At 47.1% G+C, this 144179-nt stretch overlaps 2 protein-coding genes across 22 annotated transcripts; one reads left to right on the top strand and one right to left on the bottom strand.

Annotated features, from left to right (window-relative positions):
- The first annotated feature begins 31206 nt into the window (after nucleotides 1–31206).
- LOC125943740 (F-box/LRR-repeat protein 12-like) lies at nucleotides 31207–93052 on the top strand. 21 transcript variants are annotated; one of them, XM_049663241.1, is made up of 4 exons: nucleotides 31207–31393; nucleotides 34545–34694; nucleotides 51353–51593; nucleotides 92147–93052. In XM_049663241.1, the coding sequence occupies exons 3-4, from the start codon at nucleotides 51402–51404 to the stop codon at nucleotides 92906–92908; spliced, it is 954 nt and encodes a 317-aa protein (XP_049519198.1). In that variant the 5' UTR covers nucleotides 31207–31393; nucleotides 34545–34694; nucleotides 51353–51401; the 3' UTR covers nucleotides 92909–93052. The 21 variants fall into 21 exon arrangements, with proteins under 21 accessions (XP_049519198.1, XP_049519188.1, XP_049519187.1 ...); XM_049663231.1 differs by lacking the exon at nucleotides 34545–34694 and adding an exon at nucleotides 33345–33412; XM_049663230.1 differs by lacking the exon at nucleotides 34545–34694 and adding an exon at nucleotides 33331–33412.
- On the bottom strand, nucleotides 71516–73608 carry LOC119444246 (uncharacterized). The gene has a single exon (XM_037708673.2). The coding sequence runs from the start codon at nucleotides 72827–72829 to the stop codon at nucleotides 71612–71614; it is 1218 nt and encodes a 405-aa protein (XP_037564601.1). The 5' UTR covers nucleotides 72830–73608; the 3' UTR covers nucleotides 71516–71611.
- Nucleotides 93053–144179: the final 51127 nt, after the last annotated feature.

Below are 144179 nucleotides of genomic sequence, written 5' to 3'. Positions count from 1 at the left end.
ATAAACAGATCAGCCGTAGAGATCAGCAAGAGACGATTAGAGTACTGGTGGAAAAAAAGTAGGGAAAAGATGGATGCGACCTGATCTCTTAAAATCATAGGCAGCGGTACAAGGTAAATTTTTGAAAAAGAAAAATAATGATAGGTATACAAAAATGCATGATAAAGAACATGTATAGTATACCTGATTAAATCAAGCAGGCTAGGTGACTATTTGTCGCCGCCCCGTTTCAAAGGGGATGCCAATAGATCATCATCATCATCATCATTCTGAATGCAACTGAATGATGAAGCGATTAGCGTGTACGCCTTGACCGAAACGCATCTACGAGATTTGGAGCAGCCGCCTGTTATTGACAACTTTGTATGGGAAGGGTGCAACAGAATGACCGAGTCAAGGAAAGGCGGAGGCGTAGGCGTACTAATTAGGCGAGGTCTGAAGTGGCGAAGGGTAAACGAGACATGTAAAGAGCATTTATGGATTAGTGGTACATGGCAAGGTAAAAAGACGTGCCTGGGAGTAGCTTACCTATGGACAGGTAGTGATAGCAGGGAAAAAAATAAGGAATTGGTTGATTGCATTAGAAGCGACATTAATGAGTTCAGTAACTCGGGCCAGGTGATATTAGTGGGAGATATGAACGCGCACATGGACGATTTAGACGGATATACTGATTACAACGGCTCTCTAGTGCTGGATTTGTGGGATGAACAGAACCTTATAGTAGTTAACAGGGAGAATAAGTGTCATGGACAGGTAACGTGGCAATGCGGAAACAGGCAGTCATGTATCGACTACGCCTTAGTCTCAGAAATGGTCTACGAACAACTGGACAAAATGATAATAGACGAAAATGAAAAAAATAGCCTGGGAAGCGATCATAGACGTTTAGCATTAAAGTTTGGGAGAGATACCAGCGCAGAACATGAACCAATAGTCTCAGAGTTTTTTTTAATGAATGACGAGCAAATAACAGAGATCGCAAACAACATAGAGAAGAAAATTGAGGCTTTTCCTACAGCAGTCTGGGAATATAAGGAACTGGTGGAGGTTATGCAGCATGAAATAAGGCGGACACGAGCAATACAATTGTTGGATTGGAAAGAGGAAACCACGTAAGTGGTGGAACAAGGAAATTAAACAAGCTATAGAAGAGCGTAAAGAGGCATCTAGGGTTCATCGAGAAGCCAAAAAGTTGGGATTACAATAGAAGAGGTGCTCCTTAGATGGAATACATACCGAGAAAAGAAAAGGGTTGCGAGTCAGCTCGTGCAAGAGAAAATTAAATGCGCAAGTGAACGTTGGGTGCATACCATTCACAAAAGAGACAAAGGTGCCCCAAAAAGATTCTGGAACCATATAAAAGCACTCGGAGCTCCAACTAGAAACTCGCAAACGGCTATAAGGGATGAAGACGGTAACATCTATGAAGGCGATGATGCGCTGCGGTACATCACAGACGTTATCAGGCATAACTTCGGTACGAGAAAAAGCGTAGTTCAGACAACAGATCCAGCAACAACAGAGAGGCTTGAGAGATCAAAATTCAGCATAGAAAGCTTTTATTGGAAAAAAGGCAGCAGAAAATGTCCCTAACAACACGGCAGCAGGACCCGATTAAATCCCAATACAGCTAATCAAAAACCTCGGTCCAAAAAGCAAGGCACTGCTGACTAATGCCATAGAGCAAGTGATTAGAACAAAGAATATTCCCGTTGAATGGCGTGAAAGCAAGATGAATCTCATCTACAAAGGCAAAGGAGATAAGGATAATACGAGCTCGTACAGGCCAGTTACAGTAACGTCGGTGATATATAGAATGGCAATGCAAGCCATAAAATTAGAACTGTCGAAGTGGGTGGAGGAAAACGGTGTATTGGGGGAATTACAGAATGGGTTCAGGCCAGGCAGACGCTTAGAAGACAATATGTTTGTACTAACTCAGTGCATAGAGATTTCGGTAGCTCAGAAAAGACCTTTATGGGTAGCATTTCTAGATATTAAAGGAGCTTATGACAATGTAGACAGGGAATTGTTGTGGGATATTCTTCAATACGAAGGCATAGATGACGATTTCGTGGAGCTGCTGAGGGAGATATATCGAGACAACCAAGTACAAGTGGCGTGGGAAGGCCGAAAAGGAAATGAAATGGTGGGAATTCACCAAGAAATTGAAGCAGGGATGCCCTCTGTCACCATTGTTGTTCACGCTTTACGTCAATGGCATAGAAAGACGACTTGAAAACAGCGAATTAGGGTTTGATTTATCCTACATGCGTAATGGACAAATGGTGCAACAGAAGGTCCCTGGATTGATGTACGCAGACGACATTGTGCTACTAGCGGACAATAAAAAAGATTTACAGATACTTGCGAATATCTGTGGGAACGCAGCGACCAATCTAGGCCTTAAGTTTAGCACAGAGAAATCAGGGATTATGATCTTTAATGAACACACGAGTAACTTCGTGGTGTCAATTCAACAGCAAGTAATACCCATAGTGAAGCAATATAAGTACCTCGGCGTACACATAAACGAAGGAAAGAATTACTCAAGCAACCACCAAGATAATCTGAAAATAAAGGGGAAGCGGAATGCAGCATTAATGAAACACAGAGCACTGTGGGGCCACAATAAGTATGAGGTGGTGCGTGGAATCTGGAAAGGAGTAATGGTGCCAGCGCTAACATTCGCAAATGCCATTATATGCTTAAAATCGGATATATTGGCGGGTTTGGAAGTTAACCAAAGATCAGTAGGCCGGTTGGCTTTGGGAGCACACGGTAATACGACAAATGAGGCAGTGCATGGAGACATGGGTTGGGCCTCTTTTGAAGTCAGAGAAGCACAAAGCAAAATTAGTTTTGAAGAAAGGCTCAGGAACATGGATGAAAATAAATGGGCGGCTAAAGTGCACAAGTATCTCTACATGAAAAGCGTGGACACAGAATGGAGGAAGAGGTCAAGGAAGTTGGCAACCAAGTACAAGATAATCGAAACTGTAAATAGACAACCAGGGGTCATCAGAAAGAAAGTGAGAGAAATAGAGACCGTGAATTGGATGCAAAGAATGGAAACAAAAAGGACAATGGAGATTTACAAGAATCAGAAGTAAGAAATTAGAAGGGAAAATCTGTACGATAACACAAAGGGCAGTGCCTTGCTATTTGAGCCTCGAGCCGGTTGCCTAAGGACGAAAACATATCGGAACAAATATTCGGAACTAGATGAGACATGTGTATGCTGCAGTAAAGATCCAGAGACCACTCAGCACATCCTAATGGAATGCGACGGGATCCACCCAGCGAGAACCGTAGGTAACGTGCAACTCGCAGAAGCGCTTGGGTTTAAAGTGGAAGGAAACAAACAGATCAGCCGTAGAGATCAGCAAGAGACGATTAGAGTACTGGTGGAAAAAAAAAAACAGGGAAAAGATGGATACGACCTGATCTCTTAAAATCATAGGCAGCGGTACAAGCTAAATTTTTGAAAAAGAAAGATAATGAGAGGTATACAAAAATGCTAGATAATGAACATGTGTAGTATACCTGATTAAATCAAGCAGGCTAGGTGACTATTTGTCGCCACCCCGTTTCAAAGGGGATGCCAATAAATCATCATCATCATCATCATTCTAGCCACTGTAATGTGATTTACTGCGCCATCATCTATCCACGTTAAGCTGCCCTTATGTAGGGTTGCCAGATTGGGCTATTAATAGGACAAATTGGGCTACTTCTTACGCGGCTTGGCGTCTAAAATTCCGCGTTGGCTACATGGCTATATTTGGGCAATTTTTGCAATCTAGAGGGCTGTGTTTTTAGGCAATGTCGGCGCTGAGTGGATGGCGTTAAGTCATCGCTGCCGTGTTTACACGTCTTTCCAGGCTAAGCTCTCTTTTTGTTTTGGTTTCGGCACCATCTGCTGCCGCTTCACGCGTGGTTCAGTAAGAAAACCGTTCTCAAAACTAAGCATGGGCAAGTGGGAGAAATACATATGAGAAGGAATGGGAGAAGGAACACTCTTTCAAAGGTAAATTTTACTTTATCTGGTGGTGCGTTGTTTCGGAATGGAGTAAGAAACTCCTCACATTTCTTACTGTATTACAAAATTTCCAAAATTCATTCCGCATTCTAAGGCAACTATTGCATCTGCAAAGCATAAAGCCATTCAAAATTTAAAATATTGCAGTTGCGAATGAGGATGTTTTAAGGTAGGGTCAAGGTCTTGCGTGAGGCTCCCACATGATCACGTTCGAACTTCGGCACAGGCACTGTCGTACTTGCGCTGGACGCACTTTGTACTCGCTTGTCGTCTGCCGTTATCTCAAGATCGGTAGCCACGGTGCGCGTGGAGGACCGCTGCCGTTCCGTCCCCTCTTGCCCTTCTAGTCATTGGAAACACACAGATATTGTCAGCCCACCGGCTTTATTGAAGAAAGCATAATCGAATGCGCGATAGGATATTTATTACGTTTCCTTTTTGCAGAAGCAAGAACGCACGTGCGCTATTTTCAGTTAGTGTGACGTAGTGACGGTAACGGAGGGTGCGCCAGCCTGGTCGAGCCGAGTGCGTTCGCGAAGAACGAGTTATCAGAGTGCGTGGGCTTGTTTCCTTTACTGTTGTCTGCCCCGGCGGGCTGACCACACGTAAAATGAGTATTTTTGGAACGTGAGAATGCTTTCACTAGGTTTAACAAAAGTGGTTGTCTATGAAAAAAAAAAAAAGGTAACTGAGCAAGTAGTACTTTTATTGCGATAGCAATTATATGGGCACTCGATCAAGCGCATTTATACCATGGTCGTGGTCGTCGCTGTGAGGTTGCGTGCAAAGTTGAAGCACGGTAACGTCGCCGCTGCGCGCGTATGTGTTCCTTAGTGGCATTACATTTCTTTATTTTTTTTCAAGTCCCACTGAAGGTAAGGTACACAGCCCCCCTCGGAAGTTTGGCAACACACGCATTCGTGCTTGCATTCACAGAAACTTACGCACACGTTTTCAGATTGCACGAATCTTGCCAGGTAATCCCTGTTAAAATAGCACAGTTCAATGCTTCGATACTAATACCACCTGGGTTATTGCCAGCGCCGTAATCCAGGTGGCAATTGAAACTGTAAACTCTGCTACGGGCCAGCAGGTCGTTCCATTTTTGCACTCAAAGGCGAACTAAAGTAACAACTGTCCCTTCTTCACACGCCGAAATTGCGAGAAGGTTTCAAGTTTTCTCCAGAGTCCAGTGTGCCTCTAAACGGCAGCATTTGCTAACTCAGCATCAAGCTGCTTTAGAGTAAGAAATACAAAATTGAGAGAGAGAAAGAGAGAGAGAGCGGGATAGAAATAACGTGCTTATTTTATTAATCAAGTTTAGGAAAGGCATCACTATTCTAAAGAGCTCGGGCCGCCTCTTGGGCACGCGATCGTGACCAGCCGAAGCTGATACTAGAGGCTGGAGCTGGCAGTATTTTGCCCGACACTTATAGACAAATGCCTAGATTAAAGCGAGGCGTGAACTAAAGTTATCTCACAACGTGGCTCAGTATATCATGAATCAATCGGAAACGAAATCCTTCGGCTCGTTGTAACAATAAGGGCTGTCCAAATCCACGTCTGAGTGGTAGCTCTCACTAGAATTCTTTACGCAGATCTTGAGGCCACTGCTGTGCTGGTTGCATGCGGCGGAAGTAATTTTGGAGTCAGAAATACGCGGTGAACCATCTGTACCATCTAAACACCTTTTCATCGGGCGAGGAGGAAAGGGCGCGCGACGAGTCTTTCCTGATCTCTGGCTTGGGCGAGCCAGCGCGGCGCGCCTTGAATGTCTTGCCGGTCGCTCGCTGCGGAACGATTTGGAGGTGTTTTAGCTAGTTCTGAGTGCAATTTACGGGATGTCAGTTCTTGCGAGGTCGTCGAACAACCACTGTGTAGCCTTTAGGTGCAGCAGTAGCTACAGTATCTGGAAATTTCTCTTGGGTGTGCAAAAATGCGACGCGCGTCATCAGCCGCAGGGTGTGTATGTGTTGGGAACTATGTTGGATGTATCGGTTTTCACTCGACGAAGACATGTTGTAAAACATTTGCATCAGCCACCGGCAATGTTCTCACGCATTTTAAGTCTAGTAGACTTCAAATCACTATGTTTACGTTAGCCTCCTGCAAGAGGCCGAAGGCTTTGCTCAACACAGCGAGCCATAGGCGTATCTACCGGGGGGGCAGAGGGGGCACTTGCCCCCCCACTGTCAAAAGTGGGGGGGGGGGGGGCAAAGCATGCCATTTGCCCCCCCCCCCCCCCCTTTCGAAAGCGGGCACTTTCGGCTACACACTGGAAAGTTCAACAAAACTACAGCTGAAGCTATATTTTATTTCTCAATAGAGTCACCACGTTAATAATTCTTTTCTTTACTACTGATTCCCGGTTTGGGCAGCGAGTATTGTGCCTCCTCATGACGCGCTGTAGCGGGCGACGTGCGAGATTCGCCATATACGCTTGCATTGCGCAGAAGTCCTTGCGCTGTACAGTTCCCGCAGTTACATATTACCGCCTAAGCATACTTGAAAAAACAAAACAATCGGCTTGATATATTTAACCTTCGGGCGAGGGGAGAGGTCCGGATAAAGTATTTTAATCAGCCACGCCCAACGATAGGTGTGCCTTACTGCATGAACTGGTTGGATTATAAAATGCTGGAACTATTGAATCTCCGTCCAGAGATAGTCTACGTAGCGTTGCAGTATAAATATATATCTTATCACCATCAAAAATCTAATCAAACCACTTACAGGTGTAATTACCGAATTTATTTGTGTAATCACGACTTATCGTTATTATTTATTATTTATTTATTTATTTATTTATTATTATTTATTTATTCATGATACCTCAAAGGTCCCAGAACGGGACATTACATGAGGGGTGGGCACGTAGAAAAATGGCGGGACAGGTTAGGTGGCGTGACTTGAAGGATGGCTTTCAATATCAGTTTTGAAACGGGAAATGTCGGGAATGAGGGCGATGTCAGAAGGAAGGGTGTTCCATTCTCGGGCTGTGTGCAGAAAAAAAGAACGCTGATACGTGGTGGAATGGGCGCGTGGTGGATACACAGCATTGGGATGCGTATCGCGGGAGAAACGATGCGCTGAAGAACCTAAATAATTAAAAAAGACGAGCACTTTTGCGGCGGGAGGTGAACGAGAGAAGACACAAGCGGGATTTTAAGGCTGAGACACTTGTATTATAGGAGTAGTCAGAGAGAATGAACCTGGCAGCACGGTTCTGAACCGATTCAAGGGAATGAATTATATTAACCGGGTGGTTATCATAGATAGCACTGGCATATTCTAGTTTAGAACGCATTAGGGTTTTATATGCAAGTTCATTTATTCATGATACCTCAATGGTCCCAGAACGGGACATTACATGAGGGTCTGCGAGGTGGTATGTGCGTGAAAGTGACCTTGGTCGAACGTGCAGAGCTATTTCAATGCCAATAGAACACTTAACTGAATTTTTTCTAAAGGCCTTTGTCACTACTGATTTTATCGATTTAATTTTCAGGCCGTTTCTGAATAAGAGCTACCCTACTACTTGTTTCCCGGCAGGAGCAAGAATAGCAGATATTTTGTTTTGAAGAAATGAAGACCACCTTATTGCGACGTGTTCCGAAAATTCGAACTGTGGTGGTTGCTTACGTACTCGAAAAACCGCTACTGAATACTCGCTTTCCCCCAGTTTTTATGCTTTATACACGTCATTTAGTTGTTGATCCCGGTGTCCTCAGTAAACTATGCGGGACAGGGTGTTAATATTTATTCGAAGTACGAAACAATATCCTGAGTGACGAGCGATAAATGTTTTTTCTGTGTAGGATTCATTGCAAGCCTTTGTAGAAAGTTACATATTGACGTGTTCTAGGGTGCCATAACGCCGCTTTCCCCGACTCCTAAAACAATTGCATGAGATATGGACTTTCAATTTCATGAAAATAGGGATAATTTTAAGCGCAGTGCGTTGCGAAAATCTCACTTTCCTGGTTTAAATGCAAATGTTGCAGATAATTACTAAACCCTTGTTTTCCCATTTGTTCCCGTGTATCATACGGGATGTGTATAGGTTGCTTCTTCGGTGTCCTCGGTGAGCTAAACAAGGCATCTTGTTTATATCTGGGGATAATGAAACTTTCTGACGAAGTAAGATGTGTATTGATGAATTACTGTCTTTTTTAAGTTTCCAGAAAGAATTGCTTCGAAGCATTACACGGGGACAAGGTTTAAAACGGAACACTAATATACGGGTAACTTTTCAAGGTATGTGATGTAATTACAGGAAACTAAAACTTTTAGTGCAACTATTCGAGAGAAAAAAAAAACAAAAAAAAAAAAACAGCTTCACCTAAAATCGAGTTGTACTTAACCAAGTTCGCACACCTCTGCCGTCTTTCTTTCTTTTGATTATTGAGAGTAATTTATGTTGATTGTACTTCGTTCTGTATAACCTCGACAGTACTACTATCTTAACTAGCGATACATTTAATCTGTAGACTTAAACACCAAGTAAAATTCTTTAATTAGTAAAACTGACTCCAACAAATATGCATTTTTTGTGAGCTGCACTGCTGCTACTGGGTTGGATCAGGGACCTCTGGGCACTCAATGCCATTTGTCCCTGCATTACATAGATTTTATAGCGACAAGAAATAAATGCAGATTCAAATAATTTTTCGGGCCTCGATGGTTCACCATGTACGTGTGATTGAGAAATAGGTCTATTGTCTGGTACCTGAGAGAAAAATACCTGACAGATGCATTTCCAGGCTTTTTCACTTATTATTAGAATAGTAATTCTATATATATATACCATCAGCCTATATTGTATGTCCACTGCAGGACGAAGGCCTCTCCCTGCGATCTCCAATTACCCCTGTCTTGCGCTAGCGTATTCCATATATATATATATATATATATATATATATATATATATATATATATATATTATTATTTATTTATTTATTTATATGGAGAGAGAGTCAGATCTGCGGTTTGCCCCCCCCCCCCCCCCCCCCACTTGAGAAATAGTTGGTACGCCTCTGCAGCGAGCACTGCGATTGGCAAACCAACATGATACACACAAGCTTCGTGCGTCGATCAGCATTGCCTTTTTTGTCTTCTAAGGCACAATATACAAAAGGGATCGCATAAAGAGAATCCAACAGCTATTTGCAAGGACACAATTTCCGTAAGATTGGTGAATGCGTCGTAGATGACTGAACTTTTGAGACTGAAAAAAAAAAGAGTTCATATGTCCTCCTTTTGCGGCAAAATAAAACAGAACACGCGATAACGACGCAACAAGACTTCCCATGGTCGTGCCGCATGCTTGCACCATGGGGCTCTTGCGTTGCCCAGGGGGCGCTACAAGAATGGTGCTAAAAAGCGCCCTCAAATCGAAACTGGGTAGTACCAAGCTCGGTCGTCTGCTCGGGAAGCACGTTTACAATATGGACTCGCCACTTTCGGTTGTGTTGTACCACGGCTTGCAGCGAATATCGGGCGCCGAAGATTTTTCCATGGGTGGCATGCTGCGTAAAGGCAAGAAATTATGCAACGACGAATACGTGTACGCCGTTCAAGAAATAAGCGGCGAAGTTTTCGCGTGGTGTCAATCGCAAGTGAAGCCAGTCACGCACGTGCGAAGTTGAACTTCAGGTAAGGCTTGCACGCTGCTAGATTCAGGCGCACAAACGCGAGGAAATGCTTTCTATAAATGAATTCACAGTAGCGATAAGCAGACATGTGTACGACGAAGCTCGAGCGCACGACGGCACGCGCCGCGACGGCAGGGGTCTTTCAGCATGCCGCGGTGTACGAACTGCTCGAGCGCACGATCGTACGCGCCGCGAAACGGCGGGTCTCCTGCAATCTTTGTTGACTGCATGCCGCTAGACAAGTAGTTATGCCTGCACTGTAGTAGCGGCCATCTGTCTAGCAATTCATAAATAAGCTCGCAGTACGTACGTATACGTGCCAATCGCGCTGCAGCGCGCGCTCATGCACTGCTCGCTTGATGTAGCCTTTAATGACAGCGCTCGAACGTCGATGTGCTGTAATCAATACTACCTTGCTGTGCTGCCTCAACGTGCTGGCTTGAGGTCAAGGATGAGCACATTCAGCTCTCTAACCTGTGCTGCTCGTAGTGGGGTAGTGAATTGTCACCGAATCAGCCCGACCATTTGTGGTCATTTGCACACACTTGGTCACTTCACCACTTCGCACCGGTCGAATTGTTAATTGTCGCTGTGGCAGGGTCTCGAATCGTGAATCACCAGCCATGCCAGCTGCTATGTCGGTCTTCCATTTCGCTTACCCAGCGCGACGAACTGCAGTTATCCAGCGCGCCCGACGCTCCGCAGCGTGAGGCCTTGAAGGAAAACGGTAGAATCAGATGTTGGGATTCAGGCCTTCTTGTTCATGGCAGCCCACGACGCAGCAGTAACGACGGAGACGCTTTTTCGAGGCTGAGCTAGGTCTCTCCGGATCGGCGTCGCCGATGTCTTCTGCTTCCAGCATTAGGTCCCACGTGCGGCACTCGAAGAGTCCGTTTTCGTAAAACTATAGGCTGCGGCCAGCTCGCAGCCTGGTCGCCATGGTCTGTGAGAAGTGACGAGGCTTTTCGCACTCGAAACAGGGCAGAAAAAAGTGCGAATCAACGCAAAACGCGGGCTCGAAACGTGCTTCGCCACAGCCAGGGCTCAATACTATCCAAGCTGGTACTACCCACATGACGTTTTTCGCCGCCACCAGGCGCCGCTACTATACCTCAAATTTCAGCGCAAGACGCCCATACGCTATATAGAACCAACGGATCTATAACACAGCATTTAGTTAGTACTGCCTTGGACGCTCGCGCTGTCTGCAGCTGGTCGTTTGACCACTCGAAAAGTGTGATTCACACAGTACGGTAAGCGGTTATTATTAACCAAACTATTTTATTTGGGGGCGGAAACCTTGCCCAACAAACAAGGCAGTCGCCCGATGTATCTACAGATAACAACTTAAACGCTTGTCAAAGTAAACAGCACAACTTATTCGCCAGCAGAACCGTACCCACGTTATTAGGATCGCCAAATGCTTCGTAACTACTCGTTGCAGCTAAACCAGAGCTTAGAATTACAGTGTTGAGAATGCTGCAGTAAGGTAACATTTGTGAATCTAATTTTCAGAAACACTTAACTGATATTCGAGGCTCATTGTAAACTCAAACAAACGCGCACACCTCGCGCTGGGTGTCTCCGTCCGCCCTAACGCCAGCAGAAACTCCAGCCGCCTAATTATTTCAGACTTAAATTCGTTCACTACGCCTTACAGGACCGTTCCCCACAGTTCCCCACATAGAAGACGCCATTGCATGCTAAATAGACAGTGGGATTGTGAATAAATCCACCAGAAACTGTTCGCTCAAGCCAGCATGCCCATAGTACAGTGTACTAGAATAGCTTGGGTAGTGGAAAGAGCGCGCAGCGCGGCCCATGGGAGAGCTGTTGCCACTTCTGTTAACCGTCGCGTGTGGCGCTGGCGTCAAAAAACCGAGGAGATCGCGGCTGCAGTAGCGGCTGTCAGTGACGTTGCGTACACAGTTTCTGCTTCTTTTACCGCGTTTCCAACAGGTTAGATTTTCTTGCGCTATCGCAAAATTCCGCAAAATGTATTTTAACAGCGTCTTCTGATTTCCACCATCTTTATTTACCGTGGAATAATAATCGGTGTTCTTCAAGGCAATTGGAAGTTTTCTTTACAAAATTGAGATGCCATATACCGCGTCTAAATTTTTACTTACACAGGTCTGGTCTCGCTGTGTCCCCTCTATGTTCTTTTTTCAATGCACCTGAATCCACTGAGCACTTAATTTTTCCTTTCGTGCCGCCGATTTTTAAGAGAGAGAGAAAACTCTTAGAAATTTCATTTCGAACACTTGGGCTATTATACTAACCTCGCCAACCATTCTCTCTTTTGGGGCGACTTCACTGGGACACAGCCACAAGGGCCACCTGTGACGTGGTTTGTTTGGCTCCGGCTTTTTGCTCACTTTTCGAATGTTTATTGAGCATGTGTCCTTGAACTTCCTACATTTTTGGATCCGTGAGGTCAAGAGGAATACGCCGATACCCGACTTTTATGAGTGGGTGGACTTTTGTGACATTTACTGCCGTTTTTCTATGAACCCCGACGTGACTGTGTGTTGACCCTAATCGCGTTAGGGTTAGGCATCGCTCGCCCGCCTCTTCTTTTCCACGGACTTCGTGATGATGGACTGTGAGGTGGAGGAGGAGATTTTAGCTCCTGAGGGCTTTACTAAAGACTCCGGGTGGCAGCTCGTTGCAGCCAGACGTTCTTCGGCGAGAAGGAGAAATGCGGCTGCCAACCAGATTGGCGCCAATGTGGTCGAAGTTCAGCCTAATCAGATTGTGGACGGCCGTTCCAGAGACGTCAAGGCTCTGCTCGGTCTGGACCTCGAGAAGGCTTTCAACAATGTGCTCCACGCCTTTATCGTAAAGACCATTTCATACCTAGGTCTCGGTTCCAGATTCCACAGCTACGTCAGCTCTTTTCTAATGGACAGGAAGGCCAAGCTTCGCATTGGAGACTTCTGCTCCGGAGATGTGCCCCTTGGAGAGGCATCTCTCCGAGGGAGCTGGGTTACCCTCCTGGGCACTCCTCAGGGCGCTGTAATCTCCCCCACACTATTTAACATCTGTATGATTGGTCTTTCCGAGAGGTTGGCATGCGTTGAGGACGTCAAGCACACCATCTATGCTGACAACATTACCATCTGGTGCACTGGGGGATGCGAGGGCAGAGTCGAAGAAGCCATGCAGGAGACGATCGACGTGATCGAGGAGTATCCCCGCCCCACTGGACTTCAGTGCTCCCCCGCCAAGTCGAAGCTTCTTCTTTACAGAAAAGAGAAGGGAGGAAGACCCAAAGATTGGAAGCCAGTCTCCGAAAGCAGCATCAGTCTTCACACTTGTTACGGAGGGGTGATATTGAGGGTCGACGTCATTCGGGTCCTGGGCATGTTTGTCGAATTCAACGGCGGGAACGGAACGGCTCTCCGCAAGATCATCGCAAAGACGGACAACGCTTACCGCCTCGTTCGCAGAATCGCAAACAGGCATGCATGAACAGAGGCATGAAGGAAGCCAATCTCCTCAGCCTGATCAACGCCTTCGTATTATGCCACTTCACGTACACGATTTCTATGCACAACTTGCTCAGAGCGAAGCGAGACAAGCTCAATGCTCTCATCCGCAAAGTAGTCAAAAGGGCTCTCAGGCTACCCATTAGGACCCATACCGAAGATCTCCTCAAGCTGGGGTACACAACACTGCCGAGGAGATTGCCGAAGCCCAAAAACGCGCGCAACCCGCTCGCCTGACCACCACAGCGGCACAGGTAAACGCATCGTTGAAGAGCTGGGTTACCCTCCTGTGGTATCTTCGAGGGTCAGTACCATGATCCCTAGGTGCATTTGAGACAAGTTCGAAGTGGCACCCGTGTCTCGAAACGTCCATCCCGTCCACAACGAGGGCAGACGCAAGGCGAGAGCAGTAGCAAATCTCAAACAGATCAATCAACAAGGCATCAGAGCACGCTTCGTCGACGCCGCGGAGTACAGCGATGGCAAGACCTTTGCCATCGTCGTGGTCGACTCCAGCGGCAAGCTTTCCAATAGCGCTTCAATTCGCACTTAAGACCCCGAAGTCGCCGAGCAAGCTGCCATCGCCCTTGCCCTGCTAGACGGTCGTGGGTCTGAGATCTATAGCGATTCCAAAACGGCAGTTAGGGCTTTTCAGAAGGGTCGCAAGCTGCTCATCTTCTTAGCGTCTCCAATCCGGATGCTCTCACACATCATTCGATTCACTGGTTTCCCGCTCATGTAGAGTCGGTGGAGGGTGCTCCCCCGAACCTCAATGAGTCTGCTCACAAGGCTGCGCACGACCTCACTGACCACGCTTCCTCTGTTAGGAGAGCCGACACCCCTCCCCCCTATGGCCACAGGGATGCTCCCGCTACTCACAACAAGGTAACAAAGTTTTCTATATGTCCAGGACATGTCCTACATGTCCATTTCCACCCCCTCACCCCAAATTGAATAGGGCGCAGGCTGTTTCGCTTAGATTTTTACAGACCGGCACATATCGGATCCGTGTCTGGCCGTTCTGCAGGAAGTTTACCCTGACGTATATCGCGACGACGCCTGCCCGTCCTGCGGGCAGACCTCCACTGTAGCATACATGCTCTGGGAGTGTGGGTCGAGATACCCCAAGTTCAGCAAGGATGAGTGGGACTCGCTTTTGCGTAGCCCCACTTTAGACAAGCCAATTTTGGCTATCCGGCGTGCCCGCGACCGGGCCAGTGGGCTACACCTGCCGGTCCCGACGTGGGACTAGCCGGGTGCGCAACGAGTTCGCGTCCTCGCCGGACCTCTAATAATAGTTATTTCACTCACAGCTACAAGGGTGCTTTTCTTGGAGTTTACAATGTCATTAGAGACACAAAAAGAGTACCTTGCTGAATTTCTAGAATTATCAATTATTCCTATTATTTCACTTCTTTATGTTAAAATTATTTTATCTTAAAATTCTTCATGGTATTTTTCTAATTGCTGCTACACAAATTTAGTGTTTGTTTAAATTCTATTAAACATAGTTGAAACTGCCTGCTTCTTGGCCAATCCCCCGTAGTGGATATGAGCCAATGTTTGGGAGATGAGATGATGTTGCAAGAGCGGGTACCCCGGATTTCGTGAGCTCAACGGACGGACGTCGTTGTTTAAAGCCCCGAAAGACGAAGCCCAACGAAAGCAGTGGAATAGACATTTGCACCGCAAAGACAATTAGGCCACACTAGGAAAGGTCGGCGGTTTGCGACTACCCGTCTGCACTTCATTGTAAGGGCTTTTAACCGCGCCAGGCGCCAGAAACGAGAACCAGCTAAGCCGCTGCACATGAGCGTGTTTGCTTGGTTTTAAGGGAACCTTATTCCGTTTCTTTAAGCTTTCATGTGAACAGTTTACGTACACCAGCTTTGAACAAATTGTGTTGTGATTATATCTGATGCACTTGTCTTGAACGAATAATTTTAAATAAACTTGGTCTGTAAAAAAATGTTTTTTCTTCAAGTTTGTATTTATATATTTCAGTATTACATGAAATGATAGCTTCGTCTTGTGTTTGAGGAACAAGACGAAATCGTAACAAAAGAAGAGAGGTTTGCCACTCCAGGGACACGATACTCCAAAACATTACGCTGCCGTGGTGGCGTAGGGGCTTTGGTGTTGCGCTGCTAAGCCCGAGGTTGTGGGATCGAATACCGGCCACGGCGGCCGCATATCGATGGGGGAGGAATGTAAAAACACCTGTGTACCGTTCATTGGGTGCAGGTTAAAGAACCCCAGGTGGTCTAAATTAACCCGGAGTCGCCACTACGGCGTCCCTCATAATCATATTGTCGTTTTGGCAAGTAAAACCCCAGAATTTAACTTAAATTTTACTCAGAAACATAAAAAAAAAACGCGCAGGACACCTGGAATTGACATTAGATCAGTAACACATAATAGCTGCACTTACAATTGGAGCAGTTCTAACGTTTTCACTGCATTATTGGCGATGCTGTCTGTTCGTGCCGCAGAGGCGCGTGCCTGTGATAAGAGAACTGGCGGGAGTACGAAGTGCCCGGAGCGTGCACTTGGAACGTGCTGTTTGCATCTCACAGGGACTGCTCGTACTAACACGCCAGTAAAATGACGCAGACGTAGCCGTTCCACGCAAGTTCTCCTAAGACGACTTCTTAATTACTGAAGTAAGCGCGAAGCTTCAAGCGCTTCGTGCCTTGGCGCCGTCTGCTCAGCTGAGGTAATCTGATGGAAGCTTAGCCCTACTGAAGTCATGTTACTTTGATTAATTCGCTCATAAGCTAGTGATGACATTTGCAACGCGAGTACTACGCATATACCTGCAGTAATAATAAAATGAAACTTCCGTGCTTGCGGCTGCCTGACCGCTTTCGAGAGCTTGCCGGTGCTCGGTTTGGAGCCGCTGGCGCCACCTGGTAGCGTTAACATCAAGTGCCTCACGCGCTGCACGCCGTTCTTTCCACTACCCAAGTATTCTAGTGCACTGTACCCATAGATAACGCTACTGCCTAGGCAATGGCGGCGCCCATGAAAAAACGGTACCGCGTGCGTCTAAATGTCGTACAAAAATCTCTCACGTGACTCGATCCTAGGCACCTAGGGACACGATCATTTAGGGGCTTTTGAGAAGGCGCGATGGTGGCGCCGACGACGGCATGCGACGTCGTTACAGTCGTGTTCGTTCTCGGCGTGATCAGGGCTCTCACACAAGTTGGTCTTTATTCTATGGCGTGATCGTTCTCTGCAGCCCGCGCCGACCGCGCGTTCTTCAACATTGCGTGTGTGATTGTGCTTGCGTTGCTTGTGTATTGGTTGTAGGTTCTGTGTTACTTGGCGGAAATCCGTGAGTAGGTGCTTGTGTGGCAGTTAGGGTTGCCAGATTGGGCTATTAATAGCCAAATTGGGCTACTTTTTAAGCGGCTTGGCGTCGAAAATTTCGAGTTGGCTACATGGCTATATTTGGGCTATTTTTGTATTAAGGACGTCAGCACTGCCAAAATTTGGGAACGCCGGTTTATGAAAACCCAAAGCTCATTGCTGCGAAAAAGTTATGTAGGGAATCTCGAAGGCGGTGTTTTTAGGCAATGTAGGCGCGAGTGGATGGCGTTAATTCATCGCTGCCGTGTTTACACGTCTTTCCAGGCTAAGCACTCTTTTTGTTATGGTTTCGGCGCCATCTGCTGCCGCTTCACACGTGGTTCAGTAAGAAAACCGTTCTCAAAACTAAGCATGGGCAAGTGGGCGAAATGGAGGTGTGCATAAAGAAGGAATGGTAGAAGAACCTCTCTTTCAAAGGTAAATTTTACTTTATGCGCATATTTGGTTTAAAAGCGTCTGGTGGTGCGTTGTTTCGGAATGGAGTAAGAAATTCGGCAAATTTCTTAATCTATTACAAAATGTCCGAAATTCATTCCGCATTCGAAGGCAACTATTGTATCTGCAAAGCATAAAGCCATTCAGAATTTAAAATATTGCAGTTGAGAATGAGGATGGCTTAAGGTAGCGTGAAGGTCTTGCGTGACACATGATCACGAACTTCGGCACAGGCACGAGCGCACTGTCGCACTTCGTACTTGCGGTGGACGTACTTTGTACTGGCTCGTCGTCTGCCGTTATCTCAAGATCGGTAGCCACGGCACGGTGCGCGTGGAGGACCGCTGCCGTTCCTTCCCCTCTTGCCCTTCTAGTCTTTGGAAACACACAGATATTGCCGGCCCACCGGCTTTATTAAAGAAAGGATAATCTAATGCGCTATAGGATATTTATTGCGTTTCCTTTTTGCATAAGTAAGAACGCAGGTGCGCCATTTTCACTTAGTGTGACGTGGTGACGGTAACGGAGGGTGCGCCAGCCTGGTCCAGCCGAGTGTGTTCGCGAAGAACGAGTTATCAGTGCACGGGCTCGTTTCCTTTACTGTTGTTTGCCCCGGCGGGCTGACCACCCGTAAAATGAGTATTTTTGGAACGTGAGAATGCGTTCACTAGGTTTTAAAAAAGTGGTTGTCTATGATAAAATAACAGGTAACTGAACAAGAGGTATTTCCTTTTATTGCGATAGCACTTATATGGGGAGGGGACTCCAGGCGCATTTCTACCGTGGTCGTCGCTGTGAGGTTGCGTCTAAAGTTCAAACACGGTAACATCGTCACCGTGCGCGTATGTGTTCCCAGTGGAATTACATTTCTTTATTTTTTTCAAGTCACACTGAAGGTAAGGTACACAGTTCCCCTCAGAAATTTGGCAACACACGCATTCGTGCCTGCATTCACAGAAACTTACGCACACGTTTTCAGATTGCACGAATCTTGCCAGGGAATCCCTGTTTAAATATTGCACAGTTCAACGCTTCGATACTAATACCACCTGGGCTATTGCCATCGCCGTAATCCAGGTGGCAATTGAAACTGCGAACTTTAATTCACCTCTTCTGCTATGGCCCAGCAGGTCGTTCCGTTTTTGCACTCAAAAGCGAATTGCAGTCAAAGCTGTCCCTTCTTCGCACTAGGAAAACGCGAGGTTTCACGTTTTCTCCAGAGTCCAGTGTCCCTCTAAGCGGCAGCATTTGCTAACTCAGTGTCAAGCTGCTTTCGAGTAAAAAATACCAAATTGAGAAAGAGAAAGAGCGGAATAGAAATAACATGCTTATTTTATGAATCACGCTTAGGAAAGGCATCACTATTCTAACATGCATTAAGCTCGGGCCGCCTCTTGGGCACTCGATCGTGACCAGCCGAAGCTGACTCTAGAGGCTGGAGCTGGCAGTATTTTGCCCGACACTTATAGAAAAATGCCTTGAGTAAAACGAGGCGTGAACTAAAGTTAGCTCACAACGTGGCTCAGTAAATACTGATAGCGTCATGAATCAATCGGAAACGAAATCCTTCGGCTCGTAACAATAAGTGGTGTCCAAACCCACGTCTGAGAGGCAGCTCTCACTAGAATTCTTTACGCAGATCTTGAGGCCATTGTTGTGCTGGTTGCATGCGGGGGAAGCAATTTTGGAGCCGGAAATACGCGGTGAACCATCTGCATCATATATAAGACACCTGCAGAACATCATCGAACTTTTGGCTATGTTTTTGGCTACTTTTGGACTACAAAAAAATTGGGTCTGGCTATCTTTGGGCTACATTTTGAGATCATTTGGCTATTTTTTTGTTGGGGCCATCTGGCAACCCTAGTGGCAGTGCGGCTTTGGCCTCGGAGCCTCGGTGAGCTCTGGCAACACAGAACCTGCGTTGTGTGATCCGTGTTCCTTGATAATGCGGAGGTGGTGACGATTGAAATGTCGAAGTGGCGTAGCGCCTCGGCAGCGCAGTTCAGCGAACCGCGATGTGGCGTGACCGTGCCCGCCTTTGCATAACGGACGTCGAGGGATGTGCTGCTCTCTACAAGTCACAAAAATGTGACTGCGTCGACCGCCCACGGTTCAGCGCTGAATGTGTGGTTTGAGTACGTGCTTGAAACGAGTGGTGCAGCTGTGGTGCCCTAATTTCGCACAATTGAGACGCGTGCTTTCGTGCAAAAAGGGCAACAAATATCGTATCTTGACCCGCTGAGGCGATGCTACAATGTCAACAATGCCGTGCATGTTTATTATGATGGTAGTCTCTACAGCAAGCATGCGTTAAGCAAGCAAGCGTGCACTGCAGCTATGCTGTGAATATAGCCTCAACTCGAATGTGGCGTTTGCAGGACCCTTATGTTTGTTTCTGCTTTCAAACAAGCTCTATGTTGTTAGGATTATCACTCGCTGCTCACATGAGACATGGGGGTTCATCGTGTGGGTTGGGGCTCAGCACGAATGTGTGGTGAGGGGGTGTGAAGTTGGTGGCTGTGTCAGGTGCCTCACTGAATTTTGTCATTGGAATAAGCTCAATGTAGAAGGACGCACCATATACCTGATGGCTAACTTTCACGGATATTGCCTTTTTTTTTCCTTGAAATTTCCAGCCTCAGGACGCGCCTCGCATTATATTCGGGTTCGTGGCACATATAATCACAATAATTTTTTTTAGGAGAGACCAAAAGCCGCTCATTGCATCATATTTGTGGTCGTGTTACTTACATGCAAATCCAGTACTTTTAGTGCCCATTGACTGACTGAGGGGTGCAGGACTTTGACAGTGGTAGCAGCACCAAAGCAGCTGCCCAAATGGTATACCCTATAGTGTTAGATTTCTTGTGCACATGGGTGTACTGTGAAAACACGTGAAAGGAATTCCACAGTTGCTGCAGCATCACGTCTGGATCTGTGGGTCTCTGAGTGGTTGTTTGATCACATGTCTGAATTTCTGTTGTCACTGAGCGGTTCTTTGATCATTAGCTTAGGCTGTCTGTTTTCTACATATTATATTACAGCAATGGCGTCAGAGTAGCTGCAAAAATGGGATTTTGCTGTACAATCGCAGGTTGGTTGCTTTTCTGATTGTTACATTGCTCTATTTGCTGCAACTGCCGCCAAATGTTCCTTTACCCTGGTGAATGCCTTGAACGTGAACCACATTTGGATGATGCTTGTGAAAGTATAACATACTCCTTGTATGTAAAGAAAACTATCACGCCGGTAGGTGTGGTGGAGTCACTGATGAAATAGAAGTTGAAAAATGAAATTTATCACAAAATCTGGAAGTGTTCATGGCGCTTGCCATCAAAAATGTGTTAACAATCCAAGCAAACATAAAGATAACCTACCTATCCTGAAGGATAGGAAAGTGATGCTTCAAGTTGTCAACTTAAAGCTTGATATACTGGTGCTGATCAAGGAAAGAGTTGAGATTAAATAGAAGTATTCAGTGCAATTCATGTTTAATCAGCTTGGCAATCTTGTCAAAATGACCAAATAAAATTGTGACAACTTTTAAGAGATTGCCATGATAAAGTGATGAGGTTGCTGGCATTATTTGGTGCTTGGGAAACAAAGCATCACAGGTATGTGGTGATTGAGCTTCTAAAAAAAATTAGGTGTGCCACTAAAGATATCTAATGAATTGAAAACATAAACCACTGAAAGAAGTTGAGTGTGCAAAGGCAAATGGCTACAGCTATATTTGCACAGTAATAGAAAAGTTGTAATCGGGCTGATGGTGCACAGGTGATGGATGTATATTGCATGTTCGAGGGCTTAATTTTTCATGAGCTTCTCATTTTTGTTTTCCTGTTTTGTTTCCATGTGCCTTAGTGAGTGGAATGCCTGACTGCAGACTCCCGTCATTATGTACATATAATAGAAAATAAAGTAAATTTTTCTATGGAACTCTTTTTTTGTAACTTCTGTTCAGTTGCAAAGGACGCAGTTGTCCTTACACTGCACTGAATGGTGAGGGGGGGGGGGGGGGTCTGAGCGCATGCAGGCACCCTATTTACTGGAGCTTTGGGGCGCCCTCACCATGGCTGCTCACATGCCCACTTTTCTGGTTGTAACAACCTAGAGTCAGTGCACAGGTGTTTTTAACGTTCCACGATTAAGTAAACTTGACGTCACTATGCACAAAATTTAGATTACGACAGCCCAAGATGGCAACTGCCACGAACTGAATATAAAATTGCCTATAAGCATGCATTGTGCAATTGAATGCCTGTGAATTCTGTAATGCCACTTTCATGAAATTGACTGGCATGGTTTGCTTGAAACTGAAAACATGTTCGATCCTCAGTTGTGGCAGACTTCTCAGATTCACTATAACATATTTGATAATGCAGTTGCAGATTGTAAAGGAATTGAAGCGGCTGTTACTCTTGGTGAGAATCAGTCATGCTCATTATAAATTATAGCTAAGGCTATATATACATTACTTCAGGTGAGATCGACTAATGTTGAGATAGGAGCTCAGCTGTGGCACATAGGTACAGGGGAATAAATTTAGGAAGAAAAATTCTGGCACAACCCATTTCACGATGCCGATGCTAATACGATAGCATTGAAACAATGTAGAGACATTGTATTGCCACCACAGAGATCAGTCATGTATGAGCCAGACTCCTCTCTCACGAGTACCTCTGGACATGCTACGCCTGTTAGCAGGGTTGCCGCTAAGTCGGTGCTTGACATTCGATTCGAATCTGCCCAGCACCTAAGAAATGTTTTTTTGTCATTGATAAGCGGCCCGGCCCATACCTCGTGACCTATTTTTGTTTCAAACTGGGTGTCCTCAGCACAGCAGCCCCAGTGCTCCTACCCATTATACCCAAGTTTACCCAGTGACCCAAGTTTACGGAAAAATGGATGAAGACCCGAACAGACAGGAAGTTAGGATATTCCACACTTTTCAGGGTCTAAGAATGATAATTCTAGGCAATATACACAACTGGCCTGTTATGGATACGTTGCCGGTATTGCAGGAGAACAATTTACAATTTAGAGCTTCTATTGGTAAAACCACAACAATATACAAAAATTTGATTTCACAAGAAACAGTAGTGCCATCTGGTTTATGTATTCATCTACGTCACAGGCTCCAGAAGGAGTATTGCGTGGAGGGGGGAGGGCATCGCATAACAAAGGAGGGAAAAAGTTATACAACGTTAGAAATATAAACAGCGACGCAAGATCAACGCAATAAATTAAAAAGAACAGAAATTTTAAAAATCGTGAAGTAAAATTCTACCTTAGAAAGCTGGGTTATACAGTGAATAGTACGATTGCAGAATTACATAAAAAAAGTTACACCAGAAATAGAAACACTTGAACACTACCTAAACATACTGATTTTTTGTCTGAAGGTTACAGTATTGTTAATGTCATCAATGTTATCGAGAAGACCATTCCAATGCCTAATGGCACGTGGCAAAGCAGACAAGTCAAAGGCATTAGTTCGACCAAAAATGTGCTGGACGCTAAGGCGATTGTGAAAGCACCTAGATGTGTGGGATGGACAAACAACAGGCAAGGTGGACAACTGCTCACTATGAATGATTTTATGTAGCAGATAAAGCGACACTACATTCTGGCATGATTCCAAGGTTGGTAGTGACAATGACAACATAATGTTAGATACGTTCAAATATTGGTTGCAATCCCTGGCGATTAAACGTGTAGCACAGTTTTGGCTATACTTAAGAATGCGGATTAGATATGCCTGGTGAGGTGACCAAATTGAACCTGCCAATTCTAGTTGGGGCAAGAATAATGTTTGATATGCAAGCTTTCTTGTGAAGGAAGGAGTAGCATGAAGGTTGCATTTTTGAAGATTGATGATCAAAGAACTTGTGTAAAGGAGGTTAATCGATAGTATATACAACACTGCCACAGTGCAGTCAAGACATTGCAGTAGTGAAAAAAATTCAGAGCACTTATCAAACAAGGACATGTATGCAAACAGCAAAACACACATGGAGATAAGATGCAGTGCAACAATGCCCTTGTAGCCTACAATGTGTGGTTACTCAATATTTAGAAGCAACGGCACTACTACTAGGGCAACTAGAAGTGTTGTGCACGGATGACGAGTTGACCGTAGTAGCAGCAGAAGGCACAGGCTGTGAACTTGTGGGGCGATCAGCTGTTACGACAACAATGAACTGTAGACTGCCTAGGTCGAAGGGAACACAGTACGTTGGCCTGTTGGCTCTTCACTGATGTTGCGTAAGGGCCTAAAATTTGTGCAGAAAGCATGTGGCCATCCATGGCTCAATCACAGTTGTAAGGTTGTGGGTGCCGATATTGCTATTAAATTTTCCAAAAATGCGGGCATGGCCAACTTAGTCGTCTGCAGTTTCACTTTTCTGTCACCACCAAATAAAACTGCCCATGGTGCAGTTTTTTGGTAGGCTTAACATCTTTTAAAAGCACCTTAAAAGAACATTGCCAAGAATTTCTCATCAAATTGACAAAACACAAAGAACAAACCAGCTTAGCTAGCCTCCCCATTTTGCAAACAGAATAGCAGCTCACTTTGAACAAAATGGGCCCATATTGTCATCATGCTTACTGAGGGCATGCAAAGCGTGGAATGCCAGATTGGGAGCAGTACTGGGGCACTCCTGACAATCTTCTCATGGTAGACATTGTCTTATAACACATGCTAGGCATGTATATATGCTACATGTTTTTAATGTGAGAAAAACTGCAAAGCTGACCGGCAGCATATAGCAGCACCTTCGCCATCGGCGTCTGTCAAGCAAGGACTGGTTACGTAAATATTATTGCTACGACGCTACCGAATACATAGTTTGCACGTGACGTCATATCCGCCGCCTGCCCCGACCGTCCGCCATCGCTAGGCACCTCGCTACTAGCCGCTGGCCCACTGCGTTTGTGTTCGGCATTCGTTTCTACGTGTTAGCGCTGCGTGTTTGCTTTCGTGAAAGCTTTGCGATGGCAAAAGTCAGGAGCCCTGAATTTTGCCCTTTCTACATGGACGAGCTTGTAGGGCCGACGCGGGCTCGCTACAAAGAAAAGGTCGGAATGTGCGACGGCGTGGACCCATACTAGCTGCACGTTGGCGTGGATAACACACCCGGCCACGACGTACGTGGATATTATTAATTATCTTGTCCCGACCATGAGCTACGTCACGCCGAACGAAACAAAGGCTTACAAATAGCTGAAGGCGCACAATTACTTCACGAGCGGTTGGATGAGGAAGGTTGCAGCGAAGCGCCTGTCGTCGGGTCTTACCATCATCCTCGGCGAGGTGAGTCAATGAAAGCATATGTTTCTTGGCGTGCGGCAGAGAAAACTATCTCAGTATTTTTTGTGCTGCTTCATTCAGGGAAAGCTTTCTTGCCACAATGGTTCACCTATATGCACTTTTTCCCCAAGCTTCAAAACGTGTGTTCGTTTCTTTCTGCGAGTTTTGGTTTAGAGTTAGGAGCATGTCCGTGCATGTGAATTTTGTTGCGTTAAATAGAAGTAGCCCACTATATTGAAAGCATGCAGACATTCAAATATTGCTTAGCATATCGCTAAGCGAAGCACACATACCAAGAAATGACGATGCGAAGCAATTTGTAGGCCGTTAAAAAAAATTGGGGTTTTCCGTGCTAAAACCACGATCTAATTGTGAAACACGCGGCAGTAGAGGGTTCCGGGATAATTTTGACCGCCCAGAGTTCTTTAACGTGCACTACAACACAAGTACACGGGCGTTTTTCAGAGCGGTAAAGGCGACTATGCGTGTGGGAGCGGGCGGTCACCAACCAGTACGGGACTTTCGCTGCCGCCCTTTTACGATCATGCGTGATGTGCAGTGTTTTGGCGTGTTATATACTCGCCCGAAACAAAGTGACGACACGCACGTTGTTCAGGTCCTTCCGATTTATCCGGGAAAGCCACAGGCACCGATGTTTCTCCGACAGCATTCTTGTGCGTTCGCACTGCCATGTTATTACGTTTGGTGTGGACCTACACCCGGTTCTGTGTAGCTCGGCTTCGCGGCAGTGGTACCTCTTGTCTGGCAACCGAAAATCGCGCAGATTGGCATGATCACGACGCGAGAAGGAACTTCGGATGAACAACGCGTCAGCGCGCGCAGCCTGCCCCAGCACGCTTCCGCAGGCCCGCAGGTGCCTAAAGATGGCGGACAGGCTCGCGGACCGGTGCGGAAGTGACGCACGTGCAAACTATGTATAGGGCGGGCACAGAGGCGCCGCTCCAGGGCGCCGGTTCGCGAACTGGCCGTTGCCAAGACGCCGACGTGAATTGGATATTTCGAGCGTCTGCACAGAACGGATTTTACGGTGTTCTGCCACCACAGCTGCACCACTCGTTTCAAGCACAGTACTTGAACCCAGTAGCGCACCCAGGATCTCTGCCGGGGGGGGGGGGGGGGGGTTACAGTTTGCCAATACCATCTAAACAGCACTAATTTCGATTTCTTCACGGGAAATTGTCAAAAAAAAAGCGTTTTTGCGAGTGTGCAGACGATTGCGCGTCTTACATCTTAGTTGCAGTACTCAAATGCGTAAGGAAAGAAAAGGGGTTAAACATAACCGGGGGTTAAGTCGGCCTCAGGGGGGGTTACAACCCCCGAATAGAGAGCAGCACATCCCTCGATGTCCGTTATGCAAAGGCGGACACGGCGACGCCACATCGCGGTTCGCTGAACTGCGCTGCCGAGGCGCTACGCCACTTCGACATTTCAATTGTCACCACCTCCGCATTGTCAAGGAACACGGATCACACAACGCAGGTTCTGGATTGCCGGAGCTAACCGAGGCCAAAGCCGCATTGCCACACAAAGCACTACTCACGGCTTTCCGCCAAGTAACACAGAACCTACAACCAATACACAAGCAACGCAAGCACAATCACACACGCAAGTTGAACAACGCGCGGGCCAGAGAACGATCACGCCGAGAACGAACACGCCGTCGCATGCCGTCGTCGCTTGGCGTTACCATCGCGCCTTCTCAAAAGTCCCTAAATGATCGTGTCCCTAGGTGCCTAGGATCGAGTCACGTGAGAGATTTTTGTACGACATTTAGACTAGAGTGTACTAGAATATGGTTGAGTGGGACGAGCGGCTGGGGCGGCGCATGCTTTGCAGTGAGGCGCCCGACGTGGAAAAATACTGTGGCGGCGCTGCGATCGAACTGGATTTAGGGTGCCTCGATGCCCAGCGCCGCCGCTGGCCCAACGGTGGCGCTGGCATCGAGGCACCTTAACTGGATTGGGCCCCATCAAGGTCGCGCCGTTGGAAACTGCTGGCGATACTGCTCGGCAGGGTCATTCGCACTACTTCGCGCGCTGGTATTTGCGTTAAGACCTCTCAAATGGTGTTCATAATCGAATATGACATGTATATATGTCTTAAGAATAAATGCCTTTCTTTCTCTTCATTTTATTTTTTATAGCCGCTCATTGATGCGCGTGCATTGCGGCCGCAGTGTCGGCTTTCATTCTACTATATGTTATTGTACGGTTCCCTTTGGAGAACAAATATTTTTCTCGTTCTTCAAGCAGCGTGTATCTCTCGTGTGTATTGTTCCGCATATAGTTTTCCATCAGTAGGTCTTGCGAAACGCAAACGGAGAAACATATGTAACCTTCCTGCTCAAATTTCTTTCTTCTTTTGGGTTTTTTTACGTGCCAAAACCAGTTCTGATTATAAGGTACGCCGTAGTGGAGGGCTCCGGCTTAATTTTGACCACCTGTGGTTCATTAAAGGGCAACTCCGGCGATTTTTCAATGACAACGAATGTCGATGGAATTCGCTGGGTCTGTTCCTCTGAATACCTCCGTCATGTCCTAAAAAAAGCAGGCTTGAGAGTTGCACAGATTTTTTACAAATGAATTTAATCTATTGCCTCGAGCACCCTACCTTACCCCCTCCTCAGTTATAGGCCACATTGTGTATGACGTCAGGAATGGTCCACGCAGAGCATGCCGGGATCATGCAGACGACAGCGACGAGAGCGTGCAGGAGTCGACAATCGTGAGCTAGCGCTTGGCGTGAGATGTTGCATTCCCTGTGGGCGGGCAAGTGATGCGGGGTGGCAAGCGGTGTTGCGTTGTTGGCTGCACGAACTTCAGCCCTCGCCATCCGCAAACACAGTTTGAGCCGATCGCGTTCAGCCGAGGTTAATGAATATTAAAAACCAATCAAAAGACGAAGGACAAAGAAGAGACGTGGCACACACGACGACTGGAATATTCAGTATGTACCAACTGACCCAGACTGCTACTCTACTGCAAAGCCGAGGTTAAGCCTATCACAGTGGCCGAGTTCGTGCGTCTGCTGCTGGCGGACCAGACCCAGTGATATCAAGCTAATTAAGCTATTAGGACGAGGAAAGCTGCTTCTGTAGTTCAGTTTTGACCATACGGATTTGAAATAAACCATTCCTCATTTCGTATAGTGCACACGCAAAAAGCTTGAAGCGACAACACGACGCGCAATCAACATCTGTATACGTTGCCGTTCTCGAATGCGGCCGGTCGCACTCGCCGGCGCTTCCCTAAATGAAATGTGACTACGCAGATCCATTGATGTATTATTACCTATTGTTATGCTGACTCATTATTTAGCTTACGAGGTGCACTGTTTGCCTCGTATCCCAAATGATCAGCATGCGGAGGCCCCTTCGATACAGCATGTGTAAACAACCGTCTCGTTCAGCTGCCAACGATGTCATACTTCATGGCATCTGCGTTTCCACGAGAAAACTATACATTCTCTAAATGAGCGTTCATACGCGCAATGTCCCAATCTATGTCTACTTTACGGAGCACTAATTGTGTGCATGAAGAGAATACGAAGAATGATAAGCAGGCTGCACAACGCTTCCCTACTACGGTCTCCCGCTCGCTGTTTCCGAGGGTGTGTGGTAGCACGTATCAGCGCGACCCAGAGTGATGTAACGGTGCTTACATGCACAAAATCTACGTGTTTTGATATGTTCTGACATTAATTGATGTCACCGATGAGCGCCTATCTCAAGCGAACGACGTACGAGTGGTCGCTGTACCTGCCGATGTAAACAAATGCACCGGTCGGTGCTTTGGACTGTCAGCGGCGTTCTTGTGGGATACAAATGCGGAAAGTCGTGCTCCACATCTTACAGTGAGCATGCGAAGCGGTTCCTTGAGAGGGGTAAAACACCTAAAATAGCAAGCAGCACGTATATCAGTGGTTAGGGCTACCCTTGGTCTTCATGTCGCAGCGCGATATGTTGCGCATGGGTGCTGGCTCTAGTGGTGGAGGACGGCGATTCGTGGCTATTGAATTCTTCTGAATCATAACTGTCACTGTTTGACAGATCCGAATAGGTGGTTCAGCTTACAATGTCACCCGAAGGTCCGGCGCGGTCACGAATAAGCTGAGCGTCTGCTCTTCGCCGGTTTCGTTCACCCCGCGGGCGAGACCGGCATGCGTTGCGCGCCTTCCCCGCCGGGGATACATTCGTGACGTCACACGCAGAGGTTCGCTCGGCTGCTTGCTGCGGTTTCGGTTTCGTTTTTGCGCTTTTTTGCTTATTTAAAATTATTTTCGACTTTGCGGAACAATTTTCCTATCAGGTGCGTCACAGGAGGGTCTCGGGAACCTAAATATTTTATTAGCTCGACATGGTCAAAAAATCGCCGGAGTTGCCCTTTAACGTCCACTACAACGCAAGCACACGGGCTTCTTGCATTTCGCCTCCACCGAAATGCGGCCGCCGCGGCCGGGATTCGATTCCGCGACCTCGTCCTCAGCAGCGCAACGCCTTAGCTAACTGAGCCCCCGCGGCTGGTACTCAGATTTACGGGAAGCATTGTTATTGAAAAAAAAAAAAAAAAAACTGCAGCGCAACATTCTATTAAAGTTTCCGCCTTACTCGCGTAACAGAATGCGGAGTAATTGGTACGGGGTCCTTTATCGCGGTCGGTGTCATTCTGGAAATTCATTTCAAGTGGATGCGTTTTGCAACCTCACCGGCTACAATTCGTAAATTGCAATATGTGTCGTAAAATAATTAACTAAGAAGCTCACTAATCAATTTTGTTAATAAGTTGAATAGGTGTTTCGATTTCTCGTGCTACTAATGTCCGCCTCTTCGAATAACCCAGCTCATCAATGAGAATTGTGCTAACTGCCACAGGAGATTTTTAAAAATTCTCTAAACCTTAATTTCGAACACCCGGTATAGTGGATACGGCGTTGCGCTGCTAAACTGGAGCTCGCGGGTTCAATCCGTCGCGGAATTCGATGGGAACAAATGGAAAACACTCGTGTACTTCTATTTAGGTGCACGTTAAAAAGCCCCAGGTGGGGAAATCTAAACCGGGTGCCTCATACTCATATCGTGGTTTTGCCACATAAAACTCACAATTTGTTTGAACTAATAAATAAAAAGACAGGTGGTTGCGTTCTTCGTCTTTTTTCTAGGAGTGTAAACAAAATAAATTATTCTCGAGTCTGATTTCCGAGAAAAACATGTTACGCTTATCCGATATTTCATACATAAATGTAATGTCATTCCCATATGTCTGTCCGCTCAACTAAGCAGGTTGTATATTATAAACGGCTGCTTTAATTCAGTTATTCAACGCACTATCATAACGACAATAAGGAAGCAATTAGAGAAACGGCATACCTCACATACACGTACAGATATGTGTAGATCTGCTGCGTTCGTTCAAGAAGATAAGTGTGGTACCACATGGGGCACCCAGTTTTAATGGGTTGCAAAGATGGTGAGACTGTAAAAAAAAAAAAAAGTTTTCCTTACCTGAATCAAGTTAGCAGATTTATAGGCTGCCCCAAAACGGGGCATTTATATTGAATGACAGCTTATTACACTTATTAGCAGGGCTTATTAGCAGCTTATTAGCCGGACTTATTAACACCCCTGCGTTAATTCTCTCAGGAACTGCGCCTCTGCGCAACAGCCACAACTCTCCGGCAGCACAATCATTCGGAATAACAGTCCGCACTTGCATCGGTAACTCACCTTTGAGACTGCAATAGAGCTGTTATGCGTTGCATTCGTACGGAAACGACTGTTCGGCGTCGTACAGCATATCCATAACACTTGCATGTATATATATATATATATATATATATATATATATATATATATATATATATATATATATATATATATATATAGTTTTAATTGCCTGCTATGAATATTACTTCTGCGAATGAGAGTTTTATGTGCAGTATTCACTAATACGTGTGTTTCGTATGCAAACGTGCACGGTCGGGAGTTCTCACTGTACCATTTGTACCATTCTCAATGTACCCTTTGATTTAATTACGTAGAAATACATCGGTCATTCTTCGCGCCACGCAGCTAATAAACCTGGTTTATTTCACTTTAATATTGTTTTCTTAGATCATTGTTCCTGATCAATATCCACCAACAAGAAGCGCGCGTAAAATGACAAGCTATCAGTCATAAAATTTTCCTACGTAGTTTCATGTTGCAGAGATGCCAGTTGCTTTTAGAAGACAGTGTTAAAAACAATGGTTCACTTGGCTAAAACTACCTTTGGTACCCGCCGTCAAGAGTCATGGGCGCACCAAAGCAACTAAAACAAAAAAATGCACTACACAGACGTCTTGCGAGAAAAACTGGGCGCCGCCAGCATCCGCGTAGCGAACGCGCGCTCGCTAGCAGACGACGCGCTTGACAACGACAGCAAAACTGAAGACGACGCGTTGTATAATCCATGCCTCAAATATATATGTTTAGCAAGATGGCGTAAACATAAATTTGCAGTTGAAATAAAGCACTATTTTAAGAGCGTACTATGCGCAATCGGTCTCGGCGCCCGCAGCGAAAGTTCGTTGATTATGCCGCGGAGCGCGGCTCCGCCCCAATCCAGTTCGCTCGCAGCGCCCTCGCATAATTTTTCCACACGCGGCGCCTCAGCGGGAGAGCGCCGTTTGGCCCACTCGACCATTATCTAGTACACTCTAATTTAGACGCACGCATAAGACACCCGCCGAGCATCATCAAACTTTTGGCTATGTTTTTAGCTACTTTTGGGTCACAAATATAGTCACAAAAAATTTGGGTCTGGCTATCTTTGGGCTACATTTTGAGATCATTTGGCTATTTTTTGTTGGGGCCATCTGGCAACACTACCCTCATGTCGCAAAGATGGCTGCGGCCAGTATTGGTGCCAGAGCTGCATACACTTGCGCTGTGCAAAATTGAATTGTTCTTTCGCTCGAATATTTCTTCGTTGACAATGGAAATAGAACAGCTGCCGGAAAGCCTCCTGCTAGAGGTATTTCTTCGCCTGAAGTTCAAGGACCTGTGTTCCTGCGCAAGGTAACTCGCGCGTTTCCATACTCCAGTTTGTCAGATCTGTATACATGTGTGAATACTCAGTACATTCGATGGGATATGGCACAGCACCGGTCATTCAGCACCGGGCATTCACCGCACGTGTGAGAACTTTCGATGTACTTCACAACTTTGTAAGACATCTTTTGACGATGCGGCGATTCGCATCAACTCTGCGCTTACCTTGTTCTCCTCTCGTCGAGCGCTTACGCGCTATGTAAGCACTCTCAGTTTTCCGTTAATAGGTGATGCGGGAGCATGGTTCCTTGATGTTGTAGCGCCATAGCCTGTCTTATAAAGCTGCGCCCGTGTTCACAGGACGTAGCTGCGTAGTATCATTTTTTTCTCACTGGCCGTTTGGGCGCCCGCCACTCACAGTAGCGACAGGGGTGATAATGGGACGATCGCCTCTTCAATACGAGTCGTGAACGGCACTTTTCCTAAGGGCGAGCCCTGTTGCGCTATACTCGCAGGGTTGGAAACGTAGTACAGTTGCGTTAATTACAAGAATTGAGCGACATGTTCAAGTGCAGAGTGCTAATTAATACCTGCTCTGGTTGCTCTCTTGATAGTATGTGTTTTTATAATACCCGTGTCACACGGGTGTTTGGAAGGCCTTCCAACCGATAGTCCGTTGACTCAAAGGTCAAGTTCGAGCTGTTACACGGGCGGTTTCGAAGGCCGCCGAGTCTATTAATAGTCTATCGAGTCAATGGAGCACCCTACAACTCTATCGAAACCCCGATGGCCTTTGAGCAACGGAAGCGGAAGCATAGCCAACGGGCTCGTACTCACGAATAGAGAGAAAAAAATCAAACCAGATGCTCTAAAAAATAGTATATACGAGTGTTAATAATTATTTAATAAAGTACTTTTGACACTTGAAATGTGCGAACTGCACATACTCTCGACAACAGCGACGTGCTTGTGTTCATCGTGCCACAGTTTCGCTACTCAATAACTAAAAAACTAAACATATGTTTATAACAATGTATAAAGAATTTAATAAAGTACATTTCTGTACTTTTGAGTGGATTTAATATTATTTAACTTTTGGGGACATATAAACGACACTAAATATGTGCAGTGCCGCAAAATTTTTGTGTGAGACGTGTGAAACGCCAACCAAAGGCCGTTGAGTGCAACGGCCTTTCAAAAATGCCGTGTAGCACTGCCACAACTTCTTTGAGTCGATAGAGTTGTGGCGTTTCGAAGGCCGTCGACTGGAAGGCCTTCCAAGCATGCCCGTGTGACACGGGTATTAATACATTTTAAGACGAAGTGTCCATTGGTGCAGCAGCACTGGTAGGTGGCGGTGAGCAGAGGGCGAGAGTATGGCGCATACCTGAGAGGATTAAAGTATCTGAGTCTACGGACGAACATGTCCTGGCCGTGGGCACCATGTCCAGGGAAGCCCACTCGCCAGCCTCCCTTATGTACTCGAGAAACCACGCATTTTGGATCTTCCCAGAGGAGTCAGCGTTGAAGCCTCACAAATGGCAAATGGCATGTTCTGATCCCAAGAGTAGATGAATGTGATGACATGTAATGCTAATTGCAGTAACGGCAACAGTCATATTCTTTGAGCTCCCACTGCTGCGTGTGGACGCAAGCAGCAGTGATACATGTTGGCGTCAAAGAGGTTCATGGAAAACCGCACATACCCAGGGACCCAAGCAGGTTGGACGGTTGGTTTTAAACCCAGTTTCCTCAGCATGGCAGCCGAGTGCTCTACCCATTAGACTGTCCAAGTTGGCGAGAAAATGGTTAGAGACGGGCACCGGAAAGTGTGTGAAATATCCTAAGAATGCTAATCGCATTAAAATTGGTTTAATGAATACCAGTAATGACAGTGGTGTTTAGTTCTCCCATTTTTCTTATGTCGGCATTGCCATGTAGTCTTGGGGCCCCTTTGGGCACAGGCATTGTGTTGCAGCTCATATTGAACATGAGTCTACATCAGAACTCAATGGTCGCCGAATCGCTGTGGAGTACTGTTTGCTGGTGAGTACCTGCAGCAGTTTTCCAAACATGCAATCCATCAGAAAATTGAATTTCCTTACTTTCTAGGGCATGCAGCCAAAAATCAAGATATGCTGTACGCAGCTGTCATTGTTATAGTTTTCTTTGAGGCGGTGAATGTAGTTATGAGCCCTGCACTCCAAATAGCTGTACAATGCTGTCGTGTCACTTTGCTCACCCCTTCCACTGTAAAGATTGAGGCTGTCAAGTCTAGTAAGCTACAAGCAAGCTACAAACCATCATGAACCAGATTTAATCGTGAGAAAAACTGATAAGTGCATGTTACACAATGCCTCCTCGGAGAAGATACCTGTGAAAACCTGCTGCATGCATGCTGCGTTGCCATCTCTTGTCGCTATTTTACATACAGCTGAAATGGCGACGAGGGGTGCTGGGATGTCTGACACGTTGGCTGCATGCATATCATGTTACATGGTGCACTAGTAACTGCACATGTGCTACGTCTGTCTTCACTTTTCTCTGTTGTAACATTTAGTTGCAATCATTTGTTACTGCTGCGTGGAGCTGTGTGCACAAAATCAGGGCTGAAAGGAGCTGTGTGTGTCATTTATTGAGGTACTAGTGTGTTACCACATGTGAACTATGGCTTTCAGCCATTACAAAGGAGGATTGGGTTCTACACAGTACTTGCCATTTCTCTGTAGTATGGAGCCTACATTTTCATCTGTCAACCTTAGGGAGAACTGCAAGATTCTCTAGCTAATCAGCACGAAATCAATTGTTGAGCACCAGAAAGTTTGTTTGTTCTTACGAGCAAAAATGTTCTAGTGACCCGATTGCATCACTGTTTTAATTTTTGTGCCACAGTATGTGCGGTGTTTACACATGGGATGTTAAGGCTGTCGTACATGGCCTGGAGAAAATGCTGAAGAGGGGTTGGGGGTTGCTCCTTCGGCAAAGCGCCTCACCTTTCTTGTCGACGACACTCAGCTCAGCGAAGCTAAAATCTGGATATTGGTGTGGCGGAAGAAATTTCGAAGATTACAAATGAAAGGCTGACTGAGCAGTGCCCATTCAGCAAACCCTAATGCAGTGCTGATGTTTCTTTGAATTAGTGCATTTAATTTTGAAAAACTGTATGTTAATCCTTCAGGCATTACAACCCTCTGTGTTGTCTCACTGTCCACTAAGGCGAGAGTACACACTGCTAGCCCAGCCAAGAAATCGCGAAGGTCCTGCTAGGGCTGCAAAAGTTTTTGGACACTGCATAACTTCAAAACAGTTGATTTCAAGGCTGCTCTAGGTGTGTGCTAAAAGTAGTGTCCATTATGCTGTTATAGACCTTCCTTTTCTTTATTGTGGGAATAAACGTAGTGCTGGGAGAGGCTTGTACAACTGATATCTATATTGCATCCATTAAGCCTCTCTTCATAAACTGTGCCGTGGGAGTGGCAGATGGCTTTTAACAAAAACCACTGTCCTGGAGGATGCTACGTATTACGTGGTTGGGCAGCACAGGTACAATTTTTGTATGGAAATAAATTTATTCACATAGCACATTAATGAAGTGTGTGGTATTATTCAAGTGCCTAACACTGAAAATTTCTAAGGTAGATAAGTAGGACAGTGTACTATAGTTAGCTTGCAGAAAGTATTGTATTTAAATCTGTCTTAACAGTGTTTATTTATTAGTACGTATTACCCTCAGGACCAGAGGCATTACAGAGGGGGAGTGGAACCTATGGAAAAAAAGAAGACACGATACAGGCTTTGTTCTGTTAATACAATATTAGCTGAAGAGATGAGATAAAAGCGGGAAACAACAAAAATTCAAGCAAATGACCGAGAACAAACATAATTACATACTTGGTTAGTTACATTGCAATACACTTGTGTTTAAAACATTATGAAACTGGGAATAGTGAACAGCGGACGTGACTGATCCCAGAAGGTGGTTCCAGTCCTGCAAGGTGTGGGGTAAAAATGATTGATAACATATTTGTGTTAAGCACAACATTATTCCCACCTTTTGTGCATGATCGAAACGAGAGGAAATGTATGATGGAGGAAGGGTAAGGTCATTTTGCAGGGCGGGACTGTAGTATATTTTGTGGAAGAGATACAGGCGAGAAAACTTGCGGCAACAGGCGAGTGGCACAAGCTGTAAAGACTCATTAAAGTGACACTGGCAGTACGACTGTAGTTTTCGAAAATAAAGCGGACAGAGTTATTTTGGACCAACTCGAGGGCAGAAGTATCAGTGCTGGGGTCCCAGATGGAAGCGGCATATTCGAGTTTACTTCTGACTAAAGTTTTGTAAAGGAGGAGTTTTAAAGAAACAGGAACTGATGAAAACTTGCGCCGGAGGTAACCTAATGAGCAGTTAGCATTGCTAATTATTTTGCTAATACGAAGAGACCAAGTAAGAGAGGAAGTTATGTGGACACCTAGGTAGCAATAGGACGTTACGGATTCGAGAGCGGAGTTCTCGAGCAAGTAGGAAGTGGGGCAAGGAGTTGTACGGGAGACACGTAATAGCTTACATTTCGTTGTGTTGAGTTCTATCAGCGAGACTTTACACCAGTTAGATATACAGTTGATATCGTTTTGAAGCATCGTAACATCATTTTGGTCAATAATTTCACGGAAGACTACACTATCATCGGCGAATAAGTGAATGTTAGAGGTCATGCATTGGGGCAAGTCATTAATATAAATGAGAAACAGGAGAGGGCCGAGTACTGAACCTTGGGGCACACCAGAATGAACTGGCCTCAACAGGGAATTAGAAGTGTTGGCAGGCACAAATTGTGAGTGACCGGATAGAAAATATTCGATACAAGAGAGGAGTTTCCTATCAATGTTCAATTTACTTAACTTAAAGAGAAGTAAGCTGTGCCAAATTTTTTCAAAAGCTTTTGCGAAATCTAAGAAAACACAGTCAGCTATAGAACAATGATAAAGAATTGTATGTAGTTTGTGTGTAAAGGAAGCCAGCTGTGTTTCACAAAAAAGGGATCGGCAGAAACCATGTTGAGCCTTCGAAAAGAACGAGTTAGCATCAAGAAAATTAACAATGTTTGTGTAAAGGACATGTTCGAGGATTTTACATGGAATACTAGTTAATGAAATCGGGTGGTAGTTTAAGGGGTGAATTTTTACTTACTGATTTAGGAACTGGAACCACCTTTCCGACTTTCCATTCAGATGGCAGTGTGGATTCATCAATTGATTGTTGGAATATCTCAGATACCATAATACTTGGATATATTTTGGTACTTTTTAAGAATTTAGCATGGATAAGGTCAATTTCTGGGCTTGACACTTTCAATGATTCGATAATTTTTTCGATGCTAAGGGGTTGAATAATTACTGGATCCGTTAGAGAATTAAAACGCTACAGGGCATTTGGCAACTGGGATTGCTTCCCCAGAAGAGTCAATTAATGTGATTTTGCTGTTACGGATGGGGTTAATGGTTCGCCATACTTTCGTGGGTCATTACTGTGCATAGTTGGCAAAGTATTGTGTAGGAAATAATTACGATAACCTTTTAGTGCGGAGATGTAAGCATTATTCGCTTTCAAATGCATCCCACCGCTGCTCGGAGGGAGAATGCTTGGCAGAGCAAGAGCCGTTTTCTTTTTTTTGCTTTGTTTTTTGTTACAAAGTCGTTTTAAATGCCAGTTACACCAAAGTGCTTTCGAATGTGAAGAAATAGTGCGCATAGGTATGCGCCTGTCAATTAATTCATGCACTTTTGGTGTTAACATATTCCAGTTAGCTTAAGTTGTTCGACTTTCGAAATCGTCTAACAAAACGTTTAGGAAGGTAGACAGTTCATTATTAATAGCTTCAAAGTTGGCTTGGTTGTAATTACGAAGGCACTTTTTGACTCTGCGGTTTATTGGCTGACAATATTTTACTTCAAAACAGCGCTAAATGATCGCTTACACCAGGCAGATACGATAAATCAAAGACCATATCAGGACAGTTTGTTAGTATAAGGTCTAGCATATTTGCTGTATTGTGTGACATTCTAGTAGGTTGTGAAACAAGCTGATAAAGACATACCGAGCAAAGATTGATAAGTCAAAGCATTCTGATGAAAACGGTTTCAAAAGTGGCGGGGGATCAGAAGACCAGGAAATGTTAGGAAAGTTGAAGTCTCCTAGGATAAAAATGAAAACATTAGGATGACGTGCAATAATGGGTATCAATGGCGTCATGTAAATGGGCAGCAAAATTTGAGCAATTATTGGGCGGACGATAGGAAACCCCAAACACAAACCTTTAATAATAGATATGAGCCTGCACCCATGCAGTTTCAAGATTAGTTTGAAGGCAAGGCACATGGGGGCAGAAAACATGCCTAAGCTGGCATTACTGTCTATGCAGATGTTGTCGTGGATTATAAGAGCGACGACTACGAGCGACACGAATTGGCTACCTATCAACAGAACTCAGCAGGACACTGCGAGCAAAGCGTAGGAGGATCGGCTATCATCAGCGGTGACGTCACCTTTGGCTCGACTAGAAAAGGAGCAGCACATCCTTCCTGAGGAAACCTTCAGAGGGCACGGCACATGGCCTACAGGAAACATGCCTAAGCTGGCATTACTGTCTATGCAGGTGTTGTCGTGGATTATAGGAGCGACGACTACGAGCGACACGAATTGGCTACCTATCAACAGAACTCAGCGGGACACTGCGAGCAAAGCATAGGATGATCGGCTATCATCAGCGGTGACGTCACCTTTGGCTCGACTAGAAAAGCAGCAGCACATCCAGAAAACCTTCAGAGGGCACGGCACATGGCCTACAGGAAACATGCCTAAGCTGGCATTACTGTCTATGCAGGTGTTGTCGTGGATTATAGGAGCGACGACTACGAGCGACACGAATTGGCTACCTATCAACAGAACTCAGCGGGACACTGCGAGCAAAGCAGTAGGATGATCGGCTATCATCAGCGGTGACTGTCACCTTTGGCTCGACTAGAAAAGGAGCAGCACATCCAGGAAACCTTCAGAGGGCACGGCACATGGCCTGCAGAAAACATGCCTAAGCTGGCATTACTGTCTATGCAGGTGTTGTCGTGGATTATAGGAGCGACGACTACGAGCGACACGAATTGGCTACCTATCAACAGAACTCAGCGGGACACTGCGAGCAAAGCGTAGGAGGATCGGCTATCATCAGCGGTGATGTCACCTTTGGCTCGACTAGAAAAGCAGCAGCACATCCAGGAAACCTTCAGAGGGCACGGCACATGGCCTGCAGAAAACATGCCTAAGCTGGCATTACTGTCTATGCAGGTGTTGTCGTGGATTATAGGAGCGACGACTACGAGCGACACGAATTGGCTACCTATCAACAGAACTCAGCGGGACACTGCGAGCAAAGCATAGGATGATCGGCTATCATCAGCGGTGACGTCACCTGTGGCTCGACTAGAAAAGGAGCAGCACATCCAGGAAACCTTCAGAGGGCACGGCACATGGCCTGCAGAAAACATGCCTAAGCTGGCATTACTGTCTATGCAGGTGTTGTCGTGGATTATAGGAGCGACGACTACGAGCGACACGAATTGGCTACCTATCAACAGAACTCAGCGGGACACTGCGAGCAAAGCGTAGGAGGATCGGCTATCATCAGCGGTGACGTCACCTTTGGCTCGACTAGAAAAGCAGCAGCACATCCAGAAAACCTTCAGAGGGCACGGCACATGGCCTGCAGGAAACATGCCTAAGCTGGCATTACTGTCTATGCAGGTGTTGTCGTGGATTATAGGAGCGACGACTACGAGCGACACGAATTGGCTACCTATCAACAGAACTCAGCGGGACACTGCGAGCAAAGCATAGGATGATCGGCTATCATCAGCGGTGATGTCACCTTTGGCTCGACTAGAAAAGCAGCAGCACATCCAGGAAACCTTCAGAGGGCACGGCACATGGCCTGCAGAAAACATGCCTAAGCTGGCATTACTGTCTATGCAGGTGTTGTCGTGGATTATAGGAGCGACGACTACGAGCGACACGAATTGGCTACCTATCAACAGAACTCAGCGGGACACTGCGAGCAAAGCGTAGGATGATCGGCTATCATCAGCGGTGATGTCACCTTTGGCTCGACTAGAAAAGCAGCAGCACATCCAGAAAACCTTCAGAGGGCACGGCACATGGCCTGCAGGAAACATGCCTAAGCTGGCATTACTGTCTATGCAGGTGTTGTCGTGGATTATAGGAGCGACGACTACGAGCGACACGAATTGGCTACCTATCAACAGAACTCAGCGGGACACTGCGAGCAAAGCGTAGGAGGATCGGCTATCATCAGCGGTGACGTCACCTGTGGCTCGACTAGAAAAGGAGCAGCACATCCAGGAAACCTTCAGAGGGCACGGCACATGGCCTGCAGAAAACATGCCTAAGCTGGCATTACTGTCTATGCAGGTGTTGTCGTGGATTATAGGAGCGACGACTACGAGCGACACGAATTGGCTACCTATCAACAGAACTCAGCGGGACACTGCGAGCAAAGCGTAGGAGTATCGGCTATCATCAGCGGTGACGTCACCTTTGGCTCGACTAGAAAAGGAGCAGCACATCCAGGAAACCTTCAGAGGGCACGGCACATGGCCTGCAGAAAACATGCCTAAGCTGGCATTACTGTCTATGCAGGTGTTGTCGTGGATTATAGGAGCGACGACTACGAGCGACACGAATTGGCTACCTATCAACAGAACTCAGCGGGACACTGCGAGCAAAGCGTAGGATGATCGGCTATCATCAGCGGTGATGTCACCTTTGGCTCGACTAGAAAAGCAGCAGCACATCCAGAAACCCCTCGTTCAGAGGGCACGGCACATGGCCTGCAGGAAACATGCCTAAGCTGGCATTACTGTCTATGCAGGTGTTGTCGTGGATTATAGGAGCGACGACTACGAGCGACACGAATTGGCTACCTATCAACAGAACTCAGCGGGACACTGCGAGCAAAGCGTAGGAGGATCGGCTATCATCAGCGGTGACGTCACCTGTGGCTCGACTAGAAAAGGAGCAGCACATCCAGGAAACCTTCAGAGGGCACGGCACATGGCCTGCAGAAAACATGCCTAAGCTGGCATTACTGTCTATGCAGGTGTTGTCGTGGATTATAGGAGCGACGACTACGAGCGACACGAATTGGCTACCTATCAACAGAACTCAGCGGGACACTGCGAGCAAAGCGTAGGAGGATCGGCTATCATCAGCGGTGACGTCACCTGTGGCTCGACTAGAAAAGGAGCAGCACATCCAGGAAACCTTCAGAGGGCACGGCACATGGCCTGCAGAAAACATGCCTAAGCTGGCATTACTGTCTATGCAGGTGTTGTCGTGGATTATAGGAGCGACGACTACGAGCGACACGAATTGGCTACCTATCAACAGAACTCAGCGGGACACTGCGAGCAAAGCGTAGGAGGATCGGCTATCATCAGCGGTGACGTCACCTGTGGCTCGACTAGAAAAGGAGCAGCACATCCAGGAAACCTTCAGAGGGCACGGCACATGGCCTGCAGAAAACATGCCTAAGCTGGCATTACTGTCTATGCAGGTGTTGTCGTGGATTATAGGAGCGACGACTACGAGCGACACGAATTGGCTACCTATCAACAGAACTCAGCGGGACACTGCGAGCAAAGCGTAGGAGGATCGGCTATCATCAGCGGTGACGTCACCTGTGGCTCGACTAGAAAAGGAGCAGCACATCCAGGAAACCTTCAGAGGGCACGGCACATGGCCTGCAGAAAACATGCCTAAGCTGGCATTACTGTCTATGCAGGTGTTGTCGTGGATTATAGGAGCGACGACTACGAGCGACACGAATTGGCTACCTATCAACAGAACTCAGCGGGACACTGCGAGCAAAGCGTAGGAGTATCGGCTATCATCAGCGGTGACGTCACCTTTGGCTCGACTAGAAAAGGAGCAGCACATCCAGGAAACCTTCAGAGGGCACGGCACATGGCCTGCAGAAAACATGCCTAAGCTGGCATTACTGTCTATGCAGGTGTTGTCGTGGATTATAGGAGCGACGACTACGAGCGACACGAATTGGCTACCTATCAACAGAACTCAGCGGGACACTGCGAGCAAAGCGTAGGAGGATCGGCTATCATCAGCGGTGACGTCACCTGTGGCTCGACTAGAAAAGGAGCAGCACATCCAGGAAACCTTCAGAGGGCACGGCACATGGCCTGCAGAAAACATGCCTAAGCTGGCATTACTGTCTATGCAGGTGTTGTCGTGGATTATAGGAGCGACGACTACGAGCGACACGAATTGGCTACCTATCAACAGAACTCAGCGGGACACTGCGAGCAAAGCGTAGGAGGATCGGCTATCATCAGCGGTGACGTCACCTGTGGCTCGACTAGAAAAGGAGCAGCACATCCAGGAAACCTTCAGAGGGCACGGCACATGGCCTGCAGAAAACATGCCTAAGCTGGCATTACTGTCTATGCAGGTGTTGTCGTGGATTATAGGAGCGACGACTACGAGCGACACGAATTGGCTACCTATCAACAGAACTCAGCGGGACACTGCGAGCAAAGCGTAGGAGGATCGGCTATCATCAGCGGTGACGTCACCTGTGGCTCGACTAGAAAAGGAGCAGCACATCCAGGAAACCTTCAGAGGGCACGGCACATGGCCTGCAGAAAACATGCCTAAGCTGGCATTACTGTCTATGCAGGTGTTGTCGTGGATTATAGGAGCGACGACTACGAGCGACACGAATTGGCTACCTATCAACAGAACTCAGCGGGACACTGCGAGCAAAGCGTAGGAGTATCGGCTATCATCAGCGGTGACGTCACCTTTGGCTCGACTAGAAAAGGAGCAGCACATCCAGGAAACCTTCAGAGGGCACGGCACATGGCCTGCAGAAAACATGCCTAAGCTGGCATTACTGTCTATGCAGGTGTTGTCGTGGATTATAGGAGCGACGACTACGAGCGACACGAATTGGCTACCTATCAACAGAACTCAGCGGGACACTGCGAGCAAAGCGTAGGATGATCGGCTATCATCAGCGGTGACGTCACCTGTGGCTCGACTAGAAAAGGAGCAGCACATCCAGGAAACCTTCAGAGGGCACGGCACATGGCCTGCAGAAAACATGCCTAAGCTGGCATTACTGTCTATGCAGGTGTTGTCGTGGATTATAGGAGCGACGACTACGAGCGACACGAATTGGCTACCTATCAACAGAACTCAGCGGGACACTGCGAGCAAAGCGTAGGATGATGGGCTATCATCAGCGGTGACGTCACCTGTGGCTCGACTAGAAAAGGAGCAGCACATCCAGGAAACCTTCAGAGGGCACAGGCACATGGCCTGCAGAAAACATGCCTAAGCTGGCATTACTGTCTATGCAGGTGTTGTCGTGGATTATAGGAGCGACGACTACGAGCGACACGAATTGGCTACCTATCAACAGAACTCAGCGGGACACTGCGAGCAAAGCGTAGGATGATCGGCTATCATCAGCGGTGACGTCACCTGTGGCTCGACTAGAAAAGGAGCAGCACATCCAGGAAACCTTCAGAGGGCACGGCACATGGCCTGCAGAAAACATGCCTAAGCTGGCATTACTGTCTATGCAGGTGTTGTCGTGGATTATAGGAGCGACGACTACGAGCGACACGAATTGGCTACCTATCAACAGAACTCAGCGGGACACTGCGAGCAAAGCGTAGGATGATCGGCTATCATCAGCGGTGACGTCACCTTTGGCTCGACTAGAAAAGGAGCAGCACATCCAGGAAACCTTCAGAGGGCACAGGCACATGGCCTGCAGAAAACATGCCTAAGCTGGCATTACTGTCTATGCAGGTGTTGTCGTGGATTATAGGAGCGACGACTACGAGCGACATGAATTGGCTACCTATCAACAGAACTCAGCGGGACACTGCAAGCAAAGAGTAGGATGATCGGCTATCATCAGCGGTGACGTCACCTTTGGCTTGACTAGAAAAAGGAGCAGCACATCCACGAAGCCTTCAGAGGGCACGGCACATGGCCTGCAGAAAACATGTCTAAGGTGGCATTAATGTCTATGCAGATTCTTTACCGCTCCAATGCTGCTTGTTACCGAAGTGACAATCGATTTTTGTTTGTGCCCTCATAACTGTAATACTAGTGTCATTGATTGCTGGTCTGCTGTGCTGATGCTTTTGATGTCAGGTGACATTGAGGAAAACCCCGGGCCAAAGACAGCTGAGATGTTGGAGCAAATCTTACAAAATCAGGCTGCACCTGAATCTTAGATGCTATGAAGAAGGAGGTACCCGGTTTAAATACTAAAACTGACAAATTGACCGGCTATCTTAAAGTTATTGAAGAAAGGAGTGAGCGTATAACTAACCTGGAAACTATAGTTCGGCAACAAGAACAGAAATTAATTGACTATGAAAATAGGAGCAGATGCACTAACCTTATCGTTTTCGGCTTACCTGAAACTTCTGGTGAAACCGAATCAGACTTGATGGGAGCCATTGTTGGTAAGCTGTCTGAAGTAAAATTAGGCGTTAAAGTGAAATCAGTAAACCGAATTTACCAGCTGGTCAAGGAAAAACCAAATAACTCAAGACCAGTCATTATTAATTTTTATAATCACTCGGAAAAGGAAAATGTGCTCAAAAACTGTGGAAAGCTAAAGGGGTCTACCATTAGTACGAGCAGTGATTACACGAAGGAAACCGTCGATGACAGGAAGAAGTTGTGGTGAAGCAGCGAAGTATAAAAAGCGAATGGCGCAAAAGTGAAGCTGATTCATGATAAGCTTAAAGTAAACGGTGAGCTGTACGAATGGGGTCGAAAACAGAACATTCGTCGTCAGTGCAAGCATAGATAGACAAAATAAACCAGAAAGTCACGACGGCTCTGAAGCTTCCGCTGATCGCAGCTCGCGTATGCCTGGAGCGGTGGATAGTAGAGGCGGGAGGCCACCTCAGCCAACGCGGTCATAGCTCAAATTTCTTTCAATAAATTTGCCAAGCATTGTAAAGAAATTCACAGATTTAGAATACTTACTGATTACAGGCAGTCCCCATGTTATGGTCACAACAGAGACATGGCTGAAGAGTCTCATAACGGATAACTGCATTGTGCCGCCAGGATACAAGATTTTTCGATGGGATAGGGACACTCGAGGTGGTGGCATCGCGGTAATAACTAAAAGCACAATGGTGGCAATAAAAGTGGATTGCCAATTATCATAAACAGTGTGGTGCAAGCTGAATTATGCCAACATTACGTATCTTATTGGAGCCGTCTACAGACCACCTAGCACTCCGCCAGAGTTTTTAGAGGACTGAATTTTATGTTTTTGTGTGCTCATGTAAATGGAAACACAAGACTAACAATGGCTGGAGACCTCAACTTACTGCATATTAACTGGGAAAGTTTTTCAACTGGTCATGAGGGGTAGAAACCTGTAATGCTGATAGGCTATTAGAGCTAATGTTTTCTCATAATCTCACACAAATTGTAAAAGACTGCACAAGAATCACCCCTACGTCAGACTCATTGTTAGACGTGCTTTTCATATCAAGTGAAGCAGCAGATTACGCCGTATCAGTGGAGGATGGTATATCGGGCCACAGAATGGTTGTGGTTGACGTATTGTGTGACACCACCGTTCGAGCAAAGCCTCATATATATGCACATGGTAAAGACTGCGGTCGTGCTGATGATACGACTAACGTTGACTTTTTAGAAACGTCGCTTGGCAAATTTCAGATTATATGAAGGCTTAAGTCGGTTTAACAGCTTTGGAAACGTTTTAAAAAATTGTGCAGTACTGTTTCAATAACTAGTACCTACTCGCACAAATAAAAAAGAAACCCATGGATAAGCAGAAAAATTATTCAGATGAAGCGCAGAATAAAAAGATTGCACAAAATTAAAGAGGTCCCGATGGAAATATCTCGTGCAAAAGAAAACCTGAAGGCAGAGATTGCGCAGTCTAAAAAACAATTTTTGATAACACCCTCACTAACTTTCTGAAGAGCTCACCACGAAAGTTCTGGCTGTTTTTTAAGGAAACTAATGAAGGAATTGAACAGATTGTAGATGGAACAGAAATAATTATGGAAAGGTCTGATATCGCTGACAGATTCAATCGATATTTCCAGTCAGTGTTCAGTATGGACCAGGATGACAACAAAGAGTATGAATCGGCTCCTATATTGCCACTTCAGGCAGATAATATTAATATTAACTGAGAAGGCATATTCGATCAGCTGCTCCTCTTGGACACGAAAAAGTCATGTGGGCCTGACGGTATAACAAATGAATTTCTGCGACGATTCACGGAGTGGTTGTCGTATTACCTAGTAATTATATTTCAGAAGTCTTTAAAATGCCACTCGCTACCTCAAAATTGGCGTAGAGCAATTGTCCCAATTTTTAAAGGCGGCACTAGAACAATGTTAAGCAATTCTAGGCCTGTGTCTCTCATGTCGGTGTGTTGTAAAATATTTGAGGATATAGTGGCAAAAAACACTGGACAATTTTTGGAAAAAAATGACTTATTATGGCCCTTTCAGCATGGATTCCGCAGTGGCCTTTCAACTGAAACGCAGTTGATTGAAACCATTCATGATTTCTGTATTACTATAGATAGATGCCTGTGTGCAAGTCGATGTTATATGCATAGATTTTGCGAAGGCTTTTGACAAAGTTTCACACCGTAAACTCATTTTCAAGCTTCGCAATGTCGGTCTTAGTGCGGATGTTCGCGATTGGATAGAATAAACTTTATAGGAGCGTATTTAAATGATAGTCAACAAGCAATCAGAGTGGCAGATACTGTGTCGGGAAATCGTGAGGTGTATTCGGGTGTGCCGCAGGCTTCCGTACTAGGGCCATTACTTTTCTTGCTATACATTGATGATATCTCAGCGGTTGTCCAATCACCTGTAAAAATTAAGCTTTTCGCAGATGACTGCCTAATTTATTGTCTGGTAACATGCAGGGAAGATCAATTTAAAATCAACCATTGCCTTCAAAACTTAAGCTCATGGTGTCAAAAAGGGGGTATGGAAATTAATTACAAAAGAACCACTTGCACACACATTACAAAAAGAAAGGAAGTGATCTCGTTCACATATAATATTGCTGATAATGTACTGGTAAAAGTATGTAGTTTCAAATATTTGGGTATAACCATAACAGATAAATTGAACTGGCGTCCCCATGTTGAAAATATTTGTCAATCAGAAGTTGTGCTTCCTGCGAAGGAAATTGCGCTAGGCGACGAAAGAAGTCAAGTTGATTGCATACAAGACATATATCCGTCCGAGCCTAGAATACGCTGGTGCTGTGTGGAGCCCCCATCACAAGGTTTTAAAACAAACTAGAACGAATTCAGAGAATGTCAGTTAACTTTATCTGCTCCAAATATTGACGAAGTGACTCGGTAACTGAAATGTTAAATATATGTAACTTGGAACCACTGGAATCAAGAAGGCAGAAGCCAGCGATTGAAGCTGCTTTTTCAAATACAACATGCAGAGGGGAAAATGAACAAGGATAATTATCTAACGCTCTTTCACAAAAGGTCCCCACGAACAGCAGGCAGTACATTCGTGCAACCAATAATAGCTCAAACAGACTTATTCCGCTTTTCTTTCTTTCCTGACGCTATTAAACTGTGGAATGAATTACCGAATGATGTGGTACCAAAATATACTGTGAGTGATTCTGAGGTTGGTCTTGATAAGTATTTCGCTCAAACTGTATTGCTTATTATTTATTCCTTGCATGTAACTGTGTTTTTTCTACAAATGCTCTATGTGTTACAAATGTTCTCCTACAAATGATCTTTAATGTATGTTCTATGTGCAATTCAATTACTGACCTTTTCTTTAAGAACCATCAAGTGAGGGTTAACAGTATGCCTAAATAAAAAAAAATATCAGGAATATGGGAACACGGAATATCTTGCGGAATGGCCAACATAACGCCGCCTCCTACACATGATTCACGGTTACAGCGATAAATGGTGAAACTGGGCGCGTCATGAAATATTTCGTTGTCAGTAATGTTTGGGTGAAGCCAGGTTTCAGTGAGCGCAATGATAGCTGAATTGCACGTGTCAACAATTGATTCAAGTGACTCTCGCTTATTAAGTACACATTTGCCAAAAGTACAGACACACTGGGTGCCGGCAACAAACCACCAGTTCCCCTCGCACTCACCTATGGTGGTGTTTCACCACTCAAGTTTGCCTCTGCGATACACTGCTAGATGATTCACCTTTCAGTTCTTTCGACTGTTTCATCACCTGAGCTCAATTGGAACTTGTCTCAACAGATCTCAAACTTCAAAAAATTGACAGTCACTTTAGCATTTAACAATGCATTCTCATTCGAATGCGTTGCTACTTCTTATTGTTTTCTCCCACCAAAGGTCATGTGCCTTAATTAACGCTATATTGATTAGCTGTGCCTTAACACCAGAGGTCGTGGGTTCTACCCCCACCGGGTTGGACTCCCACCGAAAGTCTTGAATTCGAGTGCCTAATTAACTTTGCCTTCTTTTTGGAATGGTGAGCGGCATCGGAGCCAGCTATGGAAGAAGGCGAGGGCAAAGGCGCGAGCAGTGGCACGAGTGCGTCTCTGCACGAGGCGAGCTCGCATGACTTTAACCAGCAACCTATCACGGTATCAACACATAACCTACATTTTCAACAATGCTAATTTACACTGAGATACCTTCGTAGAAACCAACCCCTGTACATCCTAAACTATTTCTATAGTACCAAACATCAGTTTGCCCAATGTTTAAATATGCTGCAGTAATATGGGATCCTCTACTAAACATGTTAATTGATGTTTTAGAGCCCATGCACAACTGATTGGCTCAATTTATTCTCATGGATTACAATCAAACTTTGAGTATGACTTTACGAAATCTTCCCTTTACCTTCCAGACGTGGTAACATGAAGAAAAATTTCTCGCCTTTCTGTCTTTCTGTTTTTCAATTTTACTACTAAACCCTTCGAGTGAATTCATTTCAGAATTGCCTTAGGTATCCCAACAAAGTGGCCAGAAGGACCATCCCAACAAAGTGGCCCTTCTGCTTTGTCGCAATAATCTTTTCTTATATTCCTGCCTAAGACCATCAAAGATTGGAATCACCTTCCCCCTTCCGTTGCTGCCACAGCAGATATCAAGTCATGTCATTCAAGATTGCCATCGCGAATCTCTTTTCTAATTTAGATGCACTTGACTTTTTGTTTTGTGCTATTATAATGAATATGCAACCCCCACCCCCTTTGTACCACTTTCTGGGCCCTGAGGCTATTTATTTAAGCCATTTGTGTCTGTATATATTGATTTAGAGTAAGTGGAAGGTTAGACAAGATTGGTGCCTGTAAATTCCGCAAAGGTATGGTATCGTCCAAGTGTCCGAATTTCATGTGTTTACAAGAATTTGACGACATTCTAAAGATGCCAGATTTGTGAAAAAGGTTTTCAGAGTTGATGAAAACTGCACAACCTTTAATTAGGTTTTGTACGCCTCCTTGAAATCCTTAAAGACCTCTGAACTCAAAAAAAGATATTTGAAGGCGCATAAAAATCCTTGAAAAAAAGATGTGCTCCTTGAATTCCTTGTAAACAGGTGTTAGGGGCAACTTTTGAACCTTCAGAGTAACAAACTTTGCATAGTGACCTTGCCATGGTTTCCATCCGGAAAATATCTTGGATATGCTTGTTTGAGTCACTAAATAATTGCAGTGCGGCATTTTCGCAGCAACCAATGACAGACTTGCTTAAATCACCAGTGCCATCGTGGACTAAGCGCCAGACCAAGTAACTAAGCCGTACTGTTGTTGGTTCAAGCCATGGCTCCATTTTCAACCCCTGGGCTCTCGAAGTACCTGCCGGAAAGTAACTTCCAGCCATGGTGGCTTTTACACGATGGGTATCTTTCGCTCAAGTCATGCCAGAAGGGGAGAGAGAGAAACAACTTTATTTAAATTAGGATCGTGCTTGGTCACTGTGGGTCATACCAGAAGGGGACTGACATCATTACAGTGGGAAAATCAACTTTGAAAAGCGACCTGAAGAGCTTGAAGCATGTGTCTAACTCAGCAGCTTCTTAGCTGAAATTTCTTGCAGCTAAGAAGGAGATTTCACTATTTGTTAATGTATGTGTACAAATAAGGTTTATTTTCCCCTCCTTCAATTTTGGCCTGTGGCATCTTTGAAATCCTTGAATTGTCCTTGAATTTCGAGTAAAATGTTCTGTACGAAGCCAACCTGTAATAAATGGGAAGTGCAAACATGTTCAATACGAGTAATATTGAATTCTGGGAAAACATACCTTGTTGTTGATAGTGAATCCATATTTCCAATGAGCAAAGATTTCTTTCTGCAAAACAAAAAGCTTATTTGTTTTACCTTTAGTTGTCGTATGCCATACAAAAGCGCAATAAATTGAATGTGAATTGAAGCACAATAGATTTGAAGCATAGTTGCAACTGGGAGCACATCAATGTGATACTATCCCTATTAATAAAGATAGCTTTTAGTGATATAATTAATGTGAGTATATCAGCTTAACGTTGTGGGGATGCGCGACTCTCACGCGTCCCCTGATGTTGTTTTTCCCGCATGTCTCCTGTAGTCCGGCTTCTCTGCGTGGCTAAGCCCGGCAGTGGTTGCGGCGCGTTGCGAGAGATGGCGCTAGTGTCGCGATGCTAACGCCACCGAACGGCGAGGTCACTTGGGAGAAAAAGGTCGGAGGCGCTCTCTCTTTGGCTTGGGATCGGCGACCAACACGCACGAAAGCTTCGCGCGTGCGCCAGCCCGCTTCGCGTGACCGTCGCGCGAGGCTTAGAGCGGGACACCGGTATGGACGAACACGGATCGTTCGAGTGCGCCACCGTTCGCGTGACTGTACACGTGAACGACTAGGCGATGGTGACATAGCATGGGGCGAACGTATTCGCTCGCTATCGGGTCGCGGTGAGTCAGACTTCCTTGATTTGTCGCACGCCCGTGTGAATGTTCTATTGGTTGTAATTCGGCTAGTATGTATTAGTGTATGAAAGGTGCAATAAATGCCCTTTTGATTGTTTGCACTACTATGTGTCGTTCCTTTGTCCCAAGAGCACATGTGAGACCCCACAACGTAGACGAGAAATGAGCCCCTAAAGTTTTGTAGCTATCAACAACTTCAATTTTTTGGCCCTCATGAAATAAGCTACGTTACCGTTTTCATGAGGGCGTTTTATTCTTGGCATGAAAAATTATTACCTTGGTCTTTATTGGGTTAACTATAAGTTGATTTATCTTAGACCATGCTGATAAGTTAGCAAGAGTTTTTTTACATTCTGACACTAGGTCATCTACAGTGTTAACAGACATTAACACAGTGCTGTCATCGGCATGTATTATAAGTTGTTCCTAGGGGTTTTTATATCTACAGTCTCACATCATATTGTCATATTAGTATATTAAGATTCTGCAGCACAAGTGGGAAAACAAAAATACACAAGAAAGCTTGAAACACAAAAAGCAATGTAAAACATTAAGGTACGAGACATATACATGAAAGCAAGCTAGGGAAGCATTCAGTGGTCAAGAATTCCTTCAGAAGCAAACATCGGCCATGTGCTAGGGGAAAATTGTATTTAGGTGTGTTAATGTGAGCCTGAAAGACAGATGTGGGTGTAAAAACATAACAAAAGTTATCTTTTTGTTCACCTTTTATGCCTACACTTCAGTTGAGCAATGCTTTGCTTTTCCTCCCTTCATTGTTGGTTGTTGTGGCTAACAAAAGACCGGGCCTCTCGGATCCCCTCCTCCTCTCTCTCACTAGTGACGGCTGCAGATTTTATAGCTGTGGTGTCACAAGTGCGCATCTCTGAGCGTTTTCTTTTTTGCTATGTTTCCAGTGTTTGTCGACGGTGGCGACGGGTTGCACGTGACCGAGTGCTTCGAAGAATGATTGACGTGTCGGCCCATCCACTGTCAGCACTACAGGCATGGCACCTTATCCGAGCTCATGCAGATGCAAACCTCGTGGAGCTACGAATATCAGGCAGCGCTCACATGTTCTTCTCCAACCGTAGGGCACAGCACACATTCACACCAAAGTTTTTCAAGCACCTGGCACAGCGTTGCCCATCACTGAAGGTAAGTGGTTAATGCTTCTCTCATTTCTGAGCTTTTACTGTAAACCTTTTATTGTAAACCGTTTCTCAGCATCTAAAGCCGAAATGCAGTATTTCAGCTATCCTTATCAATACTGAAACCTAGCACGTGTAAGTGTGAGCGGTTATTGTTTTGTTATGTTACGTTGTAATGTCGTTATTTAATGCCCCTGCCACATGAGCATTACAACCATACACCGTTGAAATCCACAAGCCTTACAAGCTTCCTTGTGGGAACTTGCAGGATGGAGCTAATATGGCTAGCGGAGTTCAGTAGTGATTGCAAGTGGTCATATCACAGCAGTATGGGCAGTCAGTGTTATTATGTTGATTTGAATTGAATTGGATTCAAGTGTACAGATTTACACACAAGAATGGGAGGACAACGCCTTCCCACCTGGGACGACACAAGCTGTGGCTGCAAAACAGAAATTATAATCTACTACAGTTGAATGAAACATGTAGAAATACACAAGGCAAACAGATAAAACTGCAAGCATGTGTACAAATGTGAAAATGTATCCACAAATGAACAGAAAAAACAACCACTGTAGACCCTTTTCACAGCGATTCCGTGGGTGATCACGTGGTGACGCATCTATTTCTTGCCTCAGCTGCCTCTGTGTGCAATGAATATGAATGACACCGGTGCGGTTAGGAAAAGCTCTGTTTCGGCAGATATCGTAGATGGTGACTGGGTGGACAAAATGGAGCTTTGGCCACTGCTTCAGAAGACATGTAAGCACTTTCGGAGCTCATTACGCCTTGTCCAAACAGTGTGAGCCGTGTGTACGGTGCTTGCACTAAAAGCAGAGCTAGAAATTTCCACAAGCTTTCGAAACTTCCCACTTATGAATTAAATCAGGATCAGCACGTTTTGCTATTGATTCTTGATTTGGCAAAGACTTTGAACCAGCGGCTTGTCATGTTTCTGACTCAGTAACGTTCCTCGGCAGGGTCACTATCGGATTGTTTATTTTCTGCCTAATCGCTCGCGGGTGGGCTCAGTTGCGATCAATTTGTTCTTGCAAGGTTTGGAACTTTGGTGTTCTGTACTTTTTAATTGCTTGTGGCAAAGTCGTATTATCGCTGATCGCACTCGCTTACTCAGTGGATCGTCAGGAAAAGTTGAGGTTTGAACATTTATGTGCTGTAGCTGCCGTCACCCATGCTTCGCTTCATTGATTCAAGTGTGCACAGCCCATTCGCTTATTCCTGATACGTTGGCGATTGAGTGGGCATAAATTTGCGTGTGAGTTGGGGTAGATGAGGTGTAGATGAGTGGTGCTGCTCCATTTGTCACTGTGTAAGGAGCAGTTCTTAGTTGAAGTCCTGTCTTCGGAGGTTAGCGATACAATGCTGATGGATCAGTCATTTTTTTTTATTCTCCAAGAAAGTTGTGCATTGCGAAGCTCTGGCAACATAAGCAATCATTATGTAGCAGCGGTCTGTGAAGTTGGCCCCACAGATTCATTCCATTCTTTACTATGCCAGTCACTGTTCTTGCAGCCACCTACTGTACACATCTTCCCTCTACCGCGCTCCACATCTTGCAGCATGAATGGAACACAGTGCATGAGCGAACACCCAGTTGCATTTCGGACAGCTAATCACACAATTGCAGGGCAGAAGCAGTAGTGGTTTCAAATTTCTTGGGCTTTCACTGAGGCAATGTATGACGCGCCACTGAAAGTGCCATCTCGTTTCTCTAGAGCAAACTGGGTCCATACATATGCATCATTGCCTAGAAGAAAACACAAGTTTACTCAATAATGGTGGTTTTCCAGAAAATTTATGAGAGAAATTACATGAGAAGTAATGGACTTATTTCCCCCCTTAATTATTTTTTCAGATTTATGGTTTCCAATTATTTCTTTCATAGTTTTATTGTTCTTTAAAAATCTTGTGATCTGGTAACGCAAGGTTTGTGAGCCTTAGTTTGGCTTGGCCTTGTTACTCCTGTAAATAAAATGTCCAAGTATGTACAGTGGTAATTACTGAAGGTTTTGTGATGTGAGTACAAAGGCAGGGTGATTATTAAGTAAATGATGTGCCTCGACAGGCAAATCACCTTAGAACCTTACGATCTTAGGAACAACAAAAAATGAAACTTTAACAAAGTATTTTAGATGGCATTTGTGATGTCGATGTTAGTACCGTATTTATTCGAATCTAGGCCGATAGTTTTTTTCAAATAATCACATACGAAACTCTAGAGTCGGCTTAGATTCGAGGATTTTAAAAAACGCGCCAGTTTTTAACTGAAACTGATAAATATGGTGCATAGTTAGCGCCATCTAGAAAAGTCAGTATCGCAGCTGCTACTAGCCGCGCCAGTAGCCAGCTGAAGTACACGAGCGACGTCGTCATTTTGACCTGCGTCGTATCGGTAGTATCGGTATGGTGCAGCATCGGCGCAAGGTGTGGCGTTATCGTAATGGCACCAAATGGGCGATGCCACTATAGTGCCGCTTTCTAAACGAATACTGTATTTACTCGAATCTAACGCGCACTTTCAACACGACCCTAAATCTGCGTCGACATTTCAAAATGGCCGCCTCGCACGCGCGTCATGCCTAGCTACCGTAGCATGCGGAAGCTTCCTCCGTGTGCTGCAGTACACGTGCTTAGGCAATAGTCTACCGTCTGTCTTCACGTTCTCAGCGTCTGCTCTATCTATCAGCATGAAGTACCGAGTTCATCATGATGCCGCATTTAAAAGGAAAGTGATCATCTGTGCGGAGACGGACGGAAATCGGGCCGCATCACGGGCGTTCGGAGAATCCGAAACTTGCGAGTAGGGTTGCCAGATGGCCCCAACAAAAAATAGCCAAATGATGTGAAAATGTAGCCCAAAGATAGCCAGACTCAAATTTTTTGTGACCCAAAAGTAGCCAAAAACATAGCCAAAAGTTTGATGATGTTCTGCAGGTGTCTTATAGATGGTGCAGATGGTTAACCACGTATTTCCGGCTCCAAAATTACTTCCGCCGCATGCAACCAGCACAGCAGTTACCTCAAGATCTGCCTAAATAATTCTAGTGAGAGCTGCCACACAGACATGGATTTGGACACCACTTATTGTTACAACGAGCTGAAGGATTTCTTTTCTGATTGATCATGACGCTATCAGTATTTATTGAGCCACGTTGTGAGCTAACTTTAGTTGACGCCTCGCTTTACTCGGGGCATTTTTCTATAAGTGTCGGGCAAAATACTGCCAGCTCCAGCCTCTAAGATCAGCTTTGACTGGTCACGATCGAGTGCCCAAGAGGTGGCCCGAGTTCAATGCATTTTAGAATAGTGTTGCCTTTCCTAAGCTTGATTCATAAAATTAGCATGTTATTTCTATCGCACGCTCTCTCTTTCTCAATCTTGTAGTTTTTTACTCGAAAGCAGCTTGACTGCTGAGTTATCAAATGCTGCCGCTTAGAGACACACTAGACTCTGGAGAAAACTTTAAACCTTCTTGCATTTTCCTCGTGCGAAGAAGGGACAGTTGTGACTGCAATAGTGCAAAAACGGAACGACCTGCTGGCTCGTCGCAGAAGAGGTGCATTAAGTTTACAATTTGAATTTCCACCTGGATCACGGCGCTGGCAATAACCCATGTGCTATTAGTATCGAAGCGTTGAACTGTGCAATTTTTAAACAGAGATTGCCTGGCAAGTTTCGTGCAATCTGAAAACGTGTGCGTAAGTTTCTGTGAATGCAGGCACGAATGCGTGTGTTGCCAAATTTCCGAGAGGGGCTGTGTACCTTACCTTCATTGGGACTTGAAAAAAAAATAAAGAAATGTAATTCCACTAGGGAACACGTACGCGCGCAGCGACGATGTTACCGTGTTTGAACTTTAGACGCAACCTCACAGAGACGACCACGACCACGGTAGAAATGCGCTTGGAGTGCCCATATAATTGCTATCGCAATAAAAGGAAATACCTCTTGCTCATTTACCTGTTCTTTTATCATAGACAACCACTATTGTTAAACCTAGTGAAAACATTCTCACGCTCCAAAAGTACTCATTTTACGGGTGGTCAGCCCGTCGGCGCAGACAACAGTAAAGGAAACGAGCCCGCGCACACTGATAACTCGTTCATCGCGAACTCACTCGGCTCGACCAGGCTGGCGCACCCTCCGTTACCGTCACTACGTCACACTAAGTGACAATGGCGCACGTGCGTTCTTGCTTCTGCAAAAAGGAAACGCAATAAATATCCTATAGCGCATTCGATTATGCTTTCTTTAATAAAGTCGGTGGGCCGGCAATATCTGTGTGTTTCCAAAGACTAGAAAGGCAAGAGGGGGCGGAACGGCAGCGGTCCTCCACGCGCACCGTGGCGTGGCTTCCGATCTTGAAATAGTGGCAGACGACGAGCGAGTACAAAGTGCGTCCACCGCAAGTACGAAGTGCGCTCGTGCCTGTGCCGAAGTCTGTGATCATGTGGGAGCCTCACGCAAGACCTTGACCCTACCTTAACACATCCTCATTCTCAACTGCAATATTTAAAATTTTGAATGGCTTCATGCTTTGCAGATGCAAGAGTTGCCTTCTAATGCGGAATGAATTACGAACATTTTGTAATACAGTAAGAAATTTGCCGCATTTCTTACTCCATTCCGAAACAACGCACCACCAGACGCTTTTAAAACCAAATATGCGCATAAAGTAAAATTTACCTTTGAAAGAGGTGTCCTTCTTCCATTCCTTCTTATATGCACGGCTGTATTTCGCCCACTTGCCCATGCCTTAGTTTTGAGAACGGTTTTCTTACTGATCGAAACACACGTGAAGAGGCAGCAGATGGCGCCGAAACCAAAACAAAAAGAGAGCTTAGTCTGGAAAGACACGGCAGCGATAGCTTAACGCCATCCACTCAGTGCCGACATTGCCTAAAAACACAGCCTTCGAGACTGCCTACATAACTTTTTAGCAGTAATAAGCTTTGGGTTTTCATAAACCGGCGTTCCCAAATTTTGCCAGTGCTTACGTGGTCCCTGGGACCCGGAAGTTCTTAATACAAAAATAGCCCAAATATAGCCATGTAGCCAACTCGGAATTTTCGACGCCAAGCCTGCGTAAAAAGTAGCCCAATTTGGCTATTAATAGCCCAATCTGGCAACTCTACTTGCGAGCGGGACTGGCGCAAACAGAAGGAGAGGATTTTCGCCAGCAAAGCAATGCGGAACGGTTTCAGTGGACCGAAGCAGGACGTAATCTGCAACGATCCACTCCGGCGATACGATCAGGCTTGGCCCTATCTTGAAAGCAATCTGCGACTGGTAAAGTCCGCCGCGCGCCGTGTTTTCGCCGCGTTGAAGCGAGAGGCATGCTAGCACGAAGGCGCGCTTCGTCTCCAGCGTTTTGACAGTTCGTTTCCGCGGTCAACGAGCGAGGTGTGTTCATGTTTGCTTGAGCGCGTGTGACACCATGCTTGTTAATAGCGGTCTACTAATTTGCTACCGCATTCGATGCATCGCCTTTCGGGCGAAACTGCGACTTTTTTTATTCATCGCAACATCAGTGCATCGGGAGGAAATCTATTTTTCCAAATTGTTCCTCACGGAAAACGGGTGCGCGTTACAATCGAGGAAGCGTGAGAATCGAGTAAATGTGGTAGTTGTGCTAGCCGTAGAGGCATCGTCAAACGTTCAAACCGGGCGGAACTTCGGCATCGGTCTGTCGTTGGAGGGGGCCACGGGAGATGGTTTTTGCGTGCGCCGCAACGTGCGCTCCTTCCAAAAATGCAGCATCTCTAATGCGCTGGGTGGTACTGAATATAGCGCACTGTTTGAAGATGTCAGCAGTAAGCAAGATAGCGACGAGGCTAGCAGCGATGGTGACATAGAATGAGCTCGGCATGTTCAAATTTAATAAATGCTGTTTCATTTTGCGAATGCTGTCCTCGCTTTTTCGTTCGGCCTACATTCGAGGTAAGTTTTTTTTTTTTCGGACTTCGAACTTTTGGGGGGTCGGCTTAGAATCGGAGTCGGCCTAGATTCGAGTAAATACGGTAATAGCAGCAACGGAGGTGGGGAGGTAGTCCATTCAGTCTTGGTTTTGGGGATGGAATAGTGATTACACAGGTTCTTTCGACAAGATAGGGCACCAAGCCTAAATTTGTGATCCCTATGCAGTGAAATGTACAACATTTAAAAAGAAAATAGCTTTTTGATGCTTCATTTTGATTGTAAATTTTGTGACAGAGGCAAAAGAAAGCATTACGACATAAAGATAGATCGAGTAGATTTAGCGTATTTTTAATTAAGGAGTTGCTGCAGCAGTGGCGACAAAAAATTTCTGGATGTAAGGGACCATTTAAAACAAGACAAAATATGTCTAGGAATAATTTCATAGTGTAAACCAGGTAGCTCAATTCTGAACAGATTTGAGGGCAGTGATGAGTGTAGATTGACTAGGGTCCCAGATGGTGGGTGCATATTTGAGTTTAGGACAGACTAGAGCTTTGTACAAGGTAATTTTAACCTCTGAAATGTTTTGAATGAGCTCAGCTCGACAACACGATCCAAGGTAATCTTGCTTTGGATGAGCTCGACTTGTCAATAATCATGTTTTACAAGCGATTTGGATGAAATCAGCATGTCCACTTGGTTTTTGTTCAACTACATTGACTGCTGCAGTGCCAGTGTTTAAAATCCATTGTTATTTTGCTCTTTTTTGTTTTACTACATAGACGTCAGCACTTTTCCAGCACCTTGAAGGCCGTGTTGATTCAGATACAACACAGATGGCAGCCATTTCGTCAGTGCTGGAGGGGTGTGTTTATTGTGGGCTGTGTTTTCTACTGCATGAGTAGCAGCATTTTGTCAGCGAGGGACGTTTCTGCAATCGCACACTTGTTGCGCCTTTTGGCAGATTTCGAACAATCTGGCGCGAGCCCTGTGGCAAAGCTCTCCGCGTCGTTCCGTGCTTCATACAGTTGCACACAATTCGTGACCTGCCTTAGAAGTGCAAGAATGAATGAAAACCTTTCTTCGGTGAAGAACTTTGCTTTGCAGAATAGTTATTTTCAAACAGGTTGAAGGAAAGCTGTTTAAGCCAGCCGTAATTTGTGGTGTATATCAAGAAACTACCAAGATTTAAATAGAAAAACTACCTTGCCAAGGCGGGATTTGAACCCGCGTACCCCTGGTCCCAAAGCAAGCGTCATAACCACTAGGCTATACAGCCATGCTTGCAGAACATGCATTTATGCGAACCATATGATTGCGTTCGAGCATCGTCGTCTTCGTCCACAACTGACGCATTCGTACGCTCGTGCTCTGCGAGGTGAAGAGATTTTGCACGCTGCGAGAGAGAGAGACGCATTCACGGAACGGGTCTCCTGGAACGCAGTGTCAGCATTGGAACGCGATGTCGGTGTTGCAAGCTGCGCTATGCAACGCGCAGTGATGGCTGTTAGTTAGAGACGCACAAAAAGAAATTATCATCATCATGAGTAATAAGATGAAAAGTTCGCACGCACTTCCGGAAAATGCTGGGCTACGATCGCTCAGCTTCACTGTTTCAAGCGTTGCGCGGCCGAGTGCAAGGTTAAGCGTTTTTTGAGTATTTTATTTATTTTCGACTGGCGGCATTGTTTTAAAAATGTGGGACAAAGGTCGCCGTACGAAATGTTTGATCGTGAACATGACTGATGTTCGCGAGCCCCTTTCTCCAGTGCTGACGGCTACTGAGAAAGCCAGTCTTTTACATATGTCGCTGATGAGAGGAGACTCAGACTGAAGTAAATGCTGGTTGGTTTATTCACGACATGCACCCGGCAGATCTCCCTGGAGAAAGCATACGAAAATTGACGTTGTATGAAAAGGCACAGCAGAAGTACATGTTTTTCACACCCGAACATCTTAGTTTTGTGCTATGGAATTTTTACGTTTGGCGCTTTGTTTACTATGCATGCAGTATGTTTAACCATGCCTGACGGAACTAGATGTGTGGATACTCGTGCTTGAAAAGGAGGAACAGAACAGCAATTGAGGAAGTGTTCTGTGCCTCACTCTAAATCCGGGTATGGCAAAGGACGGTAGGATTTTCTCTATTCACAGCACCATCTGATCCACACTTGCTGCAGCAGTGGTGACAAAAAATTGCTGGATGTAAGGGACCATTTAAAACAAAAGACAAAATATGTACGCGACATTTCAAGTAGCAACAAATTTTTTATAAGTACTGCAGCGAACGTAAAGAGAATGTGCTACTAGACGAAAAAAAAATGTTCCCTCATTGAGTTCAAAAGGGAGCTGTTTCTATGATTATTGAGGGAAGCCAGGTGCAACTCACTGATGCTGATTGCAAGGAGCAGCCAGGAGACACCAATGCGGAAAGGCAGAAGGACAACTGCACACACTCCAGCATTCCCTTATTCAGGCAGGTGTCGTGATGGAAATCATTAGCTGTGCTTTCAAGAGGATGATTCGTATGATTGGCAGCCAGGAGGCTACAGGGACCTGTTCAGCGAAGGGAATGGTTTGAATATGCCTTGCAACGATGATTTTAACACGAAAGTGTTTTATGCCGGGGTCCACCAAGACTTCACTGACGTATTTCCGTCACGGAAATACGTCACACGAACATACACGAACATAATACAAAGAAAGAAACCAGAAGAAAAAGTTCCACAAACATGCAAAATTTGGGAATCGAACCCACGACCTCTTGGTCCGCGACGATAGATCGCCGAGCGTTTAACCCATTGCGCCACAAACGCATTTGCAGAGAGCTACACAGACGCGCCTTATATATCTAACACTCCTCTGTGTACCCGCGCTCTTGCTCGGGGCGGTGCCGCCGCCTACGAGCAGAAAAGAGAAGTACTGCATTATGACACTAACGCTATAGTGCCTAGAATATACTTACTAGTGTGCCGACCGACGGGCGTTTCCAATGGGAGACGCTGGCACCGCCGGTGATGCCTTCCGCCGGAGCCCACCAGACGGCGACACTGTTTGGGACCGTGCTAACCGAGCGGCGCATCACGCGTCGCTTGCGCATCGGATGCACTTCGGATGCGCGTTCGTAAGCGCAGTCGGTTGCGGCGCGTTGTAGCTTTCGAGCAAGTAGCATGTGGTGCCTCCGCATGTCATTGCTGGGTTTCTTTTCTGTGCGCGTGGTTCGCACTTGTGTCTGTTCACGGACGGAACCGAGGTGTCGTCGCAGAAAACGAGGCGTAAACACAGCACCTGTTTTGTCCCATATTGTACAACTGGATAGCGCTCAAACAACGAGCAAGTCTCATTATTCAGCGCGCCTGCTGACCCAGAACGTTTTGCCGAGTGGGAGAAGAATATAAGAGGGCAGATCGAAGGCTAACTCTGGCGGCTGTCGCTTGTGAGAAACACTTTAATAATTGCTACATTGAGCGCTCGTTCAAAGTTAGTCAACGGTGTTTCGCCGCCCATGAAAATGTGCCCTGTTTAATTACCGTCATTTATGGTAATTAGTTACAACTTGGTGTGAATTTAGCATTTGTGGGCATGTCTCGCATATAATGCTTTACTGTGGAAAAAGGTTACACTTCTTCGGAAACCACATATTTATTTATTGGCATTTTTCGCAGAAACACCCGGTATCGTGTAGCGTTGTAATGATAACTGTGCGTACGCTCGTTTGTAAGTGCAACGAAATCATATTCTTTCGATTACACTTTGCACCTCAACCAACGTTCCGCAGAGCGAAACGGGCTGGGACAGCCCATTGGCGTCTGTCGCACACGCGCGCGTTGGCTAGAGACGCCGCTCGGCATAACACGGTCCGTACGGCTATCGCCGTCTGGTGGCCGCCGGCGGAAGGCATCATTCTCCGTGCCACCGGAAAGCCCGCGGTCGGCACACTAGTAAGTATATTCTAGGCACTATACTAACGCGCACCGACAGTGAACGCTTCGGTGGTCTCAGCACTACGACGCCTCGATGCCAGCATTCGAAGGGACGCTGGCATCAAGAAGCACTACCAACGCCACCTAGGTGGCGTTCACCGTACTCAGCACAGCGGAGCGTGGCCTCCGCAATTAGCTCTGAAAATGTTTCTGAAGTTGATCGCGGAGGCTGCAATTACGACGCGCTGCACGCTCTGATTTGACTCGGTGACGATTCAGTTACGTGCTTTGTCTTGCGCGTTGTATTAGTGTGTCAGTTACGTGCTTCGTCTTTCGCGTTGTGCTAGCGTGTGCAGCGTAGTGCAGCTTCCATATGCACGACGGTTGCTCATGGTCATCGACGTTGGTAGTCGTGATGGAGGAGACGTGCCACCAGGCGTCAGCGTGGGTGCATCAACGCCTAAGGGCGCTTTAGCCACAAAACACCAATAGACATTATATATCAATGTGCAATAAACATTACACTACTTCTGTGAAGACACGTTTCACTTTCGTGTTCTATACCGATTCCTATATAAGAGGGATCAACCACATTTTTTCTTAATAAGGTGGCACAAGCCGCTTTCCTCAGCAAAATCGTCGAAAATGTTTCTTTTTGGCGTGATACATGGCTTATGAAATTAAACATTAACAAATGTAAAGCAATGAGGTTGTCTCGAAAAATTAATCAGTTCATTTCTCAGGGCTATGAACTTAACGGCTGCCCTCTTCAGTTCGTCGACAGCTACAAGTATCTAGGCGTCCATATCACTAATAACCTGTCATGGCAGAAACATATCCACCATGTTATTAACAAAGCTAGCAGTACCTCTTCGGCAGAATTTCCACCTCGCTCCCGTTCCGTTGAAACTACTACTATATAAATCACTCGTGCGTTCTGTGGGGTCTCACATGCTCTTGGGACAAAGGAACGACAACACAGTAGTGTAAACAATCAAAAGGGCATTTATTGCACCTTTCATACACTAATACACACTAGCCGAATTACAACCAATTGAACATTCACACGGGTGCGCGACAAATCAAGGAAGTCCGACTCACCGCGACCCGATAGCGAGCGAATACGTTCGCCCCATACTATGACACTATCGCCTAGTCGTTCACGTATACAGTCACGCAAATGGTGGCGCGCTCGAACGATCCGTGTTCGTCCATACCGGTGTCCTGCTCTTAGCCTCGCGCGACGGTCGCACGAAGCGGGCCGGCGCACGCGCGAAGCGTCCGTGCGTGTTGGTCGCCGATCCCAAGCCAAAAGAGAGAGCGCCTCAGACCTTTTTCTCCCAAGTGACCTCGCCCATCGGTGGCGTTAGCATCGCGACACTAGCGCCATCTCTCGCAACGCGCCGCAACCACCGCCGGGCTTAGCCACGCAGAGAAGCCGGACTACAGGAGACATGCGGGGGAAAACAACATCAGGGGACGCGTGAGAGTCGCGCATCCCCACAGTTCTAAACTCAAGTACGCTTCACCCATATGGGACCCGTACGCTAGCTCGTTAACACAGTCCTTAGAATCGGTTCAAAACCGCTCAGCTAGGTTTATCCTAACTGCTATCGCTTAGCCAGCATTTGTTGCATGAAGCAAAAGCTTGACCTACCTGTCCTTTCTACTAGATGTCGAATTTCCCGCTTATGATTGTTTCATAAAGTATACTACACTAATAATAATAATACTAATAATACTACACTACACTACACAATAATAATAAAAAAATTACACTTTTTTTTGCCTCCAAGCCATTTGTCATCCCGTATTGATCATCGAATGAAGGTTAGGGTGCCTTGGTGTAAAAGCAATGCATACCTCGAAGCCTTCATCCCGAAAACAAGACTGGAATCGCCTTCCCGCCTCCATCGTTGACTATCTGTGATCATGTGCTGCCTCATTAGCCATCTTTTCTTTTTCTATTGTCACTCCTCTCTGTAGTGCCTGTACGGCTTTGAGAGTAAATAAATGAAATGAAATGAAGCAGCTCTACAGCACGAAATGAAAACAGCAACTCTACGAGCGCAAGTCAAAATGCACTTTTGCCGGAGCAATTTCTGCATCCAAAAAGAGTCAAGCTTCCACCTTCATGGGACCACTACAAGGTACGGAGAGAACTGGGAGACACAAAAGCGTCACGAAAAATAGAGCAAGCAAAGCATCTGTCTACTAGAACGACACTCTGATAAAAACAATAATAAAAGGAACCCTTAAAGCTTGTTTTTGCTGTATTCTGGCATAGCTCGAGCCAGACATACTGCCGTTGTATCCCCCCTGCCCCCCTCACACACCTCTTTCTAGTTTTTTTTTCCTTGTATAGTCATTGTATTTCATTTATTTCCTTTTCTTTTTTGCTCATGTGCCTAGCACAATTCCATGTAATCTCCCTTAATAAAGACCCCGCATGTGACCTGTAAGGTATAATACGAGTAAATGAATTAAAATGAAACGAAGACATGTTTCACTTGCTGATGTCTTTCCTTCAGCCTCAATACCTATGTGCACTACTGATGTCAGGGCATGCGCCGAGCAGACGACTCAACGAGTGTGCCAGGATGTGTGGGAGAATGGCCAAGCACGGCCGCGTGCCGTTGGTATAGCAACGGTGAGACCTGAGCATGGCGCAGCCGTGCACCCATTCCATCGGTTAATTCGAGCAGCCCCCCCCCGCCCTCTTAACATTTTTCTCCCATGTGTAGCACCATCTGGCAAACACGCTGTGAAATGGCCACCGGCATTTCAGGATCGGTCCCTCCCAGATGAGCGGAGTCAGCACTCCTGTACATATCTTACTCCGTGCTACAGATCAAGTTCATGGCAGGTCTTCTCAGGTGTGCCCTATGATTCATAGGGGCCATTCATGTTTCTATTATACATCAGTGATGTTGCTACTTTGACAAAGTAGTAGCGTTTTGCTCATTGTTTCATTTAGTATTGGCCAGCAATGTGTGTATAGCAGACCAGATCAAGCTATCCGAGTACCTTAACAAAATGGATGTGGTATAGTTCGAGAAATGGGACATGGAAATCAATGACAATAAGATGAAATGTGTGCACATCACCAGGAAAAAAAATGTGTGCTTTCATTTGCATACAACATTGGAAAAAATGCCCTGAAGAATGTACGCAGCTGGAAGTACTTCGGAGTTACCATAACACATACCTTGCACTGGCATTCACATGTTAACTAATGCTATTAAACAGGCAAACAGGCTAGTTGGTTGAGAGATTATTGATTGATGTTACCAGAATGATAGAAACAAAACCCTAAAAAACATTAAGACAACACAAATGCTGGACTACAACTAAAGTTTACTTAACCCAAGGCTACACAGGCAAGTACCATAAAACTTAAAAATGTCATGTTAAAATGTAACACTGTCTTATTTGCACACATGCATGCCACTCATCCTGTGAATGAGATGCTTAATTTCTTTTTTGTAATGCCAACAGAAGCGATGTTTCACTTTCCGATCACGTTCTCTTTTTATGCTAGATACCTCAAACACCACTATGTTAGGTTCTGATTTAAATCTACCCAAGACACGTGTGCGATCAAAAAGCAGGCTGCACAACAGTGATCAGCGAGACGTCTTGGCCCTGCTGCATGGGGCGTTGTCAGCCTATTATTTAGGCACCTTCCGGTCTCGCCAATAGTGCATCTGCCACGTGAAAGGGGAATCCTGCATACCACTTCAGTTCTACACAGAACAAAGCGAGTGGCATGCTTTTTGGTTTGGAAGAAAGTTCGCATACTTCCGTTGTATCCTTGCTTTTCACCCATTGATGTTGGCCTGTTTTTCTCAATTCCACATTGCACTGGCAAGGATTTTTAATGACTTCTCTCCAGTGACATTCCAGAATGGTGCATGTTTATCTTTTGAAGGTGTTCTAGAAATGCAAAGTTTTTCTCTCATCCACCATCATCAATTCATAATGACGAAGTATTAAGGGGTTCTTATTAGCATGAGGAGAACTCATACTTAAGAAGGAGGAAGCAAGAAGGAACAGGGCGAATGCTAAACTTCAACTGTTTGTTGGCAGAGCAACCTCGAAAGAATGTGACACATGCACAATCATGTGCATTGCCTGCAACTGTGAGCTACTGCCTTGGAGATAAAGATACTGCGCATAAGTAGTGATGCGTTGGCACGAAAATTTTCGGAGGCTTTCCATATTGCATAAGCGTGTGTAATCATATGTGTGCGCACAGATTGCGGTATGATCCACCGCACAGAATTTTTTACTCTCCGCTGGCAGATTCAGATGGTTGAAATCCATGCACTTGCTCTAAGATTTTGGCAGCCGCTCCAGATCGACCAATGAATATCACGGTAAGAAAAGAAGCACGAAGTGGCATCAGTGACACTTCTGTATATTTCTTCGAGAATTAATTCCAACTGTTTGGCACATCGCAGCACACATGCACGTGTATCGCATTCTCTCGACTTCACTCTATACGAATAAACAGTTGAATGTTAGTGCCTGCTCTGTTTCTTCCTTATACTAAAGTCTCTTTACTCGCCGCTCTATTATGCACCCCCCAGTCTTCAACCAACTCGCCAAGGAACATATTCTATTGAACGTAATGTGATGTTTTTGTCACCGATCTCGGGGGCGTGCGGTTGGTAAAAGAGAGGGAGAAGGAAGACGGATGGTGACACAGCAAACAGATTTTTTAATAGCACGCAAACTCAAAACCAAAAACCTCAAACTAAAAATCAAGCATACTAAAACATATCGAACAAATACGAGTACAACTTGAAGCTTCATGCACTATACAAATTCTACTTTGCGCCTACGCTCGACTGTGGCGGCTAATCCTTCAAAGTCAGGCAACCCTGTCCTATCTCGCTGAAACGCACGCCTGAAACGCTACGAAGAGTCACCTTGCTGCACCCGTCGTTGCACGTGTGTTCCGGCTTGTCGGCTCTTTCCCAAGCAGTTGGTGCTCTCGATGATGTAGTTGCCTTGTAGTCATCACATCGTCTCTTTATCGGTGGTGAGCTCGTCGGTACTTCGTCGGTGATGAGCTCGTCAGTAATTCTTCAGTGACGGCGCTCGGCGTTGCTTAGGCCCACCTGGATAGGCCTAGCGTCGGGATGCGTCGCAACTTCTTCATGAGTGCCGACGTGGCGTCCCGAGGAGAATTGAACGTGCCGGTCTGCCGCAGAAGGGGGATCCTCTCTGGGGTGCCCGGTCCTGCCGTGAGAGGCTGCAGCCAGTCCAGGAGCCTCACCCGAACTTGCCGAGGTCGGCGGCCACACCTTGGACGGCCAACGTCACGGACTCAGCCAGACCCCCAAGTCTCCCGTCGCCAGAGCGTAGCTGGAGATGCGACCTTCCTGGCCCGGAGCCACGTCGATAATCCCCAGACAGCACCGTTCATCCCTCGATTACGCCTCGGCTCACGCGCCTTGAGAGCTCGTGCCGTTCCGAACACTGTGCTTCACGTGCTCTTGTTCTTTTTCGCGCTGCAGGCGGCCTCTTACATATGACACGTAATGACAAAACTTGCATGTAAAGGGATGGATTATGCATTGAGTCATGTATAGCACTTTGAAGTGACGTTTTCTTAGCTCACCCGCTGGGGTGGCTGAGTCAGCTAAGGCTTTGCGCTGCTGAGCACGAGGTCGCGGGATCGAATCCCGGCTGCATTTCGATGGAGGCCAAATGCAAAAACGCCCATGTGCTTGCATTGTAGTGCATGTTAAAGAACCCCAGGTGGCCAAAATTAATCCGGAGCCCTCCACTACAGCGTGCCTCATAATCAGAACTAGTTTTGGCACGTAAAACCCCAGAAAAAAAGAAGTTTTCTTAGCTCAATGTGGCAAACACATAGAAGCAAACATTGACACCATCAAAATGACCAAGCTTTTTAGGTTTGTGAATGATTATCTTGTAATTGCTTATTCTAGTGTCACTGTGAGTCGCGTTTTGTAATTGTTTGAATTTTGTATGGTGGGGGTTTGAAGTTCACATGAAGTTCTCAATGAAGTTGGAAGCCTTGTGAAAGAGGCGAAGTCAGGAGCCAGCACAAAGGAAGCTGTCATAACCACCCAGAAGCACGACCGGTGGTGTTGCCTTATGAGCATAATCTGTCTCGCCAGCTTTTTGTGGCAGAAAAATGCGGAGTCCCAATTGTGTTCTCAAATCCGAGCAAACAAGTATGCATGAGCCCAGTCGTCAATGGCTCGACGAGAAAATCGTCATGTACTATGAAGCACGCCACACGCTTCGTTCCGTGTAGAGCTGAAATGGCTTGCAAGATTTTACTGTTATATGGCAGATACTGTATTGGTGTCATGAGGTGCATTTGCTGCGTTGCAGCGGAAAGTGAAGACAACGACGAAGGTGCGAGCATGCTCGTGCAATAGCACCCGAAAAAGGTGAAAAAAGAAAATCTCCAGAGAGCCTTGAGGTGCGAGCGTGGAACTTAGGGGAGGCGCCATTGTGAGAGCGGAGGCCGAAGGAAGAAGGCAGCAGTGGGTGGAAGAAGCAGCCTGTCGGACGATGGGTCCAGGCTCCTGCCTATGCCTGGTGTACGTCTACGAGGCGCTGAGCTAAGGCCACAGTCTCGATGATCCTAGACTTCCTCCTGGCCTACGTTCCTGCTCCGTCGTGACATGTCATGTCGCAGCTACCGGCTACAGCTGGGTACCTCAGCAGCAGCCCTCTCAACACCTGCACCATTCCAGCCGTGACCTCCCCCGACACCCACACCGAATCATGTGGTGATGTGTGAACTTCGATGACATAACTTGGTAGTTTGAAAAATAGTTAGAGACTCCATACTTAGAACTGTTTCATAGTAGTGTTCATTACAAGTTGTATGTTGTTGATTTGATATAAAGCATTGTTTGTGAGAGCACGACAGAGCGTACGCTTCGTAATGTAGTTCCTAAATTGGCCTGTATTGACCACATTAAAGAATCGACTACAGTGAGAAAAAATCTATATCGTGACAATTGGTCAGACTGGAAGGTGCTTAAATGATAAGCCGAGTAAACACTGCGTACATGTAGAAGCAGCAGGAGGGCCAGGGCATCTTGCTGATTACTGTCGAAAATGTCAGTGCAGCCCACTTTTTCAGTTCAGTTCAGTTCAGTTCAGTTTTATTTCCTTAAAGACCCCTTTGCTAGGGGTATTACATAAGGGGTGGGTACAGTTGATGCAACAGAAACACAGGTATTCAGAAAACTACAAGAAAGCTACATTTCGCAAGTGCATAAAAACAGAAAGAAGGGGGGAAAATGCCGGTGAAAAAAGCTGATTATTTTTCAGCCAACAAAGACACATTTTCGAAGAACGATGTCGGGCAAGTGATTTCAGCGACGTGGTGGGGAAGGGCGTTCCAGTCTGATGCTGTGCGGGAAAAAAAAGACGAAGAAAAGGTGGTTGTATGGGAGCGTGGCCGTAAGACTTGTAATGGGTGCCCAGTTCGTAGCGATATGCGTGCGGGTGGTGTGATATATGGCTCGTGAATTAGGGAACTGTAAAAAAACTTATGAAAGAGGCAAAGGCTGGCTGTAGCGCGACGACGTGCAAGGGGCTGGAGATCAGATTTTGCTCTTAAGGATGATACGCTTACGTCATATGAGTATGATGAATGGATGTATCTGACGACGCGGTTCTGAAAGGACTCGAGCGCGTTAACAAGATAGACTTGATATGGATTCCAGATGGGTGATGCGTATTCAACTTTCGGTCTGATAAGGGATTTGAAAGCTAGGAGTTTTACGTTCTGCGGGGCGTCACGCAAGTGTCGTCTCATGAAGCCAAAAGTTCTGTTAGCTGATGAAAGTATGTTGGAAATATGCGTACCCCAACTGAGATCATGAGAAAGTGTTACGCCCAAGTACTTAAATGATTCTACTGATTCTATGGGAACGTTTACTATTGTATAAGAGGACAGGAAAGGGTTACGGCGGCGGGTAAAAGATATATGCTTACATTTGTTGGGATTAAGAGTCATTAACCATTGTTCACTCCAAGACTGCACGTTGTTAAGACTTTGTTGTAAGGTGTTTTCGTCAGTAGCATTAGAAACTGGATGGTAAATCACGCAGTCATCAGCAAAAACTCGTATCTTGCAAGATACATGTAGGGGTAAGTCATTAATATAAATTAAAAAGAGAAGAGGACCGAGAACTGATCCCTGCGGGACACCAGAAGTTACAGGGAGTAGAGTGGATGATTTGTCATTTATAGAAACGAATTGGTAGCGATCAGTAAGGAATGCTTCGAGCCATTTGAGTACGTCACTGTGCAAGTTCAAAGAAGAAAGTTTTAGTAGTAAGTGGCGGTGAGGAACTTTGTCAAAGGCCTTTTCATAGTCCAGAAAAATAGCGTCAGTTTGTTGGTTAGAGTCAAGGTTTATATGCAAGTCGTGTAGAAACAAAGCTAGTTGCGTTTCGGTAGAGAAGCCCTTACGGAACCCGTGCTGTGCCGAATGAAAAAATTGATTGGCGTCCAAGTGATTCATGATCAAGGAGTAGATGACATGTTCCATGATTTTGCACGGAATGCTAGTGAGAGAGATCGGTCGATAATTTAGCGGTGTGTTCTTATTACCAGACTTGTAGATGGGAACGACCTTCCCCACCTTCCAGTCGTGAGGCATGGAGGCTGTAGAAAGTGACTGAGAAAATATAAGACACAAAAATGATGAAGAAATATATTTTGTATTTTTTAGCAGTTTAGAGTTTATATCATCTATACCTGCTGAGGATGAAAGTTTAAGGTTTTCAATAATGCGCAAAACACCATCAGGATAAAACACCACGCTCGGCATGCTAGAAGCTATGTTGCAGGGGACATTAGACAATGGAACGTTATTATCATTAGAAAATACTGACGAAAATGCGTTGTTAAATATTAGTGCGCACTCAGTTTCAGGCATGATTTCCCCCGCATCATTTACAAGAGTTATAGTGCGTGTGTTCCCAGGGTTGATAACTTTCCAAAATTTTTTGGGGTTGTCAGTTAACATTTTAGGTAAGTCATTGTTGAAAAAGGACCATTTGGCATTGCGGACAGCACGTAAGTATTCTCTCTCAGCGGCGTAGTATTTTTCCCAAGAAGTTGGGCTTAAATTCTTCTTGGCATTACGAAAAAGTCTTTTTTTCTTATTTTCCAACCTCTTTACATTGTTATTAAACCAAGGGTTCTGATGATTCTCACGGAATGTTATTTTCGGAATATACTTGTTTGCTAGTTCATTCATTTTATTTTTAAACAGTTCCCAGTTGTCTTCAACAGATCGTTCATTGAATGAGGTTTCAAAGACTGGTAAAAAAGTGCACAATTCTTCATTTATAGCTTCGAAGTTTCCTTTATCATATAGGTTGATAGTTTTGCTGGAAAGAACACGCGGTGCTGGGGCAAAGTCAAATGTGGCATGAATCACACTGTGATCACTGATAGGACGAAGATAGGTAACCGATGATAAGGTTTCTGGATGGTTAGTAAGTATAAGATCCAAAATGTTTGCGCAGTCGCGCGTTACACGTGTCGGCTCTGAGATAAGTTGCGATAAGTTAAAATTCAAACATATGTCGACAAAGTCTTTCGCTTCTGCGTTGTTTATTGCGGAAGTCAGGTTATTCCAATCAATAATGGGGAAGTTGAAGTCACCGAACAGAAGTATATGAGCGTTAGGATGACTTGCTGTAATCTGGCATAAAGCACTGTTAAGTTCTGGTGAGAAGTTTGGATTACTGATAGGTGGCCTGTAGCACACGCCTAGAATGACACAACGAGGGGAAGATCGAATAAGAAGCCATAGTATTTCTAAGTTGGAAGAGATAGTAGTTGGTGTTCAGGATAATTCATTACTGGAAGCGATAAGAACTCCACCCCCGCGTGCACCTTGACGGTCACAGCGATAAACATCAAAGTTTGGCAAGTCTTGGACTACTTCTTCGTCCCTAATTTCACTTGTGAGCCACGTTTCCGTTAGAACTAGCAAGTTGCTGCTAGATGACGTCACGAGATTTGATATTGCGTCACGTTTGGGAATGAAACTGCGGGCATTAGTATAAACAACAGATAAGGAAAGGTTCTTCCTAGGGGGGGAAGGGCGGTTATTAACTGCATGTTTTTTGCGCAATGGTTGCTATTGAATCTTTTTTACTGATTTAGTTGATTCGTCATATTCATAGCGCTGGGAACCCATGACGAGCGTCTTGAAACGCATGGAAAAGGGCATGGATTGACTTTTAGCGTAGGCAATAAGATGTTTGCGGGCGTTCCGAACTGCAGGTGAAAAATCTTCGCTCACGCTATAATTTGTGCCTTTCAGTTTGCGGCCGTTAGACAGGACTGATTCTTTCGTTTTATATGATGCGAATTTGATAATGATGGGACGGTGCCGGTTAGGTGAATAGCGACCAAGGCGATGAGCACGTTCGATATCTTTGGACTCAAGGTTAACCTTCATGGTATCCGCGATTTCATCAATGACCAGCTTTTCTGATTGTGCGAAGGTTTCTTTGGGGTTAGTATCAGGAAGACCATAGAAAATTAAATTATTCCTTCGGGACCGGTTGTCTGCATCGTCTAGGCGATTTTCAATGACGGATACAAGGCTGGCAGTTTGAGCAGAGGCACATTTGACAGCTTCTAATTCATTTTGAAGGGGTATCATGGCCTGGTAATGATGTTCCAGTTCGGTCATTCGTTTGTTCAAGTCCATTAGAATCTTATCGGTATTTACAATCTGACTTTTTAAGCCTTGAACCTCACTGATTAGTGTGTTTTGACTGGCTGAAATCTTTTGCAATTCTTTCAATACATCGTTCGTGTCGGGTCCCGGGTTAGTTTCAATGTCGCCAGAGAGTATTAGTAAGCGGCGAATCACTCCTACACATTCACCAATAAGAGCAAGGCAGCAATGTGGGCTCGGAAGCTGCACCAGACAATAGTCGCTACACCTCTTTGCAAAAAGGCTGTGCCTTGTACCAACCTGCATGGCGAAAACCAGTGGATTAGGCGACACCGTCGTGGCGCAGCCACCAAGCCCACAGAGCGGCCGGAGTGGTAGGCTGTCTTTTATAGTAGACGAGCTGGAGAGCGTCGATGTCGATGCAGGAACCCACGATGAATCGAGCACCCATTGCTGTGTTGGCTGCACACAGGTATCCGGAAGGGCGAAGTCATGTGCGATGCCCCGCTGATCCGAAAATCGGTGACAAAAGGGCGCATGCTCAGAGGGAGGCCTGGAACAAGCAGCCGCCAGTGCGGGCAGCAGCACGTGCGAAAGGGCAGCGGTGATCATCTGCATGGCGAAAACCAGTGGATTAGGCGACACCGTCGTGGCGCAGCCACCACACATGTGTCTTGTGTGGGTTTAAATCAAAACCTAACAGATTTGTTTTGTAGGCATTTGGAATCAAAAACGAAGGTGATAGCTTACGTTGTCTAGTCTTGTCTGTGTCTTTCTCGCGCGCATTTAATTTTGCGCTATATCATGAACCAACTAGACCAACGTCTTGCTGAGGTGATAGCTGCATTAGCACTGCTTCTACAAATGATGGAACCCAGCCTTTAAGACGCAAACACCAGGAGAGAAGCAGATGGACGCACGCTGGCTATCCGTCTACTTCTCTCCACGGCGTTCGGGTCGTGTTTTCGGCACCATGCAAGATGTCAAGTCTATGTGCTAGGATTGAAAATAGTGAACCTAGGAGTGCCTGCCGTACCAGCCATAATTTCACAACTTGCATCAAAAATGTTTATCACATACCGTTGAAGTGTGGTTGTGTGTATATAGGCTAGACGGGGCGATGTATTAATGTCTGCTTAAAAGAACACGAAACATCTGTAACGTCAGGAGGAGGAGCAAACCTGCCTGCTCATTGCCGAGTGTGCGGCTGTTCACCTGTTTTAGAAGATACCCAAATTCTTGGCAGGGGAACTACACGATACGAACAAGAACTGATTGAAGCGTACCATATCCGAAAACATGGTCACAATCAATGTGTTAGTGTACCCTCGTTATCGCTGTCAAAGCAAGAGATAGCTTATTTAGAAAAAAATGGTTACTAGGTGTCATTTTGGGTTTTTTCTTTGATAATCACGTGGTATGTACGATGCATGCGTGCTCTGGCATCCCTGCGAACTTCTGTGTGGTTGTAAAAAAAAACATTTTTGTCAAATTTTCGAATACTGGCGGCACATTTAATATGCTCCAAATACAGGCGGAAAGATTCGGTTACACTAACTGCATGTGATTTGGAGTTATTGAAGTGCTGCGTGACGACAAATGTGTCGACAACATAAGGAGTGTATGAAGAAATAATAGTGTCACGTAGAGTGATGGTGAAGAAAACAGTTGCAAAGCTGTGAATAACGAAACTGATGATTCTTTATTGGGCGAACCTGTGCCCACAAAAGCAACGTACACTCGAAGCAAAACGATAGCGGTGAACAAGATGGGGTAATTGAAATCCCCGAATAGTAGGATGTGTGCTTTAGGGTGCTTTGAAACTAGTTGATTTAGAGCATTGTGAAGCTTACGGGGAAAGTCGGTACTTTTCTGAGGCGGCCTATAACACACACCAATTAATAGCGTCAGTGGTGAAGCGCAGCACATAACCCACAACATTTCTAAGTCTGACGCGACATTAATGGCAGAACAAGACAATTGTTCGCTGACTGCAATTAGAACGCCTCCCCCGCAAGAATCTTTACGATCGGCGCGAAAAAGATGAAAATTAGGCAGATCAAACAGAATTTCTGAGTCAGTGATATTATTGTTCAACCACGTTTCGGTTAATATAAGTAGATTGCTGCCTGACGAAGTTACAAGGTTTGATACGATAAAGCGTTTCGGCAGGAAGCTGCGAATGTTAGTAAAGATTACTGATAGCGAAACGTTGGCACAAGGCGGGGGATGAACGGCAAGGATGAGTTGATTGTTGATATATTTCTTTTACACATTCTGCAATTTCATCAAAGACGTAACGTTTTGGGCCAATATGCAAAGTTTTAAATCTCGGGGGAAAAAGGCGCAGACTTCGCCCTCGCAAACGCGACAAGTTGTTTCCGGCAGTTTTGAACGCGGCGCGAAAAGTCTTCACCTATGCTGTAGTCGGTACCTTAGAATTTTGGCCCTTTAGAAAGAATTGATTCTTTAGTTTTAAAAAATGTAAACTTAACGATAATCAGGCATTTCCTGTCTGAGTGTCGTCCGAGGCGATGGGCACGTTCAATGTCGTTTGGGCTTAACTGGGTGTCTAGGTGATCAGAGCAGTGGTGAATGATTAAGTCCTGTTTGCGAACACGTTTCAGTGTGGTTAGTATCGGGTAAACCATAGAAAAGTCAAATGTTTCGCCGGGAGCGATTTTCTGCATCATCTAGACGCGCCTCTAGCACACTAACTAAATCAGTCGTTGCAGCTGAAGTGGTTTGAATCGTCTCTAGATCACTGCGGAGTGTAGACAGACTTTCGCAATGAGTTTCTAAGGCGCTGAGATGCGTAGTCAGACTCATCATTTTCTGGTCCATTGAGAGCAGTTGACCCTTAAGCTCTTGCACTTCATTTACCAATTCAGTCTGGCCAGCAGACATATCTTTTAGTTCGCCAAGGATGACGTCAAGCTTGTCGGGGCCAGGGTTGCTTCTCAATGTCACCGCACATCAGTAATAGGGACCGAACAACTTGAAAGCACTCGATACAGGTAGTAAGGCAACACTGGGGGCTCGAAGCTGTACCAAAAAGTAGTTGCTGTTTTTTTGTAAATAGCGTCCGATGGTTACTAACCTGCATCGTGAAGACGAGTGGATTAGACAATTCTGATGTGGCATAGCCACCGAGCCCACAGGGTGCGGCGGATGGTCACTGCTCATTTATAGTTGACACGTTGAGTATGGTCGCTGACGATGGGGCCTTCCAGTCTGCGCTGAGGGTCAAGTTGTCTTGAGTCGGCAGACCGGAAAAGGGGTTGGTGGTTGCTGCGCAGAATGTCCCTCCGTCAGCCGCACCGCGCAAGGGCGCACGCTCTATCGCGGTCACCCAGGGAGCGCAAAAGACATCGGGAGCATGACGAAGATGATCAAGGGCGAGAACACCTGCATGGTGAAGATGAGTGGATTAGACAACTGTGATGTGGCACAGCCACCGAGCCCACTGTTGGCCATTGACCTACGCCGTTATTGCCGCACAAGGACACTGGTCCAGCCGATCGCCGTCATAGTCGCCAGTCGCGCTCCCTTCAATGCCGTCGCTCTCTTTCTCCGGCTTACTCTGGACACCACCCGGGAAACTAGCCAGTGCAGCTCCGGGAGGTGAGGCTGCATTGACGACAAGGACCGCAAAACCTCTATTGACCCCTACTTCAAGACGCAATTTGCTCGGTGTTTTCGTCGACAGCATGCTTTTTACTGCTCCCATTCATACTGGTGCCCACATATCTGTTATGAGTTCTACGGTCCGACGCCGCCTACGCAAAGTGCTGACACCTGCTGTCTCTCCTACTGTGCGAGTAGCTGACGGCACCCGAACACCGGTTATTGGTATGTGCACTGCCCGCGTTACTGTTGCCGGCCACCACACTTAAGTTCTCTTCGCTGTTCTCGACACTTGCCCACATAATGTCATTCTTGGTATTGACTTCTTGAGCACCCACTCTGCCCTCATCGATTGTTCTACTGGCATTTTGCAGCTCAAACAGCCATTGTGTCCTGATGACGCTGCATCAAGTAACACTTGCCTACATTCCGTGGAGTTTCTACGACTACGCGCGCAGGCTGCTACCTATGTCCTTATGTCACCGTTTCCCCCAGTCCCTGATGGTAAATATGTGGTCGCTCCCCTCACAGATCTGATCCTCTCGCGCAACATCGCACTTCCTCATACCGCAGTGGTTATTGCCAACAACAGAATGTTGCTTCAAGTCCTCAACTTTTCTCCTTCGAGCCATGTTCTTCCTCAAGGAATTTTACTAGCCGAACTGTCACCTCTGGAAGAATGTACTGTTTCTGCATTCACTGCTGACGCTGAAACCGTGACGTAACCTGTCATACCAGCGCCAACCCAGGCACTTCTGGACAAAATGATATCCCCCAACCTCTTAACTTCCCAAAGTGAGGCACTCCGTGGTGTCCTATTTTCGTACTTTGACGTATTTGATGTTGAGAACAGTCCACTAGGCCGTACACAAGTCGTGGCCCACCGCATCGACACTGGAGACGCCAGCCCCCTTCACAAGCACCCTTACCGTGTGTCTCACTCTGAGCGCCAAGTCATCCAAAAGGAGGTAGAGAAAATGCTTGATAAAGATGTTATAGAGCCTTTCTCTAGCCCTTGGGCATCCCCTGTAGTACTTGTGAAAAAGAAGAACAACAGCTGGCGGTTTTGTGTCGATTATCGCCATCTCAATCGGGTAACGAAGAAGGATGTGTATCCTCTCCCACGAATTGATGATGCGCTCGACTGCCTCCATGGTGCCAAATATTTCTCGTCACTAGATCTCCGCTTGGGATACTGAGAAATTGCCGTTGATGACCGCGAGACCGTATTCATAACACCCGACGATCTTTACCAATTTAAGGTTATGCCTTTTGGGTTGTGTAATGCTCCTGCAACTTTTGAACGCATGATATGGACACTCTTCTACGTGGTCTGAAATGGTCTATCTGTCTTTGTTCTGGAGGCCGGGCTGGCCTCCAGCTCAATTCATCTAAGTGTGCCTTTGGGCGCCGCCAGATCAAATTACTTGGACACATCGTCGACGTTACTGGTGTCCAACTGGACCCTGACAACGTCCGTGCCATCCACGAATTCCTAGTTCCACAGTCCACACAAGAAGTACGCAGCTTTGTTATGCTCTGCTCCTACTTTCGCCGCTTTGTTCTCAACTTCGCGGACATTGCTCGACCCCTCATGGACCTACTAAAAAAGGATGCGGCCTTTTCTTGGGGCGCAGACCAAGCGTCTTCATTTGCGTCGTTGATTTCTGCCCTCACTTCACCACCTGTGCTGGCTCATTTTGACCCGGCTGCTAGAACAGAACTTCGCACCGACGCAAGTGGCCCTGGCATTGGTGCTATCCTCACCCAAACACAGAACGGAGCCAACCGTGTGATAGCGCATGCTAGTTGTCTTCTGTCACAGTCAGAAAAGAATTACACCATTACTGAGCGGGTGTGCCTAGGTCTCGTCTGGGCTGTCGTGAAATTCCGTCCGTACCTATATGGACGGCGGTTCGTGGTCATAACAGACCATCATGCGCTCTGCTGGCTCTCAACACTTAAAGACTCTACAGGGAGGCTCGGCCATTAGGCATTACGATTACAGGAGTACATGTTCTTGGTAGTGTATAAATCTGGCAAGTTACACAATGACGCGGACTGCCTCTCCCACCATCCCGTTGAACCATCCGACTCCCCTGAAACAGACCCCGACACCTATGTCTTGGCGATAACAGACTTCATTCATGTGGCCGACGAACAACGTAGAGATCCATCATTGTTCTCTCTTATTGACCGTCAGCGATCTGGAACCCTTGACCTTTCCCTCAACATGTTCTTGCTTCAGGATAACGTTCTTTACCGCCGCAACATGCACCACGATGGCGCAGAACTCCTGCTCGTTGTCCCGCATCATCTGCGCAGGGATGTTCTCGTCCAGTTTCATGACGCCCCCACTTTCGGGCACTTAGGCGTCTCCAGAACTTATGATCATATATGACAACAGTTTTTCTGGAAGGGCCTTTATCAGTCCATTTTCCGCTACGTAACATCTTGTGACCTGTGTCAGGGTCGCAAGAAACCTGCGACTCAACCTGCTGGTCTCCTTCAGCCAATTGATGTTCCAACCGAGCTGTCTTATCGAGTGGGCCTGAACTTGCTCGGTCCCTTTACAATTTCCACCAAAGGCAACAAATGCATTGCAGTCGCTATGGATTATACCACTAGATATCCAATTACTCGAGCGTTGCCAACCAGCTGCGCCACAGACGTAGCCGACTTCCTGCTGTACGACGTCATCTTCCAGCATGGTGCTCCACGTCACCTACTCACAGATCGCGGTCGCTGCTTCCAGTCTCGTGTGGGTGACTATCTACTTCGATAATGTGCTACTCATCACAACTTCACGACCTCATATCACCCTCAAACCAATGGACTCACCGAACGCCTAAACCGTACACTGACCGACATGCTTTCCATGTACATTTCCGATGACCACCACGATTGGGACATTGCGCTTCCATTCATCACATTTGCATACAACTCATCGCGTCATGAAACTGCCGGCTACTCACCCTTCTATCTTCTCTTTGGACGCTATCCTTTACTACCCTTTGACACCTTGCTCCCTTCTGATCTGGCCTCCACGTCCACGACTTCCTATGGGCAAGATGCCATCACGCGTGCGCTCGTCTCGCGCACAGTGGCCCGCACTCGGCTCTCGCCATCGCACACCACACAGAAGTTCATTTATGATCGTCGCCACCGGGATTTGATGTTTTATTTGGAGCAGGACGTCCTGCGTGGACAGTTTCGGCCTGAACCCGATCATCGTGAGCGGATACAGACCTCTATCCTCCATGTAGTTGCTCAATCTAGTGAGAACGACGTGCTCCATCAGCTTCCCCACGCACGAGGTTAGAGAGATGGGTCTGAGGTTCTCAATCAGTAATTTCTTCCCGGGTTTGGGGATCATCACTACGTGCGCAGATTTCCACTGCGGCGGTATTGCACCCTGTTCCCAGCACGCGTTCATGTACTTTGTTATTGCCGCGATGGATTCGTCATTTAGGTTGCGGAGAGTCTTGTTCGTAATGCCATCCGGGCCCGGTGCCGACTTTGTGCGCAGTCTGAGTATTTCGGCCCTCACCTCGGCCTCCGTGATCTCCTCGTCTAATGCGGGATTTTCCCTGCCCGTGTACGCATTCTGTGGTTCTCGCGTAATGCTTCCTATGTATCTGTTCTGTATGTCGCGAATGAGTTCATCGTCGGTTCCCGCGTAAGTGTGGGTGATCTTGTTGAGGTTCTGTTTCTGTGTCGTTTTGCTGCCCTCTGGGTCTAAGAGACATCGGAGGAAGTTCCACGTTTTGCCCAGTCCGAGCTGGCCCTCCATGCTGTTGCATGTAGACTCCCATTGCTGTCGGTCCAAGCGGTTCGCGTGATCTTCAATCTCCCTGTCTAAACGTGCTATTCGCCGCCGCAGGGTCCTATTCAGCCTCTGGTGCCTCCACCGTCTCTGTAGGCTACTGCGCGCCTCCCACAGATGGAGGAGTTTGCTGTCGGCTGCTTCGAGCCCTGCTTCCTCGGGAATTTCTTGAGTAGCCTGCTTTACCGCCTTGTGTATCTGTTGTGTCCATTTATCAATGTCCGTAATAATTTCTTCGCAATCTATGTCTGCCATTGTGTTGTTGTGTTCTTGTGCCTGTCTGAATATATCCCAATCCACCATCGTCAATTTCTTACCCTTCTTTTTTATGGGTCCCGTGTGTATTGTTGTGGCTATAATGAAGTGGTCACTGCCCAAATCGTCTTGTGTGTTTGCCCACTTGGGGCCCTGTGTATTCTTTGTGAACGTGAGGTCAGGTGTGGTGTCCACACTTACGCTGTTACCCGTGCGCGTGGGTTGTTGAGGATCTGTAATAAGTGTGAGCCAAATCCTCGACGCGCGGGGCAGAGGAACGGGACTGAAAGCCATCTTAGGGTTGGACCTCACCAAGGCCTTCGATAATATTACGCACAAAGCGGTCCTAGGGAACCTCCAGGACCTGGGGGTAGGTCGCAAGGCCTACACCTACGTCCGGGACTTCCTCTCGAACCGCACAGCTCAAATCACGATAGGAGACATCAAGTCGGATGACATAAAACTGGGTAGTAGGGGAACGCCTCAAGGCTCGGTATTGTCCCCCTTTCTCTTCAACGTGGCCATGATCGGCCTGCCGAAAATCCTCAGTAAGATCCGCGGCCTCAACCACAGCCTGTACGCCGACGACATAACGTTGTGGGTGACATGCGGCAGCGAACGCCAAATCGAGGAAACCCTCCAACAGGCCACGGAGGCCGTCGAACGCTACGCGGCAGAGAAGGGGCTCAGTTGCTCCTTTCAAAAGTCCGAACTCCTGCTGGTGTACCCTACGACCAGAAAACAATACGGAGGAACACCGAATATTAACATCAAAGTGAACGGGGGCCCGATACCTATCGTAGACCAAATCAAAGTCCTAGGACTCCGGTTGCATGCGGAAGGCAGAAACCTCGGTACCATCAAGGCGCTAGAAAACAGCGCACAGCAAACACTAAGGCTAATCAAACGGATTGCCAATAGACACTACGGCATGATGGAGGTCAGCCTAATTCGTTTAGTGCAGGCCTTCGTCATAAGCCGCGTCGTCTATGTGGCACCGTACCTAAGATTTGGTGTAGCAGAAAAAAACAAGATGGAATGCATCATCAGACGTTCATTCAAACAGGCAATTGGTGTCCCAGTCACAACACCCAACGACAAACTCTTAGAGTTGGGGCTACACAACACGCTTGACGAACTAATCGAGGCGCACACTACCGCCCAATACGAAAGACTCACACAAACCCCAACGGGGCGACACATTCTACAGAAACTCAAAATTCGATATGAAGCGCAACACGGCACCAAACTAAGCATTCCACTAGAAACGAGGAGAGAATTTAAAATTCCTCCACTGCCCAAGAACATGCACCCGGAGCACCACAAGGAGCGACGAGAGGCAAGGGCGCGCCACATTGAGCGCAAATACCATGACGTAGAGGGCGTGGCCTACGTAGACGCCGCGGAATACAGAGAACGCAAAGGGATGTCCGTAGTAGCGGTAAACGCGGACGGAGAACCCTTCGCGAGCGGCACCGTGAGAACGGACAACGCCGAAGTTGCGGAGGAAGCCGCCATAGCATTAGCGGTGGCCTCCACGAAAGCGAGAGTGATCATAAGCGACTCCAAAATTGCAGTTCACAATTTCGCGAAAGGACGCATCTCGCCAGAGGCGCTCAAAATTCTAAATAGTAACAGCGACTGTCATCGCGGCACGATCCAAATTATTTGGGCACCCGCGCACTCCTCTCTCCCCGTCAACGAGGCGGCTCACAACGTAGCTCGAGGACTTACTCGCCGAGCAAGTGAGCCCGCCCAGCCGGGAACGAGAGGAGACCGCATGGTCAGCTACAAAGAAATAACCGATTACTATCGGCTGGGAAGGGCCCGGTGCCCACCAGCTCATCCCGCGCTAACCAGGAAACAGGCGGTGGCCTGGCGCCTCCTGCAAACAAACATGTATCCAAACCCGGTGGCCTGCAGCAGATTCTATCCAGGGCAATACAACGATCAATGCAAATTATGTAAATGTAGGGCGGATCTGCCACATATTCTATGGGCATGCTCGAAGGCGGCTCCTTTCGAGGGCCGCAAAATTCAAAACCGGCAACAGTGGGAGACCCTGCTGCTCAGCTCAGACCAGCAAGACCAGGTCTGGGCCGTCCAGCTAGCCGAGGCAGCCGCTGAGACCCAGGGGATCTCGGCCGTCTGCTAGGCGGAGGGAGGCTGCGTCCGCCCTCGTGAATTGCTGGCACCATTAAAGTTGTATCTCTCTCTCTCTCTCGCCACCGGGATATTGATTTTCCAACGGGCTCTCTCGTCCTTCTCTAGTTCCCATCTCGTCGTGTCGGCCTCTGTGCAAAGTTAATGTCGCAGTACGTCGGGCCCTACCACGTGCTGGTAGGGCTCGGTGACTTCTGTCCCTCCAGGTGACTTCTGTCACCTATGAGATATCTCCCATGGCATCCACCTCATCGACTGCCACACCACGAAGTGACATTGTACATGTTTCCCGCCTCAAACTTTACAACTGTGATAACCCATTTTGACCACAACAAGCACCGGGATGGTGCTTCATCGGCCGGGGATAATGTCACGAGCAATGGCAAAGACAAAGACGTTGTAGTGGGGCTGGGTCAGAGGCTTTCTTGTAGGACTGAAACCTGCTGGAACCTGTGCAGTCTTGACTAGACAAGTGCTAGCCGTTTACTGTTAATTAATACTCCCCATAACAATATCATCATACCCTTCTTGTAATGATCCCGCATACATACCTGCCAACTCTCCCAATTTGTCAAGGAGACTCCCGGATTTCCACCAATCCTCCTTATTGTATGGACACGGCCATAAATCTCCCCAAGAACTGCCCCAACCACACTCGCAAGAAAAAAAAATTGTGCAGCACAGCTGCATTGTAATTGCGAATATGTGCCAGGTAACTAAGTCAGATGTATATTCAACCCATTTGTGAGTAGGCGGTGTATGGCAGTGCTTGTGTATGTCTTTTTCTGTCTGTCTCGTCCTTGTTTCCACAAAATGAGACAGGTATGCACATAGGGTGTGACAGTGTCAATGCTTAAATAAATAAATTGTGGCATGTTATGTACTTCTGTGTACTGTGGTGACAATGACAAACATCACTAATAAATTGATAAGAATACACTAAAACATCATAACGAAACGGGATATACCGAAATAATGGATGTAACGACGTAAATGCAATTCCCCTTGAAATTCCCTAGAGATCCGTGTATTTTAAACCTCGTTTTAATGAAGTAAAATTGTTCTGCCAATGGATATAACGAACTAGACGCGTCTCCAAAATCAAAAGTACTGACCGTTGTGCACTGGATTCCACATTCGTTCAGCTCGGAAATTTAAAATTTCTGCATCGATTATGCCATCGAGCAATACTGGTCTTCCTAAACGCCATGCGAAGGTGTGCACGCCATGGCCGCGGACAAGCAGCACTTCCTTCTTATCTTATCGCACCTCTCTCTCGCTACGGGTGGTGCTAAGAATGAGTGCCTCGACTTCTCTCTCTCACTGCGGCGCGCCGCGCTGACGCAGCTAGGCGTAACCTCTTACGTAGAGCCATAGCCTTCTTTGCATGTTTAACGTTGTGCGCACCTTGGGCATATATTGCAGTAAACTACAATAGTCGGTATAACGAAGTGATGGATATAACAAAGTAATTTCGGCTTCTCCTTCAACTTCACTATAATGAGGTTCATGTGTATCAGTTCTATTAGAAGTGAGAGATAGGAAGAAACTGTATTATAATAATCAGCCCTAAATTTATTCCAGCTGCTTTAAAAGGGCACCTGAGCCACCTCTGACCTTTTTTTTCCCGACATTTCAAATAAATACATGCATTGTGCTGTGACAGTCATCTTTTGTGATTGTTGTGCCTGATGCCACAAATTCAAAAAGCATTCCTGTGCTCCGCTTCCGGCCTTTCCTGTGGCTCTTCGCGCATTGTAATGTCAATCTGCTTTCCAAGTGACGTAATTAGGGTAAACACTTTCAATCGGTCGACCTACGAAAACCTACGACTTCCTACTAACCTGCTAGCACGCATCGATACATTTGATGCAGTCGCACGCCTGCTCTTCCTTGTGTGTGGCACAGCAGTGTTGTGGAGTTACCACTGCACAATTGGAATGACTCCGGATTTCGCATTTTCACGACCCTGGAATGGGAATGGAATGGTGACGACTCTTGGAGGAATGGAATGGGAATGGAATTAAGCGCCTTTTGCCCGGAACGGAATGAGAATGAAATTATGTCTTTTTCCGAAAATAGTGCGCTTTTTCCTCTAGGCGCTGCTTTTTCTCAAAATATGCCTGAGAACCAACCAGCCCACGTTCAAAGATTATCAAGTCAGAGCCTCGAATTTAACAATAAAGCAGTATTCTTTACATGGCTGGGCTGATTACAAACACGGTACATTTATAAGCAACGCGCCTAGTACAATTCTGACCTTATAGGCTGAGTAGCTCCGAAGGTTGTCATGCTGTTGGTGTCCATCGAGCGGAACTACTGCGGTGGCGTAACCCCCCCCCCCCCCCCCTTTACGCCTTGTGATTTTTGTTTGCCTCCGTGGCACCTTCGCCGGCCTGCCTGCTGTCACCCCACCCTTCACTTTGTTTTATTGCGATAGTAATTATATGGACACTCCAAGAGCATATCTGCCGTCGTCGCCGTGAGGTTCTGTATAAAGTCGAACGGCGATAAAACGTCGCCGCACGCTATACGCTACGAGGGTGAGCCGGCAATCGCAGCTCAACGTAGCGCACGCAAGGGAGGAAGGCAGGCCGGAAGCGTGCATTCTTCTTTCATGCGCGAGGCACGGGGGCGAAGGAGAGGGGGCTGCGTTCTCCTCCGTCGGCTGTGCTCGCAGCGCGGCCCCGCTTGGGCGCCGTATCTTGAAAAGCAATCGTTGATGTGAGCGAAGTGCACGCCCGCGCGGGCCTCACCTTCAAAGCAATCTGCGATGCGGACAAAGTGCATGCGCTGACTGCCGGCAGCTTCGTATGCGCTGTGCTTTCGACGTTTACTTCGCATTGAAGCGAGACGAGAGAGAGCGCAAAGGTTAATTTGCCCACTGCCGCTGGCGCGCTTTTTCACTCTGGCGTTTTCACAGCAAGTTTCCGCGGCCATAGAACGAGATGTGTTCAAGTTTACCTCTGTGTGCATGACATGCTTCTCTATTTAGTTAGTAAGTGAATTTTTACAACTTTATACGGCCCATTAAACTACTATCCTTGCTTTGTATAGCTCTCCACTTATTTTCTATTGCAATCGATACTTCACTTTTCGGGCAGAACTGCGGCTTTTCTTGCTTCTGTCGCCGTCGGCGACTCGGACAAATATTCGAAAAAGCGCTTCTCTAAGTTATGATGCTTATTGACGCTGGTGCAATCCTTGTGTTCACTGCAAGCTTTCGCATACCAGCTTATGCGCTGTCTCACCTTGTACTCCTCCCCCCTCCTCAACCCTCCTGCAATACTGTCCCCCCCTGTCTAAACAACGGATGCCTTTGCCTGAAACTCTGTCAAAAAATGTCTGCAGGTCAGCGCAGCGCACAGTCGTACACTGTGAACTGTGCACCCCCTCCCTCAATACAGAGAGAGGGGGAGAATAAACTTTTGAAAGCATTGGTTCGGCAAGCCAGCCGAAGAAGGAGAGCCAAAGTAACTGCGGCCATGGTGGCGCCTGCTCGAGCCCCGATGCGACGATTCGCGCTGCAGAAAACCCACGTTCGCTCTGTTCTGGGGATCTCTGTTCTAGGTTGGGGGGGGAGGGCCGGGCGGTGCCGCCGCTGCGCTGGCACCTGTTGGCAGCTAGAGAAGCCCAACGGTTGTTCATTTAGTAGTTCGCTGACACAGTGAATGCTAGGCAATGCTTCGAAGCATCCCCCTCGGCTTTCTGTGCTACCACCCCCGCCCTCCTTTCAAGCCTTATATTACAAATAAAAAACACTTCCATAACGCACTGCCACACTGGCATGAATGTGAGTACATGCAACAAGAGAAAGGGCTGGCAAGCCAGCTGAAGGTAACGTCGGCCTTCATCACTGGATGCAGTTGTGCCTGTTAATTTAAAGGCTGCTCTTGGCGATGCCATAATATAAGGTCTTCTTGATCACTAATTATGTCAGCATAAAAATACACTACGTCATCATTTTAGCAATAACACATTTAAGCTTAAGCAATATTAAAACATCACAAGCCGTTAGAACATGTTGACCATGCAAATACTGTAGGTAGCAGGAGAACTGCCCCTATAGGAATTTGTAGGGTGATTGTAGTGTACGAGATATGTGACTAAGCTACTTTCCCTCGACCTTGGTAATGTGTTTTGCATATTTTTGCAGTTCTTAACACGTCTGATGCATCATCTTTATGGTGTGTTCATCGTGAACTCAATAAAACTATCAAGATGCCTTTCCTACGGTGAGGAATTACAAGAATGAATTGCCTGGCCATTCCCATAGTGGGAATGGGCTAAGTTTTTTTCATTCCAAAGAATTGAAAGGAATGGAATTGTGGCAAGTTCTGATTCCCCGGGATGGAATTGTAATGGAATTCTGCAACACTGGTGCACAGGTGTTTCGTGTTTTTGTTTGCTATTTGCAGTGTCGCATCGCTTGCGTTTCAAGTACAAAGTTATCAAAGTAAAAGAAAGGAAAGAAAGAACTGTGACGATCATTGGACATCACCCCGGCCATATTCTTCGTTGCCCGCTAGGCTCAATGGCTCGCCAAAGCTCGGTGGGCAACATTGGTTCACCGCATGTAATAAACATCGCGAGCACAGCTGCTCGGCGCTCAGGCATCGTTCACCACCACCACGCTGTGCGTCGTATCTGGGACGGGGGTTCCTCGCCCCCCCCTTTCGTTCACGGTCTGGGGCGGATCGTGACACTGGCGACGAAGGAAGCCCACATGTCGACCCAAGCCACCGAGAGCGGCGAAACGCCGCCCCCCGTTCCTGCCGCCATGCCGCTGTACGGGAGGCGCAAGCCTTTCGAGGGTGATAGGTCCGCCTGGTCACTCTACGAGGAACAAGTTCACGTGTTTTTCCGGGCGAATGACACACCCGAGGCAAAACAGCGGACATTTTCCTGGCCAGCTGCGGGACCCGCGTCTTCAGTCTCCTGCTCGACCTTCTCAAGCCGGCCACACCACATGTCAAGACGCTGAGTGAGCTGCTCAACACGCTGCGGTCGCATTTCAGCCCGGCACCGTCAACGTTAATGGAGCGTTTTCGCTTCAATAACCTCAGCCGCCGCGAAGGAGAGACCCTCGGCCAGTTCGTCGCTGCGTTACGAGGGTTAGCGAGTGCCTGTGCCTTCAGGGACCAGCTCGACTCGCTGCTCCGGGACCATTTCGTCTGCGGGATAAACAACCCCACCATGCAGACACGACTCCTGGAGCTTGCTGATCCCTCGCTGGACAACGTGAAGGCAGCGCAGGCGACGGACGCTGCGGCCAAGGACGCCGGCGAGATTGCACGCTCGAATGGCTCACCGTCGGTGGAAGCAATGGTTAACAAGATGACGACTAAGGGTGGTACGTGCAGTCGCTGCAGTGGTGACCACTCCCCCTCACAGTGCCAGTTCTCCCAAGCACAATGCTTCACGTGCGGAAAAACTGGGCACCTCGCACGGGTTTGTCGAGGGGGGGAGGACGAACAGTGCACAGCAGCAGCAGCCTGGATCAAGCCCAGGTTCCACACAAGCCCGCAGTCAGGGTAGCCATCGCAAGGGTTCGTGACGGGGACGTGCGGCAGCAAGCTTGGGTCCTTCCGCGGCCAGGCTCCACGTCATGGCTGAGAACCCGCCAATCTTCGACATGTGGCACTCAAGCCTCGTCCCGTCGTCTGTGCCACCGTATCTGCTAACCGTTGAAGTCTGCGGGCACTCCATTTCCATGGAGCTGGACACAGGGGCCAGTGTGTCCGTCATGGCCGGGAAACTGTTCAAGCGTACTTTCCCCGACGTGTCCATCGAGGCTTCGGGCATGATGCTGCGCAGCGACTCCGGACCGCTCTCCCAGGTCCAGGGGCAGGCCCAGGTCAGCGATCGCTTTGGTGACAGGGAGGCAACCCCTCCCCTTTATTTAACCAAGTGGTCGTCACCGACGCTGCTGGGCTGTAACTGGATTCACGCACTGGGCGTTCGGTTGCCGGAGTACGAAGAGGCCGTCCTACATGAGGTTAAAGACGTCCCAAGCCTCCTGACCGATTTCAAGTTCCCGTTCCAACCGGGGGTGGGCACATTTTCCGGCACAACGGCTAGCATTTACGTTCCTGAGGGAGCCCGGCCTCGTTTTTTCAAGCCTCGCCCACTGCCGTTCGCCCTGAAGGACGGGGTCACCCAGGAGCTGCAGCGGTTACAGCGAGAGGGCATCCTGGTGCCCGTCAAGAAGTCTGAGTGGGCTGCTGCCATAGTTCCAATCCTCAAGAGAGATGGCAGTGTCAGGATCTGCGGGGATTTCAAGGTTACCATCAACCCCATCGCTACCGTCGAGAAGTACCCGCTGCCCCGGATTGAGGATCTCTGGTTAGCATTGTCCGGGGGACAGAAGTTCACAAAGCTCGACCTCAGAGACTCTTTCTAGCAGCTGATGCTCCAGGATGCCTCCCAGAACTATGTCACGATATCGACAACCTTGAGGCTCTTCCAGTACATGCACTTACCGTTTGGCGTGGACTGAGCCCCGGCCATCTTTCAGAGGGAGATGGAAAACCTCTTCAGGGGCATGAGGCATGTGGCGGTGTACTTGGTCAACATCCTGGTTACTGGCACCGACAACGGGGACCACCGACAGAACCTGCACAACGTCCTGGCACGAGTGCAGGACGGCGGTCTCAAGCTCAAGCTGGAAAAGTGCGTTTTCCTGGTTCCCAGCGTTGAGTACCTGGGACACGTCATTTCCCAGGCTGGGCCTGTCCCCAGCCCCTCGCAATGTTGATGCTGTGCGAAAGGCACCAAAGCCCCACAAGAAGAAGGAGCTTCAGAGCTACCTCGGCCTCATCAACTTCTACAGGAGTTTCCTGCCGAACCTGTCGGCGCATCTGCAGCCCCTCCATCTTCGAGATGGTCAGCAGTGGACCTGAAAGAAGGAGCAGGAAGTGGCATTCCAGCGCAGCAAGGAGCTAATCACCAAGGCTCCAGTGCTGGTGCACTTCGATCCGAACAAGCCTGTCGTCCTTACAGTAGATGCGTCGCCGTACGGCGGGGGAGCCGTCCCGGCGCACCGGGACAAGGATGGCCAGGAACGCCCTGTGTCATTTGCTTCCCGTCGGCTTTTTGCTGCAAAGCAACATTACAGCCAGCTGGATAAGGAAGACCTGGCCCTCATGTTCGGGGTTGAGCGCTTTCACCAGTACCTGTGGGGCAGAAAATTTGAGGCGGTCACGGACCACAAGCCACTGCTGGGTCTGCTGGGGCCGGACAAGGCGGTTCCCGTGCAGGCATCGCCTCAAGTGGTACGCTGGGCCTTGATGCTTGCGGCTTACAGCTACCAGCTGGTCTACTGTCTGGGAAAGGATCTGGGGCCTGCTGATGCCCTTAGCCGCCTGCCCCTGCCGGAGGTGCCAGCTTCTGCTCCAGAGCCTGCTGAACTGTTCATGCTAGAGCACGCGTACCCGGAGGTATTCTCCAGATCTGCGGTGTCACAGGCGACCAGCTGGGACCCAGTCCTGTCCCAGGTGGTCAAGGCGGTGTCCCGAGGGGAGGAGTTGGTGCAGCAGGCTTACAGCCACAAGGCTGCCAAGCTGAGCCTGCAGCAGGGCTGCCTACTGTGGGGTTCCAGAGTGGTGATCCCACAAAGTCTCCGGTCCAGGGTCCTGCAGTAGTTGCTGCACGCGGGTCATCCTGGTGTAGAAAAGATGAAGATGATGGCCGTTCCCACATTTGGTGGCCTGGCCTGGACCAGGACATAACTCACATGGTGCAGAGCTGCCAAGTTTGCCAGGAGCACCAGCGGGCCTTGCGTCATGTGGAGATCACCCCCTGGCCATTCCTACAGAGACCCTGGTCCCGCTTGCATGTGGATTTTTGGGGTCCCTTCAAGGCCCTCTACTTCCTGGTAGTGGTGGACGCCCTTTCGAAGCGGGTGGAGGTCCTACCTGTCACCACTCCTTCAGCAGGCGCGACCATTGCAGCGCTGCAACAGGTCTTCGTCGCCCAGGGGTTGCCAGACGTCATTGTGTCCGACAATGGCCCCGCTTTCGCCAGCACACAGAGTGCCTGGCTTGGCTGACGAAAAACGGAATTCGCCGGATGATGGTTCTGCTGTACCAGCCTGCTTCAAACGATGCAGCCGAGCGGGTGGTACAGACAATCAAGGACAAGCTGAAAAAGAGTAAGGCCAGAGATTTCTGGACACAGGTTGCCCGGGTACTGTTTTAGTAGCGGACCACGCCCCATGATGTCACTGGACGTGCCCCCTGTGAGCTCCTGCTGGGTCGGATGGTCAAGACACCCTTGTTCGTCCTGCACCCGGACCTCCGGTCCACAGCGCTCCTGAAACAGCTGAAGCAGAAGCTGGCTGCTGACCGAGGGTGCCGTCCCGGGCCTTTGCCATAGTCGGTAGCTCCGGTCTTTGCCAGGAATTTCCGTCCTGGTCCACCCTGGTCCGCTGGACAGGTGCTATCTCCTGCCAGCGCCTCATCGCTGCTCGTCCGCATGCCGGACAGGAATACGTAGCACCGGCACGCCGGCCATGTTCGGCCTCGCCTCGTGACCCAGCCTGCAACCTAGGGCGCCACTTCGGAAGTCTAGCCCGCAGGGGAGTCAACGACAACGGTCTCTGCCAGCGAAGCACCAGAGGCGGCAAGTGTTGCCAGTTGTGCGGCACCCGTTGGACCACTACCAAGTTCGCCCCCATTTTTGAGGCTGGTCAATGCTGACCCTCCAGATGGAGCGAGACTGGCTCAGGGAGCACCCGGCGTTGCCACACCCGGATCATCAACACCTGTGCCCAAGCGGAGTACTCTACAGCAGAGGCCGCCGGACTGTTACTCGCCTGGTTAACAAGCACTTTTTTGTTTGTTGTTTCTGTGGACAAACAAACTGGGGGGTAAGGGGATGTGACGATCATATTTGACGTCACCCAGCCATATTCTTCGTTGGTCCGCTAGGCTCAGTGGCCCGCCAAAGCTCGGTGGGCAACATTGGTTCACCGCATGTAATAAACATAGCGAGCACAGCTGCTCGGCAGTCAGTCATCGTTCACCACCACCACGCTGTGCATCGTATCTGGGACGGGGGTTCCTCGGTCCCCCTTTCATTTCCGGTCCGGGGCGGATCATGACAAGAACGAATGCAAGTTCTTCTTCGCATCGACACCGTAATGTTTCAGCTTTTGGTTTTCATGGAAGTACCAGTGATCTCCACCCTGCAAACGGAAATGGCACGTCTATCTGAAACACGGTGGTATGGTATAATGTAACAGGTCTGGAGTTGCACCGGCAGGTAACAGGCCTCTTTCGTTTGTTCGTTCTTTTTTTTTTCCTCTTTGGGTGGTGGGTTGTCAGGCCTCTAACAACGTGTTGTCTATAAAACGCGCAGTGATCACACATCATTACAACACAGGGTGCCATCGTAGCACAACTTCGCAGGAGCTTGGGGCCCGGGCCAGCATGGGCCAGCACGGCAGCAACAGCAGGTAGCCGAAAAACGCGGTGTCATAGTAATCGGAAGTGGATGGTGTTTCGAAACAAGAAAAAAGCACGAACTAATGATGTAGTGTCAACGTGCTATTTAGAAGAGTGCACAGCGAGGAGGAGAGGTGAAGAAGGGGGTGAAACCAGCAGCAGCCGCCTTCTCGGTCATCGGACACCTCTGCTATTCATGAAAGGGAAAATTGTCACCACAAAGTTGCAAAGGAAGCCCATACGGGTTTCTCAGAAAAAAAGCTTTCGGTTCAGTAAAAATTCATCCTGGTCCAGAATTCGGCTATTACGGCATTTTTTTTAAATCTGCTATTACGGCATCCTTTAAAAATATACTTGTGGCTGCATGCTCATTGTAGACTCGTACACAGCTACCACTATATAAAGAATTTTTTTCCTTGGTGTGGTTCAGGGGCGCTTTATTGTTTTTATAGCTTTCTTTTCAAAAGTGACCAAATAGAAATCAATAATTTCAAAAGTGACCAAATAGAAATCAATAAATGGTGGCATTGCCATGCACCTAGAGGATGGTAGCGGTTATACCACTCTGTAGTGTCTGTACCTGCCATAATTATTGTGTCCTAAATATGTCGATAAAAATGGCGCCGCTAATGTGCTTGTTGATGTGGTGGTTTGCCTTGTTTTTGGCAGGTACTCCATTTCACAGATGCCTTCCTCGCACGCAACATGACAACAACCAAGATGTCAGTGTCGGACCTTCCACCAATGCTGACACATCTGTCGCTGCGCAGTTGCTTCTTCCATCCGGCCGAGTTCTTTCGTGCTGAATTCGGCCGGCCTGCCCTGCGCTCTCTACAGCTGCTTGACCTTGCGGACTGCAACCTTGTGTCAAGCGTTGAACTGGGCCGGCTCGAACAGTGGCCTTCGCTTCGCGCACTGAGCCTGGAAGGCTGCCACCGGGTCAATGACGGTGGCCTGAGCAACATTTTGCCACTTATCAGCAATCTGGTCGCCCTGGACATTGAGGGAACTGACATCAGCGATCGAGGTGTGGAAATGATCCTGCTTCATGGCCCGAACCTCAGGTTTCTATTTCTTGGCCATACGTCTTGCACCGGGGAAGTGTTTGTGTCGGTCTCAAGGCAACTGAAGGGCCGTCGCAAACTGGGGCTGTCCCATATATGCCTCAGGAGGACACTTGTCAAGGACGAGCCTTTGTATAGGCTTCTGGAAATGGTGCCTCACTTGACGTGGCTGGCCGTGACAAGTCGTCACATGTCGGCGGACGTGAGAGCCAGAGTGAAGGAGGCCGTGCCCTCTTCGTGCCAGTTTGTGCAGTTTTTGCCTTTCTATGTCAACGCGAGCACATTTTGTAGGCACTTTGTGTCTGACAGCATCCAAAATCTGAAGCTGGACATGATGCCATGTGATGGAAGAACAGTGCCTGGTTAGTGGAATCGATTTAAGATTGACTGGTGAATGACAAAAGACCTTCAGTTGCTGGAAGGTTGTGCTTTCTTTAAATGTGGTTGCAATGCACTAGTTTGTTGATAGCCTGTTTAAACTGTAACTTGAAAAATAAATCTATTTGTTGGACCTCGAATTAATGCTTAAAAACTGGCGGAAACCTTGTATTGTGTTGGAGCATAACACACATTTTACTTCTGATTTGCCTGTTATGCATATATGGTTATTGCTGTGCAATGCACACTGAAATGTGGCATCTAGGTATATACGTATATTTGGCCTTATGCATGGCATGTGTGCTACATCAAACCATTCATGGAGCAGTGCAGAAATCTGAGAGACGAATTATAACATGAAATTGTGGAAATAAAAATATGTTGATGTAATAAAATACAATAGTAGCAGAAGGACTTGTTGGGCTAGTAGTAGTTTGCTTACCAACATATTGTAGCAAAATTACAAAGAAGACACAAATGCCCGTCTTTTTTGTAGTTGTGTGCTACAATATGTCGTTAAACAATAATAGCAGTCTGTGGGTTAGTACAAAATTAAAATTTGTGCATGCATTTGTAATGCATTTGTGAAGTTAAGGATTCAGCATTTTTGCTTCTTATGCTCAAAAAATTTGGTGAAATTTGTTCAGTTATTTTTTCTATGCAACAATAAGTTTTTGTTTCTGTAGCTTGCATAATGTTTTAGTGAATATCTGGCTCATTAATTTGGCTGACGCTGAAAGATACACTGCTTCACTTCAACATTGTCTTCACATCCAATGCACAGATTAATGAAGTTTTTGACAAGCAGCCTTGCTAGGGGCATAACGCCTGCAGGAGTGTACAGTTAGTGCATTTGATACTCAAACATAAAGAGAAGGATAATTTATTCATAACAATGTGGATGCACACGTCCAACAAATAACATAATTGTAAAAATTAATATATTTTTTTTCAATTCATTTAACTTTATTTACCAGAAAATATTCTGACTGGACTCCTGGGCTAAAAGCTGCAGGGAAACAGCCTGACATGGCCCAGGAGACCATACATACAGGGCATCCCAGCTATCACGCAGCACGATTTAAAAAAAGAGGAACGGCGTTACGCGAAGCAAACCTAGTGCATATTGTTTCCACTACAGTGGAGTAGCCGCCAGTAATTTTTTCGTTACTGAAATTTAATTAGCTAATTGTAAATAATTATCTAACTGGAGAATTACTGTTCTAATTATCAAAGTGTCAATGAGAAAATTGTAGAGCAACATGAAAAACTTTCAATACAGCTTTCTGTTGCTCACTACGTGCTACATAAATGTGTTTTTCCGAGCGTGAAAGAAGCCCGCGAATACACGCAGAATTACCGCGCGACTGGCCGCTCGAGGCACTTCGCGTGTATTCGCGGGCTTCTTTCACGCTCGGAAAAACACTTATGTAGCACGTATTGAGCAACAGAAAACTGTATTGAAAGTTTTTCATGTTGCTCTACAATTTTCTCATTGACACTTTGATAATTAAACACTACTTCTCGAGTTAGATAATTAATTACAATTAGCTAATTAAATTTCAGTAACGAAAAAATAACTGGCGGCTACTCCACTGTAGTGGAAACAATATGCACTAGGTTTGCTTCGGGTAACGCCGTTCCTCTTTTTTTAAATCGTGCTGCGTGATAGCTGGGACACCCTGTATATGGCGACATGTGACAGGTAAACATATAACAGAGGTTTAAAAGCATCGTACACAAAAATCGACAAGTTATTTACACAGATAGTAGAATATATACACTAATTAAGAACATGTAGTTTTACTTGTAGAACAGAAAAAAAAGTTCATTTGGGTTAGAATTCAAAACAAACACTAATTCAAGAAACTAACAAAGCGCAATTCTACAATAGTACGTAACTCTAATTTTACTAACAGAAAGAAATAACACCACAAATACAAGAACTAACTGCAATAGGATAAAATAACACCAGTAATACCAATAGGAAGTAACAAGAATTGAGTAATAATACATAAGGCATCAGAAACCAGAGTAAGCTGTTTTGTAGAACACAGTCCATTACGAATGAAGACCGTATTAATAGATAATTGAATGAATAATTAAATTAGTTCATAAATATGTGACATGATATATTTACCGTGGATTTGTCTAAGTGTTTATGTTTGTTCAGAATAAATGGAAGGTTATGTTTCAAAGGCTGGTGTCCAGGAAAAATGCGGGAGATGGAAATTCAAAATGATGAGCAACACGAGCACAAGGTGAGAGCAGGAACCAACGTTTCAACAAGTAGACTTGTCTTCTTCGAGGCCACATATGCTCTCCTCGGCAGAGTATATACAGGTAGGGTTCTTCTAAAGGGGAGAGAAGGTAAGGCGGGTGGGTGAGGTAACGAGCGAGAGAGTTAAGGGCGAGGGTGTAGAATTGAAAAGAAAGATAATGCACTTCTGATAGTCAGTGGAGGAATTTGAGGCGGCGCCGTGTGTTAGCCGGTTGACGTGTCATTGTAGGTTCCTCTTTTCGTAGAAGGGGCCTGGACGACGGGGAGGGGGTATGTGCTCCGCTGGAGGTCAGTAAACTATCGTGTCTGAAAGAGACAATAAAAGTAGAGCGGTAAAAAAATGGTGCTCTTGGAAAAAAAGATGGGGCAGGGGGGGATTTATATAAATAAAAGAACGAAAGGAATGAGTGAAAGCAAAGGGAGGTTGGAATATTGACAATCGAATAACGAAAAGTAAAACTAAACTCAATGAAAAATAACTAAGTGCTGTTTCCTATGCTTTGAAGTTTAGCATAGCGAATAGATTCTAAAGCTCCCTTCAAAACTAAGTGCTGTTGCCTATGCTTTGAAGTTTAGCATAGCGAATAGATTCTAAAGCTCCCTTCAAAACGTTCATGCCTGTTGGTTGAAATGTCTTGAACTTATGAATGAGTAAAACACGTGGGGCTAGTTGGTGCATAGCTTTCAAAAGATGAAGTGCCAACACACTAAGAAGGAACACAGACAGGACAAGGCGCTTCGGCACATGAGCTTCTTTCCTTGAATGGAAGGATTTCCAACAAAGCTGCACCAGAGGACAAGGAAAGGTGTCTGCTGGACGGAGTTGACAGCCTGGTCAGAACGGTGTCTAGCAAAGGAACTGAACCAAGAACCCCCACAAAATGTATCGTGAATTTTTTCAAGGACAATGACCTTCGGCTCCTGCAGGCCGACGAAGAAGGAGGGCTTGTGGCCATGCCGTCAGGCATGTTGAATGAAAAAGCTTTACAAGCCATCCAGAGGAATTTCAAGTCAACGAAATTGAAGCCAAGTAAGGAAAAGAGCCGTGCCATATCTTTATTTGAAGCCCTTGGACTACAGAAGCTCGCTAATGGTGTCCAGAATGTAGGGAACACTTTAAATGTATTCTTTACTGCAAAAACGCACAAAGATGATATACCGTTCAGATGTATTGTGAGTGAAAGAGGTTCCTGGCAAAACAGTGTTAGTCGTTACCTTCTAAAGCAGCTTAACACCTTGGTTATAGATGACCCTTTCATGGTAAGGAATAGCCTTGACAGCATAGCTTTTTTACGTGAGACCAAGTCAATAGGATGCTTGTTTTCAATAGATGCTGTTGATCTTTTTTACTCTATTCCGCAAAAAGAATTGTTAGCTGCCGTCCTGAGCTGCATTGAGATGAACGGGCAGGTATCCTTTCAGAATACCGCGAGAATTTCTGTGGATAACTTCATAGCACTCCTGGAGTTTTATTTATGTTCAACTGCTCTTTGTTTTCAAGGCCAGTTTTATGTGCAAAAGAAAGAAATTTGTATGGGCTCGTGCGTGGCTCCCGTACTTTGCAACATTTTCCTTGCAGGCATCGACAGAGCGCTATCCAAGGTGTTTGACGGAGGCAAAGTGCTCAAGGTTTTATTGCGATAGCAATTATATGGACACTTCAACCGGATTTCTGCCGTCGCCGTGAGGTTCCGTATAGATTCCAAGGGCGATAAAATCGTCGCCGCGCGCCGTATGCGAGAGCGAAAGCGCGCGCTATCACGGAGAGCGAACGCACGGCGGAAAGCAACGCGACACGGGGTATGGGAGGGAGGGAGGCGGAACGGCGCTGTGCTCCAGCGCCAAAGGCGTATCTTGCCACTCAATCTCCCACGCGAAAGCAAGAAACGGGAAGAGGGGGGGGGCAGCTTCGCCTCTGCCCGGCGGTCGCCCGCACCGTCTCTTATCTCCACACGGCTCTGACCTTTGTATGCGCTGTGCATTCGCCGCTCAGTTTCCGTTGAAGGGATAGACCGCACAAACTTGTGCTTGCTGCCAGCGTTTTGACGGTCGTTGGCTGCGGTCATTGAGTGTGATCTATTCATGTTTGCTTGTGCGCGCTGACACCACGATTGTTAATTCAATTAGTAAGCCAATGTGTCCAAGTTTATGCAGCCGATAAAACTACTATCCCTACTCCGAATAGCTCTCTACTAATTTGCTATCGCAATCGATGTTTCGCCTTTCGGGCGAAACTGCAACATTTTTTAGGTATGTTGATTTTTTAATTTTACTGACGGAACGATCGCCCATGACTTACTTGCATACTGTGCAGGGAATTTTATCGGAATTTAAACAGCAAGACAAAGGCCTAGATTTTACTTTTGAACTAGCCAAGGATAACAGATTGCAGTTTTTAGATCTTGACATAACCCTTACTGACGAAGGTTCCTGCTGGATGTACCGATCCCGTGCCCGCAAGGAATTGTTGCTGTATGAGTCTACACACTCCAAGACTGTTAAACGTGCGATTGCCACTATGTGCCTCGAATCCGCCCTTCAAAAATCGTGTTGTCATAAGGCACAAGAAAGCTTTGATGAACAGATTTTGAAGTTGAGGAAGGCTGGCTTTCCTTGTTTTAAGCGCAGTTTTGGAGGTGCTATTGAAAAAGGTGAAAAAAGAAAGAAAAAGAAGCAGTGAAGAAGGTCAAACATTCGAAAAGAAAGCTAAACCAGTGGTGATTCCATATTCTCACAAAGTGGCGCACAATCTTAAACGCGTCGCCGTGAAATACAAAATTCCTGTGGTTCTTCCCGCGCCCCAAAACTTGCTACTTTGTGCTGCGTGATTGGTTCTGATGACTCCAAGAAAGTAGGGTGTTCTATTAAACATACAAACCCTTTTGTCAAGTGTGAAGAAGGGGTCGTATACCGCTGAAGTGTGGGAAAGAGTACATTGGCCAAACGGGCCGATGTATTAATGAGCGCCTATGGGAGAATAAGCTTTTATTGAAAAATGGTTATGGTTCAAACTTGCATCCTCATTGCAAACCTGCGGGAATGAGAATAAACAAGTATGTCAAGTAAGGCTTCATGATACAGCAATCATGATTAAAAGTAAAGATTCTGTGGCGCGTGAATTGTTGGAGGCCAGCCAGATTAAGAAAAGAGGGGACGCGTGTGTCAGCACCCCGTCTCTGAATATTTACACACATGAAAGCATGTTTTTAAATAAGTTCTAGATTCGCAATTCCCTTCATATGTATCTTGAGTGTTCTCGCGCGTGCGCATTCATATAATCAGTGTTCCTCTTTTTTTGTCCCCCTCTCCCCATGCCTATATAATCAGCCAGCTTTAATTGACTTCAATAAACAGTTGCAAATAGCGCCTTGTCCTGTCTGTGTTCCTTCTTAGTGTGCCGTCACTGTTGGCGCTTCATCTGTTGAAAGTTGTGGATGAGGTACGATTCTCTATATTTTCCGTCTCGCACAGAACGGAAATTTGACTGTAGAATGTAGAGTTTAAGTTGATCAAAGTTAATTATGACCTGGTGCAAAGCTAGTTTTCACTTCGTGTCTGTTGATCACTTTCGCGGAGCAATTTGTTCTAGAGAAACGAGACGGCGCTTTGGGCAGCGCGCCCTAGTTTGTACTTATCCACCACGCTGGAAGTGGTGGATAAGTACAATTATCTTGGAGTGTGGATAAACAATGGGGCTGAGTACCTAACGGAACATGAAAAATATGTAACGGCTAAAGGTAGCAGAAATGCAGCTGTGATGAAAAATAGGGCACTGTGGAATTACAATAGGTACGAAGTGGTGAGAGGGATTTGGAAAGGGATGATGGTCCCTAGTTTGACTTTCGGCAATGCAGTCCTGTGCATGAGATCAGAGGTTCGAGCAAGGTTGGAAGTTAAGCAGCGAGGGGTAGGTAGACTGGCTCTGGGAGCACACGGAAATAAGCCAAATCAGGGGGTACAGGGTGACATGGGATGGATGTCATTCGAGGGCAGGGAAGCCAGCAGCAAGATAGAATTTGAGGAGTGATTGAGAGAAATGGCAGAAAAGCGGTGGGCAAGGAGCGTTTTCAGTTATTTGTACATGAGGAATGTTGATACAAAATGGAGGAAGCTGACCAGAAAACTGTCAATCAAATATTTGGACTGCAGGAGGGGTGCAAACCAGGAAACAGCGGTTAAGAAAAAGGTTAAGGAAACAGAGCCCTAGGGGTCTGTGGAAAACAGGGATGCAGACGAAATCAGCACTGGGAACATACCGAACTTTCAAGCAAGAAATTGCCAAAGAAAATATCTACGATAATTCTAGGGGAAGTTCTGTGTTGTTTGAAGCCAGGACGGTAGTATAGCGGACTAAGATGTACCGAGTCAAGTACCAAGGTATAGACACGTTGTGCTGTGCGTGTGGAGAAGAGGAAACGGCTGAGCACCTCATACTTTTCTGTAAAGGGCTTAACCCTACAGTGCAAAGCAACGGGGCTGATTTTTTCAAAGCATTGGGGTTGAGGGACAGTGAAGGCAAAATAGACTTTAAGCGGGTAGAAATAACCAAACGGAGGTTATCTGATTGGTGGATAAAATCAAGGCAGGGGTGAAATTTCACCCACCACAAAGTACAAAATATGTTAATAGTCATGGCTAGGTGGCGTATGCCACCGCCCGGTTTAAAGGGTTCAGCCTCATCCATCCATCCATCCATCCATCCATCCTACGTCGCCTTAGCGACGTAAGATGGATGGATTGATGGATGGATTTCCCACGAATACGAAACCATTACCGCTTCTACCTTGCTTCTGTACATCAGCTGTCGGGAATGCAACTGTGTTTTCGCTAACGCACTGTGCTCCAATCATGCTGGATTGAATCATGTGGATTGAAGTTGGCTGCAAAAGTAGTGACTGGCATATTAAGGAATGTAATGGGTATGTGTGGCCAAGTTCGCGGGCCGCTGCTGCAACTGTGCATACCGCACTTCGAGATGTACGGCTTTCCTCACGTATACAGAAATTTGCTCATCCGCCAGCGTTGTATCGCTAACCTTCAAATAGGGAATCAGCCCTGATACTTCGACAAGAGTGAGCACCGCTCATTAAACAATGATAAAGGGAGTAGCGCCTCTCCCAGCCATAGGTTTCGCGCACAGTATCTACACACATCTACGCCAATTGGCACGGAAACTTACGCCTACTCGTTCGCCAACGTGTCAAAAATAAGTGAATGGGCGCACACTTGAACATATGCGCATTATATACGCACAATAAATGACAGTACTATACCGATAGCACACGAATGGTGAAAGCTGAATGTTTCGTGACGGTCCATAAGAGTAAGCGAGTTACTATAGCGATAATACGTCCTTACTACAAGGTATTACTATTACATTGTACAGAACAGCTACGTTTCATGCCTTGTGCACAGCAAGAAAAAATCTAACGGAACTGAGCACACCCGCGAGCGATTAGGCAGAAAAAGTAGATAGTGGCTGCATCGAGGAACTTTACTGAGTCAGAAACATGACGAGCCGCTGCTTCGAATTATTTGCCAAATAAAGAATGAAGAGCAAAACACGCTAATCCTGATTCAATTCATGAGCGAAAAGTTTGGATAGCTTGGCATACATATTTAGCCATGCTTTTAGAGCAAGCATGATATATGCTGCTCGCGCCGTTTGGACATTGCTTAAGAAGCTCCAAAAGCGCTTTGCATGTTCTCTGATGCCGTGGCCAAAACTTCGTGTCCTCCACCCAGTCACCTTCTACGATATCCCGAAACAGAGGTTTGCTCAGCCACACCGGCGTCATACACATCCATTGTAAACACGGAGGCAGTTGAGGCAAGCAATGGACGCGTCACCACGTGATCAAACATGGCAGCGCCCACGAGATCGCCGCAAAAAGGGTCAATAGCTATTTGCAGTGCTTTTAATTTTAAGGAATGCTGTCATAGAAAATGCGTCGCTCTCTTAATTTAATATATATTGTCACACGCTAAGGCAATAGCAATCAACAGTACCAGCAGCCAGACACGAAGGGACGGTTCTCCAGCTGGCGCGGGATCTTTGACTTCGTCGTCTTCTTCGCCGTGCTTGCTGGGCATGCAATGTTGATCATTTGCTGGCTCAAAACACCATGACATGACATGATAAGAACTTTATTTGAGTCCTGAGGAACTGAGATCTAGGCGAGCCGAAGGCTCCCCCAGATTAAGTCGGTGTCTCCGCCCACGATGGGACCGGGAGACCAAGTCCCGTCGCGATGTCGTGGGCCCTCTGGACGGCCTGGAGTTGAATTTGAATATTGCTGCTCTTGAGGGATTCCTCCCATTGCTTTTTCGTGATGGGTGGAGAGGCGTTAAGGGCTGGGCACAACCAGAGCATGTGATCAAAAGAGCATGAGTCATGACCACATTTGGAGCACGACTGTGAATGGTCAGGGTCTATCCTGTTAAGGGACCGAGGAGTGGGATACGAACGGGTTTGCAGAAGTCTGAGTGCGCTAGCCTGAGGTCTGTTCAATTTGGGGTGGGGGGGGGGGGTGGAAATGTCCTCCTGCCGAGACGATAATGGGAAACAATTTCGTGGAAGGTACATCATGGATCTTTGTGGATGTTGACCTCATTCCGAGCCTGGCTACCCCTGATAGCGCGGTACGTGAAATCGCGCGCTATCCGGTGGGCCTGCTCGTTAGGATTACATCCGAGCGGGTTAACTGAGGCTGGGAACCACGAGATGTGGTATCCTCCTTCGCTGCTCTCCCGAGTTCTTTGAAGTGCTTTGTTCACAATATTGTTCGCCTGTTCAGACGCTAGTGCGGCCGAGAAGGATCTAACTGCTGTGCGTGAGTCCGAGGTGGCATTATCCCCCTCCCAATGAAGCATCGACTCGATGCTCAAACACAAGACGTACACGGAAAGTACACAAATTAGGTAAGACACACACACACAAAAAAATGGGAACGCGCTAGTCCACATACGGACATGAACACGAGCCAAAAATAATTTCTGTGGTCGGGAACAAAAAAAAAATCGCTTCGCAGTACGATGTGACTACAGCAAAAAACAAAAAAAAGTTTTTTGACCACTATACTGTATGAACATCACCGTGTAAAATACGGCTTGAGGCGGACGACATGTACAATCTCTGGGCGTGGTAATTGGCGCTTGGGCAATGACAGGTCTCCATCTGGAATCACTTCATATTTCACGTCGCTGACACGCCTTATTACTGTGTACGGTCCGAAGTACTGGCTCAGGAGTTTCTCGCTGAGGCCTCGCCTCCTAATGGGGGTCCAAACCCAAACTTGGTCACCGGGTTCATAGGTAACTTGTTGATGGTGGAGATTGTACCTTATTGCATCTGTACACTGCAGCTGTCTTATGTGCACGCGGGCCAGTTGACGTGCTTCCTCGGTGCGCTGAATGTACTCCTTGACGTCAGGAGCTAACTGGTCAAGCTGATCGATGTCATCATACGGAATCATGGCGTCGAGCATAGTTTGAACATCTCCACCATAAACGAGGAGAAACGGGGTGAATCGTGTAGTTTCCTGCGTGGCAGTGTTGTACGCAAAGGTTACGTACGGCAGGACTTCGTCCCACGTTTTGTGCTGCACATCCACATACATAGAGATCATGTCTGCCAGTGTTTTGTTTAGTCTTTCTGTCAAGCCGTTAGTCTGAGGGTGGTATGCAGTGGCCTTTCGATGACTCGTGTAACCAGTGGTGCACCGACTGGGGGGGATTCGGGGGTTGTAACCCCCCCCCCTAGGCTGACTTGACCCCCCCCTTTTGTTTAACCCCCTTTCTTTCCTTACGCATTTGAGTGCTGCAATTAAGGTGTAAGACACGCAATTGTCTGCACACTCGCAAGAAGCGCATTTTTTGACAATTTCCCGTGAAGAAATCGAAATTAGTGCTGTTTAGATGGTATTGGCAAACTGTCAACCCCCCCCTGGCAGAGATCCTGGGTGCGCTACTGTGTGTAACTCAACTTGAAGATGTCGTCCAGAAGCTTCGCTGTAAACGCCATCCCTCGGTCAGTGATGATGAATGACGGTGCGCCATGCCGAAGCACAATGTGATGCATAAAAAACTGGGCAACCTCAGATGCTGTCCCGCGTGGTAGTGCCTTCGTCTCAGCATAACACGTCAAGTAATCGGTTGCAACAATGATCCACTTATTGCCGGAGGAAGACAAGGAAAATGGTCCAAGAAGGTCCATTCCAACTTGATCAAACGGCGTACGCGGAGGGTCGATGGGTTGTAGAAGGCCTGCAGGCTTGAAGGGTGGTGACTTGCGGCGCTGGCATTCACGACATCCTTTCACGTAGCGTTTGATGCAAGCAGTCAGTCTCGGCCAGTTGTCGTACCCTGTCCAGAGTCCTTGAGTAGCCCAAGTGACCAGATGTCGGCTCGTCGTGGCAGGCTAATAGGATGTCGTCGCGAAGGGCTTGAGGCACTACTAGAAGATGTGTTTTGTCGCCGGCACCTGTGTTTCTTTTGTATAAGATACCCTCTCATAGGCAAAATGACGACAACCGTCGCGAAATAGGGCGAGGAATGGACGCGATGTCACCTTCTAAGTGATCAATGATGGGCCTTAACTCAGCGTCCGATCGTTGTTCAGCGAGCAGATCCGGCCCGCTGAGGGCTCCCAGGAAGGCGCTGCCGTCTTCCTCGTCAGGATTCTGAGATGCAACAGGTGCTCGTGATAGCGTGGCAGCATCTTCATGTTTTCTGCCGGACTTGTATACGATGGTGATGTTAAATTCCTGGAGTCGCAGACTCCAACGTGCCAACCCTCCAGAATGGTCTCGGAAGTTGGCCAACCAGCACAAAACGTGATGATCGGTCACAACTTTAAATGGCCGCCCGTAGAGATACGGCCTAAACTTTGTAGTAGCCCAAATGAACGCGAGGCACTCCTTCTCTGTGGTGGAATAATTGGACTCGGCGCGTGACAGAGTGCGGCTTGCGTAGGCTATAACTCGTTCAGTCCCGTCTTGCCTTTGCACCAGGATAGCTCCGAGACCAATATTGCTGACGTCAGTGCGTACTTCTGTGTCAGCGTCCTCATCGAAATGACCGAGCACGGGAGGAGAAGACAATCGACGTTGTAGCTCGGCAAAGGCGGTCTGTTGTTCATCAGTCCAGAAGAATGGCGCGTCGTCACGCGCGTAAGGCGAAATAGCGGCTCTGCAATCTTTGAAAATTTTTCTATGAAGCGCCGAAAATATGCGCACAAGCCCAAAAATCGTCTGACACTTTTCTTATCGGTTGGAGCGGGAAAAGCAGCTACGGCAGTAGTCTTCTTGGGATCGGGCCGAACACCTGCCGCGCTCACGACGTGACCGAGAAACTTCAGTTCCTCGTAACCGAAATAACATTTCTCTGGCTTGAGGGTAAGGTCAGCCGATCGAATAGCTTCGAGTACATTCCGAAGGCATCGAAGGTGCACGTCAAAAGTTTCCGAAAAGACAACGACATCATCGAGATAGACCAGGTGCTTAGTACTCGCGGCACCGTGCATATCATGGAGCGCTTGTCGCGGCCTATAGCTGAGAGATAAGCTTTCTCTGCCCCAGGCCACAGGACAGTTATTTTGATTTGCGTAACGAAAAAACTGTTTTTTCCTATTTTCTAGAGTTGTTAATTTTTTGTGAACCACGGTTTATTGCTGTTAGTCCGTACTTGAATAAGTGGAATGTGGTTAGTAGCAAGCTCGGCGATTTTTCGTTGGAAGATCGACCAATTTGCTTGAAGTGTGCGGCTGTGGAATTCAGCACTGAAGGCGGGGTAGAAGGAAATAAGTTCGTTGTTAATTGCATCGTAGTTGCCTTTATTGTATAAACGCATTATTTTATTCGATGATTCTCTTCTTTCTGGGGTTTTTACGTGCCGAAACCAGTTCTGATTATGAGGCACGCCATAGTGGAGGGGCTCTGGATTAATTTTGACAACCTGGGGTTCTTTAACGTGCACTACAACGCAAGCACACGGGCGTTTTTGCATTTCGCCTCCATTGAAATGCGGCCGCCGCGGCCGGGATTCGATCCCGCGACCTCGTGCTCAGCAGAGCGACGCCTTAGCCAACTGAGCCACCGCGGCGGGTTTCCATAATTATCGTTTTGGAAAGGTAAAGTTAAAGACAGTGTTAATTACTTGGTGGTCGCGACCTACGGGCAGGATAGCACAGGGGGTCGAAGTAAGGCCGCTGAACGTGCACGATTTCGCGCCCTCGGCGGCGCTTATCTGAAGGTGGCTCAAGGGGTTCTATCGAGTAGTTCCCAGGAGACGTTTGACTGACCACACGGTAGGGACCCTGGTACTTCGAAACGAGTTTAGATGAAAGTCCAGGGCTGGTGGCGGGAACCCAAAGGCAGACTAGCGAGTCAGGGGCATAGGGTGCAGGAGGGGCGGAAGTATCCCAACGGTGCTTCTGCCGCTGCTGGTCTTCCGTAGTAAATGTGCGGGCGAGCTGTCAGCACTCTTCCGCGTGGGCAGCAGCTTTGGACAGGGCAGTAGACTCCGTTGTGTCAGGGCGATACGGGAGGATGGTATCCATTGTGCAGGAAGGCTCGCCTCCGTAAAGAAGAAAGAACGGGGAAAATCCCGTAGTGGTCTTTGTGGCGGTGTTATAAACATACGTCACGAAGGGTAGAACGCGGTCCCAATTGGTCTGGTCAGATGCGACGTACATGGATAAGATGTCGCCAAGAGTACGGTTAAAGCGCTCAATCATCCCATTAGTCTGCAGGTGGTATGCGGTAATGGTGCGGTGCATTACGTGGCATTCCTTGAGTAGGGCTTCTATAACGTCAGAGAGAAAGACAAGGCCTCTGTCGCTGAGAAATTCTCTGGGGGCTCCATGGCAAAGTGTGATGTTACGCAGAAGGAACCATGCAACATCACGCGCAGATGCGCTGGGCAGAGGCGAAGTTTCCGCGTAACGCGTTAGATGGTCTATCGCCACAATCACCCAGCGGTTGCCGTCTGAAGTACTCGGCAGGGCACCGTAAAGATCAACTCCGACGCGGTCAAAGGCGCGTCCTGGGCAAGGCAAAGGTTGCAATGGGGCAGATGAGGAACAAGGGGTATTCTTGCGGCGTTGGCAAGCGAGGCAGGAGGGCACATATCGGCGGACGAATCGGTACATTCCGCGCCAGTAATAACAGAGTCGCAGGCGCGCGTACGTTTTTAGTACTCCTGCATGCGCGCATTGCGGGTCATCGTGAAACGCTGCACATATGTCCGAACTTAGATGCCGTGGGACCACGAGTAACCATTTGCGGCCGTCCGAAAGGTAGTTACGGCGGTATAGGAGTCCGTCACGAACAGCAAAGTGGTGTGCTTGGCGACGCAGTGTACGGTCAGAAGAAGGTGCTGCTGGGTTGGGCAGAAAAGCCAGCATAGAGACAATCCATCGATCCTTCTGCTGCTCCGAAAGCATGTCCGTGGCGGTGAGGGAGGACTCGCATATTGGTACCTTCGAATAATTGGGCTGGCCTGACACGGGGGAGCGGGACAGGGCATCCGCGTCCGAATGTTTACGGCCAGAGTACAGTGTACTAGAATACTTTCCAGTGGCGCAACCGCGCCTCTCCGCCTGACGCACGCGGTGACACCTGCAGCGGCGGTGCTGCAGTCGACCGTTCTTGAAAGCTCACCCTGGCTCGCCTCTGCAGCGTACGTGGCACACAGTAATGGAAAGCGTGTATCGTTATGTACCGCGGCTGTTTTAACGTAATTCAGCTTGGGTTTGCAATTATATCGCGGGTATTTTATTGCGATAGCAATTATATGGACACTTCAACCGGATTTCTGCCGTCGGCGTCGGCGTCGCCGTGAGGTTCCGTATAGATAAAATTTTCGCCGCGCGCCGAATGCCCGAGCGGAAGCGTGCGGGGACGCGCGCTATCACGGAGAGCGAACACACTCAATCTCCCACGCGCAAGCAAGGAATCAGGAAGCCAGCGCTGGTGGGACCGGGGGGGGGGGGGGCACTTCTACTCTGCCAACAACCGCGCTCGTCGCTCGCCCGTACCGTCTCTTATCTCCACATGGCTCTGACCTTTGTATGCGCTGTGCATTCGCCGCTCAGTTTCCGTTGAAGCGATAGACCGCACGTACATTCGCCCGCTGTGGCGTATGCGCTTGCTGCCAGCGTTTTGACAGTCGTTGTCTGCAGTCATTCAGTGTGATCTATTCATGTTTGTTTGTGCGCGCTCACACCACGCTTGTTCATTCAGTTAGTAATAGTCGGGCCACATTTTCGAACGCACGCTACACATGCAATGCTGCCCGGATCGGCAGTGCAGCGCTACAGGTGTGTCCCTTCGCACGCGCTGCCCACGGGAAGCGCTTCTCATCAACACCACCGTTTCACACGCGCCTTCTCGTGGTCATCGAGTCTCTCTTCATGTCGATCTACTTACGCCGCAGCACACCTGCTTACTTAATCAGCTCATGTTTGCTACATTTCATGTTGCTACTAAAGCCGCTCACCTTACTTCGTATGACATTGCTGTGTTGCTATCGCATTCATTGCTTCGCCCTTAGGGCAAAACTGTGACATTTTTTATAATTGTAGAGGTCTTTACGCTGGCTGTATGATTTCGGGGACCTCTCAAAGTAAGCAAAGCCAGTAGCAGACGAAGGCCAGTCGATGCGCTGTAAACAATTTCTTTTTCGCGCTTAGTCGCCGATTCGGGCGAGGTCGTAATACCTGAATATTTCGCGAGTACTAAATTTTGCGAAGTAATGGTTATTCGTGGGACCAAATGTTCGCGTGATCGCAAAAAGCATTGTTTAGAGTGTCTGCTAGGGTGCACATGCACAGAAATTAGGCCGATTAAAGCTGATTTCATATTTACACGACAAAGCACTTCACTTTTAAATCATGTCTGGTACGCAATACGAAATATGACGCGGAGAAAAAAAAAAGGAAAAACGACTTCGAAACTGCTTTCTCTGTCCCACACGATTTTATTGCAGGTACTTTTCATTTGCACAAGAATCATCCTGAGAGCTCCAATGCACTAAACAAGCAGAAATTCAGCTAATTTACCCTGCTTAGCTTGAGCTGCTGTGCTGCCTTTCTTTTTGATAATACATTTGCTTTGTTCAAACCTTTGATAAAAAAACGGAGCCGTATGGTGACATAAAAGCTGACTATGCGAGGGGTCATACTCTCTGCATGAGCTCTGCATCACACCTTCAAGGGAGCGTCACAATGAATCATGTGCAGGATGTCCATTATACTTTCCCGATGAACTTTTGTGCACAAAAGCAATTTGTGCAAATGTCTTCAAGCCTTGTGATTAAACGGAACAGTTCAAACGAGGGGTAGAGCAAACCTTCTTCATCATTGTGGTGCACGAATTCTGCAGCAGGCAGGCGGCGACCTTCTTCTGTAGGAAGTAAGAGGCTGTCAGTACATGCAGAACATTTGGCGGGCAGCACACACTTTTTCGCCACGTATCCAGAAATATAATAAATTAGACTTGAGTCGGTCCTCTGGACATGATACTCGTGTTCCACTGCTTTATTACCACATGAACCCGAAGGTCCCGCTTGTTTTTCTGTGCAAAGCTTCATTTCGTCAATCAGCTGTTGCTTTGCAGTTTCTTCCCGGTCCCCAACATCAAGAAGAGAGCTGATGACATCACTCTCTGCATTCCCGCCTGCAACACTGCAACTCACCATTTATACAGTGCACATAGTCCCTGACAATGAAACGCTGCTCAAAATGCAGTTCACATACCGCGCAGCCTGCGGTTAGCGGCTTGTCGGCTCTATGTAGGTTCCTTTCCCACGTGCATCTCCGTTCCGGGTCTGCAGGCGCCTTGAACAGCGACAGCTTCTTCCCACTGTTAGTTCGGGCGTATCCTGTGCTACACCCTGGTGCGTAGCAGTGGTTGATACGTTGCTTTGCACTCATTGACGCAAGTGGCCGCATTAACATGAGAAACATCGCGAAACACAACCACACAGAACGAAATGCCACAGCCAAAACACACCGCTGAAATACAATGGCCGTGCGCCAGTGGCGCACCGACGGGGGGTGATTCGGGGGTTGTAACCCCCCCTGAGGCCGACTTAACCCCCTCTTTTGTTTAACCCCTTTTCTTTCCTTACGCATTTCAGTACTACAACTAAGATGTAAGACGCGCAATCGTCTGCACACTCGCAAAAAGCGCATTTTTTGACAATTTCCCCCGAAGAAAGTGAAATTAGCGCTGTTTAGATGGTATTGGCAAACTGTCAACCCCCCCCCCCCCCCCCCCCCCCCCCCCCCCCCCCTGGCAGAGATCCTGGGTGCGCTACTGCCGTGCTCGCCGAAACCGCTCATTTGCAAGAGTGGTCGACGACAGCGCCACCGCTTCGGGTGCCACTTTCGCTGACACGCGCAGCAAGGCGCGGCCCCCTCCGTTCGTTGCACTGAATTGCTTCTAGTTCACTGTAGCCAGAGCGGTACAGCACTCGAATGTCGTACTCTTGGAGGCGGAGCGCCCATCGAGCGAGGTGACCTGAAGGGTCTTTTAAGGACGACAACCAGCAGAGGGCATGATGGTCAGCTATTACGTCGAATGGGCGGCCGTAGAGGTAAGGGCGGAATTTAGTTATGGCCCAAATGATAGCCAAGCATTCTTTTTTCTGTAACGGAATAGTTGGCTTCCGTTTTCGTCTGTGCGCAGCTGGCGTAAGCAACGACGTATTCATCGAAGCCAGTCTTTCGTTGCGCAAGAACAGCGCCGATGCCGACACCACTAGCATCCGTGTGAATTTCTGTCGGTGCGCTGGGTTCGAAATGGCGGAGAATCGGGGGTGAGGTTAGAAGACGACGCAGCGTCGTGAATGCGGCATCGCAAAGTGGCGACCAGGCAGAGAGGTCGTGGTTACCCGCGAGAAGCTGCGTCAAAGGCGCTATTATGGTGGCGAAGTTGCGGATGAAACGGCGAAAATATGAGCACAATCCGATGAAGCTGCGGAGTTCTTTGGTGGTCTTTGATCGTGCGAATTCGGCGACTGCTTGGAGTTTGGTAGGATCTGGAAGCACACCATCTTTCGAAACAACGTGGCCAAGGATGACTAGCTGTCGGGCGGCGAAGCGACACTTCTTTATGTTGAGCTGGAGTCCAGCATCGGCGAGCAAGTGAGAACGCGTTCGAGTCGGAGCAGGTGAGAAGAAAAGTCCGGGGAAAAGATGACAGTGTCATCGAGATAACAAAGGCATGTCTGCCATTTGAGCCCGCGGAGGATGTTATCCATCATTATTTCAAATGTGGCAGGCGCATTGCACAGGCAAAAGGGCATCACGGTAAATTCATATAAGCCGTCAGGCGTTACGAATGCCGTTTTCGGGTTATCTGACTCAGCCACCGGGACTTGCCAGTAACCAGATCGTAAGTCTAAGGACGAAAAGAATTCAGCGCCTTGGAGGCAGTCTAGTGCGTCGTCGATACGGGGGAGAGGATAGACATCTTTCCGGGTTACCTTGTTCAGGCGTCGATAGTCCACACAAAAACGAATTGTCCCATCTTTCTTTTTCACCAGCACTACTGGAGAGGCCCAAGGACTGTGGGAAGGCTGTGTCACGCCGCGTTGAAGCATGTCGCCTACGTGCTCGTCGATGACACGGCGCTCCGTCGCGGACACACGGTATGGGCGCTGCCGGAGTGGGACATGGCTACAGGTGTCGATGTTATGAACGACTGTAGCTGTACGCCCTAAACATTATTGTTGGAGGTCAAAAGAAGTGCGAAATCGGGTAAGGAGGTCGACGATCTGCGCGCGCTGACTCGGAGTGAGGTTCGGATCAATACATCGAGCAAACGTTCTGTCACATGCTGGCTCAGACGCAGAGACAATAAGAGCCATGGCGTCAACCTGAAGAAGAGTCGAGTCATAAGGCACATCGTAGAGAAAGTTGGTCTCAAATTCGTCAGCAGACCCGAGGCACTCGCCATGGTGTAAGCTTGATGGACACGAAAACGGATTCGTAACGTAAACTGCGCTGGAGCTCTGGTGAATGGGATGGATGGCGAAGGGAAGCAAGAAGGGATGACGGCGTGCAGCAAGTTTCGACGGCGTAAAGAGAACTGTGGAACCGTAGAAAGCAGCACAGGAAACGGGCACAAGGGCGGATGAGAAAGCAGGGATATCGGTGTCGGCGGCGACGAACACTCTAGCGGAAGAAAGAGGCAAATCTTCTGAAAGACTTCCGCAAAATGGAGTCAGCGCAAGTTCTGCACGGGCACAATCAATAACTGCGCGATGAGAAGAGAGGAAGTCCCATCCTAGAATGATGACATGAGAGCAGCGGGGAAGTACAACAAACTCAATGTGATATAAACTGTCTTGTATGGCGACACGCACGGTGTAAGTTCCTACAGGCTCAATTGGCTCAGCGCTTGCTGTACGTAGCGAAATAGCGGAAAACGGCGTCGCGACCTTTCGGAGCGTACGGCGAAGCTGGTCGGCAATCACTGACACCGCGGCACCGGTGTCGACAAGCGCGTGAACGGCGATACTTTCCGCATAAACTTCAATGACGTTCGCAGGGAATAAACGAGGGCTTGAGCAGTTCGATGAGATCGCAGTTCTTGCCTCCGGGACTACGCCTTTTAGTTTTCCTCCATAGCTGGAGGGCGGCGGACAATGGGGGACAGGGATCGTCGACGGGGAGAGGGAGACCGACGAGTGGTGAAACTTCGAGGAGCAGGAGACGAGGAACCGAAATCGGGAACAGGTGGGACATAGCGGGACTAGGAGTCAGGTGCATTCACTTGTGGACTCGCAGTTACGGGAGGGTACCAACCCCGCCGGCGGCAAAATCGTGCCACGTGGCCAGCAAAGCCACACGCGTAGTAGATGGGCCGATTGTCTTTGGTACGTCACGGATTGTGAACAGGGGGCCCAGGCTGGGGTGCACAATGCTGAGCCGGGCGTAGGGGCTGCTGAGGCGCACAGAAGTCGCTTCTGGGCACGTAGTTCGCAGCTGCAGAAGGCGACGTGTAGAAGCCGCTTGTGGGCGTGTAGTGCGAAACTGCAGGCGGAGGTCTTGGACTGGCGACGACGGCAGCGTACGTGAGCGGAACCGGCGCTGGAGGTTTCTGATGAGCGAGAGGTAGTGCATCGCTGACTTGTTCGTGTATGACCCGACGTAGTTTCGGAGACAAGGACTCAGACGACCGGGTAGCAGGCAAAAGGGACTGTTGACGCGCGAATTCCTCTCGAACAAATTGTTTTACTTGGTCGAGGAACGAGGAGTGGGCGGGAGCAGCATTGAAACTGTCGGTTAGGGCCGAAATCGTGTCGTCCGGCGCGGCAGCTCGGCGCGTAGTGAGGCGTTGTTTGCGGAGATCGTCGTAGCTCTGGTACAGGGTGATCACCTCGTCAACCGTTCGAGGATTTTTCGCCAAGAGCATCTGGAAGGCATCATCTTCGATGCCTTTCATGACATTCTTTATCTTTTCACTTTCTGGCATAGTGGGGTTAATGCGCCGACAAAGGTCAACGACATCTTCAATGTAACTGGTGAAGTTTTCACTCTTGCTGAGCGCGACCACGCAAACGTTGTTCCGCACGAAGCTTTTGCACAGCACGGCGACCGAAGACCTCTTTGAAATAATGAGTAAAAGCAGTCCAGGTGGTAAGGTCGGATTCATGATTCCGGAACCAGAGATGAGGGACTCCAGAAAGAAGATGACGTTAGTCAGTTTATCTTTGTCATCCCATTTGTTATGCGCACTCACTCGGGCGTATGAGGATATCCAATCCTCGACGTCATGATCGTCGGTGCCACTGAAGACAGGAGGGTCGCGTTGGCGTAGAGCACCGGAACAGACAACAGGCGATGCCTGGGGAGGATCGGGCTGCTCGGCGTCCTCAGGCATGGCAGAAACGGGAGGGAGCGTCCGGCTGCGGAGTTCCAGGTCGGTAAAGGGCCCAGCACGTACACCAAATGTAGAGAGGCACTCTAGTTTAATTAATTAGAGCGTAGAGCACTGGAGCGAGAGGTTACACAGCGCAGGCAACACAAGCACAAGGCTTCGACCAACTCGTCGTCTTTCTCGAAGCAGTGCATACTGCTCGTTCTTCTTCAGTACAATTGTATTGTTCTTTTATTTTTCTAACCTCGCAGCACGAGGAACGAGGCACATGCACCTGAGCGCGCCATAAATAAAAGGCGGCCGATGAAGATCACGATGGCCGCTAGAGTCTGCCTGAGCGGCAGATTCAGGTGCACTTCGGTCGGGGATACCCAAAAAGATAAGATTGTTGCGGCGGGCCGATTTTTTGTGTCATCGATCCGCGCTTCCATATCGGAGATTGTCCGTGTCGTCTCGGTCGCAGTAGTCTTAAACGTTTCAACCTGCCGCTGCAGGTCCTCTATGTGTTGACAGTGGCTCTCGACGGTATGTATTCTTCTGTTAATTTCGATATTGAACTGTTAGTCTCGACTAGTTCTCTCATATTTTTATTTATTTTCAAATACTGTTAGCCCTTCCGGGCTGTTAAAGAGTGGGAAGGGTACATTCAATCAGTACAGCACAGTTCCAACTCTTTTTCAAAAGTTTCTAATGAACAAGTATTATCAAATCCGCGTCGGTCAAGGTTATTCCATTCTATAATTATTTTAGGCAGAAACGAATATTTAAAGACGTCAGCTCTTTAATCTCGTCAATTAACTGCCATTGTCCGGCGGACAGCTTCTGTACTTCAGTTAGTACAGCGTTAAAGTCAGGACCGAGGCTAGTTTCAATGTTTCCCGACAGCAGTAGTAAGGAACGCGTTACATGAATACAATCGATAGCAATGGACAACACTGGGGGCTCGGCAGCAGTACCAAAACATAGTCGCTAGATTTCTTAGCGTAAAGGCTGTAACATTTACTAACCTGCATATTGAACAGTAGGTGGTGGCATGGAGCAGAGGTAGAACAACCGACCTCAAGTCTGAAGGTCGTAAGTTCGAATCCTGCTCCAGTCCACTACATTTTCAGGCATGGAGTGGTGCCTGACACCGGCAAAAAATATTGCCGAGAGCTAGTGGGGCTATACTAGTCCAGGTGCAATCAAACTAGGCAGGCCCACTAAGCTTCATCAAGGTCACTCCCTCATCAGAACAGGAATTGGCCTCCCTGGTGCAGTATTCGTCCACTACCTCCCTCATGACTCCGCCAATTAACCCATGGCCCTCAGTCCCGAGTGGCTGCGGAGCACCTGTCCAAGGCGGCGGTCAGACGTGCGACGTTGCAGAGGGTGCTAAGAATCTCTGGGTCCGGACAGGCCGCCAATGGAAACTGAACCTGGCAACGTTCAACACGCGCGCCCTCTCGAGTGAGGCTAGCTTAGCAGGACTACTTGAGGAATTATCAGGCATTGCCTGGGATATTATTGGCCTTAGTGAGGTTAGAAGAACTGGTGAGGCTTACGTAGTGCTGACTAACGGCCACGTCCTCGGCTACAGAGGTCTTCCAGATAAGAGAGAATCCGGGGTAGGATTTCTAGTTCATAACAACATTGCGGGCAACATTGATGAACTCTACAGCATTAGTGAGAGGGTAGCAGTCGTCGTAATAAAGCTGAATAGGAGGTACAAAATGAAGGTAGTACAAGCCTACGCCCCAATTTCCAGTCACGATGATGAAGAAATATAAAAGCTTTATGAAGATGTTGAATTAGCAATGAGAAAGGTGCAAACTCAGTATACAGTGGTCATGGGCGACTTCAATGCAAAAGTGGGCAAAAAGCAGGTTGGTGAGCAAGCAATTGGCAACTATGGCATCGATTGTAGGAATGCAAGAGGAGAGATGTTGGTAGAATTCGCGGAAAGGAATAGGCTCCGAATAATGAGTACATTCCTCAGGAAGCGCAGCAACAGGAAGTGGACCTGGAAAAGCCCTAATGGAGAAACAAGGAATGAAATAGATAGGCCCGACCAGCTTGCCTAAGCGGTCATATATATAGTTCAATTTCATAACCTGAGTCCCCTCGTACCACAAAAAGACTCGCGTCTCTCGGATGCGCCATGCGAAAAGCCGATTAAGTTATTCACGTTAGGGAGATATGTGTTTTGTGCCTATAAGTCGCACAACTACACATAAATGAAAACAGCCATGTAACGATTTGTGAAAGTTTTAATATACAAAGACACAGTCATGTATGACGTAATAGTTCAGCGTAAGTTCGCTAGGTGGAGATAAGTAATTAAAGGGAAACTGAGACATCCACCCAAATGTAGCAATTGCTACAATGGAAACCCAACCGGTTTCCTCGAAAGAAAGCCTCGCAGTTGAAGAAAGATTCGTCCTGGTCCGGGACTCGAACCCGGGACCACCGCCTTTCCGGGACAGCCGCTCTACCATCTGAGCTAACAGGCGGCTAGCAGATGGCAGGGAAGCCATCTGCCCCGGAAAGGCGGTGGTGTATGTAAACACCAGTAAAGGGCAGAATTAGGCGACCAGGAGTCAGGAAAAGACGCAGAAAGGATAAGAATAGAGAAGGTAAAATTTGCTACATTAACATGCAGGGTGGTCGCAAGCAGGAAAAATGGCTGGAAATTCAAACGCAACTGAATGATGAAGCGATTAGCGTGTACGCCTTGATCGAAACGCATCTACGAGATTTGGAGCAGCCGCCTGTTATTGACAACTTTGTATGGAAAGGGTGCAACAGAATGACCGGGTCAAGGAAAGGCGGAGGCGTAGGCGTACTAATTAGGCGAGGTCTGAAGTGGTGAAGGCTAAACGAGACATGTAAAGAGCATTTATGGATTAGTGGTACGTGGCAAGGTAAAAAGACGTGGCTGGGAGTAGCTTACCTATGGACAGGTAGTGATAGCAGAGAAAAAATAAGGAATTGGTCGATTGCATTAGAAGCGATATTAATGAGTTCAGTAACTCGGACCAGGTGATATTAGTGGGAGATATGAACGCGCACATGGACGATTTAGACGGATATACTGATTACAACGGCTCTCTAGTGCTGGATTTGTGTGATGAACAGAACCGTATAGTAGTTAACAGGGAGAATAAGTGTCATGGACAGGTAACGTGGCAATGCGGAAACAGGCAGTCATGTATCGACTACGCCTTAGTCTCTGAAATGGTCTACGAACAATTAGACCAAATGATAATAGACGAAAATGGAAAAAATTGCCTGGGAAGCGATCATAGACGTTTAGCATTAAAGTTTGGGAGAGATACCAGCGCAGAACATGAACCAATAGCCTCAGAGTTTTTTAAAATGAATGACGAGCAAATAACAGAGATCGCAAACAACATAGAGAAGAAAATTGAGGCTTTTCCTACAGCAGTCTGGGAATATAAGGAACTGGTGGAGGTTATGCAGCATGAAATAAGGCGGACACGGCAAAATAATTGTTGGATTGTAAAGAGGAAACCACGTAAGTAGGTGGAACAAGGAAATTAAACAAGCTATAGAAGAGCGTAAAGAGGCATCTAGGGTTCATCGAGAAGCCAAAAAGTTGGGATTACAAGAAGAAGAGGTGCTCCTTAGATGGGATACATACCGAGAAAAGAAAAGGGTTGCGAGTGAGCTCGTGCAAGAGAAAATTAAATGCGCAAGTGAACGTTGGGTGCATAACATTCACAAAAGAGACAAAGGCGCCCCAAAAAGATTCTGGAACCATATAAAAGCACTCGGAGCTACAACTAGAAACTCTCAAACGGCTATAAGGGATGAAGATGGTAACATCTATGAAGGCGATGATGCGCTGCGGTACATCACAGACGTTATCAGGCATAACTTCGGCACGAGAAAAAGCGTAGTTCAGACAACAGATCCAGCAACAACAGAGAGGCCTGAGAGATCAAAATTTAGCATAGAAAGCTGTTATTGGAAAAAGGCAGCAGAAAAAGTCCCTACCAACACGGCAGCAGGACCCGATGAAATCCCAATACAGCTAATCAAAAACCTCGGTCCAAAAAGCAAGGCACTGCTGACTAATGCCATAGAGCAAGTGATTAGAACAAACAATATTCCCGTTGGATGGCGTGAAAGCAAGATGAATCTCATCTACAAAGGCAAAGGAGATAAGGATAAGACGAGCTCGTACAGGCCAGTTACAGTAACGTCGGTGATACATAGAATGGCAATGCAAGCCATAAAATTAGAACTGTCGAAGTGGGTGGAGAAAAACGATGTATTGGGGGAACTACAGAATGGGTTCAGGCCAGGCAGACGCTTAGAAGACAATATGTTTGTACTATTTCAGTGCATAGAGATTTCAGTAGCTCAGAAAAGACCTTTATGGATAGCATTTCTAGATATTAAAGGAGCCTATGACAACGTAGACAGGGAATTGTTGTGGGATATTCTTCAGTACGAAGGCATAGATGACGATTTCGTGGAGCTGCTGAGGGAGATATATCGAGACAACCAAGTACAAGTGGCATGGGAAGGCCGAAAAGGAAATGAAATGGTGGGAATTCACCAAGGATTGAAGCAAGGATGCCCTCTGTCACCATTGTTGTTCACGCTTTACGTCAAGGGCATAGAAAGACGACTGGAAAACAGCAAATTAGGTTTTGATTTATCCTAAATGCGTAATGGACAAATGGTGCAACAGAAGGTCCCTGGACTGATGTACGCAGACGACATTGTGCTACTAGCCGACAATAAAAAAGATTTACAGATACTTGCGAATATCTGTGGGAACGCAGCGACAAATCTAGGCCTTAAGTTTAGCACAGAGAAATCAGGGATTATGATCTTTAATGAACACACGAGTAACTTCGTGGTGTCAATTGAACAGCAAGTAATACCCATAGTGAAGCAATTTAAGTACCTCGGCGTACACATAAACGAAGGAAAGAATTACTCAAGCAACCACCAAGATAATCTGAAAATAAAGGGGAAGCGGAATGCAGCAATAATGAAACACAGAGCACTGTGGGGCCACAATAAGTATGAGGTGGTGCGTGGAATCTGGAAAGGAGTAATGGTGCCAGCGCTAACATTCGCAAATGCCATTATATGCTTAAAATCGGATATATTGGCGGGTTTGGAAGTTAACCAAAGATCAGTAGGCCGGTTGGCTTTGGGAGCACACGGTAATACGACAAATGAGGCAGTGCATGGTGACATGGGTTGGGCCTCTTTTGAAGTCAGAGAAGCACAAAGCAAAATTAGTTTTGAAGAAAGGCTCAGGAACATGGATGAAAATAAATGGGCGGCTAAAGTGTACAAGTATCTCTACATGAAAAGCGTGGACACAGAATGGAGGAAGAGGTCAAGGAAGTTGGCAACCAAGTACAGGATAATCGAAACTGTAAATAGACAACCAGGGGTCATCAGAATGAAAGTGAGAGAAATAGAGACCGTGAATTGGATGCAAAGAATGGGAACGAAAAGGACAATGGAGAGTTACAAGAATGAGAAGAAAGAAATTAGAAGGGAAAACTGTACGATAACACAAAGGGCAGTGCCTTGCTATTTTAGGCTCGAGCCGGTTGCCTAAGGACGAAAACATATCGGAACAAATATTCGGAACTAGATGAGACATGTGTATGCTGCAGTAAAGATCCAGAGACCACTCAGCACATCCTAATGGAATGCGACGGGATCCACCCAGCGAGAACCGTAGGTAACGTGCAACTCCCAGAAGCGCTTGGGTTTAAAGTGGAAGGAAACATAAACAGATCAGCCGTAGAGATCAGCAAGAGACGATTAGAGTACTGGTGGAAAAAAAGCAGGGAAAAGATGGATACGACCTGATCTCTTAAAATCATAGGCAGCGGTACAAGGTAAATTTTTGAAAAATAAAAATAATGAGAGGTATACAAATATGCTAGATAAAGAACATGTATACTATACCTGATTAAATCAAGCAGGCTAGGTGACTATTTGTCGCCGCCCCGTTTCAAAGGGGATGCCAATAAATCATCATCATCATCACATGCGTTCCTTGGCCTTCGCTATCACCTCTCTAATCGGCTTTCCCGGAAGCGCGCTAACCTGGACTCGTTCGCCTGCACCTACCCTCTCTGTTATCGCCGGTTCTACTCTACGCATGTTGGAATCCCCAACAAAAACTACTCGACGCTTTTCTTCCCCCTCACCGCCGAAAGCTGCCCCCGAGGTCACAACGCCCTCCCCTCCTGTCTTATCCTTGCCCTTGCCTTTGTTCTCTTCCGCGGCTGCGTCAGTGGTATCCCCCTCGTGACTATCACTGACGGTTCCGGGTTCCGCTGTCTCTGCACTCGCATCGGAGCCAGCTCCATCCACGGTGCTCGCCTCGATGGGTTCATCATTGCTTTGCTGAATGGTGAACCCATCGCTGCTGCATCAGCTGCATCTCTACGTTAACTAGCTTTTCTTCTACCTCCTCCCTCTGTTCCTGCTCACTTTTAAGTTCCTTTTCAAGCTTTCCAACCCGCTTAGCTAGCTTATCTTTCTCTTGCTCGAGACGGTCTAGCCGCGACCCTAGCACACACATCCTACAGATAAAATCGGCACCATTCGCTTCGCGTGCAGACTTAAACCGCGTTTCTTCCAGCGCGTAGGAACGCTCGCACTCATAACAACGCACGCGTGGGTTTCCCCGAGTACCAACCATCATCTCGTACTAACAAGGCGTGGATGTGACAAAAAGAAAAAAAAAAAGAAAACAATTTGTTACCTACTTTTACCTAAGCGAGAAGACAAAAAAAGTGAAAGGCATGAAAATAATTTATAAAGATTGCTTGGCTAGGCTAACCCTCCTACAAAAAACAAAACAAAGAGGAACTATAAAATAAGAAATCTTATCTCTTTGGCACGCTGCTCCTGCTGCGCTGAAACGGCACCTCAACTCGACACGTCCGCTCCCGTCGGCTTCACTCGAGAGAGTGAAGCCGATGTACTTCTATGAGACAGCGCCATCTATTGCATTATACGGGAGATACTGCCGGGAGATACGCCGGACAACGGAGACGTGACAAGGTTAGACTAAGAGGAGCTACGCCCCTAAAAGCGCAGTTGGTTTTCTTAATGAGAAGGTGATTAGGCTGATGGTTCAGATTGACATCCTAGTACTGCTCCGTAATAACTTGATTCTGCATGGCATTTCCCAATCTCCAGATGATGATAATGAGGCATTGGTAAACCTCGTTACAAAATTTTTCCCATAAATGCTTAGCATGGACTGCCCACAAATTGAAAGGTGTCATAGGATCGGTAGACATAACACAGGCTGCTCCTGCCCCATTTTTTTAAACTTCTGGATTTTCGTGAGAAAGCTCAAATTCTTAGAAATGTGTCTAAGCTGAAGGGTTTCGGTCAACGCATATCTGAGGACTATTCAGACAACGTGCCATCTATCAGAGGAAAGCTGTGGGAGGCAACCAGAACTTACCGCAACAGCGGCTCCTCCGTGCGCATAGTGTACGACCATGTGTTTATTGATAACGTGCGCTACAATTGGGACGCGCATACTAACACGATTGTGCAGTCTCGTAATCGCGATACCATGGGGCGTCTCCTTCAGCTACTGCTTCTATAATTCTCGATGACGCCCACGGGACTTCCCCGATAATCTCCGCATTTTAAATATTAACGCCGGAAGTTTAGTCAACAAGTTTCCTGATTTCTTGTCATTAACTTTGTCCTACTTCCCCCATATCATTGGAGTCATGGAAACGTGGTTTCATAGTGAAATTTGCAATGCCGACGTATCGCTACCAGGCTTTAATGTTATAAGAAAGGATAAAACAGAAGCTATAGAGGCGGTGGCGTTGCCTTATATTTATACCTCGACTTGCAATTTTCTGTGCTTGATGCTCCATCTCAAACTGAGCCGGTTTGGTTTAAGGTTTATTTTGGGTCATTGACTTTTGTTTTTGGTGTCTTTTAGCGCCCACCTAACTTGATCGCAGACCCTTTGGTTTTCTTGAATGCATTCATCCAAGAAATAGCACCTAATTCGCCAAATCTAATATGCATGGGTGATTTTAATGTCCCCGGTATACACTCGCCGTCGTTATGCCTAGGCCATGGTTCCCAACTGTACCGAGAAAAATTGAGCTCACTTACGGTTTAAACCAAATAGATTTCAGTAGAGGTACGGCGATTTTGATCTTTTTCAGCTCTAGGGTCTGCGATTATGGTTACGAATGTGCTGTTGTTGATGACATAGCGGGCTTTGCATCCATTTCTTGTCCTGTACCGAGAGCCCGATATATTTATTCTGCTTTCCGCGATATGAGCCATGCTGATGATGTTGATATAATTGATACACTTAGCCCTTCCTTTAGCCAGTTTGAAGCGATTAGTCTTTTTGACGATGTCGATACTTCAACTAAATTTATTAGTGACTTTGTTACATTGTGCATCACGCGTTTTGTACCGTGTAAAACAAAGAAAGACGAATTCAGAGTTGCCTTGGATCACACGAGAAATTTTGCACCTGTCGTGAAGACTTGGACGTTTTCGGCGTACGAAACGTACTGGTGATTCTGTTCTTACTGCACAATTCATTGTTCTTGTAGATGAACTTCGAAGCAAAACTAATGCAGCTTGTGATCTTTACGTCCAGGTGACACTTCCAGGTTTGCTTAGAAATAATTCACGTAAATTTTGGAGCTCTGTTCTGCCAAAGGAATCTACCACTGATACTTTTTAAATAAATGACACAGTTACAAGTGATACTGCTATGATTGCAAACGCATTTAATAGTTACTTTAAATCTGTTTTTACACTTTATAATTCCGTTGTTAATCCTTTTTAGAGCAGACGCATAGTTATATTAACGACATTGTTGTTTCGAACCAGGGTGTGCTGAATTTGATTTTAAAACGTGATTCGAAAAAGAAAGGTAGTCCCGACAATATAGACAATGCTTTCCTCGTTAGATACTCTTTATGTCGATATTAACTAGTCGATATTTAACTGTTATTTTTCAGAAATATCTATAGACGTCTCTCGACGTCAAATCCGGGAATAAGCAGTCCTTGCTGAACTACAGATCTCAGAAGCAGCAATTGAAGTGGGAGGTAAGGCACCAAGGCAACCAGTAGGTAAGCTCTCCCAAGGAATAAAGGACCTAATAAAGAAACGGCAAAACATGAAAGTGTTGAACTCGAGAGGTCAAATAGAATTCGCTCAACTGTCGAAACTGATCAACAAGAAGAAAGTAAGGGATATCCGAAATCATAACGTGGGAAATATTGAGGAAGCAGTAAAATATGGACACAGCATGAAATCAGTGCGAAGAAAACTAGGCATAGGACAAGGCACTGAAAGATAAGCAGGGTAATATCATCAGCAATTTCGATGACATAGTAAAAGCAGCGGAAGAATTCTATACTAACCTGTGTAGTTCCCAGTGCAGCCAAGCTACTTTCATTCCAAGTAGTGATGAACAGGATACAGAGGCCTCTTCTATAACTAGCGATGAAGTTAGAAGGGCCTTGAAAGACACGACCAGGGGAAAAGCTGCTGGAGAAGATGGAATAACAGTCGATTTAACCAAGGATGGAGGAGATATCATACTTGAAAAGCTTGCGGCCCTTTATACGCAATGCCTCACGACTTCAAGTGTACCAGAAAGCTGGAAGAACGCCAACATTATACCCATCCATAAGAAGAGAGACATTAAAGAATTAAAGAATTATAGACCCATTAGCTTACTCTCATTATTGTATAAAATATTCCCCAAGGTAATTTCAAAAAGAATCAGGGCAACACTTGACTTCAGCCAACCAAGAGAAGAGGCTGGCTTCAGGAAGGGATATTCTAGGATGGATCATATCCATGTCATCAACCAGGTAATAGAGAAATCTGCGGAGTACAGAGCTTTCATATATTATAAAAAAATGTCATACTTTCGCCCTAAGGGCGAAGCAATGAATGCGATAGCAACACAGTAATGTCATATGAAGTAAGGTGAGTGGCTTTGGTAGCAATATGAATTGTAGTACACATGAGCTGATTAAGTAAGCAGGTGTGCTGCGGCGTAAGTAGACCGACATGAAGAGAGACTCGATGACCACGAGAAGGCGCGTGTGAAGCGGTGGTGTTGATGAGAAGCGCTTCCCGTGGGCAGCGCGTGCGAAGGGACACGCCTGTAGCGCTGCACTGCCGATCCGGGCAGCATTGCATGTGTAGCGTGCTTTGGAAAATGTGGCCCGACTATTACTAACTGAATGAACAAGCGTGGTGTGAGCGTGCACAAACATGAGTAGATCACACTGAATGACTGCAGACAACGACTGTCAAAACGCTGGCAGCAAAGCGCATACGCCGCAGCGGGCGAAGGTACGTGCGGTCTATCGCTGCAACGGAAACTGAGCGGCGAATGCACAGCGCATACAAAGGTCAGAGCCGTGTGCAGATAAGAGACAGTGCGGGCGAGTGACGAGCGCGGTTGTTGGCAGAGTAGAAGTGCGCCCTCCCCCCCGGTCCCTCCGGCGCTGGCTTCCCGCTTCCTTGCTTGCGCGTGGGAGATTGAGTGTGTTCGCTCTCCGTGATAGCGCGCGTCCCCGCACGCTTCCGCTCGGGCATACGGCGCGCGGCGAAAATTTTATCTATACGGAACCTCACGGCGACGCGACGCCGACGGCAGAAATCCGGTTGAAGTGTCCATATAATTGCTATCGCAATAAAAAGCATTTGATTCAGTAGAGATACCAGCAATCAGAGTCATTACGTAACCAAGGAGTACCTGATGCATACGTGAATATATTGGCAAACATCTACAAGGATTGCACTGCAACCTTGGTTCTCCACAAGAAAAGTAGAAAGTTACCGATCAAGAAAGGGGTCAGGCAAGGAGACACAATCTCTCCAATGCTATTCACTGCATGCGTAGAAGTATTGAAGCTCTTAGACTGGGCAGACTTAGGAGTGAGAATCAACGGCGAATATCTCAGTAACGTTCGGTTTAAAGATGACATTGTCCTATTCAGCAACAATGAGACGAATGACAGCAAAAATGATTGAGGACCTTAACCGAGAAAGTGTAAGAGTGGGGCTGAAGATTAATATGCAGAAGACAAAGATAATGTTCAATAGCCTGGCAAGGGACCCTTACAAGAATTCAGGATCGCCAGTCAGCCTCTATAGTCTGTAAAGGAGTACGTTTATCTAGGTCAATTACTCACAGGGGACCCTGCATGATCATGAGAAAGAAATTTATAGAAGAATAAAATTGGGCTGGAGTGCATACGGCAGGGATTACCAAATCTTGACTGGGAGATTACCACTGTCGTTGAAAAGAAAAGTGTGCAATCATTGCATTCTTCCAGTGCTAACATATGGGGCAGAAACTTGGAGGTTAACAAAGAAGCTCGAGAACAAGTTAAGGACGGCACAAAGAGCGATGGAACGAAAAATGTTAGGCCTAACGTTAAGAGACAGGAAGAGAGCGCTGTGGATCAGAGAACAAAGAGGGATAGCCGATATTCTAGTTGACATTAAGCGGCAAAGTGGAGCTGGGCAGGCTATGTAATGCGTAGGATGGATAACCGGTGGACCATTAGAGTTACAGAATAGATACCAAGAGAAGGGAAGCGCAGTCGAGGACGGCAGAAAACTAGGTGGAGTGATGAAGTTAGGAAATTCGCAGGCGCAAGTTGGAATCAGCTAGCGCAAGACAGGGGTAATTGGAGATCGCAGGGAAAGGACTTCGTCCTGCAGTGGACATAAATATGGGCTGATGATGATGATGGCTGAGCTACAGACCAATCTCTGTAAATTACCTCTTGAAGTATTTTTCAAGAATGAGATTTAATAAACATATATTTGAATTTGTAGAGTCCAATAATGTTTTATCGGATCCTCAACATGGTTTTCGACGCGGATTTAGCACCATAACCCAGCTCAGTGAATTCACTCATGATATCATCCAGGCCCTCAATGCAGGTGATCAAATTGACGCAATATTTATAGATCTTTCAAAAGCTTTCGACACTGTGTCACACTCCAAACTGTTGAAAAAACTCACTGTTATTCTTAGCAACCAAGCATTAGTTAACTGGATTTCTTGTTTTTTATCCAATCGGTCTCTTTAGGTCTTCTCAATCCTCCACTTGCAGTGTAACGCCTGGTGTGCCTCAAGGTTCAGTATTAGGGAATGGTATTTGGATAGCGCAGCAAAACATGAACACGAGAAGAAACGAAGACAAGCGCTGACTATAAACAGCGAAATTTATTTCCGGGACCGGTCGTACCTATAAAAAAAAAGCACATGCAGAGCGATATCAACTCTGAAGTACATGACAGCATAAAAAATGTCGCAGCTTCACCAGAAAGTTGAAGCATCAATTGCGATAGCAAATTGGTAGAGAGCTATATGGAGTAAAGATAGTAGTTTTATCAGCTATATAAACTTGGACATGCAGCAGCACCAGCAACGCGCAGAACTGTTGACGCCGTCGGCGTCGCCCGCGTTCGCACCGAACGCGCGCGGCGTTGATGACTGTTGCCTCTGGGGGCGGCTCGGAGGTTTTCGAAGAACGGCTCGCCGAGCAGCGTCGGAAGTCTTTACCACATTCTCGCCTCGCAAAGTTTTTATATAATTACGTATTTGGTGCCGCAGCTAAACGTCGCCTCCCCTCCCTCGCGTCCCCCCGCGGCCTTTCGCCCGACGGAAGAAGTCGCGTTTCTCTCTATATATGTGCCTCTTCCTCTTCACAATCGAGGACGGCAGAAAACTAGGTGGAGTGATGAAGTTAGGAAATTCGCAGGCGCAAGTTGGAATCCGCTAGCGTAAGACAGGGGTAATTGGAGATCGCAGGGTAAGGCCTTCGTCCTGCAGTGGACATAAATATGGGCTGACGATGACAATCACAACTATGGTGATTGTAAAGGAGGAAAGAGGCCCTTAATTCTGCAGCTCTTCAGGGAACACGGCGCAGAACGCGCGTTTGCTCTCCGCCGTGCGCTCGCTCCCCGTCACTCGCATATACAGCATATGGCGCTCGGCGACGATTTCATCGCCGTTGACGTCATACGGAACCTCACTGCGACGCCGACGGCAGAAATACGCTTTGAGTGCCCATATAATTGCTATCGCAATGAAGTTAGCGTAGCTTGCACTCGAGGCGCAATGCTAAAGAGACAGCGGAGCTGATGGGCACCTAGCTAGTACTAGCTTTTGGGCTAGGCTAAGCAATACCAAGTCATCCCCAGCATTTCCCGGAATTTATCGCGAAGCGTATCTTCTTCGGGAGTACGAAGAGCGTCTTCTTTGGGCGTCCCATGGCTTCTACTGATCGAGCGCCGCCGCGCACACGATTGCATAACTGTTGCCTCAAGGTCAGCGCATGGGCAGATCTCGGCGCGGCGGCGGAAACCGGTTGCGCGCAGTGTCTCCCCGAGCTGATGCAAGTAGCGACACTCTCCTCCTCGCCGCGCTTTCCTCCTCGATTCTCCTCGCCCGCCGGCTGCGCGCGCTGCGCACGGCACGCTATTGCGCCTAGGCTCCCGCGGTCGGGCCGCAGAATTCGATGGAAGCGCATGATTTTGGGCCAGTTGCGCGCCCCAATGGCGTTGAAAATTTTGAAAAATGGTGATAACAGCATGGAGAATGCTTAAGGCAACGCTTATGAGGAGGTTGGTTTCATCTTAAAGCCATATGAATGACACACACTGATGTAAAAGGAGCTTTGAGGCGAGTTTTATACTCCAGTTATTTTTTCTGCCCCATGATACGCTGCTTTACTTTGTGCATCTGATCTAGTATTGCTTGTGGCAAATCGCTCTGTGTTTGGCAGTTTTTTCTCGCATGTGCGCGCATGTGCACCGCAGGTATTATATTCAGCGTGCCTTCTTATAATGACTTACTGGCGAATGCATTGTCCGTCCATGTGTTTGTCTCAATGTCAAAGTAGCTTTTGCGCCGTGGTTTCTGCGTTGAATAGGACGGTTGCACAATTTCAGTGTGATGAAGCGGTGCCGGCAACCACTCATCGCCCACAATAACTGAAGCTGAGGAAAGGTATTTACAGATTATTCTTTAGGCGTCGGTGTCAATGAAGCTTAAAAAATACTCGGTATATCTATCGGAGAAGGCATTCTATATTTTTAGGCAAAAGAAACGCCTCTGGATAAGGTATTTTGATAGTGCACACCGACATAGCGTTAGGTTATGTATTAGGATAGTTAAAATTGTGATTCTGATTAGCGGGGGGCCTATTGCCGACGCATTGTAGATTGCGGGCAAGCATGCGGTGGCGACAGGCTCTGCATAAAGAATCATAGTGTCGTTGGCTGCGTCGTTAAGCGACCGAGATCATTATTACTGAAATTATTAGAGGCGGGACGAGGAGCAAGCAGCAGCAATCACTTACGACTGTCAGTTCGAGATTCATGCCGCTGTCGAGGGGGTTTCCTGTGCTTCACGACAGGTCGGTGGGAGAAAATTGTTGGAACTGCGTTGTGCTTCAGCTTTATTTTTTCCAAGTTCTTGTAATATGCGCGGCTCAAATTGGTTTTCAGTTAAATGTAGCTAGAACATTTATCGAAGAGTTAATCACTCAGGCAGGATGAATAAAACGTCCTTTATACAAGTACAAGTGGCTAATACGCTGCAGTGCTAAACATTATTGCCTACATAATATTCCCTGCATTGCTATATCATAACCATAATCAGTATTTATTGCTCAACCTTCGTCATCAAAGCGCATTGATACAATGACATCGGCTCGTGTTACATGGATGGAAAAGGTTTACCCACAGAACAAAACCGAATAAAGGTGATTGTAACGCATTCGCTATTAAAGCGAAGATTCCCGGCCTCCGCCTAGAAGTCGACAGCAAGGGTGTGCGATCGCGTCGTGCACATTGCCTGTATCCGTGAGAAAACCAAATAATAAGCGTCACCCACTCACGCGTGCATGGCAGCCCAGTTCAAAGCAAATTCAAGAACTGAAAAAGATTACTATGTGTCCTTCGCTATCGCCTAAAAGACGCGAATGCGAGTCTTGTAAAATCTACTCTAATTCACCTCAATCCACACTAATACACCTTCACGTACCTTATTCGACCTTAATCCACTCTAATCCTTAATACACCTTAATAAACCTTAAGCCACCTCAATGCACCATAATCCTCCTTAATAAACCTTAATCAACCTGAATCCTCTTTAATCCACCTTATTCGACCTTAATCCATCCTAATCCTCCTTAATCGACCTTAATCCATCTTAATCCGCCTTCGTGCACGTTAATCGACGTTAATCCACCATAATCCTCCTCAGAGTAATCACTCTGAGTTATAATGCACAAATCGCGGCACCACTTTGCCCACGAAAGTGAGCGCCGCAACGTTGGAATTGCCAAGCTTGCGGATATCGGCAAGCTCTCCAGCACGCCACTGGATCTTGTTTTGGAGAGACTCACTGGTCTCGTGGTTGGCTACGGTGACGACGCCGCGGCACACCTCGCCGGTGAGTTTCAGGTGGCCGTGCATGAGGAGCTGGCCTTTTGATGAGTCAAGTTGAAAGTCACGCAGAAGCTTGTCCGCGACGTGCGGGTCTCGGGTGCCTGCGACGATGAGATTTTGCTCCCATGTGGGGAGCAAGCTGAGCGACGCTGCGGCCTGGGTACCCAAGTAGGCCGCGAACGCTGCTCCTAGCTCGCCATGTTGGTATACATCCTTAAGAGCGACGGTCACCCGGGGCTTCAGGATGATAACAATGTCTTCGCGGTGAAGCCGCGGAAGCGGCTTTGGTTTCCAAACGGGTCCGGGCTTACGTGGGAGCCCGTCGTGAAGCGCTGAAACGCGCGCACTAGCGTTTTGCAGTGTAGAGTGGTCTGCCGACGTGGCGGCTGGACTCTTGGAGTTGGCGTTCCTCTTGCGGGAGCGGCGTTCGACTAACTTGAAAAGTCCCTCGTTCTCGATGGGCGTAGAATCAGGGCTATCAGGCACTGAAGTTGCAGGAATCTCGGACCAGGCCATGGTGTCCGAGGCGGGGCCGCGTTGTAGATCTTGTCGCTGTAGGGCGACTCACTCGCGACCGAGCGTCGGCGCAGCCGTCAGGCCCAGCGCCGCCGCCACGAGACGCGAATGAAAATCGGCCCTAAAAAGCCGAAAAATAGTCCCACCTGGGTGCGAGTGGTGTCCCCAGGTAGCTCTCAATTTCAGGAAAGCAGTTGCAGCTGTTTTGGTAGGGTTCCAGTCGAAATTCCGTGGCTTCAGCCAAACTTGGCGGAGCCGATGCACTCTGCACGTCCGCTCGCTCCGTGCGCTGCGTCACTTCCGGCAGCAGCTCTGCGCGTTGCCTCGTTGGTGCTGCTACAGTTTTATTGCGATAGCAATTATATGGACACTCCGAAGCGGATTTTTTTTTTTTGCCGTCGCCGTCGCTGGAGGTTCCGTATGACGTCAACGGCGATGAAATCGTCGCCGCGCTCCGGACGTCGTATGTGCGAGTGAAAGGGCGCGAGGGACGCGCGCTTTCACGGGGAGCGAACGCACGTCGAAGAGCAAACGCGCGTTCTGCGCCATGCTCCATAAAGGGCTGCAGAATTGAGCGTCTTTTTCCTCCTTTACAATCACCATATATATATATATATATATATATATATATATATATATATATATATATATATATATATATAGTCGCGTTTGCTCTCTCTTTCTCTCTCTCTCTATATATATATACATATATAGAGAGCAAACGCGACTTCTTCCGTCGCGCGAAAGGCCGTGGGGGGACGGGAGGGAGGGCAGGCGACGTTTAGCTGTGGCACCAAATGGGTATTTATATAAAAAATTGTCGCAGTTTCACCTGAAAGGCGAAGCATCAATTGCGATAGCAAATTTGTAGAGAGCTATACGGAGTAATGATATTAGCTTTATCAGCTGGACATGCAGCAGCACCGGCAACACGCAGAACTGTTGTCGACGCCGTCGGCGTTTTGCCCGCGTTCGCTCAAAATGCGTGCGGCGTTGGTGACTGTTGCCGGAGCCTCTGCTATAAATTGGCACTTGTTGCCGCAGCTAAACGTCGCCTCCCTTCCCTCCCCCTCCCCCCTCTCCCACGGCCTCTCGCGCGTCGGAAGAAGGCGCGTTTGCTCTACATATATGGTGATTGTAAAGGAGGAAACAGACGCCTACTTCTGCAGCCCTTAAGGGAGCACGGTGCAGAACGCGCGTTTGTTCTCCGCCGTGCGTTCACTCCCCGTGAAAGCGAGCGCCCCCCCCCCCCCCCTTTCACTCGCACATACAGCGTTCGGCGCACGGCGACGATTTCATCTCCATTGACGTCATACGGAACCTCACGGCGACGGTGACGACGACGACGGCGACGCCGACGGCAGAAATCTGCTTTTGAGTGTCCATATAATTGCTATCGCAATAAAACGTTGCGAGGCGAGGTGGGTAAGATTTCCGACGCAGATCGACGAGTGTCCCATTCTGATCTCGTCGACAACCTCCGAGCCACCCCCAGAGGCACTGGCAACAGTCACCAACGCCGCGCGCGTTCGGTCAAAACGCCGACGACGTCGACAACAGTTCTGCGCGTTGCTGGTGCTGCATGTCCAAGTTTATACAGCTGATAAAACGACTATCCTTACTCCGTATAGCTCTCTACTAATTTGCTATCTAATTGATGGTTCGCCTTTCGGGTGAAACTGCGACAGTTTTTTCTCTATCTCACTCTCATTTTCTCTTTCCCTCTCCCGAGCATTGCGCGCGCTGCGCGCATGCTCTTCTTCCCTCTCCTTAACGTCCCGTGTAAAGGCAACATGTGCACGGCACGGAGAGGAGACGAGGCACACTCCGCTCCGCGAGGTGATTGCAAGGCAATGCAGTGGCGTCATAGCTTGGCGAGGTTTTGCGGCAGCAGGCGGCACTTCTTACGGTTACATAGAATAAATTCACTGCTAAAAGCAATCTAAAACTGTTACAGCAAGAAAACACCAAGAAACCTAAATGATGCATTGCAAGTGCGGTCAGCTCTCATGAATATGCAAATAATCTAACTCTCTCGCGGACAATGATAGTGATGGTTTGCTGATACATTAGTCAGCGGCCAAAATGATTTGCTCTGTTTCTATTATTAATCTTACACTCTCGCGCTTATCCCTGTCTATAATAGCGGTGTCATCTAGAAGAGGGCGACATGGACACGTTTTGCAATGCAAAACAAGAAAACCGTCACCTCATACACTTTGCACCTTATTTCTGTGCTCTCTTAAGCGCCCATTGATGCATCTTCCGGTTTGGCCTATGTCGCATCTGCCGCATGACAGCGGAAGTTGCAATGTTTATAATTGTTTTCACGGCCATAAGGTGCTCATTGATGTGTCACGTTTATGTATATATCATGTTATTCTTCTCTTCATGATCTGTGATGAATTCTGTTTGATGTTTTTACCAGTGCTTGTGTAAACCTTTTGATACCCCTCCTGCATGGGCCCTAACTTGGGCCTACAGTACTTTATAGATAATTAATTAAATGAATAAATACGATGACCACCCCTATGGCGCATCCGGCGAACTCTTTTTTTTTGTGATTCTTATCACACACCGGCTTTTTTGTTCTCATTGGGTTAGTGGTTTTACATAAGGTACTTAGTTTATTTGGAGCTGAAAAAACAACCCGCACGTTACTCCCTATATTTTTCAGGCCATGCGAAATCTGGTGTATGTACGGAATCACGGTGGTTTTCACCTGGTCACGTCCGCTAGCTCTCGCATTCTCACGGGGGCATTATCCCGAACGTTCCTATTTGAGCAGCTTTGCTGCCACCGACACCAACACTGGTTAAGATATAACCAGCTTCCTTAAGACGTGCCGACTGCATTAGTTGTGGGCATGATTTCTTAAGGGCGTTTTTCAAACACATGTCAGTTATGTCCCTCTTCACCAGCTGCGAAGGAGCTGAATGAAATTAGAGAAGTAGTTTGTTAGTTGCTGGGCGTACAGAGCAAGTCCTATTATCAGTAGAGATGAACTGAACGTCAAGAAAGCAAAGCTTATTGTTGACAGGCACTTCAAAACTCACGTCAAGAGGCCTCAAGCCCTCGCGACAAATCACCGATACATCAGCACAATTTTCTTGGAAACTATTACTAGGACAATCCAGAAACACTGAAAAATCGTCGACAAATCTAAAAGCTCGTTGAAAAAATGTTAGTCCCGTGAGCTAGGCGTTCACACAAGTGCCTATCTAACTGTGCTAAACATGGGTTGTTAAGGACAGGAGCCAGACACGACTCTATGCAAATGCCTTTCTTCTGCAGACGTGGCCTATTGTTCCACTGTACAAAGATTGACGACAGGTAAAAATGCAATTCTAAAAACCCTTCTACTGAAACACCTGCTTCCTGTGAAAACCTTATGGCACTATTAGGTCCGCTTGTGTTTTTGATTTTCATAAATGATCTGCAAAGTAATATTCCTGTTAAAATCAGCATGTACGCAGATGATTGTGTTTTGTAACATACGATTAAAACTCCTCCTGATCACATTGTCCTTGATGATTCATTTGCATCATTTCCATCATGGTGTGAGACTTGGCAGATGCAAATCAACTTCCGGAAAACTGTATCTATGTCATTTACGAAAGGTTCTTTCCTTTCTCCAGTTACCTGAGGAACGCCGTTAGGGGGCCGTGGCGAGCGGACCTGTGTCACGTCGGCTCCGTCTTCCTGCCATAGGCGGAAAGTTTTCATTTTTCCGGGGGGGGGGGGGGGGCTGGGGCCTGATTAGCTTATATATATATATATGTATATATATAATAACACCTCCACCAGAATCTAATGCGACCACAGGACAAGAGAGCAGCGGGCAGCGTTCGCAGCGTGTCTCAACCAGCAATACCAGGAATTAGGGACATTTCGTACAGTTTGTTTTTTTCGCCACCACGTGGCGTATCGACCTTATAAAATTCGAAATTCCCGCTATGACGTATGCTATGACGCACAACTAAAGAAATCGCAATAAAAAGAAACACACCCTGAAGCTGTGGCTTCACCTCGGTGCTTGGAAACGAGCGCGCTTGTTTATCAGCGTTATCTCGAAGACGGCCAGCTACTTGCTCTACTGACAATGAATCCACGGTTTTGCTAGACGCCTGGCCAGAAAGCTCGTCCGCATTCTGGAGAGATGTCTGGCCGAGATAAAGGCTCCCGCGAAGCTTCCGTTGAATATAGATTGTTTTCCTTGAGCAGACTTTTTATTTGTGCACCACTGTGTACACGGTCTTGCGTATACGTCAGGGTTCTGTTTCATGGGTTTCCTATAGAACTGGCGTGATCCATTGTTTAAGAGGAAGCTTTAGCTCTGGCCTATCTTCGATGCCGGATTCTCAAATACACATAAAATACAGGAATTCTTTTAGGAGAAAACCGCTGAACCGATTTCAATCAAATGTGTTGCATTTAAGTTAAATTGCAGGGACTGCAGCAAATATAATTTTCATTTAGATAGTGTAATGTTTTCAAAGTATTGTAGGATGTTCGTAAATTTGAAAAAAGATAGGAGCATGAAGTTTCCAAATCCGCAACTCAGCCATTAAAAACAAATATGGCATTTCTATAAACTGCACCCGTTGGAGCATCAAAAGCGAACATTTTTTTTGCTATACCTTAAAACTTACGTGAATTTGTTATAATGTTTGGAAGGGTTTTGCGAATGCAACATTCACAACATAGTGGTATATTTCAGGATGGTGTATGATATATCATTGCTATCCGCTTTGGATGTATTATTAGGTGCAGTTTACAGAATTCCGATATCATTTTTAGCTGCTTAGGTACATATCTCTATAAGTCAAGTTTTCTTTTTCGAAATTTGGCAATCCTTTAAAATTTTACGTAAAAAAAGTAGACAGCCTATAATTAAATATCCCTTTCTGCAATCACTACAGTTTAACTTTTTTTTCTAAATTCAACATAACACATCAGATTTGGTGCATCGGTTGCTCTGAGAAACTATTGTCGATATCCCATGTTTTTCGATAGGAGCCCCCAAGCTCAATGTTCCCCCTAAGTTCGAGCTTGAATAATATACTTCTTGGCAAGATACGTTTGTAAACGTGTGATCGTGGCCTAATGAGCTAGAGCACTGGCGTACTGAGCTCAACGGCAGAGGATGTGTTTGTAAAGCGTCTTGGGAAGGAATAGGAGAAAAAGGGAGAAGGCTGGTATGTTATTCAGAAGCGTGTCAGGTTGGCTAAAAATTACTATATGCTTTGGTCGTCATACCACCTCACGTTCCATCAGCATAATTTCTATTTCATTCCGCTAGTATTGTGCAATTATTGTCAATCAATCAGATTAGAACATGGCATTGTATTCCGTCGCAATTATTTATCGCCATCACTTCAGCATCATCTCATCGTCGTCATGCCGTCGTCCTTATATGCCTTCGTCCTTCTATCGACATCATTCCTACCTCGTAATTCCATCGTCGTCACTGCATGCACCGTCGGCCTGCGGTCCTTGTTCTACCATCGTGAGGTAACATTGGCGAGCGATGGTCATAACGAAGCGGGTCAATCAGGGAGACAGTGTATGGCCGCATATAGCCGAATCACTTGAAACATCAGGGGAAACACTAAGGATACTAAATAAAGGTGTCTTAGCTAACACGGTGTGTCGCTTCTTTCTCGCTAGATTGTGTGAATGTTAATCGCATTAACTTTGATAATCATCTTAACATGGGTTCTGCAGGAATTCTTTAGTCTACACGACGCTAACGAACTCTTGTCCAGATTGGTCCCAGCCTATTAACACCTCGAATTTCTAGAGGTGATCTTGCTCAGGCATGTGACGGACGACCCGAAGTTTGATAGAGGTAGCGGTATGATTTCGACAGCCGCGCCGCCTATCGACAAGGGAAACACATTTGGATGGGTGGGAATAGCGGCGGAAGGCACACTTCAAGAGTTGCTAGACATCACAGATTCGAATCAACCTTAGTTAGAAATAGATATGCATTGCAGTCGCGCTAAATAAATTGAAAACTATTGGATTGGTGTGAGACTCGCTGCAAAAACATTCATTAGACTGTCTCTGGTATCCGAGCTATCCTTAACGGGAATCAATAAGATCAGTTTCGATAGAGCTCGTTACATTTTTCAAAAGCGGAAGACGTGCCTAGTAGCAGAGTCGACTGCAATATTTTGTTGCTGCACAAAAATATCTAGATTTTCGGCGTGATCATTTTAAAAGAAAAACAAAAATAAATAAGTTTTCAAGAATTACTTAGAGTACCTCGATAAAATTGTAGCAAATAAATTCTGAAAAGTTCATTTGCAACTTTTTTGTATCTTAAGGCACAGGGCAACTTGCTACTGGTTTCCATTAATTTTCTTCGTTATATTTTCAAGCGAGTTGAATATTCTGCCGTAGGTTAATTCACAATTTGCCCAACTAACCAAACGGACACTTTCAAGTGTATATTGTTCTTAGACAAATGCTTTAAGTCTACGCGGATGCTGCAAAATTTCTCAACATTGGGGAGGGGAATATGAAAAACAAAATAGAAATGCAGAGCACTTTATTGCCTCAATAAATTTTGATTTTGAATGCTATTTCCACTCGTTAAGTGGCTCGACCCTCGTGTTCGCAGCCTTGTATATGTTTTTGTAGCGCTAGGTGCGTTGTCTGCGAATTTACGTGAATAAGCAAGGACATCATACTTTAATGTGGGCGGAGAAAAAAAACAAGGAAAGCCTACGTTGTAGATGCACTGTACTGAAACACAATTAGACAGAGTCTAAATTTGCATATATTTCTAAACAAGGATGCCTAAATTGTCGATTAAAAATGACATAATTATAATGAAGCCGAATAAAGCAATAAAAATGGAATGTCCCGTGCGAAAATATGATGAGCGTTAGCCTTGTGGGTCAACAATTTCGGTTTAATGAAAAAAAAGCTTCTAGTGGCCGTGTATTATCGTATTCCTGAAACCCAGTAACCAGCGTATCTAAATTTACATTCGCGCCGAAATTATTGGCTCGAGTTCCATCACTGTATCCGAATGACTATATGAGATTCAACAGTGAGATTAAATGGCGGGCCGCGGCGTGTACGGTAGTGTTCACCTATGCCTTCGCTATAGTATGTTGCCGCGCACATTAAAGCACGAGCATGGTGATCAACCGATGTGCTTTTCGACAAATTCATCCCTAAATGTAAGCCCGGGTTCTGCTACTCCCGGTGGTTGTTAGCCTGATCCCTCCCTATTTTCTTCACTGTCGATTGTATGGTTTGTTTTCATACCAAATATTCACATAATAGAGAGTTTCAGAATTGGGGCCCCAAAAGTTTGGGGCCCCAAAGAGCTTTGCGGGTGTTAGCGTTGGGGAATGCGGGAGAGAACAGTTTTAGAACAGGGCTTTGCGTTTGAGAATAGCGTCTTGCGGTGTCAAAGAAAAACTATTATAAATATTAAAATAAACAATACCATTTTATGATCAGAAGAGTAATGTTGACTTTCGTGGTTTTGCATTTAATTACAATTGAGAGGTTATTCTATTAGCAGCAAGGCATTTGTTGTGCTTAATTTTAAGTAACCAACTTTACGTGCCTTCACCAGCCAAGCTAATCCACGTTAGGCCTACGAGCGATGAAATCGATAATCGAATTCGGAATCAGCGGCGTCTAATGAATCAATCTTCATTACACACGTTAGTTGAGAGAAAGCGATAACCGCAGTCACTTCGCCTAGCTTACGAACTTCACGCGTTAGCACGAATCAAGCCCAGTTTGGTACTCGGTGAGCCGTCGCTTCGATGGGTGCCGCCATGTTTGTTAACGCAAAGCTTTTGGGGCAGCCTTTGGGGCACCCGCTAAATCGGTGAAATAGCGTGCCCAACGCAAAACCCAAACCCAGTTTGCGTCTCACGCATGCGCAGTGGTGTCGACGCTATTTCTTTGGGGCCCCAAAACGTTTGGGGCTCCTATTCTAAAGCTCTCTAATAACCTGTGTGTGTTCGGCTAGTAATGAAATGTTTATTTCTCTCACAGTTAAATTATCAAGCAACCAGCAAGAAGGGATGCAGGAAAAAAACCTGCTTTGATGCAGCTTGAAGACCGCCCGGCGGCCGTTGATCACATGACAGTATCTTCACAATAATCGAGAACTCGAGCTAGCTTCGCATAGGCAAAAAGGCTAGTCGGTCGAACAGAACCGGGCCGGCCAAAGTATGGTACTTTCAGGCTCCGGTCAGGCCCGGACCTGAAAAACCGGCCCGTGCGGTGCTCTGCTCAAATAGTCTGATCAGCACATTCCCATACCATCACGTAGTAGTGACGCTGAAGTAAACAGTCGTAAAACTGTGTATGACGAAACTGATTCTTTATTGGGCGAACATGCGCCCACAAAAGCAAGCTACACTTGAAGCAGAATGAAAGCGGCGAGTATAGTCGGCGATCATCGAAATCTGATCAGTGGCGCAATGCGTCGGCTTTTATACATGAGTCATTGAAGACCCCAAAATAATCGCTGGTACCCGCATGTCTTCCAGAAAGTTCTAGATAATTCGCGTCGCTCATACAATCAGCTTACATGAGTGTCGGTGACAAGAGACAATGGGTAGAAGCATCGATATCGATCGAGAAACTTCCGATACATGCAGCGCGTCCCGTGCCTAGCGATAACGTTTAACAAACAAACAAACAAACAAACAAACAAAGTTTTTATTTTTTTTTCTGTAACATTACAGAAACGGTGACAGGAGCAAAAGGCATCAAGGCCTGACAGAGGCTCCTGCTCCGTTCAAAAAAAATTTGACAACAGCGACAGCTTTCATGTAGCACAAAAGTAAATACAACAACGTCGTTTTAAGATATTGTAACAAACAAGACAGCTTTGTCGACTAACAGATTACGTGATAAATAAACACTAGAATTGAAATTAATCACTACTTCGTGACATGTGAGACATTGGTATTATGTAACATACACTCGATATAAACATAAAGATACATCACAAATTGTCAACATAATAACCAGGGTGGAATCAATACTAAGTAAGATTGTACGGTGTTAGATCTTTAAACAGCATGAAGAACATATATAAAATATAACAGGTAGCAAGCAACAAAAATTAACATGTAATTACAGCACGCATTAGATATATAATAGGAAGTGAAAATAATCAGTTATATTCGATTTCTTTTTCAATTAACAAGACCTTGAAAGATTTCTTAGTAAGCACATTGTACTCTGTAGATCCCAGACGATTCAGCAAGGCCGAGATCTGATAGGTTACATGTTGTCTGCCATAATTGGTTCTCGTCCGCGTAACTCGAAAAGCTTTCCTACGTAGTGGATACTGATTTTACGATTGTGACCCGTGGACATCAGAAAGTTTATTATCTTTTATATATTGTAATAACTTATAATAGTAAATTTGGGAGGCCTTTAATAGGTCATGTTTTATAAACAAAGGCTCTGTTCTCAAGTGTTGTGGCCTTCCGTGATAATTTTCGAAAAATCTCAGCACTCTCTTTTGTAATATAATAAGTTTATTGTAGTTCTGCGTATATGTAGTGCCCCATACTAATATACAATACGAAAGCCTAGAATAAAATAATGAATAATATAGCACTCTCTTTAACCAAACAGGTATAATGTCACTTATTTTAAAGAAACAACCTGTAATTTTGCTAAGCTCTGCTGTAAGGTTAATAACATGGGTATTCCAGGATAGGTCCTCTCTAAACCACACCCCAAGAAACTTGTGAGCTTGTACCTGTTCCAGTTTAGCCCCACGGAACATAACTGTAATTTTATATTGACGCGGTTTGTTAATTGGTGCAAATAATATGTACTTAGTTTTGTTGACATTTAACTGTAACTTATTGATGTGTAACCAATTTGATAGCCGATCTAAATACGTATTAACTGAACTTTGCAATTCTGCTATCGATCTGTCTGCAAAAAACACATTAGTATCATCGGCGTACATTATTAATTTTTGGGAAAGTGGTATTAGAGCAAGATCATTAATATATAGGTTAAACAGTAGTGGACCTAATATGGACCCCTGGGGGACACCATTTTGAATCTTAGTTTCGGTGACATTACTTTATTGACTGAAACATATTGGTATCTATTTGTAAGGTAGCTTTGGAATAATTTTAATGCAATACCGCGTATTCCATAATCATGTAGCTTATCTAAAAGCACGTTATGATTCACCGAGTCAAACGCTTTCCTTAAATCTATGAATAGCCCGATAGTGTATAGCTTCTGTTCAAAGTTTTCTATGATTTGATGTTTAGCATTCAGTAGTGCCTGCTCACAAGATCTTCCTTTCCGAAAACCATACTGCGCGTCACACATAATATTGTATTTTTTCATGAAACCTTCAATGCGGATATTTATGACTGTTTCAAAAACCTTCGATAATACAGGAAGTACTGAAATAGGTCGATAATTATTGGGACTGTGATCTGTACCTCCTTTGTGTATTGGGCATACTCTAGCTACTTTAAGTGCATCAGGAAATATACCGGATTCAAACATTGAGTTAGCAATGTAAGCTATGGGGATAGAAATTATGTCTGCTACATGTTTAACCGGAACTGAAAGGATATCATCAATACCAGAAGCGGTATCATTTTTTAGATTTCCGATTATGCTGACAACTTCATTCATTGTTGTAGGCGAGAAAACAAGTGAATTCAGAAGTCCCTTTCTTTCCGTGTTCGCAGTGTTTGATAGATTAGTAGGTAGTATATATTCTCCACTACGTATAAATTGAGCATTTAGGGCTGTAGCAGCTTCTTCATCACTTAGAGTACCCTGAGCTGTCGTTACATTTATGGTGTTACTAGCTTTTTTCCTATTGGTTATATCATTAACATTTGTTAGCCGGTGAAAAGCGGTCACCGGTGAAAGATGAGCATGTATACGTGTCAATACCCTCCCCTTAAAAAGCGTCGTCCCAATGCTACAAACAAGAAAGCGAAAACAAAACCACGCTTACAGAGAGAGAGAAAAACAACAAACAAGAACAAAGTAACAAAGTACCGAAGTTCTTTAGCGGGCGTAGAAAGGCTTAAGACGCACCACGTGGATGACTTCAGGTCGCGCCCGGCGCCGCTGTGATTGCGAAATGTCGTATGGCACGACCTCATAGTCCAGCTCGCCAATACGTAGGATTATCTTATATGCTCCGAAATAGCGACGTAACAGTTTCTCGCTAAGTCCTCGTCGGCGTATCGGAGTCGAGACCCAAACACGGTCGCCGGGCTGGTACGCGACGTAGCGTCGACGAAGTTTGTAGTGTCGGCTGTCGGTCCTCTGCTGGTTCTTGATGCGCAGGCGGGCGAGCTGTCGACCTTCTTCGGCATGCCGCAAATAGCTGGCAACGTCGAGATTTTCTTCGTCGGTGACGTCCGGTAGCATGGCATCAAGCATCGTTGCCGGGTTCCTTCCGTAGACCAGGCTGAATGGCACCACGTTCGTGGTTTCTTGCACGGCCGTGTTTTATGCGAAGGTCACGTGCGGAAGGATGGCATCGCACGTCTTGTGTTCGACGTCGACGCACATTGCCAGCATGTGGGCGATTGTCTTATTTAGGCGCTCGGTGAGGCCATTCGTCTGCGGGTGGTAGGCGGTGGTGCGGCGATGACTTGTGTGGCTGTATCGCAGGATGGCTTGAGTTAGTTCTTCAGTAAAAGCTGTACCTCTGTCGGTGATGAGGACTTCTGCGGCACCGTGACGCAGGAGGGTGTTCTCAACGAAGAATCGGGCTACCTCGGCGGCGCTGCCTTTGGGCAAGGCTTTTGTTTCGGCGTAATGGGTGAGGTAGTCCGTAGCTACGACGATCCATTTATTCCCGGACGTCGACGTCGGAAAAGGCCCCAGTAAGTCCATCCCGATCAGCTGGAACGTTTGGCGAGGTGGCTCGATCGGCTGTAGAAGTTCGGCTGGCCTTGACGGCGATGTTTTGCGTCGCTGACAGTCTCGGCATATCCTTACGTAATGGGCGACGTCGGCAGAGAGGCGAGGCCAGTAGTATTTTTCTTGTAGCCTCGCGAGCGTGCGGGAAAAACCGAGGTGTCCAGCCGTTGGGTCGTCATAGAGAGCTTGCAGAACCTCTGGATGCAATGCTGAGGGTACCAGGAGGAGGTAGTTGGCTCGAAGAGGCGAGAAGAGAATGTCGTTTTGCAAGAAAAACGACGCCAATCCTCGCCTGAACACCTTGGGCCCCCCCAATGACGCTCTTGCCTTCCAGGTAGTCTACAAGGCTCCTTAGTTCCGGGTCAGCTCGCTGTTGTTGGGTCCTAAGAAAGTGTCGTCATCCAGGTCGTCCTGTGGCGACGGTTCGACGGGGGCGCGAGACAAGTAGACAAGGACTGATGGGTCCCGACAAAGTGTGATCATCCTGGTCGTCCTGTGGCGGCTGTTCGACGGGGGCGCGAGACAAGCAGACAAGAACTGATGAGTCCCGACAATGTGTCGTCATCCTGGTCATCCTGTCGCGGCGGTTCGATGGGGGCGCGAGACAAGCAGACAAGAACTGATGAGTCCCGACAATGTGTCGTCATCCTGGTCGTCCTGTCGCGGCGGTTCGATGGGGGCGCGAGACAAGCAGACAAGAACTGATGAGTCCCGACAATGTGTCGTCATCCTGGTCGTCCTGTGGCGACGGTTCGACGGGGGCGCGAGACAAGTAGACAAGGACTGATGGGTCCCGACAAAGTGTGATCATCCTGGTCGTCCTGTGGCAGCTGTTCGACGGGGGCGCGAGAGAAGCAGACAAGAACTGATGAGTCCCGACAATGTGTCGTCATCCTGGTCATCCTGTCGCGGCGGTTCGATGGGGGCGCGAGACAAGCAGACAAGAACTGATGAGTCCCGACAATGTGTCGTCATCCTGGTCGTCCTGTCGCGGCGGTTCGATGGGGGCGCGAGACAAGCAGACAAGAACTGATGAGTCCCGACAATGTGTCGTCATCCTGGTCGTCCTGTGGCGACGGTTCGACGGGGGCGCGAGACAAGTAGACAAGGACTGATGAGTCCCGACAATGTGTCGTCATCCTGGTCGTCCTGTGGCGGCTGTTCGACGGGGGCGCGAGACAAGCAGACAAGAACTGATGAGTCCCGACAATGTGTCGTCATCCTGGTCATCCTGTCGCGGCGGTTCGATGGGGGCGCGAGACAAGCAGACAAGGACTGATGAGTCCCGACAATGTGTCGTCATCCTGGTCGTCCTGTGGCGGCTGTTCGACGGGGGCGCGAGACAAGCAGACAAGAACTGATGAGTCCCGACAATGTGTCGTCATCCTGGTCGTCCTGTCGCGGCGGTTCGATGGGGGCGCGAGACAAGCAGACAAGAACTGATGAGTCCCGACAATGTGTCGTCATCCTGGTCGTCCTGTGGCGACGGTTCGACGGGGGCGCGAGAGAAGCAGACAAGAATTGATGAGTCCCGACAATGTGTCGTCATCCTGGTCATCCTGTCGCGGCGGTTCGATGGGGGCGCGAGACAAGCAGACAAGAACTGATGAGTCCCGACAATGTGTCGTCATCCTGGTCGTCCTGTCGCGGCGGTTCGATGGGGGCGCGAGACAAGCAGACAAGAACTGATGAGTCCCGACAATGTGTCGTCATCCTGGTCGTCCTGTGGCGACGGTTCGACGGGGGCGCGAGACAAGTAGACAAGGACTGATGGGTCCCGACAAAGTGTGATCATCCTGGTCGTCCTGTGGCGGCTGTTCGACGGGGGCGCGAGACAAGCAGACAAGAACTGATGAGTCCCGACAATGTGTCGTCATCCTGGTCATCCTGTCGCGGCGGTTCGATGGGGGCGCGAGACAAGCAGACAAGAACTGATGAGTCCCGACAATGTGTCGTCATCCTGGTCGTCCTGTCGCGGCGGTTCGATGGGGGCGCGAGACAAGCAGACAAGAACTGATGAGTCCCGACAATGTGTCGTCATCCTGGTCGTCCTGTGGCGGCGGTTCGACGGGGGCGCGAGACAAGTAGACAAGGACTGATGAGTCCCGACAATGTGTCGTCATCCTGGTCGTCCTGTGGCGGCTGTTCGACGGGGGCGCGAGACAAGCAGACAAGAACTGATGAGTCCCGACAATGTGTCGTCATCCTGGTCATCCTGTCGCGGCGGTTCGATGGGGGCGCGAGACAAGCAGACAAGAACTGATGAGTCCCGACAATGTGTCGTCATCCTGGTCGTCCTGTGGCGGCTGTTCGACGGGGGCGCGAGACAAGCAGACAAGAACTGATGAGTCCCGACAATGTGTCGTCATCCTGGTCGTCCTGTCGCGGCGGTTCGATGGGGGCGCGAGACAAGCAGACAAGAACTGATGAGTCCCGACAATGTGTCGTCATCCTGGTCATCCTGTCGCGGCGGTTCGATGGGGGCGCGAGACAAGTAGACAAGGACTGATGAGTCCCGACAATGTGTCGTCATCCTGGTCGTCCTGTGGCGGCTGTTCGACGGGGGCGCGAGACAAGCAGACAAGAACTGATGAGTCCCGACAATGTGTCGTCATCCTGGTCGTCCTGTCGCGGCGGTTCGATGGGGGCGCGAGACAAGCAGACAAGAACTGATGAGTCCCGACAATGTGTCGTCATCCTGGTCGTCCTGTGGCGACGGTTCGACGGGGGCGCGAGACAAGTAGACAAGGACTGATGAGTCCCGACAATGTGTCGTCATCCTGGTCGTCCTGTGGCGGCTGTTCGACGGGGGCGCGAGACAAGCAGACAAGAACTGATGAGTCCCGACAATGTGTCGTCATCCTGGTCGTCCTGTCGCTGGCGGTTCGATGGGGGCGCGAGACAAGCAGACAAGAACTGATGAGTCCCGACAATGTGTCGTCATCCTGGTCGTCCTGTGGCGACGGTTCGACGGGGGCGCGAGACAAGTAGACAAGGACTGATGGGTCCCGACGAAGTGTGATCATCCTGGTCGTCCTGTGGCAGCTGTTCGACGGGGGCGCGAGAGAAGCAGACAAGAACTGATGAGTCCCGACAATGTGTCGTCATCCTGGTCATCCTGTCGCGGCGGTTCGATGGGGGCGCGAGACAAGCAGACAAGA

Source organism: Dermacentor silvarum, chromosome 3, assembly GCF_013339745.2.
Source record: "Dermacentor silvarum isolate Dsil-2018 chromosome 3, BIME_Dsil_1.4, whole genome shotgun sequence".
Classification (NCBI taxonomy): Eukaryota; Metazoa; Arthropoda; class Arachnida; order Ixodida; family Ixodidae; genus Dermacentor; species Dermacentor silvarum.
Note: the sequence above shows the minus strand (reverse complement) of the source record. Positions and strands in the feature narration are given on the sequence as shown.

Coding starts and splice junctions, on each gene's coding strand:
- LOC119444246 (XM_037708673.2), bottom strand. CDS start 72,829: ATGTGTGGTGGCTGCGCCACGACGGTGTCGCCTAATCCACTGGTTTTC.
- LOC125943740 (XM_049663229.1), top strand. CDS start 31,209: ATGTCGCAAAGATGGCTGCGGCCAGTATTGGTGCCAGAGCTGCATACA. Junction 31,394..51,352: donor GACCTGTGTTCCTGCGCAAG/GTAACTCGCGCG, acceptor CTATGTTTCCAG/TGTTTGTCGACGGTGGCGAC. Junction 51,594..92,146: donor AGCGTTGCCCATCACTGAAG/GTAAGTGGTTAA, acceptor TGTTTTTGGCAG/GTACTCCATTTCACAGATGC.